General features: G+C 40.5%; 6 protein-coding genes across 6 annotated transcripts; 1 reads left to right on the forward strand and 5 right to left on the reverse strand.

Moving 5' to 3' along the window:
• Window positions 1-8,898: 8,898 nt before the first annotated feature.
• ccdc88b (coiled-coil domain containing 88B) lies at window positions 8,899-54,527 on the reverse strand. The gene is made up of 28 exons (XM_084550396.1): window positions 54,291-54,527; window positions 52,999-53,147; window positions 51,409-51,517; window positions 46,064-46,133; window positions 45,796-45,854; window positions 45,102-45,185; window positions 44,084-44,224; window positions 41,930-42,075; window positions 41,359-41,440; window positions 40,360-40,518; window positions 38,492-38,638; window positions 38,046-38,220; window positions 37,711-37,826; window positions 37,301-37,369; window positions 35,003-35,692; window positions 33,469-33,648; window positions 31,266-31,606; window positions 30,923-31,082; window positions 29,791-30,159; window positions 27,356-27,517; window positions 26,468-26,745; window positions 26,164-26,307; window positions 23,683-23,869; window positions 20,503-20,648; window positions 14,936-15,043; window positions 12,559-12,713; window positions 10,446-10,796; window positions 8,899-10,122 (listed from the first exon to the last, which is right to left on the reverse strand). Exons 1-28 carry the CDS (start codon window positions 54,348-54,350, stop codon window positions 10,061-10,063), a joined length of 4,899 nt encoding a protein of 1,632 aa, XP_084406522.1. The 5' UTR covers window positions 54,351-54,527; the 3' UTR covers window positions 8,899-10,060.
• Window positions 54,528-56,341: 1,814 nt separating this feature from the next.
• Window positions 56,342-60,493, reverse strand: rom1b (retinal outer segment membrane protein 1b; the record flags this gene model as incomplete). The annotated part of the gene is made up of 5 exons (XM_084550364.1): window positions 56,342-56,578; window positions 57,654-57,900; window positions 58,482-58,669; window positions 58,993-59,235; window positions 60,344-60,493. 5 exons carry the CDS (start codon window positions 60,491-60,493, stop codon window positions 56,342-56,344), a joined length of 1,065 nt encoding a protein of 354 aa, XP_084406490.1.
• Window positions 60,494-79,732: 19,239 nt separating this feature from the next.
• Window positions 79,733-88,777, forward strand: scyl1 (SCY1-like, kinase-like 1). Its single transcript, XM_084549814.1, has 18 exons — window positions 79,733-80,027; window positions 80,707-80,847; window positions 81,632-81,754; window positions 81,862-82,088; window positions 82,168-82,258; window positions 82,526-82,681; window positions 82,960-83,118; window positions 83,299-83,406; window positions 83,718-83,831; window positions 83,942-84,097; window positions 84,205-84,393; window positions 84,771-84,846; window positions 84,928-85,125; window positions 85,243-85,391; window positions 85,493-85,582; window positions 85,826-86,143; window positions 86,983-87,061; window positions 87,322-88,777. The coding sequence occupies exons 1-18, from the start codon at window positions 79,920-79,922 to the stop codon at window positions 87,444-87,446; spliced, it is 2,607 nt and encodes an 868-aa protein (XP_084405940.1). The 5' UTR covers window positions 79,733-79,919; the 3' UTR covers window positions 87,447-88,777.
• Window positions 88,778-89,755: 978 nt separating this feature from the next.
• Window positions 89,756-93,404, reverse strand: rarres3l (retinoic acid receptor responder 3-like). The gene is made up of 5 exons (XM_084549815.1): window positions 93,221-93,404; window positions 92,806-92,873; window positions 92,475-92,583; window positions 92,036-92,304; window positions 89,756-90,294 (listed from the first exon to the last, which is right to left on the reverse strand). The coding sequence occupies exons 2-5, from the start codon at window positions 92,818-92,820 to the stop codon at window positions 90,181-90,183; spliced, it is 507 nt and encodes a 168-aa protein (XP_084405941.1). The 5' UTR covers window positions 92,821-92,873; window positions 93,221-93,404; the 3' UTR covers window positions 89,756-90,180.
• A 2,701-nt stretch (window positions 93,405-96,105) lies between these two features.
• Window positions 96,106-114,336, reverse strand: LOC311491346 (uncharacterized protein; the record flags this gene model as incomplete). The annotated part of the gene is made up of 9 exons (XM_084549251.1): window positions 96,106-97,575; window positions 99,978-100,246; window positions 100,414-100,522; window positions 100,747-100,814; window positions 110,800-110,917; window positions 112,549-112,817; window positions 112,992-113,100; window positions 113,321-113,371; window positions 114,271-114,336. 9 exons carry the CDS (start codon window positions 114,334-114,336, stop codon window positions 97,462-97,464), a joined length of 1,173 nt encoding a protein of 390 aa, XP_084405377.1. The 3' UTR covers window positions 96,106-97,461.
• A 4,346-nt stretch (window positions 114,337-118,682) lies between these two features.
• On the reverse strand, window positions 118,683-124,504 carry LOC311491916 (phospholipase A and acyltransferase 3-like). Its single transcript, XM_084549981.1, has 5 exons — window positions 123,748-124,504; window positions 122,950-123,017; window positions 122,613-122,721; window positions 122,177-122,445; window positions 118,683-119,564 (listed from the first exon to the last, which is right to left on the reverse strand). The coding sequence occupies exons 2-5, from the start codon at window positions 122,962-122,964 to the stop codon at window positions 119,442-119,444; spliced, it is 516 nt and encodes a 171-aa protein (XP_084406107.1). The 5' UTR covers window positions 122,965-123,017; window positions 123,748-124,504; the 3' UTR covers window positions 118,683-119,441.
• Window positions 124,505-126,374: the final 1,870 nt, after the last annotated feature.

Here is a 126,374-nt window from a genome sequence, read left to right on the forward strand (position 1 = left end):
ATCTGCGTGAATTTATTGTCCTATCGTCTGAGTTGAGTTAACAAGATAACAATCAGTATGCATTCATAGTACAAGCCATTCCCTTGTACTTTGTTGGCATCCAAATACTGGAAACTTCAACAAAATTACATATGAACTGAATTGAACTGGATTGAATTCCATTATTGCCTTTGCACAAAACCAGTACAACACGATTTCACTGTGCAACTCTCTTTTATTGCCCACTGTACAGTAAATAACATCAATAACAAGAAAGAAAAGAAACATTATTTTGAGAGCGCATGAAGTGCAATTAAATAAAAAAATATAATTAAAATACAATTTAATTCAACCAATTAAAAATCAGCCATAACTGTTCAAAATGTGTTACACAGTCAAACCACCAAGATCTGACCTACACTACATTGCCAAAAGTCTTCTCTCACCCATCCAAATAATTGACTTCAGGTGTTCCAATCACTTCCACTACCACAGGTGTATAAAATCAAGCACCTAGGCATGCAGACTGCTTCTACAAACATTTGTGAAAGAATGGGCCGCTCTCAGGAGCTCAGTGAATTCCTGCATGTGGCTGTGATAGGATGCCACCTGTGCAACAAGTCCATTTCCTCGCTACTAAATATTCCACAGTCAACTGTCCACTGTCAGTGATATTATAACAAAGTAGAAGCGACTGGGAATGACAGCAACTCAGCCACAAAGCGGCAGGCCACGTAAAATGACAGAGTGGGGTCAGAATGGGTTTCCATGGCCATACATGCAAGCCATACATCACCAAGTGGACTCTAGAGCAGTGGAGACACGTTCTCTGGAGTGACGAATCATGCTTCTCCATCTGGAGATGTCAATTCCTGTTCCAGAATGACTGCGCACCAGTGAACAAAACAAGATCCATAAAGACATGGATGAGCAAGTTTGGTGTGGAAGAACTTGACTGGCCTGCACAGAGTCCTGACCTCAATCTGATAGAACACCTTTGGGATGAATTAGAGTAAAGACTGAGAGGCAGGCCTTCTCGTCCAACATCAGTGTCTGACCTTACAAATGTGCTTCTGGAAAAATTGTTAAAAAATTCCCATAAACACGCTCCTAGACCTTGTGGAAAGACTTCCCAGAAGAGTTGAAGCTGTTATAGCTGCAAAGGGTGGGCCGATGTCATATTAAACCCTATGGATTAAGAATGGGGTGTCTTAAGTTCTTAAGTTCTGCCTTTACGCGTATATGAACTTAAGTTCATATACGCGTAAAGGCAGATGAGCGAATACTTTTGGCAATATAGTGCATCTTGGAATAACATGCGAACACAGTCTATTGAGAAGTTATTCAAACCAATAAGTCTTTACTGAAAATTTGTCCGATGGCCTAAAGGTGGTGTCTAACGGTCAGGAAAAACAACCAGCCCAAAATTAACAGTGAAACCATCACAGCTCACGATCAGTATTCCTGCACTCCTTTAGTGCTATGTCCAAGGTTGGTTTATTCTGTCATATCCTGACGTCTACAAGCCTGTGAATCTGCAGCAGAGGGATGTCATGTCCCTGAAGAGCCTCACAAACCTGCTGGCTGCTGATAGGCAGGGGGTTATGGCTCCTGATGTTAAGATTCAGGCCATTGCGCATTGAGCTGAGCTCTGAACCTGCTTTGTAGAAGTGGCAAGATAAAGAATTATTCCACCTGGGTCTTGTTAGGTAAAAGTGCCTTAAACCACAAAATAAATAGGGCATTTTTAAGCATAGTTAGGTGGCTTGTAGTAGACTAAATGCCAATTAGCAGTGACAGTCACCACTGTGGCACGTTTTCTGTCAGTACAAGAAAACTATGTTTGCAATATTATTAATTCACTTTGAAGCTATTCTGCCATTCTGCTGTGCTCCTGGGAATCAGCCCTCAAACACTCAAACAACTTGCTGTAAGCCGACATTCAAAGTTTGTTCTTCAACTCAAAAATGTCATTGCAGCATCTACTCAAAAGCTGATCTGCAGCTTTCATTCAGATCACCTGATCTTTATCAGCAGATTGAGTTTGCCCAATTTACTGTTGATCTTGGAGACAGCAGTTTCTGTAAAAGTTCACCACCTGTGTTCTGAAAGACATTGCATTTACAACACCAACTAGTGTTCCTTCTTTATAAATAGACCTAACATTACTCACATGGACATGTGTAAACGCTCGCTCTGTACCACAGTTCACTGGATCTGAAATGAAACAATAAGTATGAAGCTCAAGCATCAGCTTCCACCTTTATTTTAAGGGGTCTTGCATCCATGTGCAGAGTAGGACACTTTATAATACAGACCACAATTTACAGAGTAATTTTATTGTATGAATCAAGTAGCAATGAAACACTTTTTCATCTGGCGCTTAAATGTAGGAGACGATAAGACTATGGGAACCAAGCAGATTTCTGAAAACAACCGTACATTTGGGAAAAGGGGTGTTCGTTCTTACAGTGAAATTAAAAGAGACACATATCACGTTACAGCCCACATTCCTCATCCTTTCAGTGTATAAAAAATAATTATTATTTCCAGGCTCCTCATAAAACATTTATAATTTGCCATGTTTAATCCATCTACATCTGTATATTATTAGATTGTCATGGCAACCAAAATATTCAATAGCTGTGCATCTTTGTTTTTTCTTCTTCTGTCGACCTGTTATAAGCTGCAGCACTGTGGACACTGTGGACACTGTGGACGTGGTGGACACGGCACATTTTCAAAGGACAGATCTATTTCTTGACTTGTCTTTATTCCAGGTGGAGTATGGGTGTAGCCGTCTTCTGAAAAAAAAAAAAAAGTTCAGGGCATCGTCTTTTACTATTTTCTCCTTACATTTGTTAATAAATAAAACTACAGCATGTCTAATGTTTACATTATAGTTATATGGGTTCTCTCTTTTTACTATTTAATAGACAATGGGAACAAGGCTGTTAACGCCGCTTCTCCCAAACACCAGTTTATTTCCCTTCTTTTAAAATATCCAGTCGTTATTCCTTTGTTTCACGTGGTCTTAATTTCTTCTAACGTAGCGACATTTATGTACCAGTAAAAAAGCGGTGAGTATTGATTGTGTCTTGATTTATTGAAATCACACTATAAATCATAGTTGTAATTCTGTTAATGTCCCAAAAATCAACGCGACATAAGGACAAAGTCCTACCCTGTTAAACCAACAAAAACATCCTTCTCACTGCATCGCATCAAGTGCTCTTTTAACGACAAAAGAAAATGTGTTTTTTCTAGACACTTACAGACTGCACAGTACAAGAGGAAACAACAGCTGACACTTGAATGCAGACAAGGTTTTTTCGCTGCAGAGTTTCATAAAAAGCAAACATACTGTACAGCTGTTCCTCCACAGTCTTGAGATAAATTTCAGATTTCTGAGGCGTCTGTGATATATGTTGGAAAAACAACAGAAGCTCTGGGAAGGTTTTTCTTGCTTCCCACCTTCAGTAAAAAAACAACCCTACTGAAAAGTACAGAAATCACTTGAGGAGAAGAAACCTTTTAACAAAGTAGCCCTCACTGAGCTGATGTCAAACTAATTATATATAAGGAGGTTAAATTAGTCCTGATGTTGCTGGAGTAAGACCAATTTTAGGGATCCTGCTGAGCTCTGGACCCTGGTTGTAGAAGAGCAATGGTATAATATAAACATGTGTGTGTGTGTGCAATCAGCTTGTAGGTTATAACTGAAATGTTTCAAGCCTTTAAAGGTATTTCTCTTCAAAGAAAATTGTGAGTCGGCAACAAAAGTGGGAAAGAAACAGAGGCCGGCACTCAGAGAGAATGAGGATCTGGCAGTTAGGTGAGATGGGTGATGTGTATGGATGAGGCCATGATGGAGAGAGCGAGAGAAGAGGGAGGGGAGCGATGTTTACGGGTGGGAGGGGGGGTAGCGAGGCCAGTAAACTGCTTGTGAAATGAAAATGGCTCTTTAGCAGAATCCAGGACACTTGGGCGCTGTGCTGGATCAATGTCTCTGATTTACTGTCTGAAAGCCTGTCAGAGGGAAAGAGAGGCAGAGGGGGAGACAGAGGCCAGGGGGGAGGGGGGGCTGGACAGAGAGAAGTTAGAGCTTAGAGGTAGGAGAGTCCTTTAATGGAAGGAGAAAGAAGAGAGACAGGGAGAGGTAAGGATGGAGGGGAAAATTGTCCGTCAGAGTGACAGTGCAAGGAGGCAGAATCAGAAGGATTGCTCCTCAAGTCCTCACGGCCAAGATACAAAATCAATCTGTCAAGACGATGGGGAAGGGCAATCTTGTTTTGTGCAGGGAATTGGTGCAGCCATTTGGGGTAGAATCAATAGGGGACACATGGTGCTTCTTAAATCCTTACTATCCCACAGAGGCCAGGTTATTGACAAACAGGGGAGTGTACGTAGGCAGTACACAAATCCTTAACTTGACCTGTCTGGAAGGAATCTATATTCTGTTGGTGGCCAAAGAATTGGAGTCGGACTAAAGTGACATTTCTGCTGTGCATGTAAATGACAGAATGACAACTTTGAGGTGGAACAAATCATCTTTTAGAGCTTGTCTGCATGCTGACAGTGACAATGCTAACATGCCGTTAGCAATTTAATATTGCTTTTAAATTTATTATTATTATATAATAAATTATATTATTTTAATTTAATTTGTGCTAATAATTAGCACAGAACACAACCATGCTTTAAAATTCAAGCCACTGTGAAAGTATCTTAAAGTTTAATATCCTCGAGGACCAGGACTTCAAATAGTCTCTGACTCCAGTAGATTCTGAGGGACATTCAGAGGTGAGCTTGAGTTGCATGGATATTGTTTTGATTAATGTTTGATATAGTGACTGTTTGTCAGCTAGTTTTAATTAGTTTCCAGCATTTTTTTTACTGTATTTATGTCTTGTCCTTTGGTTAATTGTGCAGATCCCACAGACCCACAAGGGATTCCAATATCTAATTATTTTGGTAAGTAAGTATTGATTTTATATTCGTGTGTACAATACATCTTGCCGTCAGTTAACATACCAGTGATGCTGCATGCATCAGTTATGTGCTCCAGTCAGGTTTCAAGTGTACCTCATCTGCTCTGCCACGCTTCCCACATTTGGAAGGTCCTTGCTCAATCGGAAAAGAAGGCGGCCACTATAAAACACTTTTCTAGGCTTTAACTTGGCTCTGATACAAAACAGTGGGTGACATCATAGCACATATATAAAGATGTCCATCTTTATATACACTCTATATAGTGGTATTTCTTGATGGTGTGCCTATGAAAGGTTAGGGAATCAGCAGCAGTTAATCATGAGGGGGACATGTTCAGTCTACACTGCGTGGCAAAAAAAATAAATAAGTCGCCACCATAAAAAAGGTCACACACTCTAATATTCCGTTGGACCACCTTTAGCTTTGATTGCATCACGGATTCACTGTGGAATTGTTTCGATAAGCTTCTGTTGTGTCACAAGATTTATTTCCATCCAGTGTTGCATTCATTTTTCACCAAGATCTTGTATTTTTGATTATGGGAGAGTCTGACCACTGTACAAAGCCTTCTCCAGGACATCCCGAAGATTCTCAATGGGGTTAAGGTCTGGACTCTGTGGTGGCCAATCCATGTGTGAAAATGATGTCTCATGCTCCCTGAACCACTCTTTCACAATTTGAGCCCAATGAATCCTGGCATGGGCATATTCCAAGATGACAATTCAGCAACATTATGTGCCCAAACCTAGACCTGACCAACTGCAGCAACCCCAGATCATAGCATAGCACAACCCCACAGGCTTGTACAGTAGACACTAGGCATGATGGGTGCATCACTTAATCTGCCTCTCTTCTTACCCTGATGCCCCCATCACTCTGGAACAGGGTAAATCTGGACTCATCTGACCACATGATCTTCTGCCATTGCTCCAGAGTCCAATCTTTATGCTCCCTAGCAAACTGAAACATTTTTTTCCAGTTAGCCTCACTGATCAGTGGTTTTCTTAAGGCTACACAGCTGTTCAGTCCCAATCCCTTGAGTTCCCTTCGCATTGTACGTGTGGAAATGCTCTTGTCGCCTCGTACCTATTTGGTTAGTTAAATCCAGTTGGCGACTTTTTTTTTTTTTTGGCCAGGCAGTGTTTCTGATAATGCAAAAATTTAAACGTGAAAGAGTTATCAAAATGTTTGAATCAGAACCATGAATGTCTGTACAAAGATATTTTACTCAAAAAAACAGAAAGACTGATACTGCCATCCCCAAATGTTTTTTTCTAACCAACCTTTATAGTTCAGTACTATGATGTAAAAAAGCTGCAAATCTCCACATTGGAAAAACAAGAACCAGTCCTGTCTTTCTGAAATGTGTAAAAAAAAATGAATCTGTTCTCATAATGATTGGACGTTATTTCCTCTTCGATCGATGAATGAGCGGGACATTGTTCAAAGTTTTGAACACTGACCGTCAGTGTTTATACATGTATTTATGGGTATCACTAAGCACATGTGAGTGTTTTCCTGTGAGTCTCTGGTCTCTCTTTGTCTGTGTGTGGTGGAGCTCTGGGACCAGGACAACAGAAGGGACGTCTCGACAAGAGTGTTTTTCCGCACCTTCAGGACACCAGAGGTCTGATGTGTGTGTGTGTGTGTGGGAGAGGGTGTTTTATTTTTATTTTGAGTGTTTAATGTATTAAAAGGGGCCGGGGTAATGAATTATAATCTTTAATGCAGAAACCGATCGATACCACCCAGAGAATAAATCAGCTTTTACTGAGAGCGTCAAAGCCCCTTAATACACTAGGGGAGAGAAAGGGAGTGCATGGGGAGGAGGCGGAGGGAGGGAGGGAGGGAGGGGAGCTGCAGGGACAAACTCTTAGGAAAGGAGGAAGGATCCTGAATGAAGCAGAGAGTGTGAGAGAGAGAGAGAGAGAGAGAGAGAGAGAGAGAGAGAGGATGATGAAATGAAAGAGAGCAGGGAGTAAGAGGCAAAAAGGAAGGGATGGGGAGGTGGATGGAGACAGACGGAGGGAAGTTATAGATGAACAGACTCACCTTTGGGCTAACCTCATTGAGTAAAAGCCCGGTGAAAGCACAGAGATTCTGACAGTTTTGTGAGGAGGCGAGGTTGCAGGGTCAGCCGGTGTATGTGCGCGCACTCCACTCACTTGTTATTTCTCCACCTACTTGTATTGTGTTCCCTCTCAATGATCCCCTCCCTGACTCCTGTTGCCTGGAGCAAAACATAATTAATTAAATTACACCACTACTTCTCGATCAAAGATCACCTCACCGCTCTCTGGTCTCGATGCCTGCCCAACCGGGGGGGCTCTGCTGGGAGAAAATGCCTAACAACCATCCATGAATTATAACTTTTTATTAACCCAAAGTGAAGTTTCGGCGGTGTGTGCTGTTTCTAAATCAGCCAGACCGCAGTAACAAGCCTGGGAGGAACCAAAAAACAGCTTGATTTGGATTCAGCTGACAGTTGCGAAGATTCATCTCAGAGGCAAGCACCAAGACTAAACAAAATCCTAATGCACCTCTAAGTATTTAGGATGCCTAGCCTGTTCAGTCGGCGGACTAAGTGGTTTAAGTGAGGTTTTTGGTCACTGGAGACTCTTTAGTAAGACACAGTCATTAAAATTTGATAGCTCAGGCCGAGACTGGAGGTAAACGGGCAGAGAGGGGTGATGAGGAAAGACATATGCGGGCCACAGAGGTGGAATGAGTCTACTTAGAAAAAAAGAAAGAGAGACTTTCACTGACAAAGAGGAAGTAGAGAGGGAGGTCTTTACAAGGAGCGGAAGGCCAAAAACATTGAAAAGGAAGGTTGAAAAACTGTTTTTCACTGATGGCGTTACACCCCTCAGGTGTTCAATAATTAAGCAGCGGAGCAGACTCTTGAGATCCAACCGTGATGTCAGCCAAGGCATCCATCCATCATTCATCGCTTTAGGTACCAGGGCTGGAGATGAGATATGACTTAATTACACATTTTTTGACTTTTGTTCTCACTGTTTTTTTCTCAAACGTTCTTTTATTTTGTATTTTGTGTGGCTGCAGCCTGTGATGCCCGCAGCAACAGCGAGAGATTGTGCCGAAGCAAGTTTAAAAAAAAAACAATGAGTCATATTCCTGCTTTTTATTCGTCCTCCTGTTTGAGCACCCCTCTTTAAGAATTTCATAATGCTCAGAGATTTATAAATGGAGAGATATAACCCGTGAACGTTTTCACAAGGCTCCACTGTCGAGAATTTAAAGCCTCACCTTTAAGCCTTTCCGTTTTATTTTTTTTTGTCTGTGGGTGCCGTCTGTCTGTGTGCCTGAGGGCGCGTGATTGTTGCATTGCACTCATAATAAGCCTCTGAGTGACTGGCAGAACCAATATCTTGCTATCGTTTTGCCGTGCTCTCGCTCGGGCGGCTCGGTGTGCAACCCCCGTCATGCATCTCAATTCCACAAACACAATGTTCGGAGCTGAGAGAAGGAGGCTGCTCTTTGATTAATGTCGCCATGACAACTCCATAATTCATGAATTGTATTAGCGATCTATTTGTCATTTGCAAATCATAATTCAGGATGTGTGTTTGGAGAGGGCTGGCTGGAAAGACAGAGCTATGGCCTGTTTTTATCCTTAGCGTAGTCTTCTGCACATACGCAAAGAAAAGGCCCTATACCGGAAATGCCAACGTACCTTTGTCCTAATCTGGGAGGCATAAGTTATTTGGTAGCTGCTTGTCTTTTAAGAGGGCCCTTTTAGCTTCATGATGAACTCTCAGGTCTGCTCATTTAGACAGCTACATGCTAATTCCCACTCTTCATCCATCCGTCTGTCTGTCTGTTGACAGAGGCCTGGGTCGGCTCTACACTGACACCATTTGGTGCAGGAGTGAAAGGAGATAAAGATGACTCTCATGAAAGCGTCAGTGCAGATCATTTTCCATTAGATCAACGACTGGATTTGCACAGAAACCCTAAAATGAAATGGGATTTTCAACCATATGTGAGCCAGATGGCGAGGCCTCTCCATGTTTATCCTTCTGTACACAGATCAGATCTGAGGGCTACAAGGTTTATTATTAAATGTATGTTTTTATTTTGCTTTGCGTATGAATCCGACTGTCAGAGTGAAACTGGATTGCAGATGGCTTAATCATTTTTTCATTACTTAAATCTTGTGCCACCTTTATTAATAATTCCAGCGATCGTTTCAGTGCTAATATTTAACATTTAATGAGCACTGCGTTTTGCCTTGAAGCACGTCTACACAAAAAAATGTGATCAGCTTTTAAAATGTGACTTTTAAAAAAATAAAAAATAAAATAAAAAATGGCTTAAAGAAGAATTGATCAGAAGGAGCAGCAGGAACATTTTTAGTTAGTCCTGTGAAGGTTTATGGATGACGAGATGAAACACTTCAAGAGCTGAACTTTACGACTCAAGTGTAATTTGCATATGAGGGTTTTCACTTTTACCTCTTACAGCTCTGCTCCACTTTCTCCCACATCTGAGGTGCGTATACGTATATTTTATATGATGTACCCCATGAAATCTACTCAGGTATTCTGAATGTCCTCTGCAGGAATCTGTACGTGGCTCCACACATTTACTGCACACTGCACCTTTAACTTTAATTTCACAGGTGTTTGTGAAAAACTAAGGATGCTTCTGAGATTTTATCTATATTGTAACACAAGGAGTCCCTATAAGAAATTGGTGCCATTGTGATTTTAACAAAGTTAAACATGACTACCTACACGGTGCACACTCGTATGGCTATTTACATCCCTATATACTGCATATGCTGCCTTCAGATGGGGTTGTGTTTCCTGTGCTCACGTGAAAAGTCGACATGAACTTGTGGTTCTTCAGCTGATGTGCAGTATGGGTTTGCAAAGGTTTGCTAATTATTAGCATAGAGACTCCTTCGTGAGACAGCAATGCTGGGAATCACTGATTGAAGAATTTATTCATGTATTCAAAAACACTAGGAGGATCTTGTTATAAAATATTCAGACATACATGATCAAAACAGCTTGCTGCGAGCACATGATATATAAAACATTTGTTTTTAATTGAACTAGTTGAACTAGGGTGAGTCCGGAGCTCTATCTCGGGCAGTCGTGGTATCGTCACTGGAGTGCTGATTGTCTGGAAGGCAGAGAAGAGCACAGTCTAATAGGCGCTTGAATGTTTTATTAAAAACAATATTAGCTGTATTTCTGAATGATTGCATATGTTATTATCACTCTAGGCACAGTTTTAATTTGCAGTCCAGTTTTTATTTAGCTTGACATTTAACATTTTATCACCCCATAGAACTTTCTCCAAACACACATAAAAACTTTTATAATTTCTATCTGGATGATTTGTTTTTTAAGGAGAAGCTGACTACGGGACTTGTTAGGGTGGACATTTATAAAAGTGTCCAGAAATGAATACACATCTTCGTCATTCCACTTTGTCCTCCTCACCTTTCCTTTCGTCATCCTCAATGCTCTCCTGACTGGTCAACGGTGTGTCTGCCTCCTGAGGTGCATTTTTTTCCCTCCTCTCTCCCTCCCAGAGGACAGAGGGGGCGTTCTGGCTGGAGCGTAACCGCAGTCGGGGAGGTGTCTTCTGGTCGCCGGGACTAAAGGATTGGGAAACTCCAGAGCCTCCTCTGGCCAAACCCATCCCCCAACCGTGACGGGATCCCAGCTTACGGCGGCCCCCGGAGCCAGTGCGCATGGCTGGTGTCCCAGGAGCCGAGATATCGTGTTCTGTTTGTGATGGAGCTTTTCTCAACGGAGAGGGAGAGACTGGAGCGCTACGGGGGTCTGAAACTGCATGAAGAGAGTTCATAGTTAAGAAATGAAAACCTAAATCCCATATTTCTACAAAGTAAGTATAATTGCTACAGGTGATAACATTCTATCTTCAATACATCACTGGTTTATTCATTCTGAGATATGATTACAGTTTATGCAGAACAACACCTGCAAGAAGGTTTTCAGCATTTGTCTTTCTCTACGCAAAGATTTTCACTCTCTGCCACCAGACGGGACAAATCATCCTGATTGATTTCCAGCACCGTGGCTCAGGTTGTAGAGTCGGACTGCCATTATACACAGAGTTAGTGGTTTGATTCCTGTTCCTCCTCATATCAAAGTGTCCTTGAGCAACACATTAAACTCACAAAACTTCCACTGATCCGTGAGGGACTAAATGAGCTGTATGATGTTTTTTTTTTCTTCAGTTGTAAAAGTAGAAACGTACTGGAAAATAAGTGTTTTATTTCTATTAAATTAATTAATTTATTTTGGGTCAGCTTGACATTTCTTTAGAATATAAATGAAGAATATTTGAAATGAAGCAGTGTCTTTTCATAATTTAAATGACATTTCTTTGTTTTTACAGCGTCTGATCTAAATATTGTGTGATACAAACTTAACAGATGCAAAAAAGAATGAAAAGTGTTAGAGAACACTGTAATGTTACCTAAAATCCTCCTGTTTAACATTTAAAATTCTCTTCAGCTTAATTTTTTACCAATATGAGACTTTACAGTGAAATATCTTCATCTGTAATATATTATCTTGTTTTCAATAAATTCCCACGGAATAAGTTAATTTTTACTTTTACATTTATGGGAGTTTATCATTATTATTATTATTATTATGATAATTATGACACTGAATTCTACTTTACTCATTCAAAACTTGCCTAAAACAAGGTCAGAAAATGTTATTAGTACTGCATCAAAAAGCATGAACAATGTAGTATAAAAACATACTTTTTTTTTATTTATTTTTTTAGAAAATGTATTACTTTAATTAGTGTTAAAGAATTTAACATGGATGCAATACATGCCTACATTACATTTTAACAGTACCTGAGGTTAACCTGTGGTTGAGTTTCAGGGTTAAACGTTTGTGGCAAATGTCTCCCTAATTGTACAAAACAGAAAGGAGATGAATTTGTGGGAAATGTCTTCGCTGGTTCTCCACCTCGAAGAGATTTTCTGCCTTCTCAACTTGTTGTGTAGATGAGAGATCAGATCTCTTTCTGAGATACGAACTCAATAAAAACCAGCAGTTGTCTTGTCAAGAAGCAGACTCGCCGAGTTTAAGTAATCAGGGATTTAAGGGGGATAATAGCAGACACAGTGCAAGGGAAAATAAAATTAAATGGGCGACAATATTAGTATGTCAAAATGAGAGAAGGGATATCAAGAATGCGGGTTGGGGTTTAAATCCTGGCTCTGAAAATGTCTGCCTGGAGATTTCTTTCCAACTCTCAGTCAGTAAATGCATAAAAAGAGAATGAAGCCTCGCGAATCTTTTCCTTTCAACATGTGGTTAGCAGCAGAGAAAGCCAGCTTCAGTGAGTCTTGGCTCTCTACAGGGAGAGATCTAAGGAGAAGAGAGTGGTATCAATGCCGACCACACTTGGTAGTCATGAGATGATTTGTATGCATGCCTGTAGCCTCGCTTGATGGGGTGAGCATGTGAGTGTATCTTTGTGAAAACCAGTCGGCTGGTTTTTGTGCGTTTGTGGGTGTGAGAAAGAGGGGCGGTGTGCCGGACTACGTGTGTGTGGTCTCACCAGACGGAGGTGTGTGTGTTTCTGATGTAAATTCGGTGCTGTCGGCCAGGTTTTCCACGCTGCCCGCAGCAGTGAAGAGAGCCCGTCCCTCTCTTCCTCCTCCTCCTCGGGGTTTGATTAGCTTCTTCATCCTGTCTGCAATCCAGTTAGATTTCCTATGAGGACACAGAGGACAGGGACCATTTACAAAGAGGGATGAGCTAGGCGAGTGTGTGTGTGTGTGTGTGTGTGTGTGTGTATCTGCGTGCACAATGATACACTTTTAGTACACACCCTGATTTCCCAAATGTAGTGGTAGGATGCCAAACGTTAAAGGCTACATCTTGTTCACAAAATCTATTTTGTGTCACGTAGTGTTTATTTTCTGATGTGAAAATGCAAAATAAGAACAAAATGTTCCAGAAGGTGCCAAATGCCATTTAGTATGCCAGAAATGCTCTTGTGGAAAATGCATTTAGAAATGCCGTAATTAAAATGTCATGACCATAATGAGTAATAGCACCACAGACAAAATACACTTTTGTAACTCCTGAACAATTAATACACAATACTACTTATGATATGCTTCCTCTGAGGAACAACTTATGAACTAAGACAGCATACATATATATTTATCTATGAAATGATTAGACAGGAGAACAACACTGACACTGATCTACACTAAGCTAAAATTGACCATATCATTTTTTCTTCTTTACTCTCTGTACTATGACCTCAAATGACCTATTCATTGTCTCATGCTGATATATTTTACAGAGAAAGCTTTTATCAGAGTGCTGTCCTCGTTCTGAAATAGAAGAGGTGGAGGAACTGTCTTCTGTTACTGTAATGTTCAACGATATAATACGTTATAGAAAAGAATTACAATCATACAGTGTATTGCTCTTGCATAAAACTCATTCTGTAGACAAAGTATAAATATAGGCATCAATCTAAGAGCTTGAATGTCTTATGAACATATTCAGATGACAAGGTAGTGATGAGGTAACATCATTAGACAAAAACAGGGAATAACAATTTTTTGTGTGTCTTTCAATCGGTCTGACAGAAAAAAAAAACCCTGAATAAATATAACCAATGTGATCTGAATGGAAAATTCAAATTTGCCTGATTTGTATTTGATTGTCCAGCCAAAACATCCTCTTAGAGACGATACTAGTAAGAAATGAAGGATGAGAATTGTAAAGTGGAAAATGAAAGGCCAACACGCTGATGATGTTTCCTGTGTTTCTGAGTGTGGATGTCAGCTCATAAGTGCTCTAACTAACTGCAGCAACAGGTTTGTACTGTCGTATTTGTATGCAAATTTTCCACATACTTATTATAATTATTATTATTATGCATCTTTGCAATCAGTACAGTTCAGTACCACTATAGTGGTGAAATTCTATGATATGTATAATGTTTTTGTTGAGTTTGTCTGAGACACATATATTCAGTTATATGTTTAAGCCCTGTAATGGTGAGAGTGATGGTGGCCAGAGATATATTTCTACTATTCTGTCCACACCATCTTAAACTGTGACCTCTGCTACGGCCGGGAGGTGTGGGTGTAGGTATAAAAGACATGGCCTAGACAGGTCAGCAGTGAAGTCACCAGTCTTCTGTTGTTGAAGCTCAACGTGGGCTTATTTTGCTACCTATTTTTCTTCTTTTATTTATCAAAAATAATGTCTGACTTTCACTTTACGTTGCGGCCCACAAGCTGAGCCGCAACCGCCTCAAATACAAAACAGAGAATGGAATTTATTTTTGATATTATCAACAAAACTGAATATTACAAACTCAGAAATAGGAGCAGAATTTACGGTGGTCGTATTAAATTTCAGTAAATAACACAGATGAAAATAATAACGTGTCCACTGAGTGTACAGAGACAATTCCAATTTGACATTTAAAGGATATTTAGGTTATTTATTTGTACCCGCTGTGTCCCATTAATGTGTGTGTTGTGGCTTTACCGCTCTGTGAGTCATGTTAACTGTGCACACTCCACCTCTGTTGTGTAGAAATGGGAAATACTAAAAAAACTCCATGAGACAGCAGCAGATTTAAAAAAAAATAAAAATAAAAAATTTAATCCCTGGTGATTTTAAATGTAATATTTCTTCTCTTTTAATTCTGTGTTTGGTCTTCTCTAACACCGATAGAAAATAGTTGTCTGACTCTGTATCAAGGGAAGCATTATTCTTTTAAAAATATTGATAATACACTTTACAATGCTTTTCATTTCTGTCTTCATGTATGAAATATTCCATATAAACACTAGCGTCGAACTATCTTCTGCATAAGCGTGGTGATACACAGGTTTGTGCAAGTCTAGTTAATAAACAGCAGCTTGGTGTACTATATAAGTAAACATAAATAAATAGGGTACTTGGCCTTGCTGGCTGGAGGCTGCATGCTGGGCTCAAGGACTCTATACTGATCCATTATCTTCTCCACCAACTTCTGCTTCTCCCGACGGAGTTCGCTCAGCTTCTCCCTGAAGAAAACATCAGAACCAAACAGATGAGAGGATGAAGAAGAAGGAAAAAACGAGCAGGAGTGGGTGTTTGAGTCATTCGTGTTTTATTAGTGGTACTTGATGGGATTATTCTTAAGTGTGTACACCGATCAGGCATAACATTATGACCACCTTCCTAATATCGTGCAGGTCTCCCTTGTGCCTCCAAAACAGTTGTGACTCATCAGAGAATGGACACGGGCCTTCTGAGGGTGTCCTGTGGTGTCTGGTAACAGGATGTTGTTAGTGGGAGCCTTTGGGCCCTGTGGGTTGAGGGGAGGGACCTCTTTGGATCATCCCATAGATACTTGATCAGTTTGGGGTCTAGTGAATTTGGAGGCCAGGTCAACATTTTGTAGTGTTTTTCATGTTTTTTTTTAGTTGTTCCTAAACCGTTTTTTTTTTTTTGTGTGTGCCTGTGTCAGGCTGCATCCTGCTGTGGATGGCTGCTGCCATCAAGGAGTGTCATTGCTATGGGGTGGAGGTGCCTGGTCTGGTCTAGGTGGGTGCTACATGTCCAAGTAACATCCACATGAATGCCAGGTCCAACAGTTTCTCAGCAAAATATTGAACTGTCACAAAATGGTCAGTCTTATTTACTTCACCTGCCAGTAGTTTTAATGTTGTGGCTGATCAGTGTATATAATGTGGCTGATGGGGTTTGACATAACCATTTCCTATAACCTCCCCTACTGAGAAATGCTGTGATGAAAGACTTTTTTTAACCGGCACATCTGCATGAATCTGTCACGAGCTGCTGTGAGCACAAATACGAAGCAGGACAGAATGAAATAAACACAAAGTCACTGACATTATGAGATGACTATTACTGTCAATAAAGATGAGCGGGGCTCAGGAATGTTTGGTATCAAGACCTTTGGACACTTTTAGCCATGCCAGGTACACTTATATTTATAAAAACACAGCATTTTCTGCTTTTGGCTTCCTGAGTATGTACAGTACTTCAACTACTGAATCAAACTGACTTGATAAAGCACTTCTGAAGGCAAGTTTGATTCCTTTTATGACAGCTTATGAGGCATCTTCACATGTTTGCTCTCTGGATACACAAGATTTCCTCCCGCATTAATTTGGAAGGCAAAAGTCACTGCATCATTTGCTTAGTGTCACTCAACATTTCAAACGATTTTGTAAATCAAACAATCTGAGCTGTTTTTTGGACTTTTGCGGGTCTTAAATATACTGTATTTTGCGGTCCCTTTCAGTAGAAAATCAAAAGCAGAGCACAACTGAGACGGCTGAGTGGCAGGAGACCCACATATCTGTGAAGAGTATTCAGCCTTTAAATCTGTTTTTACCAAAGAAAATGTCTTTCAAAGGCATTTTATCCACAAGCGCATCAACATTTCTTATCTGAAGGAGACTGGACATGTGAGATTTGTGCATATCTGGTTTTCATATGGACTAAAACATAGCACAGAAATTGGACAGTTGTGTCATTTTGTTTGTCATGTTATCTTTTCACGGTGGACTGGTCTTTGCTTTTCAGAAAAAGGCTGGATAGGAGCTTGACTCATTCACGTCATTTTTTTTTAATGAATGTTTTTCTGAGCAAGAGAAGGTTGCTGGCTGTGAGATAAAAACATCCGACCTCTACCACCCCTGCTACTATTCGAACTTGTATCCTGGTGTTAGTTTGGATTGGATCCTCACTCCTAATGAACCGTAGCACAGTTTACTTGGCTCGGGACAGAGTCCTGCTCATATAACCTGAACTGCAGGAATAAACACACAGCCTGAATAAACTGCTTTAAAAATGCATCATTTTGTACTGAACTTTTGACCTTGGGATGAAAATGTCATCAAATAAAAGACAGAGAGACTGAATGTGTGTTTCAGATAAAGCTTTAGAGAACAAAAACCAAAGAGCTTTGCTGTTTTTATTATTTTTTCCACACAAGTACTATTAGTCCAGGTAGTAATTATTACCAAAATATAAAAGGCAGCGCTCTATTTTCATAATATGTACCATATTTGTACATATTATACCATATACCATTTGTAATTTCTACATTTACCAACAGATAATAGGGGATGATATCGGTTCAGGTTTTATAAGGGCTAAAGTCAAACTGTCAGAAACAAACTTGGCAGGGTCTGAAGGTTATCTCCTCTTCTCTAGACAGACACCACAGCGTCTTTAAAGAGTCACGTCTACATGAGAAGTGTTTAATATTAGCGTCTGTCACTGGTGGGGTCATATCTACCACTCGGAGGAGGCTTTTAAATTGATGAGGTGAGCTTACACCAACATGGTTTCTTATTTCCACAATACCAACGTTGATTTGAAATCATATTTCTAATCACAATGAATGGAAATCCAATATTTAATCTCCTTTAGCTCCGTTTTCTGAGGGAAGTATGTCTCAGCAGCTAAATGCTCCAGTCAAATCGGCTGCCTCACTTGTTTTTATCTTGCTCAGTCTTCCTTGGCCCCCAGCCACTTCTCATTTCCCCCAGGCCCATGCGTTTTTTAAGAACTTTCCAGGGCTACCTCCTCCAAATACCCACAGACTTTCCCAGTGGTCCCAGTCACCTGAGGTACTACACTCACCTGCACACCTATTCCTAATTCCCCAGTTATCTCCCACAGTACCTATTTTCTTATAGCCCGTCTTCCACCTGCTTTTTGTCAGACCATCAGTGTTGCTGTGTGTTTTTCCACTATAACCACAAAAACCTGATCTTGTTCCCATGTCCCTGATTATTTTTCCTTAGCTACTGGTGTTCTGACCTCCTGACAGTTGACGACCTGCCTTTTTGTCTTGTCTGGACTTGTTTACTTGTCTGGGCTGCCTTCCCGCTGTTACAACCGATTTCAGTAAAAATCCTGGTTAGGTAGAGGGCAGTGGGTTTTTATTGGAAACATCTATCTGCTGATGATGATTAGTCCATAAACTACAACAATGGGCAGAAAAATGCTAAAATGCTCCATTCACTGTGTTTGTTGATACAAACCACTCTTTTCGTGTTAAGTTTACATTGTACACCAATCAGCAGTAACATCATGACCCCCTGGTCTTAATTAATCTGTGAATACCACTGATTATCTTTATCACCAGTCAGAGGGTGGGATGTAGGTGCTCTGGTTTGATGAATAATATTTTCTTTTCCATCACATGAATGGTCCAGTGAATATGTTCTCCTTAAATGGCCTTGCTTTTATTTAGCGCTTTTCTACCTATTGGTACTCAAAGCGCTTTACAGTCACAGACACATCTACCAATTCGCTCACACAAGCACTCACACATTCACACACCAGTGCCATGCACTAGGAGCAACTGGGGGTTCAGTGTCTTGCTCAAGGACACTTCGGCATGTGGCACATTCCGGGGATTGAAACGCTAACCCTCTGGTTCGTGGACAACTCGCTCTACCTACTGAGCCACAGCCACCCTTAGTTGGGGAGCATGTGGCACCAGGAATGTTGTTGCCATGGGGATGTTCTTGCTTTGCAATAATGTTTAGGTGGTGGTTTGTATCAGAGTTACATATAAATGCCAAGAACATCCCAGAAGAACATCACATCGTAGAGTAAAAGAGTAACAGTGTTATTCACTTGACTGGTTAGTGGTTTTAATGTTGTGGCTGATGGGTGTATGTATTAAATACATTTTTTAATATATGTATTTTGGAATAATATGGAAGTTGCACCATACTTAAACCATGTTTTCTCCCTTTTCTTGTCATTTTTTTTTATCTTTTCGAATTTTTTGATACTACTATTATTGCCTCTCTGGACTTGTGGAGCAGTGACGTGCTATGAGGTTCGTGGCTGGTGAGGTACATATTTACATTTATGAACCCAACGGAATAAGTTAAATTCGCCATCCCACACTATCTGGTTAAGTTTCATAGCTCAAATGAGGATTCTTTATGCACATATGGGTAAGGTATTTGGCCAAAGGAGCAATGTCAAATCTACAGCGGATAAGAGAGAGGGTGCACATTTGCCGTCGCGGTTCCACAGTTCATTCATAGTCATTCAACACGAGAGTACCCAGTGTGAATATTATCTGGCCAATAGCAATACTGAGTTGTTAAATCTTTATATGCTGATGATTTGATCCATTTTTAATACAGACTGTTCAACAAAATATCTTCCTTCATTTATCACTTCCTGTTTGACTGAATGTCTAGTTTTGAGAATTTTCTAAGGTTAGATATACAATCTGCCATTTTTGGCATTCAAACAGAGAAAAGATCCCAATAAATGGAAGAAGAAGAACCACAGCGTGAACCTGTGGCTCACTAGCGCCCTCTTCCATGAGGCTCATCTTGTGAATTTTCATTGCGGTTTAATGTCAGATCAACAAGACTAAATATGTTACACTCATACATGAAATACATTAACTAGGCTATGGGAAATTAGGACATATGATAAAACTGTGTACAAGCATTATATTGGTGACATACAAAGAGTTAGCCACAGGCACGCACCAAAGACACAAACCTAACCCAGTTTGTGAGAGATTAGTGAGGCACTGCCTCACCTGCCTCCCCTGACTGCACACCCCTACAGTGGAGTAGTGTGAAACTATTTGCAACAATGCTAGGAGTGAATGAGATACAAACAAATCCTTGACCTTTAACATCATTTGGTCTGTTACTGAAACACAGCTAGCTTTAAAAAATTTATATCACTCTACTTTTCTCGTGCATACTTTGAATACTTTGATATCCTGTTATAAGGTAGTCATTTTAGTCATACGTTTTTTTTCAGCAGTTGTGTGTGATTTCTTTTTTATTCATAAAAACTCTGCTGATATGGACAAAAAAAAATAAAAAATGAAATTAATTTCCAAACAACGCATAATTTCTAACATGTAACAGAGACCCAGCGGTGTCTCAGTCACAGGGGGCTGTAGAAGTTGCTCAGCAGGGAACTAATATATGCTGTAAAGCAATGTGAAATGTCGATAGTTACATTTTAATGTGTAATTCAACACAAAACGAACTGAGCAGACAAAAGAAAAAAAAATCCCAAGAATAGAAGTTGAAAAAAAAAAAATATAATTTGTGAGAAATTGGCTTCATTAGATTTAAAGAGGGAAACCAGCTCTGCATGCTCACTATTAGTTCTGGATTAATCTGCTGACAGTCTGTTAGTAATTCAAAAGGACGACTGCTGAGTGCTGTTGGACTGTGAAATTGTTGTCTCGCAGTCGAAAAACCTTTGTGCTTTTACTATGTACTAGATTTGAATACAGACTGTGTAACTGCCTGCAGTTGTATGAATTGTTGTTTAAACTGTTGTATAAATGTTAACAAATTGCATTCACTGTAACCCATTACATAAAGTTTGCTGCTGTGAGGAAACCAGATTTTAGTCAGGCTCAGTCCTGTTTTCTTGGTAGAAATTCCCAGCAAAACTAACGATCTGATTTGTGCGTGTGTGTGTGTGTGTGTGTACTGACTGGTACTCCCTCTGCTGCGAATAGTGCTGGTCACGGCGCTCCAGGCTCTGTTCCAGCAAGGCCCGGTTCTCCTTAAGCAGACTCTGGTTCTGCTCCACTAGGTGTCGGTTCTCCTCCTCCATGTTCCCCTTCAGCTGGGTCAGCAGCTGCACACGAGAGCATAAACGTGATCAGAAATTCGTAGTAGATAAAATCAGAATATGGCATTTATGGTGCACAACACTACACTACAGTCACTACACTCAGAAAGGGTCAAGCTCGTTTGTGGAGCATCACAACCAGTCACTGAATATAATCAGTTTCGTAGTTCATAAATACACTAAATAAGTTGTCAAATTATCCCTTCTTCTCATTGTTTATCATTTTATGCCCTGTGTAATATGTACATAATATTTCTGTCAGAACCTTTTACTTCTGTAATACAGTTTCATGCTTTCTAATGATTTGAACATACTTAACCTCTAGAGTGTGTGCAGGGTGGTGTATACAGCTTTTCTACATGTGGAACAAGCTGCTCATTAAAATAATATATTATACAAAAGCAGCTCTCAAATTATTACAATTTTATAAGTTACAAAAGTCTGTGAAGGTCAAAGTCATCCAGGTCACGGTATATCCAAAAAACAAAAAACAAAAACAAAAAAAACGCTTTTAAACGCTTTTTTGGAAACAAATGTGCAATGAGTGCACATTTTAGTCAATTTGAAAAAATAGCTACTCTTGGAGGATTTCATTCTCAAAAAAAAACAAAAAAACAAACATTTTCTATGAAAGTATCATACCAGTTAGTTTTACATAACAGGGAATAGATCTGTCTGCCAGTCCCAGGTGTTGTTGCAGCAGCCGACGCTGAACTGAGTTGGCAGAACATTCACAAAACACCCCCACACTCCCGTCAGTGCCAAGGAGAGCACACATCTCCACATCAGGGACTACGTTTTATCAATTAAAAAGATTTCACTTTTTAGGAACAAAAACTACCGTGAGTGTCAACAATCTGACAACTGAACACCAGCCTACGCCTTGCCTGCTTAACCCCTATCGATCTGAGCTATTCTCCATCACACTTAGTGAAACTGGAAGATAACACAAGACTCACAAATACGTTTGTCATTATGAAAATATATTTTTTATATATATAAATATATATATATATCTATATAAATATTTTACAAAAGTGCAATTCAAGTAGGCTGTAGCAGAATGCAGAAGAACACAACACTGAGTTCTCCCATAAAAACTGCTACTGGACAAAGTAGACAAGAAAAGCAAATAAAAAGTACAAAGAAAGCACAGACTAGATCTGCAGGGATCTCTGTACAGGCTGAATTGTTGAATGTAAACTAAAGTGGTACAAAGATGTCCAATGATATGATGGTGACTGAATTGCCAGGTCACAAAAATAGTTTATCACAACGTCACAAAACTGAAAAGCAAGAGATCAGAGTTCTCTGACACTGACTGACCTCGAAGGCTGAAACCTCACAAATAACGGAAGGCTTCTTTTAGCTGCTCCGCCTTCACAAAAATGAAGCACTGAGACTCCTAAGACGTTGCCTACACCAGAGTTTACAGCCAAGGCTACGGCACAAACCCACAACACTGAGTGCATGAACCATGAAGTGAAAGTAAAAAGAGCCGAACAGATGTTCAAGTTTAGAAAATCTCACAAGAGAACCTTCAAACCACAGATGTATTAAACATTTTTATATTAATAATAATAATATGAAGGTCTTACAGGAAGGTAAGGCCACACGTTTACTGAATGTTGCTTTACTGAATGCTTTCCAATTATTTGGTCCTTTTGCACACACCCAATCTATCTCCATCAGTTAGCACAGCTGCTGAAGCAGGTTAATTATGGGACCGCACACACTCCGAGATGAGCTTTGCTCCATTTTTCCTCTGCATTACAGTATAATGAGAAGCCTGGGTGCTTGATTCCCAGGATCTAAACCTACCTACCTCCTGTATAGCACCGTGGGGGGCAGAATAAGGTGCTTATATAGACAAAGAGTGGATTTAGTAAGAAACACGTCTCCAAATAAACACACACTAACAGTGTAATTTAAGACAAATTAGGATAATCAGACTCACGGGTGAAAGCAATTCTGTCTGTATGATTAGCATTAATCTACAATTTAAAGGAATAGTTTGACATTCTGGGAAATCCTTGTTAATGAACTAATTTCTTGCTGAGTCTTAAACAAGAATGCCACTCTCGCATTTAAACACAGCCCGCAGATTATAAACTTAGTTTAGCATGAAGACTGGAAGAGGAGTAAATAAACTAACCAGGTTCTGATCAAGACCAGCAAGTCTAAAACACAATAATCCAGACATTAAAGCTGATTTGTTTAGTCTATAAGTCTGAATAAGTTAATTTGCTTGCTGTTTCATTTTTTCCTGGCTTTATGCTAAAATAATCTGGCTACAGCCTGACGTACGTATGTGCTAAGAGCTGAATAGTTGCAAAAAGCTTGAATTCGTCTAAGGGGCGAATCATGCATCAACTTCATGTCTCCTACAAACTTGTTTTGCTGCACGTATTTCAGCTGACTATGTTCTTTACCAGCTTTAACAGGTGATGCAGGACTGGTTTCATGAGCATGTAGAAGAAGCAGCAGAAAGAAACATCTGCAGCTCGACTTGTCAAACCATTTCTATGGCAAATCAGATCCAATCCCTCAAAAGACTGGAGACTTTGCCGCTGGAAGAACAATTTCAATATTCGCTGTTTGTTTGACAGCATTACCCAGAAGACTAAGACTGTTTTGAAGTCAAAAGATGCCCCACTCCTTATTAGCTGCTTGGTATTCATGTTCCGTTAGAACCAATATATCATTTTTGTCTTATATGTCAAACTGAAATTGGCTTTATATCATGTATTAGAAATCAGCCAGCTACTGTTCCCCATTGATATGATAACTGTTCCTCCCTGACCACAGTGTGTATGCAAAGTACTCCCTCAAACCTGCAGTGAATACCTAATATGTTTTGTTTAATTGCCCAATAATGCTCTAGATAGATTTGTTTTTATTTCAAGAGGGTAATGTATCTGAGTGTTCCCGCTGTGAAGCACTAAATCCTGTTTTGCATGTAAATGGTCAACGGACGTCTCGGATGTGTATCTGCAGGTGTGTGCCATTATTGTGTGAGTTGGGTGTTCGTCTCCAATACCTGGTACTGGCTGGTGAGCCGGGCGCTGCTGAGGTCTAGACTCTGGTTGGTTTCCCTCAGGGCGCTGATCTCCCCCTCCAACCGAGTCTTCTCCAGCTGGGACGCGTTCAGCTCCGCCCTCAGCACCGAGCCCTGAGCCAGCAGCTCCGCCTGCGACGCCAGCCACTCCTTCTGCTGGGCATGCAGCCTGCAACACCAACACACTTTGTTTGCTAAGAGGTCTCTAACTGAAGCCCATTATTATATTATTATGCATATTATTATTTAGTCCTAACAAAGCCCGGCAACAACCAAGATATAAAATTTGACATAACCTTGGACAAAAGAAGAGTCCAAGAGAAGAGTGTTCATACAAAATAGAAGCAATCATTTTGGTTCATTCATCAGCGATGATATGCAGATGAGTAATACTAAGAAATATTAAATATTTGGGCATTTTATTTTCCCGAAATCAAAATGATTTGGAGTGAAACTGAAGTGGATCTGATTTGAACGAATCAAACACTTAAACTAAGTATTGCACTTCAGTCAATCCCACAGTCCAAAACCCAAAGATATTCCAATCACCTTATAATCTTATGTAGTATATTTATTTCACCTTGCAAAGCAGCCAGATTCTTGCCAGATTTGTGAGATCACAAAATCCTATGACATCTTTATGCCAGCCTTCAAGCTACAGTATGGCCTCAGGCTGGTCCACAGAGGTGCAGACCAATCACGATGTTGTGAGCCACAGCTATGGGCATGTTTTTGTGTGACAACGGTCACTACTTTAATGAGCATATGTTTCTCCCACAGATAACAAGAATCATCTACTGACATGCTAAATATTATAGGTAGCTACACTGACTGCTTGCTATTTTCCAAAGCTCCTCAGACTGAGGCTTGATGTGTGTCCTCCTCAGCGCTCTCTGGTGATACACAAATGGTTCATCCAATCTCCAAGCATTTTTGGAAAGTACCTGCCCCTTTTCAGCTCAAATGCAACATTTTCCAGATGGTTCTGTGTAACAAACCATCTGGTGCGTCAGGTTAAATCTTGTTAGCTAACAGGAGTTATGGAACATCATTATCCTTCATTTAAAGTTGTGTTTCTGTCTGTCCGATAAATATTCACTCTCTTCTGGCTTTGTTTTACCAACTCCTGAGGGACACGCCTGACTCTTTACCTCCACTATGTTCACCAGCTTGTCACTGACTGTGCCTTTCTGCCGTTTTCTTTGGAGCAGGTAGTTTACACAGCTGCCTGCTGCAACCAAACATTACACTATGCAAGACTCACTACAAAGCTCTGTGAAGCTCAGGAAAGGTACACATTCAGGTGATAAATCTCTGTAGATTCCTAACTACAGGAAACCCATCTTTTTCATAAAAAAACATAGATTACAGTTGCTTTAAAGATATCACTCAAATGATTAATCTATGAGCATTTGTGAACAAATCAAGTCATATCTTCACTGAATTCAACTAAACTATTACATTAAACCTATATAAGAATAATTTCCAACCACACACATTTTACACGAATCAGGCATAACATTATGACCGCCTTCCACCTTCCACCATATTTTGAGTTGCTTATAAACCGTTTGTGTGTGTGTGCCTGTGTCAGGCTGCATCCAGTGGGGATGACTGCTGCCATCAAGGAGTGTCATTGCTATGGGGTGGGGGTGCCTGGTCTGGTCTATGTGGGTGCTACATGTCTAAGTAACATCCACATGAATGAATGCCAGGTCCAAAAGTTTCCCAGCAGAACATTGAATTGTCACAAGATGGTCAATGCTATTTACGTCTCTTGTCAGTTTTAATGTTGTGGCCGATCGGTGTATATAATAATAGTATTTTTTGCATGTCGTCTGAAAATTAACAAAGGAGGTTCTCCCCATCTCCAGAAATGCAGCCCGTTACTTGCAACATTCAGGCAGCAATCAATTGCATCAATATGATGATGATGATGGCTGATTTAGTAATTATATTACACAAGTATCTTGTGATGATGATCATTATCATTATACTATATACCCATCAGCCATCTAGTGGAAATATAATCAAAAGCACTTGTAATGGTTTTGAACCTCACATCTCAGTGAACCTGATCCGTTTCATGACAAACAGACGTCATGAAGAATACTTCGTCTCATATTCTCTTTTTGCATATAGATAGGAACCTTGGAAAAGGAGAGAAAGAAAGAAAGAAAAACTTTTTCTTCCATTAGCGGCTCTTGAATCCCCTCGTTTGATCTTCTGCGTATTCTTGCTTCTCTGTGCTCAGCTCAAAGGACTTATAAATCAGAGACAAAAATGCATTCTGGGCACATTGTACATTTGCATTCAGACTGATTCCTGTGTTGCTCGCAGTGCTTCATATAGAAGCTTTCCTGCTGATGCTCCTTGTATCGAAATCCAAATGAACATGAGTGCAGTGAAAGGATGATCAGATCAGATGAATGCGTTGCTGAGGTGGCTGACTGGATTTGTTACCTCTCGTTGTCATCTTTCAGCCTATCCAGCTCTCGTTCTTTCTCCAGCCTCCTCTGGGCCTCTGCCTCCATCTTCTCTCTCTCCATCTTCATCTCCCGCTCTCTCTCCTCCAGCTGGGTTTTACCGTCCAACAACTCCTTGTACCTTGAGATTGTGAACACAGTATTCATCCCAAGGAGAAATTACTAACAATCCAAGACAATATGTATCTTTAAAAGATCAAGGTGAGGCAAGTGTGTTTGTGTGATATTCAATAAGTCACGTATTCAAGTGAGGTCTAATTTGATGCAGTGAGCCTTTTCACCTGCCCTCCAGCTCCCTGTGCTGGGCCTCCAGGCTGCGGTTGCTGCTCCTTAGTTGAGAGTGTTTCTCCAGCAGCTCCTCCAGCTCCACCTCTTGACGCTGCTGCAGCGCCGTCATCCGCTCGTGGTCGCGCCTCACAGCCTCCATTCTGGCCACTGACTCGTCCCGCTCCCGTGCCCACACCTTTGACTCGGCCTCCAGAGCAGCACATCGGGCCTCGCTCTCACTGCAGCGCGCCAGCACCGTTGCATGCTGGGAGCTCAGTGATGCTTGTTCCACCTGGGTGTATGTTTTTGTGTATGAAGAGAAAGACTAAATTTTAAACGGTTGAAAAAAAAAAGTTAACAAGCTTGAAAGAGGCATTATTTATTTGAGAAATATTACTATGCTTTGACATTTGGTTTAGATTTCACTGTTTTGTTGAGACCATGATAAATACTGCATGAAACCAAAATAGTAGACAACCAGCAGAATATTTAAAAAATCCTCTTGCTGTCTAAAATAAATATGTTTATTTCTGGATTATTGGAAACATATTCATGAAAAAACATAATAGAATCTGCTTAACTATCCTTTTCCTCCCCAGACTATTATACCCAGCTGCAGTGAGGATGCAGCTTTTCTCTCAGATTAACAAATTCCAGTAGGAACAGTTATGAAATGAGCTTTAGAGATGCTCATAATTAGAGTTCTGTAGAAAATGGCCTGTTCCTTCCTTACAGTCTAATAGAGAGTCTAATAATGTTACATGTCCTCATAAACTTTATGTCCTAATACAGTGCACAATAGTGCTTTAGACACTGTGATTCTGAGAGTAATAAGCTCTTTTGTTTCCCGGTTGAACAGGTAATTTCAGCCTTACTCATGCTCAGTGTCTGTGTCTTATCACCTGTAGCTGTGTGTTGAGCCCCTGTAGTCTGGTGCAGGAGTCCTGCAGGCTCAGAGAGTTTCGACGCAGAGCCTCCAGCTGCTCCTTAAGGTGCTCACACGCCTCCTGGGACTGAGCCAGCCGCGTCAGCAAAGCCTCTTGTCGTGCAATCGCCACTGCTTTCTGAGGGGGAGAAAAATCTCTTTTCATTTTTATATTTAGAGAGCAAATAAAGCCGTGAAAAGCAGCAGCTGTGTGATGAGCTGTGCTACCTTTGGCGTCACACACACCTATAAATATCCATATTTCAGCCGAATCTGCAGTTGACCTTTCAGCGCGCTCTCAGGCAGGTAGCTGCTTTATGTGACATTTCTGTCAATCTATAAATACTGAGATGGAATTCATCTTTTGTCTCAAAGAGCTTTCAGAAATGTCTTAACATTAATGTCGAAAATACACTGATAAGCCATAACATTATGACCTTCCTTCCATCTTCCTAATATTGTGTGGGTTGTTCCTCCAAAACAGTTGTGACTCATCAGAGAATAGACATGGTCCTTCTGAGGGTGTCCTGTGGTGTCTGGCAATAGAATGTTGTTAGTGGGGGCCTTTGGGTCCTATGGGTTGAGGGGAGGGGCCTCTGTGGATCATCCCACAGATACTTGATCAGTTTGGGATCTAGTGAATTTGAAGGCCAGGTCAACACCTTGTGCTGTTTTTCAAGTTTTTTTAATTGTCCCTAAAGCGTTTTTGTGTGTGTGTCAGGCTGCATCCTGTTGGGGATGGCTGCTGCCATCAAGGAGTGTCATTACTATGGGGTGGGGGTGTCTGGTCTGGTCTAGGTGGGTGGTACATGTCTAAGTAACATCCACATGAATGCCAGGTCCAAAAGTTTCTCAGCAGAACATTGAATTGTCACAAGACGGTCAATGTTATTTACTTGTCCTGTCAGTGGTTTTAATGTTGTGGCTGATGTCAGTATTTATTTCTTCATGTTTGAAAAATTTCAGTAAATGGGATTTTTATACAGGTTTTATAGTCCAATGAACAAATGTGCATACTTATTTATCATTCTGTGTAACCTTCTGTGATGACTAAAGGAATGTGCTGATTGGGCATTGTGAAATGTTGTTTAGAAATTTTCAAAAAAAAAACTCTTGAAAATTGCTGATTGTATAAAATCTTGTATGTTTGCCAAAATTAAAATGAAATTTCAGCACACCACGACTCAGCTCTACTCCCACTACACAGTATGATTATATTTGAACATTTCTGCAAGTACTGGCAGAGCAACACATTTCATGTGAGCATCATCTGGAGAGTCTGCATCTCAGTTCTGTGTGCAGTACTCAAGTTTTTTTTTTTTTTTTCTCCACCTTGGATTCTTTCACATTTCGTACCAGCATAGTGCTGACTGCTGAGTTATACTGATACATAGGGGATTTTTATTTTTTACACTGGCATTTCTAGATTTCCTACTCTTTTCCCTTCGCTAACTATATGTATTTACTCTCGGACTAAAGCGGTATATATTCATTGGAAGCTATTATTTGCATTTAAGATTCATATGTTACATAAAGCCTTTTATGTAAGCTTTGGATAATTCAGCCATTCAGTACATGTTCAGTTTCTGACCCCTTTTAAATGAAACTGTGTCCAAAGAATGATTTCCCCTTTAAGCTTTTCAGATGGTTTCATTTAAATTATTGTCTCAGTCCCGAAGAGGAGAAATCTAATCTTCATCTAATAATTCTCAGAAGGGCATATATTAGGAAAAATCTAAAAAATGATGAGACAATTTTTTGTCTTCTTACCTCTTCCATTAATCATCTCACAAACCCTCAGTTTTAGTTAAACTCGTGACAATGAGACCTCAGACCAGAATTTTATGAAGTGGTGAAAATCATCTCCACCTGATGCAGTTAGTAATCAGTGAAAAATGAAACCCCGTTCTCCATCACTCAGATGCCATGCGATTATACCTCCATGAATTGGGCCAGCAATTAAAGCCGAGAGCATTTTGTGCCTCGCTTCATCTATCCTAATCTAAAACTGTGAGTCCTGACAGCATGAACGCAATACGATACGCACACTGGATGAAATTCTTGACCTTGGCAATGCTGGAGCCGCCGCTGAGTTTATGCATTTGGGGGAGAGAGAAACAGTAAGAGCTGAAGCAAGGGAGCAGCAGAGGAGATAAGGAAGATTAACAGTAGCCGAGGTGACATTTTAAAACTGATGAGCAGAGATAAAGCAGTGGTTTCGGAAATAAATTGCTGCACTCAGGGAAGTGGCCTACTACGAGTTGATAGTTGTCAAGCATCCCTAGAGCCAGAATTTCAACATAATATAGATCACCTCCCTCTTACAGAAGCTGAACACAACCACACAGACATCCTGAGATCCAAAGTGTTGCACACACATTTGTAGAAATATACTCAAGCACAGATACACACCTCTTTTTCCAGCTCAGTCACCCTCTCACTCAGCTGCGTCTCTGCCTCTCCCATAGTACGATCATGGGCCATGGAAAGGTCGCCATCTTTGCCAGCCTTGGGGGCTTGATCCGGAGGTGACGTCTCCTGTAATTGTGACGATTCTGGGTTTGAAGTAGACGTAGCCTCTGTACTTCCTCTTCTCTGTTCAACCTGGAGAAGAGATTCGCTTTTCTTAAGGGACTGCGAGAGCGACTCTATTCTCTCCTGGGCCTGGCTGAGAGAATCTGTAGCCGCCTTCAGATCAGCTTCGGCACTTTGTAGTTTCTGGCTCAGATGTTCGACTTCAGTGGTCAGTTTCTGTGAATGCGACTGCTCTTTGGATAGATCCTGATAAGAGAGATGAGAGGTAAAAATGTTTAAAGATTAAAAACTGCTGAAGACAGTCTCAAACAGTAGATGATCTGTATAAGAAACAAATCATCTGAACTAAATATGAAAGCAGATGAAAAATCTAAAACAAAGCTTAAACAAAGGCAACTTGACTTGTTTGGGCTTTCTTCACTATAGTTATACCATGACCTGGACAAGTGAGAATCTTCTCAGACATATTGATCAAGCAGTGACGTTGACTATAGACAATAAAAAAAGAACATTCAACTTGTGTCGTCCCAACTGCACAGCATATTGAGAACAGAGAACAGAGAACAGCGTTTTATCATTGTTTGCAGAAAGAAGCATACATGACGTGGACTTCCCTGTGGGAATATCACGGTACCGTGGAGAAATTTCACAGAATCTAAGAATTCAAATACTTCAACTACATACTGTGAACTGTTCAGTAAAGAAGGGCTGATTTCAGACAGCCCTGCACTGTTCCTGGTGCTTTTTAAAACTGTGAGCGGCATCTTTATTCCATGTGCAGTGCATTGTTTGGTAACAGTGTCCACGCACAACATAGGTAACATTATTTTTTTTCCAGGAGGAGAAACAATTCCTATGAATTCATATCATCTCCTGAATTAGTTGGTCGTTTTTGCCATCCGAGATAAGATTAAAGTGCGAGTTTAAGTGTTTTTTCGCTCCACTACATCCCTGCAGTAGTACTTACTGCTAGGAGCTAAATTACCGCATCTCTCTCTCGCACACACACCTGGGACAGTGAGCTAATCTTGGCCTGGACTTCTGCATACTGCTCCTGCAGCTGCTGTTTACCCTTCTCCATGATGCTTAATCGAGTGCTGAGCTCTTTCTCCTGGTCCTGCAGCCGAGTGCAGAGCTCCTTGGACTCAGACAGCTGCTGACACACCCGTCTACGGACACACACACACACACGCCAGCGGCAGCAGAAGTAGAAACACGTGTCAGACACAGGTTAAAGAAAAATAGTGTTGGCATTGTAGATAAATGCATGGTGCAGCCAAGTAGCTCTCTCTGATGCCTTGTAAAGTTAATTATGTGATGAAGGTTAACTGCCGGTACAGGAGTATGAGTACCTGTGTTCAGCATCCAGAGCACAAGCTCTCTGGTTGCTGTGCTCCAGGGCCAGGGTCGTGCTCTCCAGCTGCTGCCTCAGTCTGGCGGCCTCCCGCTCTCTCTGCCTCCCTTCCTTACGTTGGCCATCTAGCTCCGACTGACACACCTCCTTCTCCTGCTCCAGTCTCGAAGCCTCCAGCAGCGCCTGGTCTCGTGCCCTGGCCAAAGATTGAGCCTCCAAGGTTGCTTCACGGAGTTCTGCCTCTAGTTCCTCCTCCCGACGACGTGAAGTCTCTAGGCTGCGCCCCTGACGTTCCAGCTCTGCTCTGAGGGTCTTGGTGGTTAGCTCCAACTGGTCACCCTGGCAAAAGAGGAAAGACAGATTATGATTACCGTCTGGATCCTGACTGATGTCCTTAGATTTGATTGCCCATATATCAACATATACTAACACAGGTTCCAAGAGGTTGTTAGTGGAGCTCAGGTCAGTAAAATAAAAAGACTCAACAATGACTGTAGGTTCTAAAGAATAGGCTAATACAATAGACTATTAAAATTAAACTTAAACTGTTAACATCCAAAAAAAAAAAACATCCACCCCAAAAGATTATAGCTTTAAAGCTGTGGACAACTTGTCATTCAGCACACTGTAGACGACTAGACAACAAACATTGATTGACCTTCAAACTGAAGCATGGCACTCCCCTCCTGAATTACTTAAAGGTGCCCTGTGGCTTTGTGTGACCTCCAGTAGCTCTCCGGAGCAGTCTTTGTTTTATTTATCTTGGGCACTGCAGTGGTCAAGTATTCAGATCCTGTTTTTAATGTTTTTAGTTTTTAGTTCTACTTAGTTCCGCAGACTACACCCAACAAGGAAGCAAAGGGGAGAAAAAGGATGAGATGTCATGTTTTATCAGGGGTTTCTGCAGTAGAAAGACTTCATGTTTGTTGAACGTCAAGTGTTTTAATACCCAAGAAATCTGAGTGTTTGCTTTTCGTTCCGGTGGTCAGAATGTGAAGTCTACCTCAAACATAACTAGAAACTGTTTTATTAAGAAATCATCAAATATTGAAATTAACAAATTTTTCATTTGGCACCGACCGTGCTGATGTACAAGTTCAGGTTTTTTATTCATAATCCAGAGCGACAGCAGAGCACTCCCTCTGCTCAAACATTCAGACTGTTGCACCGGTTTGGTGCTTAGAAATCAAAGGAATATTCCACGTTATTTACATTTAGTTTGATGTGCCGTCGTGAATAAAAGTGACAGACATAATTAAGATGAATAAATCAGCCAGGTCCAGGTCTGTTGTTGCTGTTCTTTGCCATGCTAAGAACAAAATGTATTAAAGTCAGTTTCTCAGGATATATTGATGGATACAGCAGAGTTCACATGTCTTTTAACAACATTGTTCAACATTACAAATGGAATATTGAATTCTATCAGCCGATTCTGGGTGTATTTAATGTACATACAGCAGTATTAGGGTTAGTGTATGTTTCGGCATAACGTCCGCAGCAAAGGCCAGATTTTCTCCTCATAAAGGAAGGAGGGAGATACAAATGAATATTACAGCATCAGAAGACGGATTATATGCGGCTCTTTCTGAGTGTGAGGTATTCAGGAATCTCTTTTATGGTATTTCTTTAATGCTGACTTTGCAGTGCTCTTTTCCCTTCGCTTGCAATTTCCCTTAAGTCTTGAAATATTTACTGCAAATAGAACATTAAGCAGAGGATTCACAAAGACTTCAACGACCTAAAGTGGAGTGATTTGTGGTTTGGTTTTTCCTTTAATCTACATCTTGGAAAATGCACTAAATAAGCTGTACCGAAAACTTAAACTGGATTTCTCCTCTGAGAGTGGATGAGTTTCTTGTCAGTGTATGTCAATATCACGGCTCAAATCAGACTGGCTCGCTCAATACTGGGAGCAGAAAATGTTTTACTCTCTGGCACCTTCATACGTCAGTTTCACTTCATGCTCTCAGATCCACATCCAGAAGTATTAGTTGCATTAGCAGAATTCGTTTTTGTAGGTGTTGAAAGATTATTTAGAACGAGTAACAAATAATAATAATAATAATCACAGTTTGATTTTGTTTATTTTTCATCAGTCTGTGGCCCTTCTTCCCCGAAATAAAGTCAAATTTCTTTTGTTCACAGACATGTTTGCTGTCACTACATTGTGTTTGTGCGTTTGTGTCTGTGTACTCTAGAACCTTGCGCTGGGCGGTGCGCAGGGCGTCCACTGTGCTGCGCAGCGTGTCCCTGTCTCTCTCCAGTGCAGCCCGCTCTCCCTCCAGGGTGGCGATGACCGTGGTCTGCATCCTGTGGAGCTCGGCTTGGCTCCGCAGGCGGCACAGCTCCTCCTCCATAGACAGACCCTCAGACTGAAGAACCTGAGAGGAAAAACAATTGGAAATTGTCCGTCTATCACAAAGACATGACATCTGAATAGTGTTTACAGTATGTGCATCACTAATGCTGGAATACGTTCCCAGCAAAAACATTTGCGTAATATTTTAATTTACAGGTGTCACAGTTTTCTATATTTATCTATAAAATGACAGATATTTAACTGTAAAATTCACAGGAAAGTATTCCTAATTCCAGTTAATTCCAAGTGTAAAGCAGAGAGTCTGTTTTCAGATTAGATGAAAATGGAAAAGGACAAACAATTAACGGCCATGTTAGCAGCTCTGTGAGGCTTTCCTTTAGGAGAGTTTTGCTTTGAGTTAAATGTTATGCTACATGCTAACAGTGATCAACATGATGATGTTTTTGTTCAGGTTAGGACCATAGACTGTATATAAATATGGACAACACGTCGCCACTTCCTTGCATTGGCCAAACTGATGCTATTTTCCCAAGGATACGGGCGGTGCCATCTTGCGACTTTGGAGCCATCTAAAATGAAATGTATCCAAAAAATTGACACTTGAACATGCATTAACAATGTTTTAACTACTTAAAATGACAGAAACCATCTTTGACGTGTATGTTAGTGTTTTAGTTTGGCACACGTCCCATCCACCAACATGGAGGAGGTGGAGCTTATGACTTATACTGCAGCCAGACACCAAGGGGAGCACTAGTTGCTTTGGCTTCACTTTAGAGGAGCTGTTGAGCCTTCCATCTTTATACTGTCTATGGTTAGGACAAATGAATGAATGATTTTCTAGTGCGGCCATCATTTTGAAGTCAAGGGAAAGTATCTATCTATCTATCTATCTATCTATCTATCTATAGACTGTCACAGATTTTTCAGTTTGGACCAAAACAATGGATGAAGACACCTACAGTGGTGCTGCTTTACAAATGCTGAAAACATGATCACATTTTTGCCTTTAATTTCTCTGCGTTTGTTTTAGTTGTAATTTATATAGTCAAAGGCAATAATTAGAAAATTATTAGCATAAAAAGGCTGTAAGTGGCAAATTAAAGTGAATTTACTACATCATGTTACTATAATGTAAATTTAGTCCAGGAAGGAATCCATGCAGCTGGTACTTTGATAATTTTGCCAACAATAACCTAATACATGAGTTTAAATTAACTTTCAAAAGTGTTGTTGAAATTTCTTGCATGTTAGCATCACATTTTTTGGACTCACAACTCTTTGTGACAACATAAATTCATTTTCTTTTCCGTATAATTAGCCTACGTTTATTTAAAATAACATAACATAAATCCATCCATGTTTGACCTGTTCAGACAACCAAACTCACCAACCAACTATCCAACCCTTCATACCTCTATCTGCCTGCGAGCCTCTGCCAGGCTCTCTGCAGCTTTCTTCAGACGCTGCAGCTCAGCCTCCAGGAGCACCAGCCTCTGCTCCGCTTCCCAGGTTTTCCTGCTCTGCTCTCCCAGCTTGGAACGCAGGTCCTGGGCCACTACGGCCTGTCTGTCGGCCTCCTCCTGGGCCTCCTGGAGCTGGTTTGTCAGAAGCTCCACATCAGGACCAGACAGAGAATGTACAGCCAGGTGTGTAGCTGTGGCGTCAGTGTTATCTTCTATGGGATGCCTTTGGATTTCTGATGTTGTTGTTCCTCCGATCTGTTCTTTCATTAGTTCAGTTTCTTTCTCCTGTTTCTCCTTTTCTTTTTGCCCTCCCTCTGCCTCTCCCCTCCTCTTGGTCTGGATCTCCTCATCACATAGTTCACCTTTTTGAACACGCAGAACCTCCTCACCAACTCCAGCTTCCCGATGCGTCCTAATGACTTCTCCTCTTTTCTCTCTCTCCTCCAGTATCCTTACCGTTCCTTCGCCCTCTCCCCTGCAGGATTCAGAGCCCTGGACTCCTCTCACCACCTTCTCCTCCGCTTTGTCTGGCTTCCTCACTTCTTCCTCCTGAGTCTTGTTTTCTAGGAGTTTAAGTTTGGTCACCAGCTGCTCCAGGCTCTGCTTCAAGGTGGCATTTTCATTCTTCAAGTTTTGATACTGAAAGGTACAATTGCAGAGAACATTAGAAGTGTTTGAAAGCATTTTGAATCTGTCGCATTTTGTTCTTTGTTTCTGTTTTTTGTGCTTCGACACAGTGAAGATGAACAGATGTGTCTGAGTATGAAAACTGAAACCATCCCTAGTTCTTTCCCAAAATAAATCCAGGATCAATACAAGTAGAAAGTAAAAAGAAGTAAAAATGACATAAGAAAAAAATGAAAGACGGATAGATGCTGAAGGGAAGAGTTAGAGACTTATTTGAAGGATTTTTGTTTGGTGATAACAGGAATATAAAGATCCACACAAATATCCACAGAGCTGTTCAGACGGGTGGCCAAAAAAAAGTGAAGCAGCCGCTTTCATAAATTAAACTGTACAATGCAGAGTATATATTGAATATACCGTAAAAATATATATCATTTCTAAAGCAATTGTACATTTGAACAGCTGCACCATTGCTATCAAATATCTCACTAAAAATGACTCTATATCCATTTTACAAGTTCATTATCACAGATTTAATATAGCTGATGGGGCTGCTGTAGATATAGTCTACTCTAGCATACTCAAAGTGGAAGGTGTAGTATTAACTAGTATTTCAAACAGTAAGGTTGTTATGTGTTATTTTCATTCTTATTCCTATTATCATTCTCAAACTGCATAACATAGAACTAATGGCTATTTTAATTATAATATAGTGATTATTTAAGATTTACGATCACTGGATTTTTTTTATGCGAATACTAACAATTTCCCATTGCAGGTTGCCAGAGCCAAAAATAATGTTTTAATTACTACTTTGATCTGTCAGACCAACACCCTGCAGGTATTCAAATTATGAATCATGAAAGGATATGAAATAAAGAAGCAGTACATTGTGAATTTTAACAAGTGCATTTGGTAAACATAACAATCAATGTTGCCCTCTTTTTATATGTGTTTTTAAAACCAACTGTTCAGTGACATATTATCACCTCATTGAATCATTATGGTGAACTTGTCAGTGAACAATAACCTGTTTAGATAACCATGGATAATTAAGAGTCACATGGTCATGTGAAAAAAGTTACTCTGATACTAGCTCTGTTTTGGTCTCCGCCAGTTCACAGCTGAAAAACCTGTCTCTTTACATGCGAGATGTTTCTTCTGTGTTCATTGTCTGTCTGTTGTCTGCTGCTGCTGGACAGTGTGCTCATGAAAAGAGTTTAGTTTTCACTTCTGTCTGCCGCTTCTAGTAGAGGTGACAAACATTTGAGGGGGTTGCAGAGCTCGTGAATATTCTCAGTGATTTCACTGTGGGTGATTCGATTCTAATACACGCCGTCAAGTGAGCATGTAATTTGCAAGGTCAATTAACACAGCTAATTTTCTGTTTATGATAACTTAATCAACAAATTGCATACTGTATATGGCTGAGAAGGGTTTCTATATATTTCAAAAAGTGATGTAATTAATAATGTATGCTTTGATGTCAGCTTTGGGAGTTTTCTATGACTGAACATTGTGTCTCTCAAATCAGGCCAATCCCTCCTAAAACTTGGTCAGTCATATCAGTTAAATTCAGGCCAGCAGTGACTGTCCTCCTTCAGTGTCCTCTCCGCTTACCTCCCTGAGTGTGTTCTGATGCTCCATCTCCAGACAAGTCAGCTCATCCTTTGCATCTGGAAGATCAGCCTGCAGAGAAAGGAGATGTCTAACATTTATTTGTATTCTGCATTTCATGTTTCATTAACATCTATAACAGCTCAGACAGATTCAGAGGTGGCAGCTTTACGTGCCAAGTTAAACAGATGCATGTAGAAACTCCATATGCAGTTTACCCTGCACTTGACATGGGTTCTTAAAGTGATCCTCAGTGTATTGTTGTCATCACTGATCCCTAAAGCACGGTTCATTATTTATATACCAAAGTCTCCTGTTTACTAGCCACATTGATCTTTAACCTTTAACAGAGGAGATATAAAGTGTAATCGATAGTGCCTATCAGTCACGACCTTCGACCTCTGAACCCTGACCTCCTGCTGGGCCTGCAGCTCCTCCAGTCGTCTCCTCAGCTCCGCATTCTCCTGCTCGGCTCCCAGCAGCCTCAGCGTCGAAGCCTCGCCAACTTCCACACTCAGTGGCTTCTCATCTGAGACACAGGGAAGGAGGGATAAAGAATAATGTAAGAAGAAAAGGAGGAAGGGAGGAAGATAGGTTGGGATAGAAAAGGAGAAATGGATATGTGTATAGATTGTTTCAGTTATTGTTGATTGATAGCTCCTGGGCTAGAATTACCTCAACATATTATCTCTTATCAGTTAATTAAAATGTCTTAAATGGTAAGGTGCCGCGAGGCGGGTATTCTGACCAATCAGTTTGCTCAGATCCTCGTCTGAGTCCAGTTCGGATTGGAGGAAACGTTGGTGAATTGTAACGACTGGATTGGGAACACTGCCCCCACTGCTGCTGTGCTTCAGGTCCGCCTCGAGGCTCATGTTCATCTCCAGCAGCTCATCAACTCGCTGCCTCTCGGTGTCCCGCTCCTACACACACACACACATATTCATTACCGTAAAGGCAGCTTTCAAAATCTGTTTATGCACACACGCACACAAAAAGCTGTAAAAGTAAATTAGGATTTTATTTTATTTTTAACTCTAGACATACACGCACAAAAAACACACCTTTAAAAAAATGTCACATACACACTGAACCAATCACAAGCACACTTTTAACTTTAGCATATTCTTCTCATTGTGCGGGAAAACCAAACACGCATACAAACAGAAAAATCAGCATCACAGCTCCACCCACCCCTTCCACGTCCATGATTTTCTGACGCAGAAGAAGATTGTCCCTCTCCAGCTCTCGTAGCGTGGAGCAGCGCGACCGTGCGTCCGCCAGCTGCTCTTCGAGAAGACTTTTCGTCTCTTGCAGAGCTGCACACAGCTGCTGTTGCTCCTGCAGGGGGCACCAGAAAGTGTAAAACGTGAAATTATATGGTGACGTAAAGGAAAGGCAAACATTTTCTGTTGGCCTCCCTTTATACTGTGAGCAGTTCTGTGAGATTTTTTTTGATCTGTAGCCACTTCCTCTGACCAGCCGCATCGATTACTGCTCTGGTTATGTCCCACATTCATCAGAACATATAAGTCCTCATAAATTCCTCTATTGTCATAAGTAGAGAGTGACATTATAAGAGCTCATACCTCAATATACATTGAGAATCATCTGATGAAAACTGTTCCATAGTGACAGCCAGGAAGTGTTGTGGTTTTATTAACTTATCAGACCTTTATAAATAGCTTGATATAAACAGCAGATATGGTAAACAGAAAAGTGTAAAAAAAAAACATCTTTATAATCCCAACACAAAAACAATGAAAGAAACTATGAAGAAATATACTGTACTGGTTGTGATTCACAAAATATTAACCCGACATGACAGGCATTTCTGGATTCTGGTATTTTGAGGCATGTTTCACTGGAGAAGCTGGACATGTTTCCTCTCCAAGAAAGAAACCTTTGCTCTATAACACCAATACGTCACAAGTGATTGCCACTTAAACTAAACTAAATATTAGCCGCTGCTTTACACATGTCACAAACATATCCAATATCGATACACGTTTAACCATGCTGAGTTTTTATGATAATTTCCAGCTGTAACCTAAACTATTGTTGAAATCTGCAAACATATCGCTACCGCACAGGGTGGTAAGAAAAACTAAATGAGCACACAGTTTGAAACAAGACAACGGTTAAACCACCATTTAGCTGTTAAACCAAAAGTAATCACACCCAGAGAGTGTGATTAAACTCCCTGACTGACTGTTTTTGCCCCGTCAGAATTTTTTTTTTAGCCAAAGTTCTCAGATCCCTGCAAATAACCTGATGAGTTTAATGTTTTATGCTTTATGATCACAGAAACTGTGCAAATAACGCCAATCGGGGTAAAATTACTCTTTCCGTGTGTCTTAGGGTTGACTTTTACATGTGTACATTCACAAGTGGCTCCTCTGGAGCTCACAACCACAAGAGTTCACCGTGAATTTGTAATTAATTTGAAATGCAAACAAAAATTCGTCCCGCCAGCTATGTTGAGCTGTCAAAGGGACGCAGCACGACAGCGGAATGAATCAAATAAGACCGAGAAGGTGACGGTGAGGACACTGCGAGGCATTTTACAGGAATATGAGCACATTTTCTGCCCCTGAACACTTATACTACTTCAGAATAAATCTCATTTGGGTGTAAAAGTCCCAATAACTGAAGCAGTACTCCTGCTCTTTGTCAATGAAGCAGCTCCGGGCAGTAAATCCCAATGACATCACACAATATAATCTCCTTCTACGGCTTTGAGCTTCCGAGTTGTTCACACTCACTCTTGATTGAAATGCTAAAGGCCATGAGAGGGAATATATGGCTTTTGAGATTAAGTGGTACTTCTTTTTAAAAAAAAATAGCTACTCAGAGAAAGGTTTAAAAGGGATGTTTTTGATGTCATCTTCTCTTGTAATGTATGAGGGCCTCCCTTTGAAAAGTTTGTGTGCATGAAATCTGTGTGAGTTGGATGTTGTGCAGAATGGAGCATTCCCATACTAACATATAGAAAAAAACATGTATGTTCTGGGGTGAATGAATGTTTAGAAGTTGTGTATTTGCACCGTGAGTGTGTTTACCTTCAGCTGAGTGCGTGTGAGCTCCAGGCTGCGCAGTCTGTGCTTGCAGCTCTGAAGCTCAGTCTGGAGCTGCTCGGACCGCGCGGCCCGCTCTCTGGCACAGTCCAGCTCGTCTCGCAGTGAACGCATGCCCCTCACCTCACCCTGCAGGGAACGGTTCTGCAGGCACAGAAACACACACGCGCAAACACAAGCATTCACACACCAGTGGGGATGAGGTCAAAGAAGGTTGAGAACAGATCCGGGATGTGCAGCAAAGCAAATGTTGACAAAGTCTGATGCACGACGATGGAAGTGTGTGTCTGTCTGTGTGTTTCTGCGTGATTGTGTACAATACCGAATTGGCCTCACAAGAAAGAAAATAACAACACTTTGGAAGCTTATTCTCTACCAGACCGTAAGTTAAATTGGGGACAAGGTTTAAATCAAGGTAACCTTAATGCATCTATCTTCAGTTACTGAACGGAACAACAGGTAATTTAAATGAAGGTACCCAAACATGCACTAGACTAGATACTGTTCACAAATCTCCACAGTTCGTGATTTGGAAACATCATTTAATGCTATGCCAGTCCATAAATGCATGTATTAAGTAGATTTAGCCCTTTGACAAAGGAAAATACAAGTGATTCAGCTTGGAGAATGATGACCTCTTATTATCTGTAGCTTTTGGACATAATGAGTCTAAACTGAAAAGTGCAACTGCAAAATACTTTTAACAGCAATGTTCTTCTGGCCAAACTGTATCTGTCTGCGTGTGTGCAGTCTAATTACTAAAGCTAAAGGCTAATTGCTATAAAAACCTAATTATTCAGTTAACCAATTACTATATACAATTATTATATTTAGCCGTGATCTATGATATATCATAGCTGTTGCCAAATTAATTACATTTTATGTGCGAAAAAGACCATGTGTGTGTGTGTCCAAAACAAGAAAAAACAAACACAAAACAGGCAGGTTTCTCTCTCAGTGCCAACGTCGACATCATGTCTGTACCTCTTTCTGAAGCTTCTTGAGCTGCTCCTCCATGGTTTCAATCTCCTGCTTGTAATCCAAAATCTGATCACCTTTATCTTCCCTAAAAAGACGTACACGCATCAGTATCACAGACACAGTCACGCAGTTCTTCTAAACACTGTTTTGCTGGTTTATTACTCATTCATTCATTTATTCACTAGATTTTACTTATATTTTATGTCATCTTTCTTTTTACTCGTAGTGCAACTGATCTACTGTGACCAAGCAACTTCCCTTGTGGATGATTAAAGTCAATCGAAGTCGACGTCTAAGTCTTATTACCTTCATTTGTATCTGTGATAAATTGAGTGTTATAACATTAGAAGTGGAAAAAGACAAATGTTCAGAAATTATAATTGGCCATCCGTGACCTTTATGTCGTAGTCTGCATTTAATACACCGTCTGATATGGCGTTTTGTTTTGTTCCTGACTCGTTGCCGACTAACTCCCCAGTTTTGCGTATTGTAAAGTGTGACAAAAAAACATTTTCCACACTGACCTTTATCACAACTTCATTGCACACATATATACACACATGCACACACTCACAGTTGTTGTTTAAGACGCCGGAGTTTGGCCTTGCTGTCTGCCAGCTGGAGTGCCAGACCTTGGGGCGGCTCCTCGCTACGGCCACCCAGGGGCGCCGTGGTTGAATCAGACTGGGCTTCCCGGTCCCGACAGAGCTCGGCTATCCTCTGGGAGGAAGGAGAAGAGAAACATAAGAGATGGATGTTGAAAGTGACAAAAGCTGTGAAGGAAAAAGAATATGCGGAGAGAGAATGAATTGTGCATCTTTAAACCCGTAAAGAGTAAAAAAGGCTGAATGTTAAAAAGCATTGTGTTCATGCCGTTTTATAGAGAAAACAAAACCCAGCATATAGTGATTCAGTGTCATATGTTTTTTTCCGTGGGCACACTCAACAAAGTAGATGTAGAGTTTAATTCAATAAAGGTTGATGGCGTTGAAAATACAGCAGCAGAATTATCACTTGAGAGGGTAAATAGGTTAAGCATTGCAGTTTTGAGTTATTGTGTTTGTTAATTTTACACCGACTGCAGGTACAGTGTCACTTTGTTGTTCCACAAAATTAATGCAGAATGACTTTTCTCTGTAATTTTCCTCCTGTGTCTTGTGCCACATTTTCTGCACTGCTGCAACAGAAAATTCATTTTTTATCTGGTGACAACATTTAGATAACAGAGAGCAAGGTGAGCGCTTGTTCCATTAGGAATTATTTGAGTCAGTCCAATTTATTCCATGAAAATTAAATATCTTATGCTGCGCTGGTCTCATGTTAAGGCCGTAGCTAAAGGTTTAGAACATTACTCAGGTTTCCAAATGGGGATAATACCTATAATAATAGCTTTTAATCCAACAGAAGCCAAGAACAGATCACAGTGTTATATTGGTGGATTTAAGGATGCAGCATTTGTTTGAATTCACCAAACAGGAACATGAAGTGAAATCTGGGGTTCATTTATTGATGGTTTTAGGATCTTTGGGATTTTAAAGAACAAAATGACAGTGCTCCTTTTACAATATCTTGTAATCCTTTCAATGTAGTCTGTTTTGTTAAATAAGGCACGCAAATATATATCGAGTCCACTGCATTAAAGAATTTGACCCATACACCATGTGCTAGTTAACCTCAAATTCCACAGTACACTAATGAATTTAAACAGTCCGACACTCCACTCAGGTTATATCTCGCTAATATCAGCTTCTGTTGGTTAAAAGCCAGAATTACTGTAGAGACTAAATAAAAACTTATGATATGTTGAGACAGCTGGGATAGGCTCCAGCAGACCCCCGCGACCCTTAACAGGATTAAGCGGGTACGGAAGATGAATGAATGAATGAATGAATGAATGAATGAATGATATGTTGAAACAGTGAAACGAGCAAATCGCACTTAAAACTTAATGAATCAACTCTTATGTACTTCTTGAAAACAAACTTTTGTACCAAACACATTTTTATGCATCAGTGTATCAGCAATACAACCAGTAGCACTGATGCTACAATCACTTTAGGGTAGCTACTGTGTTAAAGCTGACATCTATACTTCCACAGCACTGCAGTCGCAACCGAACATGTCGAACTCCGTCTGTCTGCACAAACGCAGACAGACACATGCATGTAAAGAGATGGAGGAGTTTAATGTCTCTTCCAGTGAGCTACATTTTTCATTTATTTGCTTATTAGCTGGATTCTCAAGATTTAGATGCGACCATCAGCATCATCATTATGTCTGTAGGTTGATGTGAAGCTAACACCAGCTGCCAGTTAGCGTAGCTTATCACAAAGAAACAGGGGGAGACAGCTGGCCTGGTTCAGCCCAGGAATTTAAATATAAACAAATAAATAAAACTTTTACCAGACTCACTTATTATCTTAACTGAAAAAAACAACCCTTTGTGATTTTTCTGTAGATTAATGGCTGGTCTATCGTATTGGGCCAGCCATCTTACAACCTCCTGGTCACTAAGTGAAGTTAATGTGTCTGACCAAGATATGATTGTAAAGGTAATGGTAGATTTTGTTATATATTTTGTTATATTTGTTATATCTGGACTAACATTGCAGCAGCTGGTGGCTGCTTTATTTCTGCGAGACCGAGATTAAAGTGCATTCTGCTTTAAATCAAATAAGACTGTTTTCAAAGACTGTCAAACTGTTCCTCTAAGCGTGTGCATTCATACCTCCAGATGTGTGTCCCTCTGTGCTAGTAGGCTTTGGATCTGTTTGGTCATGCAGCTGAACACCAGCTGTAAGTCTGCATCTTCAGCCTCCGCCAGCTCCGCCCACTGAAGCGGCAGCACCATCCGTGGGTCCTGAGTCACCTGCAGCAAGGACAGTGTCTCAGGTGTCTACGATGAGATCAATGTGTGCTACTGGGAAAGCTGACACAGAATGTCAGATGGGGAGACAAACTATCCAGACAGCGAGAGCGCTGTGTGAATGCCAAGCATCTGTGAACAGTGGAGGGTAAAAATAAAAAAAACACACAACACCACAGGTATATCTCGAATTTCTATCTGGAAGATGTATCCAAAATGCCTGACTAGTGCATGTAAAATGAATGATCAAGTTAAAGGGTTTGAAATGCCCTTGGGTGGAAGGCATAAGAACGGTAAGCAGGGGGAGCATCCATCCACACAGGAGGGGGACCTCTCACCTCTGTGATTTATTAGGTTGAGAATCCTGGCACTAAAATGGGTTGGTGGGCAACATACTGTTACTGTAATTCAGACACACTGGTATGCAGCAACATGCTGTTTTTGTAATGCCAGCAGTTATTAATGGGGGTAGTTTTATAAGAGTTCAATTTGGCATTTAGGCTTTATTGGAGAGGAAAACAACAGAAAAGAGATGAAGGAGAGATGATGATGCGAAAGAGGTGGAGGTGGAGAGGTGAACATGAGGGGTGGAGGATCCATCCTACGGTGGCAGCAAGGAGCACTCAGAGGTCCTTAAGATGCTGCCAGCAGAATGACAAGTAGCTCATTTTCACACTTACTTGAAGCACCAGTGGAAGGTATAATAGTTTCACTCCCTCTGCCAACAGGCCAGACAGTGAAGAAATACTTTGCTAAATCATATTTAGGAACAAAAATCCTCTTAGAGATGTCCAGTGGACCAAATCTCTTCTGCTGTGGGTCAGTCACTGAAGGACTTTCAAATTTGGGGAAAGTTTGATTTGATTAATTCTGCACTTACCTGCTGAATACAGCTGGCGATGGACGCCTGCGTCTCAATGTCCAGAGACTGGATCTGCTGAATGAACGTTTCCTTCTTCTCGCACTGCAGACGGGGGGACGAAACCGTGTGTGTGTTAGATCAAAATATATCAATGCAATGAAGTATATCAGTCTAATGATCTAGAGCTGAGGTGAGTGTATTAATCGATTGAGTGGGCCTGGGGCTATGTAGATAAGCGTCTTATTGTTTGAGTCATTTTGCAAGCAAAAGGCCAATCGATCACGAGTTCCTGCCGCTTCATTGTGATAATATGGGATCATGCAAGACAAGCAATTTGAGGATGATTTCTAACATCTAACACAAAGTTTAAATAAAGTGCCGCTGGACTTGTTTGAGGGATGTTTCACCAATAATCCAGGTACAGGAGCTTCTGCATTTCCTAAAAAAGTATCTATGCCTTCAGAATAATGTTAAACACTTGTTATGCCATTAACTGAAATGATGGAGAAATAAAAGGTTTGACTAAGTGGACTTGGAAAAAAAAAGATTATTGTTCATCCACTCAGTCATTATTTTGCTCTGAATTAAAGTATGAACAGACTGACCACCCTTTTAGCAGCTTTACAAAATGGAGTATGGAGGTTCAGTAAAACAATACAGGTGTCATCATCCACCATCAGAAAGCGTGGCGGTGATGTGCGTCCGTAATCACCTGCACTGCACATCCCAGCAAGAGCAGCAGCAGCCGTCTCAACTCTTCCACTGCGGCTTCTGAGGACACAGGAATAACTGTCATCATCATCACCATTATCATCATCATCATCATCATCTCCACCTCCCCCCACCACCGCCATCATCCTTATCATTATCACCTTAATGTGCTTCACAGACAGACGAGATATGGACCCGTACGTAAAGTATAATTACTTTCTCGCGGCTGAGAGACATGGCACTGATAGGATCGTGCTGTTATCTTGTACCTGTTAGGGGGTCCTGCCCCAGAATGGCAACATTTGGGAGGGGCATCAGAATCAACTGCTGCAGGTCTTCCTGAAAAAAGGATTAAAATAGAGTGTAGGTAAGTAAGTGCAAAAAAAATAAAAAAAATAAAAAAAAGTGGTCACCAGGCCCGTCTTGTCCGTCTGCCCACAGTGAACCTGATTAACCACAACAACAAAACTTTCCACCAGCCTGCTGCTATGTGTAGTGTAAACAAAGAAGAGATACCTGATAAGAAAACATGTTTGTTCTACCATTTCAAAGAAGCTCTGAACAAATTAAATTTAATACGTTTCAGTTAATCTCATTCTTCTTCTCATGCAGCAAATACAGAAAGACTAGATGAATGAACAGCAAAACCTGCAAAAAAAATCACTGTGGAGTTTCTATTGCTGCCTTGTGGTTAAAGCGTACGGGTAATGTGACGACAATACAGACAGAGACACAAAGATCACAACTGACGTCACAGACATCCAGACCACATGGCTAGCAACCAGCCTACTACTACTGAAACAAACAAATGTCTTTGTTACAGTGTTTCCAAAACATTTGTTTATCGGGTGTCATGGTGAGTTTGAAGCACCCAGCCGAAGATGGACTAACTTGTGGTAAATCGCCCCTACCCTTATTTCCTGTCTCACTGCACTGTGACTGTAAGATAAAGGCAAACTTTTTCAACATCCAGCATGTGTGATCTCACCTGAGACCTAGTGTTTATCACAGAAAAGTTATTTTTGTTTCCAAATTGTTTCCTAAATTGTTTCCAAGTCATTACATTTCTAAAAACAAGGGTTTGATTCGTGGTGTTTCTTGCAGCTAGAAAGCCAGAAAGTCTTTATTATGTATTTCGGAGTAAATGGGACAATTCAGGACGAGCAGAAGGCCCACCAACACTGTGGTCAGCTTGTTTCAGCGAGTTGTAATTTCTGCTTTGAGCTCTTGGACAAATCTCCTGGCTGACTCAAATAACGCAGAATCAAGCTGGACCGCAGACACCTCAGACATTCCCTGTCCAGAAATCTGGCTTCCCTGGCAGTGAAAAATTGTCACATGGATCTGCAGCACCTACATTTCCATCTAGAGCCAGCGGGTGATCATCCTGCAACTTTACTCCTTTATTTACTTAGTCTTATACTCAGAATATACCACAACAAGTTCTTTGTTAATTAAAAATATTTCTGTCAAAGAGCCACACGCTGGAGCTGGCTAGCTCCTTTCCCAACTGCTCTGAAAGCCTGTTCCCATCCTTCTGCGATCCATCAGTGCAAAATCACCAGAGTGCAGAAGCCAGTCACAATCACAGCTCTCTCCTCTGTTTACTGTAAGTTATAAACTGTACAGTCAGAAAGGCAATGTACCGAGAGGCAGGGACTCCCTCCAGCAACTGGCATGTGCAGCCAGCCTTACATTTCTCCTCCTCCCAGGGCATTCGGGGTATTAGCCACTGCAGCACTGACTTGGTTATCATGCAACTCGTGGTTTCATGATCCCAAACAGGCTCCTGCAGGAGATTATCCAGACTGAAATTATATAGAATCTTCTTGTTGTCGCTGGCATGCTAATGTCCTTGCATGAGCATTTTCCCATCTGGCCACTGCAGCCAAGATACATACTGGGTTGAATTTGCTCAGATCCCTTCTGCACGATGTTTTGCACATCATCATTTGATACAGTAGTACACCCTGCCAAAGAAAGAGATTAATGAAAACTGCACGGTGCTGTGATTTCCACGACAGTTAAGTTAACTTCTAGAAGAAAGTGCAAATTTTCCACTGACGCCACAGTAAAGAGTAAGGAATCTAATCTAATCTAATGCTATATACAGTAGTCCTGAATTTGAAAATAAACATCTTCATCAAGCTGCTGGCTGCAGTCAGGGAGAGAATTAGACTCCATCTGCAACATTATCTTTTCCAAATTCCATCGTTCTACATTATGTTGTTTGGATTGGTGCTAATTTTCATTTTAGCCACAGGCTTACATTTTTATTTTTATTTATTTATTTATTTATTTATTCATTTTTGGCTTTTAAGATTTATGCAAACCAGATTAGTTGATACATCATTAATTGGATGTTCAGTAGCCTTAAAAATGTCGCGATTTACCGAGGACAGAGATCTTTAAATGCAGCGGGTCAATGAATTACTAGTCAGGAGGAATTAACATTAAAAAAGCATTAATAGAAGGTTGGAAAGTGTCTCATTCAGTGGCATTAAAGGCTTTTAGATGAAGGGGGAAAAGAATAGATGAAAAGAGATGCGAGTAAACTAGAGCAGAGAACATAATGTAAAAAAATCAATAGAACGAAGTTCAAAAGAATTGACAAGAATCCAATATATAGCACTCAATGCAATAATAGCTGCCACACAGTGCTTTTAAATCACGCTTTCACAGTATATAAGAGTCTGTGCCGTCGACACGCTCTTCCTTCATGCTTGTATCGTCTACACAAATAGCTCAGCTGCTGTAGAGAAACTGAGGTCACAGCAGAGAAAATTAAGCCTTGCCAGGCTGCACACTGTTGCACTCTTCACTCTTCTCATTGTGTCACACACGCTCTCTCACACAAACACATACACAGGAAAAACTGCGTTAACAAAAAAACAGTGAGAAGTAAAACTGTGACCAATGTGGAACTAAACGTCTACGGGCAACTGTGGAGTCTATTCTGAGTGCACCTAGTGAAATTCTAGTGGAACGCTGACTGATATGAGCTTCCCAATTACTGCCAGTGTCCTGGGCTGCTCTGAGCTTTCAAGGCACATTAGTGATTCACTGAAAATTAGGAAGTGAAACCTTGTAGGCTCGTGTTCTTATGTTGTGTGACAAGCTAAGCGGAGCATGCTCAGTCCACCTGACTGGCGCTCGGGGACGCTTTCCTTGCCGACAACAGAGGCTTTTGAGTCATCCCCTGGGGATAAGGATTGTGTCATTTCCTCAAATGCCACAGGCACATACAGTGCACATTCTGGAAAGCATGTTACTTTAAGCTGTTTGATACTTTTTAGTTCTCTCTCCTTCCTCAGCCTCAAACCAAAGCGGCAGCAACAAAAACTCAGCTCCTCGACTTTTTCTCACCCCATTTGCCCGATAATAAGGAGGGACGCAGCTAATGAAGATGGAAAATTCCTGTTTTTCATCTTCTCTTTCGTGCAAACACTCTGTCACCCCTTGCACACGCTTCAAACTTTCTACATCATCCTCAGGGAATATATTCACGTGTACAGGCTGATAGTAGAGCTTCACCTTGTCCTCTGTTTTTGCTATCTTACAGCTCGACAACTGCTTCTCCGGCCCTCCTCCATCACCCCCTCTCCCTCAACATTTGGTGTGGCCCTGAGTCATGTTTTAGGAGGATATTTCAGCATTTTTACAAGTTTTCGGCTTATAATGAGCAGTCCATCCACCAAAAAAAAAATCCATTACACCAGTGGTTTTGAAAACTTTTTCAGGAGCTGTAAGAGAAAGTGGATAAGGCTATTCAAGACAGCAGATGGAGCTCAAACCAGACCATTTCCAAATGATTGTGCAGCCTTGTTCACTGTGTCACAGGTGGCTTGCAGAGATATTAATACCACAGTTTGACAGGGAAGCAAAATAGTCAAAGAAATGAGCTTCCATAATAACCATTCAAAGGAATAGTTAGAGATGGAAAATATTTGTAGCCCGTTCACGTTCTTGCTGAGAATCATATTTGTTTACTAAATACAAGACGAAGGCTAGTGGCTGAGAAGCATAAAGAGTGAAAACAGGTGGAAACACACACCAGTCTGTCTACCAACGCGTTTAAAGCCAACTGGCAGGAGGAAAGTGTCTACCAGATAGTTGCTTGTGTGTTCTGCATTTTGAAGTAAAGAAACCCCAAACAAGAAACATTATTAAACGTTAAATGTGCTTACAAGTGATTTTGTTAAATTTGGACAGTCAGAGTGTTTCATGGTGCTAAGCAGAGCTAGCCAGTTGCTGCCTGCAGCTTTATAAGTTGCTGAACACAAAGTTGATGTCAGTCCACTTATCTGGCATTCTTCAAGAAATCATATAAACGTTTTTGCTGCTGTAACAAGTATTCAATTCTAAATGACAGTAATTTAGAGTAAAAGTTCCTTTTTTGGTTAATTGATCAAGCCTGCCAGGAAATAAGGATGTGAAAGGAAACATTTAACCAAGTTCAAAATCAGGTTTTTCACAGCGTTTCAAAACAATGACAATTAAAAATGTTGTGGCTATTTGAACAGTTTTGATGTAATACGCGCACCGGCAAAATCAGGAAGGTGTAGCATTCAGCTGATCAGAGACATCATAAACATGCAGTCATGCTTCTGGTCATCTGATGGATGTCATCAGATCCAATATTATGTTTACATCACAGAAATACCCCAGTGTTTAGATGCTAAGGGATTCACCATGTTCACCAAGTAGTCTGGGCAGGTAAATGGCCTTGTTTTTAAATAGTACTTTTCTACCTATTGGTACTCAAAGCACTTTACAGTCACAGATGCATCTACCCATTCGCTCACACAAGCGCCACGCACTGGGAGCAACTGGGGGTTCAGTATCTTGCTCAAGGACACTTCAGCATGCGGCACATTCCAGGGATTGAACCACTAACACTCTGGTTTGTGGACAACGTGCTCTACCTACTGAGCCAGAGCTGTAAGCAGCCGCCTACTGTAACTAGAAACCGGCAGACGAGAACACCAAGGATGAAGCAGAACAGTAAAGCTGCACCATATAAAACCAAACGATGAACTAAAAGACACTGCAGCTGAGGGGACTTCAAGGATGGATGACAAGCTTCTCGGGGTTCCCCCCTACCGGTGACGTTATTCACATTGCAAGTCATCTCTTGACTTGTTGTTGAACGCTGACAGCTACAAATGAACCATTATCTGGCTAGTTGTGTGTGAAATATTATTCTTGATACACACTGATAAAAAGACCATGAGACACAGGTGTGGAGTGTGTTTTTGTCTTCCTAATATTGACCTAAATCTTCCCACGAAATGAATCATCTGTACTAGATCTGATTTTAAAAGACCTAAATAAGTCACATTTAAATTTATCATTTAGCTATAAAATATCATATAAAAGGAAACCGTTTAACAAAGAAATAAAAGTTGAAACACAAAAAAACTGCCATGCTTAAATGGGCTGAGATGTCATTATACATTTGATGGATTTAATTCGTTAGAGAGCGGTAATGTGGAACGAGTGAGAAAAACTGAACATGCTCTATTGACCCTCAGCACTTCACCTTGATTTCCCACCTGATGGTTTGATCTTACACCTCAATCTCAACCTCCTCCCCCCCGTGACCCTCCCTTACCTGGTAGAAAGCTCGGAGGTGTCGATTTAAAATAGAAAAGTTCTGGACTCTCAGCATGTGGTCATCTCTCTCGCTGTTGTACAGCCGCTCCACCTTGGGGTTTGGGTCTCTGGGTGAACACAGAAAGAAAGCAACACTTACTGCAGCTTGATCAAACAGCCCAGCACCGCGCCTCTCCAGATGAGAAATTCTTATGCAACAGTGCATTTAAACAGAGAGTGAATAAAATTTTAATGAGGCCAAGAAGCAGGCAGTGAGAACCCACATGCAATTATTTGTTGAAATAATGTGGCTTAGGTCAGGCCAAATTAATCAGCTGTTCAGCAAATACTGACTAAGATCATGTCCTGCCAGTTAATAGACAAAAGCTTTTTTTTCCCTCATGAAATTTGAACATGAGATAAGGAATGACTAACAGGAGGGCACATGTGCAGAACCCCAATTTATGATTTATTGGAAATTCGTGGCTCATTCATTCATGCCATCCTTTCGCACAGCTGCAAAACAATGTGAGGTTATGAATGAAAGTGTGATAAATGGTACATCACATTTTTTTGTATAGAAAGAACAATACTAAGAGTCTGCGGCCACGTTTGAGCCTGCACTGTGGCACAGTGAAAAAGACACAGTATGTGTGTGATCATCATCTTAGCTTTGCATGCTAATATTAGCTAATTATTATAATTATTATGAATTTAAATGTTCCCCAAAAGCTAGAAAAGTTTCTTATTTTGCTTTTGTTTCCAAAGTGAAGTCAACGGGCTAAGTGGAAACCCACGGCCAAGGCTAGCAAGACAAAGACTGACATTCATGTCCAGTGGGCCGCACAATGCTAAATCCAAATCTTCCAGCTAAAAAAAAAATTATTTTGGCTCACGCACCAGGGGAGAACTTTTCATTCAAGTGAGTGGGTCCCTTCTTTGAGTTCTTATGACTTGGTCTAGCATGGGGGTACACTAGTTACTACTGTTGCCTCACAGCAAGAAGGCTTTGGATTTATACATGCAGGCCGACTGGGCCTTTTCTGTGCAGAGTGTGCACGTTCTCACTGTGTCTATGTGAGTTTTCTCCAGGTGCTCTAGCTTCCTCATATAATCCATAGACATATATGACAGGTTAAAAGGTAATTCTTAATTGGCCATAGGTGTGAATGTCTGTTTGTCTGTCCCTGTTGGCCCTATGATAGACAGATGACCTGCCCATGGATTACCCTGACAGCTATGATAGGCTCCTGTGACCCCTCTAAGGATAAGTGGGATCAGACAATGAAATGGAGTATGATATGAATAAATCGCCTCCTCCAGTTATGTTAATACCGTATGAACATGTTAATAAAAGGCACACACAATTTTTTGCAACTAACCGCCAGGTTACACAGTTTGAAAAGTGACAATTTCAAAATGTTCTTTTTTTTTTTTTTTAAATCATACTTATTAAAAATAAATGCTCCTCTAACATTACACATTGTCTGGAAAAGGTTCCCACAAGTCCATAATATTAGCTCTTATTTTCCCTCTGCAGTGGTCGCTTTTACTGCAGCCTGTGTTTGGCTGCAAGGCAATGAAGCAAGAAAATCCTCATCAATCTTACATGACCCTCATGACCTCGTTGAGGAAAATCCCATTGGTCAACCTCAGGTAGCGATCTCTGGCGCTCTGGGAAACTGAGTTCACCTCCATGTACTGACTGTAGAGTGGGACACCATCCTCAGTCTCCAACATATTCTCAAACAGCTGAACCTGTTGGACACAGGGAGAGATGTGTGTGTGTGTGTGTTAGTTTTAAGTCTGAGGTGGACAAAGACAATTAAGACAGAGACAGGGGCAGAAAATAGACACAGAGAGACAAGAAGGGAGGCGGAGGTGCAAACATTTTCATACAGGAAGCCACTTGAGTCGGTGCACCTGTCTGAACAGGTGGGATCTGTGCTCTCACACTGGGAAGCACTTCACAGTGACAGGCAGCCAAGGCAGGACTGCAGCCAAGGTCTCTGCTAAGACGGCTCGTGCCAATGCAAACTGCAATATAATGAGGCATATTCCCACCTGCACCTTCTAAAAAGTGCACTATATGTAAACAGAGTAACAAGCTTGAGTTGGGTCTGATGAGGTGAGGCAGAGGCAGCTTCAGAATCTGTGCGACGGGATGAACCGGCACTTACAGCGCACGTCCTTCAGCTCACATGTCAGTGACCTACTGAAGCGCCCTTGAGCAAACACTAAACCTCTGCCAGATGAGGCATCCTGTTGAACCTGACCTCTGTCCACCTCTTTGGAACCAATGAGAACATCCCGACAAGGTTCAGCACAATATGGCATTATACCATAAACAGTGCTCACTGACCATAAAAAGAAAGAAACCCTCCGGCTGCCGGGCTGCTTGTGGAAACCCCAGCTGGAAATTCAGTGTGTAACAAATGCAACGTATCCTCAGCTAACTTTAGTGAGGCTACACTGTCTTGAATACACTGTGTGTTTGTTTTATTTTCAAATCAGAAACAGCCCAAGGACACGGAAGTGTCAAGGCAAAGAAAGAAAAAAAATTGCTGGCCATTAACAGGCAGGGAAGCTTAAAAAAGAAGAAGTAGGGTGTTTGCCTTTCTGTACACAATAGCAAGTCGGCAGCATCAAGGCTATTTTAGCTGTTTACCCAAGTCCTACTTTCATATTTATCCGTGTGAATAGAAGTGGAAAGCACCCTGCTGTAAAAGATGTCACAAGTATTCAAACTGGAAACAATAGTTCACTGTAGGACAGGTCTCTGGCCAGGACGGATCTCTATCCAGTTTTTCTCCATCACCCCTCTGTTTCAATCCCCTCTCCCTGCCTCTAGAAATGATGACCTTTTCTCTAACTCACAGTGATAAATGATAAATGACATACCCATTGCGCCAACGCACTTTCCATGAATTCCTCTATTATCTCCTTAATGTTGGGGTCCATTGTTGTGTCAGGAGGGCCGTGGAACGCCACGGGACGCAGCCAATTAAAAAATATTATCAATTCTGTCTATGTAATGAATCAAAGAGAGGGAATCCATTTTGCGTCAAGTGAAGTAGTTTGACATTTGTGCGGCCCTTCCCCTCCCTCCACCTCTCTGTCTCTTCCTCTCTGACTCTGTGTCAGTTAGTTTCATTGCAAAACCGCACCGGAATTTCTCAAAACGCACATGTTGCGTTTTCTTTTTCCCACACGCCCTCCACTCGTCGTCTCACGTACACAAAGACACTAAAAAAAAATAAAAAATAAAAAATGACAAAACGTGTATTTGTTTAAATGGATCGTGTTATTTTAGACGGAGAGACTTGAGGGGTCTCCTCGTCCTGTGCATTTTCATTTGTAAATCGTCTTACAGATAGTTCTATACTTCAAAATGAGAATTGTAGATTCACCTTGCGTTATTTCGAACTTGTGGATACTATGCGTCTCAAAAGAAAATAAAGTTTTAACTTCATAATCTACAGCTGTTCAGTTGTTCCGTGTGGTGTAATTCAAGTACTGTGTAATACTGCCCTCTGGTGGCACAGTTGGAATTCACGTTTCCTCATTTTAAAATTATGAATTGCATCATAATTTCCGCAATAAAATCACTAGAGGAAGTGTAACCAAGCGGCTCTGTTTTTATTTTTGTGCTGTATTTCCTGTGAACAGTGTGCACACAAGTTTTTTTTTTCTGCCTTAAGAGATGTGACGTGAGATGGTTATTATGAGCTGCATGTGCTTCCTGTTTAACTTAATTGCAGGAGTCTTATTTTTATAAGGCATGATTTAGACTTATTTAATGTGTGATTATAAGCTTATTAAATTTTATCTTATTATAAATTATTATTATGTTATTTCTACCTTCCTCTGTGGTCCTATAATATAAATGGTGAGGAAAGAAAAATTATTTGAAGCTCAAATGAATCTCATCTTTCAAGAGTTAACAAAAGCAGTTCCATCTGCCGAATAAAATCAGACATTCATTGGAATTATTCTGTGTTAGAGTTTTATTTAGGAAGAAGGAGCACACATTGGATATACCTGTATCACCATACGTCCTTTGCAAGTAAATAGCAGTTAAAAACAGTTCCGCTTCATAAAATAACTCCCAGCAGCAGGATGCATGAGTGCGGTGCTTCGGTCGCTGTGTGAAAGAGTGCGTTCCTGTGTGTTGATTCTGCGTGTGCAGCAGTTCTGGGATTAACTACACCAGGATTATCAGATTGTTTCAGAGCTGCCAGAGTAGACATGATGACAGCTTCATATAGGGCACCACACTCACACATTTAATCCGACACTCCTTGCTGAACGCTGATAACCCATTATCAGTTTATACACGCCCCAGTTATATTACATGTACAAAAGGAAGCAGACACTACAAAGCAGTTAAAAACTTCTACCTTTAATATGTCATTCATGTGCGTTGCCACTTTAACAGGTTCCTACGCATTTCATTGCAGTTAAGTACAAACGCTACAGCTATCAAATGAAGAATGCCGTGCACATGGGATGAACTTCAGCATCACGTGATTCTCACTTTGCCAAAACTTTGCCTGAGTCAAATTGTCAAAACATGAAACTTAAATATGTTTTTGAGTGTAAAAGCTACTCGTGCTTAAACCAAATGTACTGTTTTCTAGGTGCAACAAAAAATACTACACATCTCCTGAACAGATTCTCTGATGGTTACATGTTCGTGAGGTCCTGCAAAGAGGAGATGTTTGTTCTGGTGTCTGTGCAGGGCCTGATACGATTCCTTAAGTGTTGCCCTGTTTTGGCCATGTGCGAGAGAGCTGCGGCTGCTGCACTGGTGGAGCATAAATCAAGCCTAAACGTGCCAAAACTCAACAGGTGTCCTACCTGCCACCGCCCAACTCAACAACCATAGAACCTCAGACACATCCCCCCCTGTATCCCTTCCTCTTCAGCTCACATTCAAATACTTTTTCTCTTTAGCTGGCAGGAGTAGGGGAGGCAGCCTTCTCTGTATCAGCCTCAGGGGACTCTTCTGTGGTGGCATCAACCTGCGCAAACATTAGTATGCTGTGGACCTTGGCCTTGACATCCTCAAAGGTTTCCTTCACGCCCTTCTCCAGGATGTAACCCTCACTTTCACCCTCTGGGTCCTCCAGACCCATTGCTCCTTCCACAGCCGTCTGCAGGAACCGCAGACTTAGAATAACCGATATCTGGACAGAAAGAAGCAATGAGGATACTGTTAAAACAATCTGTTAGCAGGCAGTGCTTGTCACCTGATTAAATGGATTCATGTGCTCAGAAAAACTGATGCCCATGGGGAAAAAAAAAAATTACATTTAATATCACAGATTTAAGGAGTGATTAAAATCTACTGTTAACATGTTAACTGTGTCTGTATATATGTTGGTTTTTAAATCTATGTTTGATTTGTGATAGATGATTTATTTTTTCTGATTCAGTAGTGATGCTGAGAAAGCCACATAAGAACCATCATTACAAATAATTAGAATTATTACTGCAGGATTACACTGGACTGTGCATGAAAATGTAAGGGAGGGAATAATGTAGTTTTTATTCTTTATTTTGGCAGGCTTTATAATGTTTAGTCACTTCTAATTTTAATTGTTAAAGTTGAGGTTATGGTACGCTCTCACTGAAATACTGACAACACTGTGGAAATTCACACACTGTTTACTTAAATTTAATATAAAGTCCCTTTGTCTGATGTCTGGCAAAAATATTTGAAGCAGCTTCTGACAAAGTGCTCCAGCCTTTGGTAGAAAAAAACAGATGTTGTTTAGCTCAGTTTGATGCCTTGGTAACATGGCAGCCACCTGTCCCCGTCAACAAGGACTAGGAAAGAAACTGAGCGGCTGCATTTACAGATTGTCTGATTAGCTGCAGGCAGTGTGTAATGATGCTCTGCTGAACGTGTGCATGAACGTCCTGTTCCAGCCCGAGGTATTGTTTGTTATTCAAAGAGAATGGGTCTTCGATACTGTCATTTTGCAAAGAGCGTGTTTGATTACAAGGCCAAAATCAATGTGTGCAACTGAGGCTTTCTTTTTTTCTGGTTGTCATGGCAGTCTCTGCCTGAGTAGACAACCATCATTTAAAATTCAGTTTTGTATGTGGGTTTTGTGTGAGTGGGTAATTTTGGGACAAACATGAAGAACTTCCTCCCACAGCATGACAAGTGCTTGGTGAATGAAACAGTACAGAGTAATTTAAATACTTCTGAAGATATTTCACCACATTTTTTTCAGTGTTGTTTAATTAACTCACCTGTATCAAGATAACTGACAGCACGCCAGGACCGGTGGAGTTCATCAAACCCATGTAGTAGTCGATCAGAGCCTGCCTACAGCCACGGTTGTACAGGTTGAGCTCCTCTGTCTGGTACTCGTAGTTAAAGTGGGCGCTGTTATCTGTCAGCTGGTTCTGCAGGCAGGGGCGAGGGGAGGTAGGGTTGCAGCAGCTGAAAGGAACGCCATCCAGCAGGTAACGACCGTCCACGTTACTCCGGATACGACTGGAGACAGAAAAAGCAGGGACGACATGAAAACCAGGACTAGAAAGAGATTAAAAGGATAGAGAAATGTTTGAAGAGTAAGAGGAAGACGAGCGAAGTTAGATAAGGCATATTGTGAATTCATCTTATGGGAGGTAAAGCGCAGGAAACCAGTTAAAGGCCTGACTTTTAGATAAATGCACTCTTTGTGAGAAATGAGCCGCGTCTCTATAAAAGTGTCATCATGTCACAACCTTTCTGTTGACTCATTCCTTTTCACTTATTTCATCTTTGACTCACCTTTCTAAGCCTCGCTGATGACCAACCTTTCCGTCTATACCTGTCATTCTCTTCAAAAGTAAAGGCCAGATCTATTTTTAATACACTCTTCTTCTACCCTTCACATCATTGTTTCTCCTTTCGCTCTCTCTCCTTTCTCTATAACATATTGTTTGACCTTTATGGATGTGAAGTCTACTTATCTGTCACTCACACAGACTATTTCCTTGGCTTCTCTTTCCTGTGTACCCCTCATCAGTCTAGTTTCTTTTCTTTCTCCACTATTCTATGACTTGCTCATCTCTGTGCTGCCGTTCACTCACTCCTTAACGTCCTTGGAGGTGAAGTCCAGATATCTGTTGCTGACCCACTGAACCTCAAACCAGTCCTTGAAGTTGTTGTTTCCACAACAGCGAAACTCCATCTGTAGACGATCAATGGTCTCTTTTTGGAAACAGCGGCCGGGCACGTCTGTGTCCTTATAGAACCGGATACCATTCCTTAGGCCCACCTGATAGGGAAGAGAGACATGGGATCTCATGTTTTTGAGAATGTGCCGCATGTCAAAAATGCAACTCCACGGATATATGATTTTTAATTTTAATTTAGTTTAACTGACAACGAGGGCTCTAAGTTGTAGGATCTTTCACCATGTCTACTGAAATTTTTAAAAGCTGTCTGACTCTTTCAGCCACGCTAACCGAGGAGCTTGCAGGTGTTGGGTTTCTTTTGCTTTACAAATGTCCAATCTGTCATCTTTTAATCACACGCTGATATCTACTTTACTTCTAGACCTGTCACTCTTGAAATCACTACCCAGCCTCGTGTCCCCACCTTCAAGGACTCCTCCATGCTCCCCTGTAGGGCGTAGCTGAGCACCACCACAGCGATGAGCAGACAACAGAGCAGAGCGGCCACAGCAAACCAGGCCAGCAGGAGAACCTTCCAACGGGGGAAGCGGCTTGCATCCAGGGAGTCCTGACACACACGACTGGCAACCCAGTTGGTGCCAATGGAGGCCAGGCCCACCATCATTAGGATGTTGGGCACCACGTGGATCTCTGCGTTGTCCATCACCTCGTGAAAAGAAGAGCACAGTCAAAGATAATAATTGCCACAAGAGCAGAAGCCAGCTGTAGGTTACTTTGTCATTTCCTCTACCCACTTCAGTAATCCTTCATTCAATTAGCCTTATCTGTTCAACAATGACCTTGGCAGTCAAGAGATTCAATTAGCTGCTGATACGGTGGATGCAACAGCTATGTGGCAATATGACAATAAATGTAATTCATTGCCCCCTGTTAAAGCCAAATTTAATTATGAACTGAGTTAATTGTTGGCTTTTGAGTTTGCAAAACCCAGCAAACCACAAAGGACATTTGCCCCATTGTTGTTTTAGAATAACATTTTTAAAAAAGAAATTACACCTGTCCAGCCAACTGTGGTATCATGACAAATAATCTCTTGATGCTGTTGAGAAGAAATAATTTCCGCTCTACGTGGAATAATCAGATTTGTCCATGATAAAGTGCAACAGAGTGCAAATCAAACTTGAAATCTTGTAAAGTGGGTCATGCCAACATATATATATATATTGTTTCAGTCATCATAGCAATCTCTGCACCACCTCAGTAACACTAGCTGCAAGTGAGACATTAAAAGTCTGACCGTCAGTGCAAATCGATGCAGCTTTCCTGTGTGACCAACAGGATATCAATTCTTTCATCATGTCTAAATCAATCACTCATCAGTTAAGCCCAATGACTAGTTGGTTTAAACAAATGCACAAAGAGGTCATGAACTTTTACCTGCTGGCGCCATTACTCACATTCAATGCACACTGCACACTAATGATTTTTGGGGTTAACTGTTGATATAGCTTTTAGGCATGCTGCATCCATATGACTTAACACACCGTGAATGTGTATGTTTACTGTGGTATTTCGTGTGTTGTGGTTCCATGTGTGGATTAAATTGTTGAGCTTTAAATAAAACAGACAGATGAACAGCAGCACAGCAGACAGAGCAAACAACCACAAGCTAAGGCAAAGGTCTGAGAATGAAATCACACATTTGTTAGCTTTGAATAAATTCATGCACTGCTTTGGATTTCAGAACCGCTTGGCCTACTAGCTGACCTGACATTAGTGTGTGTGTGTTTGCGTCCATGTTTCTCTCGCTCTACCTCGGCCCTACGAAGCAGCTCTGTCTTAAGGTAAACCCCCAGACAAAAGATGAAGGACCCGCACATCACTGCGAGCCATGACAGCAGCCACAGGCCCTGGGCCAGACGCACCCGCTTCTGCTGGGTGAACTTCAACTTCAACAGCACCATGGTTCACTATCATGCACCGATAGTATGAAAAGTAAGAGGGAATGAGCAGGACAGAAGTGGACAGAGTCAAATCTTGTCAAAAATGAATTCTGGCCAGATGCATGTAAATCAACAAACACACAAGCTGACAAGTGGGGGTGCTTTCCGTTGTGCTGTCTAACTTTGATAAGTTATTAGCAGGTTGAGCTCATCTAAGTTGTTCCAGGTGGAGGGGATAAGTAGTTAGATCCCTGAGATGGTAGAGAAGGACACAGTTGACCTCAGTGGATAATCCAAAAGCTTTCACTTGGTTGCTGAAATCGTCCCAAAAAGATTCTTTACAATCCAGATCAGAGGTGCAGCACCAGGGAAAACTGTGAGAAAAGTGATGATTAATGAAGTATGGAAGATAAAGAGATATTCCTTTTCCCAGAGACGACTGGTTTTCCCCAAAAGAAGATGTTTACACCGCTGCAGTCTCCCCTTCAAGCTGAAACCACCGTTTTCTTCCTCCTGGTGGGATGTTATCTTTTGATGGCGCCCCTCTGGGTCTGTGCATGTGCGGCGCCCCCCTAAACCGCTGTACCCATGGTTGGAGGACACGGAGACTGGCCAAAGTCGAGAGTTTGGAGCCGTAATCCCCCCAACAGAGTCCTTGGGATCCTATTAAAGCCCATGGGCCAATGGGAAAGCAGGCCAGTGTCTGATCAGCAAACTTGTTCTAATGGACACATAGTATGGGAGGGCCTCATGGGTTATTATGACAGGTGGACTTACCTGGAACCCTGTGGGTGTCTCTGAGTAAATAAATAGTTTAACAAATGAGAACTTGAACTGTCTGCATCATTCAGTGTTTTCTGTATACTTGCAAATATATTGTGTTTAGTTCAAGAAGATCTAAACGATCTAAAACAGCCCACCACACACAGTATGAGCCTTCCCTTGAAACACCAAGAATCATACAGCTACAGCTAATTTTCTCTAAACATACTTTCTTCATGCCCATTGCACTAAATCCACATATTTCCATGTAATGATTATGTTTTCCGCCATTTCATTTTACATTTTAGAAAGCTGACTTTCAGCCATAGCAACTTAGAAGTGAGCAGGTGTTGTGTTGTGTTTTGTTTTGAACAGCTCTCCTTAACCATTTTACCTTTTAAGGCCAATCTGCTTCACTTCTTGACCTGTCACTCCTGAAATCGCTACCCAGCCTAGTGACCCCACCTTCAAGGACTCCTTCAGGCCTCCCTGCATGGCGTAACTGAGCACCACCACACAACACACACTCCATATACTGTGCATTGATCTATTTATAGTTTTTTGTTCCTTAAAAGTGTCTTGTGCTTGCACGTCATGCTGCTCACATGTGCCTTAAATTGTCCCCTGGGTACAAATGAAGTTCTGAATCTGAATCTCAAATCGCTACAGCTGACTTTTAACGAAGGGCATATTCCCAAAACTAACATTTCCTCTTAAACTCGCCCTCTAAGTCTCAGTTTTTCTTGACACTGAATGCACTAAACCCACACATTTCCATTACTAGTTTTAACCTAAACCAAACTAACTAGTGCTACTAATCAGATTCATCACAACTAATTTGTGGTCAGTTAAAAAAGACTAAATATGTAATCTTGCATTATGTTACATTACAATGGCACCATAAATCTGCTTTAAATTACCAAGAGAAGAGTTCATAATTTTTTCTCGATAACAATTATACATTTTGATTATGAATATTAGATTTAAAGCAGGCCATATGACTGATTAAATTGTAATATTGTACCCAGACTGATGGTCTCAGGTTGACAGTGGTAATGCAGAGACTGGTTTATGTAAAGTGAAAGTAAGACAAGAGATATGCCTGGAGGGGATTATGAATACAGCGCAGCAGGGAAGGAGGCCGGTGGGGCTGGATCAATAGGATTAAACTGTTATTATAAGTATTTATGACAGCTTGAATCAGAGCTATGGTTAGTTTGATCCAGTCTCATGTTACAACACAGATGCCAAGGATAAACACTATTTTTATCATTTTTATAACGACAACCTGTCCATAAACACTCCTCTATCACAACACCATTAATCACATGATGTTATTAAATGTATGACTGACTGAGAGATTTTCATTTTATGTAATGAGGTGTTTAGCCCTCTAGGGGCACGGGCTGCGTAGTGCTGGTCAGATATCTCAACAGCTCCTTTATAGGTTTTGAGAATATCAAAAGTGTCTTTGTGTTGTTTGCTATATATCATGAAAATACTCCTTGTAATGCAAGAAACCATAACCTGAAACACTGCGTTGATTTAACACAATTATCTTTATTGGCAGAACAAATGTATTGACACAGACTTCACTACAGGTATTCCTAATGGGAAAATGCAGAGCGAGATACAGACAATAAAGATTAAAATAACGTTAACACTGTATGTTGCAGCTGTGCTTTATCTAATCTACATCCTCAACTCATGCACAGAATTACACCTTTGTATCTTAACTGTACATTTTTGCCAACATCTTAAAACATCAACCATAAACATCTTATTATTTCAGAAAGTCAGGGCCAGCACATTTTATGTATCATATATATACACACAGAGAATCACTAGATATTTACAAAACCATGTCATGTGCAGAAATATCTAAATTACCTTTCACATTACTTGGTAAATAATATTAGAAATGTTAGTTTAACAGCATTATCTGGAGGCAATGGTAACTATTTCTTCAAAGAGGTACATGTTCTTGGTTTGACTTATCATTATTTAAAGTATAGATAAAATATTTTTAGTGCGTTTGACAGTGGTTTGCAAGCTTCTGTTCAGACATGACTGAAAGGTAAAGGCCAGCCAGTGTCACTGTCATTTAATATTAAAAATGTTTTTCATGTAGTAGTAGGTATTACATGTCAGCTGAGAGCTTCTTCTACATCTAAATTAATGATTTTGTGTTTTTAACTTGTTAAAAGTTGTTTTGTTTGTTTTATGTTTTTTTTTTTGTTTTTTGTTTTTTTGCATGAACGTCAATCACATATTTTATCACAGACAAAATTGGATGTGCTACATTTTATCTGGCCACACTGGGCGCTGTTAAACACAGAAGCTATATTCCGAGACACTCCCCTGTTATTAGTGACTTTGTGTATCCTCGGTCACAGGGAACATTTTATAAGATCAACATACTCTCTGTTAATTTGGGAGAAAATGTCACAGGGAACAAGTAGGTTATGATACATGGAGACAAGCGGAGAGACATTTCTAAACCTTTATAATAACAAAACCATAATTTCTTTTCTTTCTGCCAACTTTCTCCATTGCTCATTTTATTCGTGCAACTTGTGCTTTTTGTTTGAAATTGTGTACTGTTTGTCTAAATTTGGTATGTTTCTTTGTTCATGATTATACACTATTTTTGGAAAAAACGTTTGTGTCTGACACACATTTGTGAGACACATGAATAAATACATGTTTCAATGCAGTAATATGAGAATATACATTCATCCTGCCATGTCCTTAGATGGTCTTTTCAGTCTGCCGCTTTGCCTGCTTGTTCCACTCCACTCGCCCACTCCTGCCCACTCTGCTGCTCCTTCCCTCCACCCACCTCCTTATGGGCCTGCAGCTGCTGCAGGAAATCATCAAGTATCTGCTGTGCTGACATGGCGTTCACATCCTCATCATTCTGCTCCAAAAGCGATACCTTTAACACTGCCTTCCCACCCCTGCCGTCACCACCCACACGGGGCTGCTGGGGATCTGGTGGGGTGTCAACATGGTTAGTGCTCAGAGAAGGCTGCTGCTGGCTTTGGGGGTAGAGAGGCTGTGGTCGGGCAGCGTAACTGGCAGCCATTTTCTTGTAGATAGCAGTGCTGATGTCAGCCACAGAGAAAGGTGGGCTGTGGCTCAACTCCTGCTGCCCAGAGAGACTGCTCTCATTTCCTGTTGTTGCCATAAATGGCGTGAAGGCTGTGACCCTCTGTGGACCTGCCTCCGATTTTGTCAACCAATCCTCTGCTTTAGGAGGGTGGGAGCGGTCAGCTGTTTGTGGAGAGGTGGCAGAACGGCCGACTGGAGCAGAGGATGTGAGAAACTTCTGTATGGCCTCAGCTGAGTCAAAGTGTTTCTCCAAAAGCTGCTTTATCAGGCATGGTACCTGACATAGAGGCAACAAACACAAACATTAACTTTGAATTCATAAAAAGAATAACTATCACTTTTTTACAGTTCAACAAATTAATTCTTATTTATAACAATGTTCAGTTTATGTTGAAACAGTGTAAGAAATGTGATAATTCAACAGTATGATCATTCTACGAAAGGTAGTTTGTGGTGCTGTTATTTAGCCAAGTCCACTGACTAAAATGGAGTTGTCTGAAAACAGAAATATGTGTCGGTACAACAAAAAAAATGTATTTGTTGAGTGTACCTAGTGAACTGACAAGTGAGTGTAGTTTCTCCATGTTATTCTGCATGTTTCCAGTAATATGGTAGATAAATACTGTATATGCTCTTGGTTGAAAACCTCACTACAACTTTAGTATTTTGTTCAACAGATAAACTGAAAAGTATCTGTCTCATATTGAAAGACTATCAGTGAAAATAATTTCACTTAATATTCTGTAAAATAAGACAGGGTACTACACACTGGTGCAGATTAATGTACGTCTATTCTTCCAGCAAACATTACCAGAGTTCATCTAGGTTTAGTGTGGACTGAGCAGACACTGTGTACATTAAGATTTGTGAAAAATCCTGAAATGCCCTGCCAAGCAAAAATAATAAATCGAGGTCATTTGCTATTCGTGGACATCTGCGTGTGTGTGTGAAGTGTGCATTGATGCCCAGTAGATGTCAGTGTGCTCACATTGACGTTCTCCATGGCTGCGATGGTCCTGTGGGCGTCCTCCAGCTCTGAGCTCAGCTGAGACACACGATTTTGCAGATACTTTCTTTCACTGCACAGGCTCTCTGACTACACACACGCAAGAACATGAAATAAAATGGACGAATGTTAGATTTTCCCCTTTATTACTATGCACATAGATTTATCGTCCTCGTCTCCAGTTTTCTTACCGCTATGTGCAGATGCTCCCCCAGTAGATTATTGGCCTGCTTGGTATCAGTATGTGTCTGCAAAAGGCTACATAATTATAAAAAGAAAGACGAGTTATTAATAAAACAGACTCAATATTAAATATATTCTCAAACCTAGGATCTTTACTGCTATGTTTAAGTAGAGTTAATGGCAGCTGTTTGTCAGGGCAAGTGGCAACCACAAACCTTTCTAATGAATATACAACAACTGGCACTCGACTGGAGTCCAGTGTGAAGTGACTATTCACTCCAGTTGCTCCAGTCTGTTAAAGAATGTTTGGTATGTGCCTGATGGCAGTAGCAGTTGTAATAAATACAGGCCAGACAGGATCACAACAAGACTCCTGCATGTAAAGGGACAGGGCAGATGCTGTGTTACCCCTGTGAGTGTCGATCACTGTAGGACCAAAACAACCACGGAGAAATACACAAGGAGAAACAATACACAATACATAAGGAGAAATGGGTGACCTATGTTTTTCATTCAGTATGTTCCATGAATCAATTAATCCATCCAAACTGTAAAGCCATGGGTTAACTTCATTATGTTTTTATTGATTACCAGTGGCTTTGGAGCCTATAACAGATCCCAGCATCTCCCTCTCATATAGAGGCATGTTTTCCTTTATGTGCTGTATCATTGAGTGTTTTCATCTCCCATGCAATTTAATCTATTTCTGCACATAAATCACAGGACGTTGACTTTTGTTCTGATAAAGATGCCAAACCTTTTGTATTTCTCTTTAACATGACTGAGCTCGTCCCTGGTCCTCTGCAACTCGGCCTCCAGGCTCTCAATGCAAACCACCGTCTGCAGCAAGTTCTGGTGAAGATCTGCATTCTCCTCCTGCAGTGCCCTGAACACAGAGGAACGATGGTACACGGAGTTACCGCATAAACAATGATCAGAGATTATTTTGAAATGGTGCACTTTGGATCCAGACATATTCACATATTTGTATTTTAATATTTTACATTAAATATAAAGATATTTGCTGCAAAAAGATCTTGTGTGGCAGTTTGGTAATGTTTTATTTATCAGTCTGTAGACCTCATATGCATTTGACAAAAAAAAAACTAAAACTGTGTGATTTGTGTATTATTTATAAAAGAGTGGCAAATATTAGTGTAATGATATGAAAACTAAATCTGTATACAGTTTTATTGACAATACAGAGATGGTTATATAAATGAGTTCCATAGCAACACTTCCTCCTGTTTATGCAGGAGCGGAGGGAGAGAGGAGGCTTATTAGAGTGATCAATAACCACTGACCCATCACGAGTCAGACAAGAGAGAACAGGATGAAAGAGCCAGAGAGAAATGTAGGAAAACCTGTACTCGAATGTTATATGGGCAGACGGTATGTACAACAGACACTTACTGAAGGTGGTCGGCATCACATGGCATCTCCTAGAATAAGAATAGAAGGATGATGAAAAGAGATCAAACAAGAAATATGAGATCATTTTGGAAGTATTTGATTCATCATGCAGTGCAATTCAAGTATGAGGAAAGTCTTGTTTTGTAAGCCATAGACTTTCAGCTATAATCAGACGACATGAAGCTTTACTAATCTACTATGAATTTGAACACGCCCTACACACCCTTACTGAAAAGTCAGAACTTTGAACTCACGGTCATTGTTTCATTTGAATTGCACGGGGCTGGATGAGCTCCAGAACAATGAAAAACACGTCACTGTCCAAATACAACATGTATTGACGTGTAGATGTTTGATAGAGTGAACTGAAGCCCTCAAACAAAGCAATTTAAACTAAATAAATGTTAATGTTTCTGAATGGAGGCCCTAAATTGCTTAAGGTGAGACAAACTGAACAATAAAGAGTAAGAAAACATGAGCTCTGTCTGTTAATTTCTATTTATTACTATACAGAGTAACATGCACTGGAGCCGGGCACAGCAGACATTGTGTACCCAGTTGCCACTCCATTACTGAGGACATGACTGATGAATAAAGTATTGAGTTATGGCGCATTTGCTCCCCGGAAACAGAATCTACTAGCATCGATCTGTGAGGCTATACAGGCGCCAGGATTTTTCCCCTTTGCCCATGTGCGATTATGTATGAATCTACTGAACCAAACAAACTGAGTGGGACCAAATTCTGTGCTACCACCACACGGAAAAAGTCAGATGTTATGTAAGGTTGTGTGTGTGTATTTATTAGTACACATCAGTGTAAGTCTGAGCAGATTCTTACATAAGAGCAACGCGATACCAGCTCTTATCCAAGCAGCTCACATTTTGAAAAGTGCTGGTCATAGATTTGTCTCAGTGGATACAGTATGTGTTGTTACTTGAACTACCTACGAGGTCAGTTCAAATAACAAGCAAATATGACATCTAAACTGACATGTCAGGTAGTTTCAAGAGGAGTTTCCCTTAAAAGCACAGGGTGATCATCTGCTGCATTGCTGAGGAATGACTCAGCTTGCAATGCGTAGTGTTTGACACATCCAAACACAGCCTATGAGTCAGCTGCTCTGCCTCTGCAAGAGAGGAGCAACACTGCATTTATTATTCCCTCCTTTCTATACAAAGAAAATATCCCTTCACTGCGGTACTTTGCCTTGGGGAGCTTAAACGCTGACTAAATTTATGGCCATGTTTCAATCACTATCACATGTCGCAGACTGATAAAGTTTGTCCTTGGTGTTGGTTGATTTGCTCTTTTATATATAATTTTATTCCCTTATTCCCAGATACCCTTTTGAAGACCTGCTTGTGTTGGGGGTCTATTTGTTCCAACCTAGTAACTTAATTTTAAAATTATATTAGTTAGCTGTGATGTATTACTTACAGGTAACACATGACTGATTTTTCACTTACTATGACTGATTTCCCTGATTTAAGGGTACTGAATGACAAGATAATTATTTTTTAAAAATTAACTGCATAACAACAAATAATGGCCTGTTTCATACACATTTCTGGACTTAACCAAATTAAGGTATTTGTGTTCTATTTGTGACATTTTATTTTTAATGATCTAGAATCATTTGACTTATGATTCTCACATTATTTTCTCCTTTTAAAAGGGCAAAATTACTGTCAAACTTACCCTTTGTTTTTTAGGGTGTCCCGCATGCTGCGACTGGTGTCGACTACTCTGCTCTGAGCTAGGACTGGTAGCTGTGGAGGCTGTGTCTCTGGCCCTGGATGAGTCAGATTTCGTGGATGAGGACTCGGATCCTAGCCCTGGTCCTGCGCCTTGGGCTGAGGATATCGGGGAGTTGTTTGGCCCTTGGTTTGAACCAAAACCCGGATGTACTTCCTGAGGGGAGTGCTGGGTATGGGGATGTTGGCTGTGGAACGTGCCGGCCTGCTGTTTGTGGTGGTGCCGTTGTTTGGACTGCATGGGCTCAGGGCTGGTGCTGGTTCCATCCGTGAGGTGAGGGCCACCTCTGCCATGTCTGTCTCCTGACATGGAGCCTCCAGTGGGCGAGGGTCTTCTGTCTTTACGGCTGCTTCCATGGTGGGTGTTGTGGCTGGGAGAGTCTGGGTAGTGACGAGGTGGTGGGCTACCATGATGGTTCCTAGCTGTGTATGAGGTCAATTTCTCAGGATTGGAGCTGTCCGAGTATTTGCGATTGCTGCTGTGTGCTCCTTTCTCGTGTTTCCGGGGCTGCTTTCGCTGCTGCTCCATCTCACCCCGTGTACCCTCTCTGTGCTTCTTGGGTGGGAGCTGAGGTTTGACTGGGCCAGATGTTGGGGCTGGGACAGATGTCTTTTCAATAGTCTTACTGCTGTTCACACCCAAGACGTTGAGAGCAGATGGACTTATAACCTGTTTTGTAATCTCATCTAGAAAGGCTGAGAATTGTAACTTCCCCTGCACAAAATTTGCCCTGGCCTGCTCTATCTCAGGTTGAGTGATCCCTTTGGCCTTCTGCCCACTCTGATTTTGTCCTTTGGAAACTCTTGGGGACAGCACCTCCATTGACTTAGCCTTACGAATGTCAGTGGGATGCTCCTTGTTCTTGAGAATCCCCTTGCCAGGTAGCTGAATGGATGACACTGCCCTCTTGGGACCCTTGGGGACCCCTAACAGAATATCCTCCTCATTGAAAGCCAGACTTCGGTTCAAACTCGCTGTCTTATATAAAGGCCCATAATTAATGTGCGATACCCTGGATTGTTCTCCTCCAACGTCACTATCATTACCCTGAAGAAGAGCCTCATCACTCCGACTGTGACCACGGTCAAGAGAAGAAAAATGTTTTCTCCTTTGATGTGAACTCGCATCTAACTCGCTACAAACGCTGCCATTTTTGTGATGCTTGACAGTGGCAAAGACAATAGGCTCACTGCCATCGTCGTCCCTGAAACCTCTGCGCACATCAGGGATGTTGGAGCAAGACAGGGAATGTGGTGGCCGCTCAGCATTACGAAGAGAGAACTGATCATTGGTGCTTGTCTCCGTGTACCAGGAGGAGTAGGAGGAGGAAGAGGAGCAGGAGGAGAGGGAAGAGGAAGAGGCCCTAGAGAGAGTTACAGGAGTGTGGTGGTTGTAAAGTATCTCATCCTCTTCACTGTGGTGAAACTGATGAGGGTAGAGGGCATCATGGTGTGGGCTGTCATGGAAATAGTGATTTTGCTGATGGTGGCGATGGTGACCTTGGCTTTCATCTGTATTTCTATCAGTGTCATCAAACTTTGTGTATCTACAACAAAGCCAAATACACTGTATTAAGGGGGATTCTGTATTTAACTTAAAATACGTGCTCAATTTTGAGGCTTTTGAACTTTTTTTTTTTTTTTAAATCCATTATTTGAGAACATACTGTATATCTGTAAGGTTAGAATAAGACACCCTACCTGTGTGACTGAGTGTCTTGGTGGTGATGATGGTGGTTCTGGTTCCTTCGGGGCTTCATCTCATCAGGTGCAGAAGGGCTGTGAACAGGCTTGAAAAACTTCTCCATTACTCCTCTCTTTCCTGGTGGTAGGTTGTCAATGACGGCCTGGTAGGGCTGAGTATACAAGCAGCACTGATCCGTGTTGATACTTTTTCTATCTCCTCTGCTTTGCAGTTGGTTTGCTCTTCTTCTTCTCTATGAAGCTACAGCTTGTGTCTTGCTGTCAATTACAAAAATCATCAAACATCTGTTTACAGAAAAAAAAGACAAAATCAGTGACCAAAAAAATTTATATTTCTTTCTATCTAAGAAGGAATTTAGTCAAAAAATGTTTTCTCAGACACAATGCATCTTAAAGTGTTATAGCACAGGATCCAGCTGGATTGTTTGTGTCTCTACCTATATGAATAAGTTTGTCTCCCTCAGCGTCTGGCTGCAGAATAATGGAAAGCTGGATGGTGAGCAGGATTGTATGAATTCCTGGACGGTGGTTTGATTTTGCATCACGCCTGATGTAACAGCTGGGGGCTCATTGAACCAGCTGAAAGAGCAAGGCATTTGTCCTCATATGGGACACAATTAACCGAGCACTGTGGAACAGGATCTATAACTGGGTTCATTTAACCCACTGATATAAAATGCAGAAATGTGTTTGGCCACATGTTTGTGATGCTTTGTGCTTCAATTTCAATGCTATGTGTTGTAAACTTTTGTGACATTGTTGGTGCACTTTGCTGTTTTTATCAACAAGTTTTCCAAAAAAGGATGTAAAAGAATCAATCAAAGCTATTGAACGGCCCACTGTGCTCCATTGATTTCCAGAGGTTTCCTGTGACCATTCAGCCGAAGCCTACGTCATTACATCTACACGGGACAAGCAATGTGACAGTATACTGTATGTCATGATATGAATTTATAAACCATCAGAAATCATGTCAAACCATTTTTTTCTGTTGCAGCAGTTGCTTTCAATCATGGCCAGTGCTGCAGAATGCAACTGGTTCAGAGAAATCATACTTTTTCTAGTTACTTATTAATAAACAGCTTGTCTGTTTAATTGTCCCTAGTTCGATTTAATCAGTGGTGATGTAAAATAATTATGCACTGTGTTTACCTCACCATACCATATCCAGCTGATTATTCAGTAACCTAGTCTATGATATAATCAGTGCAAATCGGGGTAAACTTCCTCACAACGGCCTTGATTAACATTTACAAGGTCTCGATCAGCCTGTAGCGTCAAAAACCTTTGTTTGGCTTCACTATCACACAAACAAAAGGCCTCTCTTCTTCTTAGGCCTGCATGGAACAGGCTATATCCTGTTTAGCAAATGAAAGAGATCAATTCGTTGGGGTTGTGAGAGGCTGAAACTCACCCTACTGTTGCTGATCAATACTGGGCTAGTACAATATACATAGCTGCTTAAGGGAGGCTGCCCAGACTTGTTCAACATACTGTAATCAGTGATAAACAAGTTGTGCAGATGAAAACAACAAGGGAGGGACACTGTGATTGCATGGCTGGTTGAGACGTGACGAATGGCACACATTTTCACTGGGCCCTCTGCTGGTGAACAGAAACCACTCCGGGTTTCTCCTTGAAGAACTGGTAATTTTCCACCCTGCCACAGCAACACACTTTCTTTTTCTGGATGTTTCTGGATATTTCTACAAGTAATCACGTACAATCTTCAGTCGGCACTAACACAATAGCGTATCATCTTAATTTCAAGCACAATATACGAAAGCATGATTTTGAACCACACATTTACGGAATACTATATATTTAGTAAAGTAAATACTACATGAATCAGCAGCTTTATGGCAACTACTAACTAAGCAATCTACCATAAAAGAAAAACTGGTTATTGGACACCGACTGTACAAATTAAACGAGATGAGTTGGCTGTTTTCTTTTGTTTTTCTGTAACAACAGCGTATCATTGCAGTAAAGGGGAAGTAGATCCGACAACTCAGCCGTATTCTAGTTTGATCCGGTTTGTAGGGCCGTGTTACACACAAGTAAAGATTATTCCGCACTGCTGTTCCCCGTGACGTCAGTCATTGTACAGCATTAAAATTGTTGAAATGTGTATTTTTTAATATAAATGCTTAATGTTTTTTGTTTAATTTAAGTCCCTACGATACATTTTACTGAAAATGGCCACACGATTTACGCATGTCTCATTCATTGTCCCAATGCAGCACTTTCCTTCTTTGTGTATTAGCTCTGTGTGTAAGAGTGCTTAATTTATTGTTTCGCATTTATCCATCTATTATTTCTGTTTTGAACTCGACTCTAAACCCGCAATCAATCTATGTAAGCGCTTGTTTCGTATAATAGTGGAACTACTTTCTTGTCGGATGAATACCTCGCGTAGCACTGGCTGACTCAAATCGTATAAAAGCGCTAGCGACGCCATTTCAAGTCACTTTCTACACTGATGCTATTTCGGCGTACGGTTGGGCGGCGCAGGTTATATCGAGTTTGTTTTCTATTCTTTTTAGATTTCGACATTAGCCTATTGTAGATGAAGATCTGTAGCTGTTACTCTATTTTGCCTGATATTTGTGAGGAGTCAGAGTTTAGTGTGTCTTTATGTGCGTAAATGAACGTTGGGCCTAGTCTCGAAGGCATGTAGCTTCAATATCAAGATCCGCCCTTTAATTTTAACTATTTCTTTAAGGATGGTTTTGTCATCCAACTTTTTAATCGTCTTTTTGTTTTTGGCAAATGCCATTTAATGCTGTTTTTTATACGAAACCAGAGCGCTGTTGTTTTTTTTTGTTGTTTTTTATGTCGACAGCTTTTGGGCTAGCGCCAGGCTAAACGAGCCAAATATAGCCTCGTGTTTGAGTAGGCGTTATTGGAACGTTACTTTTCAAAAGTCGTGTTTTTAGTGTTCATGCTTATGTGAATGAACATTAATAACTACTACCATTTATTGGTAAACAATATGTATTTTAATGATAGTCAGTTACGTATCTCTAACGGTTGTTGGCTTAAGATGGGAGCCGTGACGTAGAACTATGTAGGCGTTGTCTTGAGTTGATTTGAAACCATGATCACGTCCTGACGTAAACGGTGACGCAGAGGGAGTGGCCATGATCTTTAAGGGCAGGAACGGCTACAAGGCCGTCTTTAGCCACCTCAGATTTTATTAGCCTTGCATTAACTGACGTCATGCAAAGAGCTTTAGTTAAAAAAAAAAAAAGAAAGCTTTTGTTTGTCGGCTTGTATGCGACATGGTTATATTTAAGAAGTCAGTGAAGGGAGTCAGAGTAGAATGGTGAAAGTTTGTTTCAGGACAGCTCTGACCTACACCCGGTTACTCCGATAGTTAATGAGTTAAAAAAAAAAAAAAAAAAAAAAAAGCAAATCGGAAAGCATAGGGGAAGGAACGGAGTATGTAAAGGGAGCAGAATAGAATCATTAGACAAATATATCAAGTCTTTGCAAAAACCAAAGAAGCAATCTGACAATCAGTTTTTGTTTTCTAAATGATTATGGTTGATTTAGGTCATGAGGTTCATATGATTTATTTTTACCGAAACAAAACAGTTTGGATAGCTATTGCTTGAGGGCTCTAGCTCAAAGAATCTCAGGCTTAGATGTTACATGGACTTTTTTTTTGTTTGGAGAAGACAGAAGATTTTTTTAAATTTTTTTTTTGTGGGGGGAAATGGACTGAGTTATCAAGGGGCGCAATGGACTTAGTTATTGTGAGGAAGAATGGACTTAGTTCTTAGATGAAGATCGCAGGACCAGCGTGGAGCGAGGCCATGGGACACGGGGAGGACCAGAGTGGTGCCAGGCAGGACAGGACCAGAGGGCATGAGAGGACCAGAGTGGAACCAGGCAGGACAGGACCAGAGGGCATGGTGGGATGAGCAGGAAGCGGCAGCCAGAGCTTTCCGAGAGTGTGCACCAGAGGGAGCCAGAGGCACAGGGCAGAATAGCAGCAGGAGTGGCCAGCGCTGAAGCAGTTGCTGCAGTTCCAGAGCAAGCCAGCCAGCCAGCCAGTTCTGAGAGGGTGGGACAGGGCGCAGAGTCTTCTAGCTTCACAAGTTTAAAGCGGGGCATTGGTTTGTATATTGGGTAGAGGTATCTCTGTTACATTCTCAGGCACATAGATTTTAAATAAGTTCAGGCAACTTTTGTAGAACACAATTTCTCGCACAGCTCTTTCTTCCTCTTTACAGGCAAGCCGTGTAAAGCGTTTCGTACCGTGATCACCCCTCCTGTTGTGCGCTGACATGTGTGGTGGTGTCTGCTGTGGTGAATGCCTTGGTAGTGTGATGGCGAGAGGAGCATCTTATCGGACTTCTCTACCCCCCCTGCGATCACGAGTAGTTCCCCCCAGCCGGAGGGAGAGGCAGTCCCTTGTTGTTCGATAGGTCTTCCCCAGAGAAGTTCAGGAGTGGAGTGTGAGAGTGGATTTTCTCCTGTTTGACCAAGTGGCGCGCGTATACAGCAACCCTTCAATACTTCAGCTTCGCCTCGTTGGTGCAGATCAGCTACATCTACCACTCTTAACCCAAGCAGTGAGTTAATGCATGAAATGTACATGTGGGTGTAACTATCCTGTACATTAGTCGTCATTACCTTTGCTGTATAGTAGTAAATGGTCATTTTTGCAATCACAAAAGGAAGTCTATTGCAACGGTCGGTCCTATCAGTGAAGATTGTTGGGAGGGGGAGGGGAATTTAAAACGTGTTTGGAGTTTTTCTTTTCACAGGCCTGGCCCCCTAAAGCTGAACATCGAAAGAATCCCCCATCCGTTCGGTACAGATTGAGCCCATCTTATTTACTTAGCACTATGGATCGGGATCATGTGCATCCATTGTGGTTTAACGAGATATAGGAAGGTATTTGGTTTTCAATGAATTCTTTAGATTTTTTTTATTCCTCTTACAGTGTTTGGAACATATTGTAAATGGGCTTTCATGCATTTTGGGGTAATGGGAGGGTGGGATGTGGGGCGTTAATCAGTCTTTTCCTAGACTTCACAGCTCCACATTGCCCAATGCAAATGGCTTGAATAGGAAACGCCCAGGCGCATCCAACAAGATTCAAGTGGACACTTTGCCACGCAGGATAGCAACCCCAAAACTAGTCTGCTGACGTAGCGAATCCCTTTTCCCCCGGGGAGAGTGGTAACATGTCTCTTTACTAGTCATTGTAATTCTGTACAGGTTTTGTGGGGTTGGAAGGGGGCTGTTTATTTTTGATTCTTGCAGATTAAGTTAAATCACCTGCCCTTGAGATATCTCCAGTCCACGCCTACAGTTCAGGAAGGATTCCCTCGTGCTTGGGCCTGCGGTATTTAAAATGAAAAACTAGTACAATTTCATGAATTGTGTTCATAGTCTACAGTTGACCCTGCTAAGGCAGTTGCTTTTCCACTTGCTGTAATGCTAGTGTCTGTGTTGTAGTTCTGTATTGTTGCATTGTATAAGGGGAGGGGTATTGTGGGGAGAGAGGCTTTTTCCTTTGCATTTTTTCAGTGTGCTGTGTCCTGTGCGCTTTCCAATACCCGAGACCATCAGGAACTCTCCTAACTCATTGTTTGTACAAGTTTCCTTGCGCATCGAGCATCACGTAAGGTCACTAAATGTGTTCATTTACCTTAACATTCATTGTTTGGCTAAATGCCTCCATTGCAATTCCTTTGCAATTAGTTACTGTACCTTGTATTAACAATACAATGAGTGAACTATCTGTAAAGGATTTCCTTATTGCATAATAAATGCATAGCTTGTTGTGATTGAATACAGTTTTGGTATGCATTTGTTCTTTTTGGGGGCTTGTGTGGGGGAGCTTTTCTTGTGCTTTTTCAGGTATGACTAAAGCTTGGAGCTTTGTAGAGCACGGATGTGACCTGGGCACGAATGACATCTTTTCAAAGTGGAAATTGAAGGCAGATAAGTTGAATCCATCACCTATTGATGTTGGAAAGCAGAAAATTTTCAGCCCTATAGTGGTCACTTATCTTGAATGGACTTCACTGTCCTCATTATTCTTGAAATGAAAGCAACTTGCTATACTTGACTGTAGAAATAGCACTGCTGTGCTTTCTTAACAAGAGTCTTGTGATAACGGGAAGATTTGATGGACCTTCATTGATTCTGACGTTATCTGCAGTAAAGCATTTGGGTAAGGATAACAATGGTCAGTTCTACGATACTGTGGGGAGGGGGATAGGGGTGTTTTCTTCTCTACCTCTTTGATCTTGCAGAGCAGTCCGCAGGAAGAATGCAGTCTACCTAGGACAACACAGGAATCATGCTGTCTTCAACCTACATGCAGTTTGAACAAAAGGAGTCAGGTTGTTTTTGGTGTTTTTACATAGATGGGTATAATTAACCCTCAGCTGCTTGCCCTTGTGCAACTGTGCAAGTGGCAGGTTGGTCACATTCATTAACTTGCAATTGCGCAACTGTGCAATTTTTAAAAAAATTTAAAGTGGCTGAGGAAAGCTGTGCATGGTGCAGCTTTAATTTGGTCTGACATGCAACGCAACTGTGTTGCTTTTATTTATATTGTGGATTGGTATTTGGTTGGGCGTATCCCTACACTTCTCTTTTCAGAAATCGCAGTGCAAGACTGGTTTGAGCACAAGTTGAAGTCCTCTAACCTGGAGCATGTAGTAAGATGTTGGCTAACTTCATCAAAACTTCTGCAATGTTGTAGTTGACAAAATGACATCTTGGAACTGGCTTTATGTTAACCTAAAATCATCTGTAACAATGCTTTACTAGCATATTCCTCTTTGGCCTTGGGGCCCTATTGCTTTGCATCTTAAGATCATAAGATGAGTAGAACACGAATCTTTTGTGTGGTGGGTGTGTTGTGGAGATCACTCTTTGTTTCAGATCATACTCGTCTGTCCACTTCGATCTCGCCTGCCTCTGAATGCAAAGTCATCTGTGGAAGCTATCAGCGAATATGAGTGTGGCCCTGAATGATGTACCAACCCCCCCGTGCGCTTGAGCTTAAATCTGAATCCCCGACGTCCTTCGCAGAAGTCCCGCTCTCTGTGTCTGTGTGCCTTTTTTCTTTCCCCTTGGTTTCTCAGGTCAAATTGCCTAAAAATCTTTATTTGTCATCTGGGATGGCCTAACCTGTGATGCCACACTGAGAATCCAGTCACGTTAAGATCAAGAGCTGCAAGCTTGTTTTGCTAATACTGCATCACTTCAGTCTCGTGGGTGCCAAGTTAAGTAATTTCGGTTCCCTTGATTTTTCTTTTTTTCCTTTAACATTACCATTGCTTTAATGTGTAACTCGACATGTTGCATGCACATCAGCTCTGCATAACATTTTATCCGTAATACAAAACATAATGTTCATGAAGTCACTGTCGAACATTGCAGTAGTATTATGGTCAGGGGTTTTTTGGGGGGGCGCAACACTTTTCTCTCTCCCTTTCAGATTTCTCGTTCAGCTTAACTTGCTACTGAGCCAGGAGACTAAAGGTCTGCAAGGAGTCATGGAATGACTTGGTACAGCCAGCCGCTAGAATTGAATCATTATTGCGTTGAAGAGTAGCTGTGGTAAATGCTGCTGCGTCAGTCGTGGTAAACAAAACCATATTGACAACAATTGTCATTGGATGGGGTTTGGTATGTGTGTTGGGGTGGGAGGGGTGGGGGCTTAAAATTTCTGTCTTCTTTCATTACAGCCATAAACTTGGCAAGAAAGCCTTCACTGTTCATTTGACCGCGGGTCCTGCTGAATTGCGAGGGGAAAACCGCTTTGAGTACTGGTATCGTGGCTTCGTTAATATGGATTCATGGATCAGTCATACGCCTATGCAGTGTCGTTTTGGGGAATGTGGGGTTTGGGAAACCAGATGTCTTTTTCTTCCAGTTTCAGCCTCGTCACCAAGAGAAATCCCCATATGGTGAAAGGATAAAATAGCAGCCAGGTGTCGAAGGGCTTTCTTTTCCTGGAGGAACAAACTCTGTTCCTCCAGGTTTTGCTTTTGCCCATACTATTATGACAAAAAAGCAAAAGACTCCGGTGGTGGCACTCCTGACTTTGTTGGGACGGGGTTCAATTCCCTGCGGTGTCTTGCTTTTTTTTTAGTATGCTGTATGGGGTAAAAAATAATAAATTGGTGATCTAGGACTAGAAGTTTTTTTTTATATTTACTACATAAACTATGCCAGAAGCAGACTTATGGTGTTACCAAGGGTATGTAAATGTATATTTGCTGTTGGTACTTGATTCATTACATGAATGTCATTCCATCAATTAAATCAATGACTGTACTTTATGTTTGCCAGCATGTTTGAATGTTTTCTCTCTGAAGTGCTAATATTGTGAACTCTAAATAAAATGTTACATTTGTAAACTGGACATGTTTTAATGGAAAATTCTTTTGTACAGTTATTTACATTATAATGAAGGTACTAATTGCATGCTAGCAATAATGAATTCAACATATAAAGAGAGAGCTCATCAACATATTTAAAGTGTAGCATTGCAATTTTATTTGCAATGTACATTAAAAAAATGCATAAACAAATGCTTTATACATTTAAATAATGCTAACATTAAACAGGACAGAAATGAAAATGCACATAAACCATTATAGTGGTGTCCTTTTAACATGGGACGGAGACCTGTAGAATCAGTTGGGTATGCAATTAAGGTGGGGAAAGAAGTACTGCTGGAGAACAAAGGTAAAGATGACCAGGAAGCCTGTCAAACTAGACCCTCTTCATCCTCTACCAGACATGTCTGGATTGCACAAGGGAAGAGGAACTAATGCCACAAAAACCACCTGACTGCCACCCACCAAGGGATGTCTGAAGAAACCATATATATGAGCAGTTTTGTCAAACCTTTTCTGCAGGTCAATCATGCCGTATTTCCAAATCCACATTCTAATTTTATTGCACCATTTAATAAAAGGAAACATGCCAAAACTATCTTGATAGTCCCTTATCAATCCCCAACACATTTCATTGTGTCTGGGTTCATCTGTGTGGTCTCCATGTGATTAAAGTACACATTTGGTTAATATTCCTACACCACTGACACACAAATGTCTTTGGGAACAGTGGGTAAATCTTACTGTTGCCAAGGATACATAATTTTTTGATTACTCACTTCCTGTTCAGGAATATTATCTGTAACAAATAGCAGGTTTCTAAAGGGCAGAATAGGCCTCCTCATCAAGTTCAGGTTGTTACAGATATTCATGATTTCGCTCTGACTTTTTAACCTTGCATTTTACATGGCAAATTAAAAATGAATTAATGCAGGCAGGTTTAGCTCTTAGTGTGCCTGCCATTGCTGACTGACATGGCTCAGCCGGTCGTGGAACTAATTTGCTGACAAAGAGTTCGACACGGAGCCATTTTACGTGCGTGCCAGATGGTAGCTAGCGTCCTCTAGCAGTCTGTTTAGTACTGTTGCTGTGTGTGTGGGTTTGATGCGGTGCGGAGGTAAGGGGAGATGTGGTCCTTTTTCGCCAGGGATCCTGTCAAAGACTTTGCCTATGAAATCCTCCCAGACAGCCAAGAGAAGTCTGGGATATGGAGCCTACATCGGGGCAAGCGAAAGGTAAAAGAACGCTATTGATCGAAACGAGCTAACGATTAGCGTTAGCTTACTTGCTTATGGAGGCCTGTCACTTAGCCGACAAGCTAACGTTAGAGTTGATTCACTAATTCACCCTTTAGGTTAGGTGTCTTGTCTGTCAGCGTCTTTCTATTAATTTTCTCTGATTTATTGTCGGTGCTAACATATATTGTCCGGCTTGTCAGTGTGTCGTTGAGTTTTTGCCGACGAAGGAAGCTCAGGGTTTTTTGTTTACTCCCAGGGCTAGACACGTATTTCTCGCCACGTCACCCCGTTTTAGCCGAGTTAACAGCTCTTATCTGGGTAGTTTCAAGCCAATACTCTTATGACATTAATAAAGGGTTCGTTTCTCATTGCTGACAGCAGCAACGCATGTCTCCATGTCTTAATAATTATCACTGATAAGCTGAAGGTATAAGCTCTGAGAGTCAGAAGACAACAGAGTACCAACTTCCTATTGTCATCACCCTCCATCATCATCATCATTATTATTATTACTGCTGCTCTAAATAAGGTGTAATCTGACAGTCTTGTTTATTTTTGAAGTCCAGATAAAAGTTCAGTTAGTATAATGTGAATTTGTATTAGTGTATAAGTGTATAAGTGTTACATTTCGAATAGAATAGGTCTTTATTGTCTTTGTCACAACCTGTGTCCACAGACCAATGGAGAGCCAGTGTCTGTGTTCGTGTACGAGATGGCTCAGGGCACGGAGCTGCAGACCCAGCTAGCCAAGGCTGCATTCAAGCGCATGAAGACCCTGCGACACCCCAACATCCTGGCCTATGTCGACGGGTTGGAGGTATGTGTTTTGTCTCTATACGCGCTCCATAATGTCTCGGATGTCTGTCTTTGAACTTTCTTGGTGAAAAGTAGTCTTTGTGTGTCTTATCTCCATCATCTGTTTTTTTCTGCATGTTCATGTTCAGACAGAGGTGAGTGTCAAAAGGTTGTTAGGTTTTGAATGTTTGTGCAATAGTCATAGTCAATATTGTAGCCGTAGAAGATTCTTGCACCGTTTTCTCTGTTTGTTGTCGTCAGAAAGTGTGTATTTAATTATAATACTACAAATATTACAACTGGGCTGTTATGCTGTTGGAATTGGAGCCTATACAGAATAGTGGTATGCAAAAATAGCTCGTTTCAAATTAAATCTGTAAAGGGAAAGCTGACTTGCATTAACTGTCTTCGACCTTGTGTTGCATGTTCATGAAAATCTGATCGTGCTTAACACTGATCAAACTACCTGATATTAGTTGGCAGCCTTTTAAATGTTACTCTAGTTTAAGGATGTATTGTCTTTCACTTACTATAGTTGGATTTGCCCGGGTAATAATTCAGTATGAGCTTTTATTGGCCTTTTAGAACAGAAAACTGTGGCGAGGAAACATACTGTTATGATGCCTAAAGGCTTTTTGGCTGTTTGTTGTAAAAATGGAAAATTAGACAAAAATTAATACAAATAAAATTAATATCTTGCTGTGTATCGCCCTGCTGTGCTTACTAACTTTATAGTACAATGCCATTCATTATGAAGAAGAATATGTATTAATTTGAATGTTTAATCATGTTTGTGGTATTTACAGACGGACAAGAGCTTGTACCTGGTCACTGAGCAGGTGACCCCTCTGGCAGTCCACCTGAAGACCCAGGCAGAGAAAGGCGGTGCTGGGGAACTGGAGGTGTCCTGGGGACTACACCAGATAGTGGTAAGGACAGGACAGTGTACAGTCTGTAGTTTAGATATTTTTGGTCAGCTGTCCTCTATGAGCTGTCTCTCACTGACGTTACATCTTCGGTTAACCTCCTCCCACAGAAAGCTCTGAGTTTTCTGGTCAATGACTGCCACCTGCTTCATAACAACTTGGGCGTATGGGCTGTTTTTGTGGATCGAGCTGGAGAGTGGAAGCTAGGCGCTCTCGACCATGTGGCCCCTGAGCAGGGTGACCCAAGCGGGGTCCCACTCCCCACCCCAAAGTCTGTTAACCCAGACATGGAGAAATATGACCCACCAGAGTTGCCCAATAGCAGTGCAGAGGCATGGTGAGTGATGGCTGTGTGAACAAACGGCTTAGTTTTCTGTGGACACTTTTGCATTGAACTGTATGTGTCCGTGTTGCAGGGCAGGGGAGGTGTGGCGACTTGGCTGCTTGATTTGGGAGGTGTTCAATGGGCCGCTACCTCGCACAGCCTCCCTCCGTTCACTAGGAAAGGTACATCAGAGCTATAGTATTTAGATACTAGAAATTATTAGACTAATTTATTCATTCTGTTATTATTTTGCATTTTCCTTATTTAATGAAAACGCATTGTCAAATGGAAATTGAGGAGCGTTCGTAAACTCGCTGTTTGCAAACTGCATAGTTTCTTGCTAAGTTTCCTAAAAGTGAGAAATTGAAGGTGTTGTTTCTTTTGGGGTTCACTGCTAAAAGGAAATCTTATTGTTTTCTCTATCTTTCTTATCCTTCCTGTGTCCACAGATCCCCAAGGCCCTGGTCCCCCATTACTGTGAGCTGGTGGGGGCCAACCCTCGGGCTCGGCCAAACCCAGCCCGCTTTCTGCAGAACTGTAGGGCCCCGGGGGGATTCCTCAGCAACAGCTTCGTGGAGAGCAACCTTTTCCTGGAAGAGATCCAGGTTTGTAGACTCACATGAAGAGTGTTTGTTTGTATTAGACCTACAGTGAGTCTCTACCGGTAAAGCCAAGCCTAGTTCTCGTACAGCTATCCTGGGTGTACATGGTTTCATCTGGATAAGCAAGAGACACCTTTTGTTGCCTCACAGCTGCACTAGTTTTCAACTCAAGCATTTATTTGAGTAGTGTTTCTGAAATTTAAGTATCAGTAGAGGCAGAATAAATTATCCATATGTTAATAGTGGGATTTAATGTCATTTTTTAATATGGACCTCTCCAGATTAAAGAACCTGCTGAGAAGCAGCAGTTCTTCCAGGATCTGAGTGACAATCTGGACTCCTTCCCCGAAGACTTCTGTAAACACAAGGTCCTGCCTCAGCTTCTCACCGCCTTTGAGTTTGGCAATGCAGGAGCTGTCGTCCTCACACCGCTCTTCAAGGTAAAACTCTTCCACCATGGACATCTTTCACACACCTTATTAAATATCAGAGCAGCACACCAGACATTAGACCGGAGGCCAGTTGGATAATTTTCATACTAAATCATATCACATGCCATTAGAAGTCGTACCTAAAACAGATTATGTTTTATCTCATCTCCCTCTCCCTCTATCTGCCAGGTGGGGAAGTTCCTGTCAGCAGAAGAATACCAACAAAAGATCATTCCCGTCATTGTGAAGATGTTTTCCTCCACAGACCGAGCTATGAGGATACGACTTCTGCAGCAGGTATATGTTATGTCAAGCCAATCTGTCCTCATGGAGGTGGTCTTTACCATGCTGGACTTGAACTACACAAAGAAAATATGTGTCAGTGTTTCAGATCATTTAAAATATTGTTTGGTTTATATATCATATGTCCTGGTAAATGTTAAACAAACAATTTATGATATTATCTGAACTTTTTTTTTACAGCATCTGTTTTATAGCCATGAAAGAGAAAAGCCTCTCAAAAGCATAGTTTGCATATTTAATGATATTCCTATCTTAGCTGTTTATAAGTCTTTTAAAGATGTTTTCTTTGTCCATGTCTCTCTCAGATGGAGCAGTTCATTCAGTATCTGAATGAGGCAGCTGTCAATTCCCAGATATTTCCTCACGTTGTTCACGGCTTCACAGACACCAACCCTGCCATCAGAGAACAGACTGTTAAGGTAGTTTGCATTTCACAAACCAGAAGTTGATAAGACATTTTACTTGTTCACTGGCCATTGTCTGCTTTTCATAGACGTACTTCTTATCGGTTTTCTCCTTGCTCCTCCAGTCCATGTTGCTGCTGGCTCCCAAGCTGAATGAGACCAACCTGAACCAGGAACTGATGCGTCACTTTGCACGGCTGCAGGCCAGAGATGAACAAGGCCCAATCCGGTGCAACACCACTGTCTGCTTGGGAAAGATCGCCTCCTACCTCAACGCTGGGGTAAAGCACACCAACGTCACTGTGCAGCATGTCAACTCTTAATATAAAAAAAAAAAACACAGCGACAAAGGTTAATAAAGTTCTTTTAATTATCCCTGCCGTCACAGACTCGACAGCGTGTTCTGATTTCTGCCTTCTCACGAGCTACGAAGGACCCCTTCCCCGCTTCACGCTCTGCTGGTGTCCTGGGCTTCGCCGCTACACACAACTTCTACAGCATAACGGAGATCGCTGGCCGAATCCTGCCCACACTCTGTGCCATTACTGTTGACCCTGATAAGAGTGTCAGGGATCAGGTAGGTGTCACTACTGAATGTAAATTTATCACGGGTATTTATGTTGTTATTTATCAGCAGCAAGACCTCAAGTTTATTTTTAGATTTAAAAACAACATATGAGACAGGAAATGAGGAAGACGGAGGAATGATTTTAAATTCGCTCAGTTTTAGAATAAGCTTTGTTGCATCTTCTTGCTTTGATGTTGCTCAACAAACAAAGTAATAACAAATCTACTGGTTAGTGAACATGTTTAAGAACAAACAAAAGACCTTTGCTAAGTTGGCCATTAGTGACTCGTGTCACAAGCAGCTCTGCAAAGTTTTAAGATGTTTTCGGGAGGTTTCTGTTCAGTGTTTTATCACGATGTGCTCTCTTGCTTATTTCTCTCCATCAGGCATTCAAAGCAATCAAGAGTTTCCTTTCTAAGCTGGAGACTGTGTCAGAAGACCCGACCAAGCTGGCTGAGATAGGTATGTAACAAGCTTCACTGAGCTGCAAAGTCTCCGTTTATGTTTAATTCAGAAATCCTAAAACTAAAATCCATCCTGCAGAAAAGGATGTAGCGTCATGCGCTCAGCCTGCAGGAGCCTCCTCCAGTTGGGCCGGCTGGGCTGTCACCGGCATGTCTTCGCTAACGTCCAAGCTGATCCGCAACGCTCCTGGAACAGAAGGCGGAGCTGCAGCTGAGGGCAGCGGGTCTACAGACACCACCAGTCCCACCAGTGCTGCCGATGAAGCAGCCCCTCCTGGTAGGGTTCTCACATTTGAATCAGTAGAGGTGATGGTAGTAGTAAAGGTTGTTATCACGTGCTTTGGTCTCATATTTAATCGAATCTCTTTTTTTTTTTTTTTTTTTTTTAAATCAGGTTCTGAAGATAAAACTCCACACGCCTCTCTGCCTCACCGCCCTGCCTCTAGTCGTGCCAACCAATCACAGGCTCTTGAAGCAACAGACAATGATGACGAGCCGATAGGAGACCGCTGGGATGACGAGGAGGACTGGGGAAGGTTGGAGGTAAAAATATTAGTGTATACATTATATGAGAAGAAGTTATATAATTGTCATCTTAGATTTCATGAATAAATGTATTAAACTGTTGACACGTTCACTTAAAGGAGCCAGAGAAAGCTCACACTGAGACCGACGACTGGAACACAGACTGGTCAGGAATGTCATCATCCAAAAAGAAGGCCAGTGACAAAGGAGTATGAACCATTTGTTTGCATCCTATATATGAAAGCGACGCTGATATTACTTAATAATAACACTAATACTCCTACTAGTATGCTATGTTTTCCTGTGTATACCAAGACTCCTCAAATAAAAACGAGGAGTTTTCTACATGCAGATTTTTAACCAAAAAGATCCCACACAGTGTCGGCCACTTGCACTTTGTGCACCATCAGTTCAGCTAGTGTTCATTTCAGTTTTCTCTCTCCGATATGCAGGTGGGCCGGTCATCCGCCTCCGCAGCAGTGAAAAAGCAGAGCTCTGACTGGAGCAGCTCAGGCTGGGACGCCGACGACAGCTGGTCCAACGAGAAGGAAGGCCAGGGTCAGAGCTCTGCCGGCGAGGAAGGCTGGGGTAATGACTGGGCGGAGGAGGACACGGACACAACCTTGACAAATAAGACGCTCCCCCTGCCCGAAGGAGTGCGGCTAGCCAGCGAGTACAACTGGGACAGCAGCACAATGAAGGGCGCCAGCCAGAACGATCTGTTCGCCAGCGTGTCGCAGAGAAGCACAGCGACCACTGGTGCCCCCACGGTGAGAACAGGAAGAAGCAAGAAGTACAAGAGATGGATTTATTAGAGTTGATAACATTTGAAATGAACAGAAGGTCAGGGATTGTTAATCATTAATTAAAAGACGTCATAGACAGAACACAACAAAAAACTACTCGTAGGGGAAAAAAGGGAAACTTTAAAGTTGGTGCCTTAAAAGGGGAAGAAGAGATTTTACAAACATTTGATCTATGGGCCAACAAATCAAAAAAAAAATACAGTATCCTCTTTGTTGAGAAGTTGATCTATAGGTCATGTAAACATGAAGATTATATTAGAAAAACAGATTTGGTACCAGCAGTTCATTGCCCTGCCCTTAGTATGTGGATAACTGAGTTATATGAAGCTGATTTAAAGTTTGTCAGAGACCAACAGGTCCTTAGTCACAAACCAGCAAATGTAAATCCTCTCTTTCAGACTGAATCTAATCCATGAATTTAATTTCAAACACAAATGATTCTCTCTTAAATAACATTTGGCCATGGAGGTCACTGAGAAATAATTCTGATTCGTTGTTTATCACATTTTTATTTACTGTGCTGAGTCATGATAAACATTTAATAAAGCTTGAAACCAGATTATGAGATGATCAAATGATTAAGAAAAGACAAAGTCTGGACAAATGGCATTTCATTTGATATAAAAATGGCTGCTTGTCATTTGCTGATTTCCAACTAATTGCTTCCTACTTTCTTAAAATCTAATAATAATAAACAGGATTACTTTAGCATAATAGCAACACGGTAGTCAGATTTATCTAAGCCACATTTGAAGAAGCAGGCTCTGTTTAGTGATGCTGGTGTTGTATTTGCTTCGTGACAGGCTGGAGAAGGCTGGAGTGCAGAGGCAACAGGAGACTGGGGAGCTGAGGAGAGCTGGGAGTCTGTAGATGGAAGCCAGAGTAAGTCTCTCAGCTGAGTTACTGCTTTATTTGTTCAGCCTGTGCTCCAAACAAAAGCAAATAAAAATCTGATGTTCTGTGTTTTTGATGTTACATCAGGACATTTATGCATCTGCATCTCTGGATAGTTTTATATTGACAGGAATCTAACGTTAAATGGACACAAATGAAATGATCTCTGTCTCCTTTCAATCTCCCTGTAAAGCCCCTACATTAATGGAAGTACTAAATAATGAGGCTCCGTGTTTGTGGTCACTCAGGTCTCAGCAAGGCGGAGCTGTCCAAAAAGAAACGCGAGGAGAGGAGGAAAGAGCTGGAGGCAAAACGAGCCGAGCGTAAAGCTGCTAAAGGACCGCTCAAACTGGGCGCACGCAAGCTGGACTGATGAGGGTGGAGTTGGTTGAGAGAGCGAGGAGCGCGGGCCGCAGTGACTGGACCAGGGCCGTGGGTGTAGGCCCGTCATTCCACAAGTAAAGGACCAGGAAGGAGTGTTGGCCATGAAGAAAACTGTGAACAGTCGCTGTAACGGAGGAGGCCTGGTTGCTGATATGTTTGACTCTTAGGTTTGGGGTTTTCTGGGTTTCTTCATAAAAGAACTGACAGACAAGAGATGAAGACAGGAAAGTGAAAAAGAAAGAGATGTGAAGTATCAGAGCTGCACTCCTTGCAGCAGAGGCCTGAGTTCATTTGACAAAATGTTCCCCACTGTTTTTTTTTTTTTTTTTTAACTCATAAAGTTGCCGTTGTAAAGTAAATGTATATAACTGGTGCATCTTGTCTTAAAAGAAATTACCAATTTTGTTTTTTAAACAGAGAAATCTATACACAGTAGAGTTTCAAACAGTGTATTGTTATACTGGATGTCTTTCAGTAGGTATGCACACAGACACAGTGGATGCATTTGTTTTAGCTCACCTGTCAGTTACAGATCTGAGACTGAACATCAGTCCATGCATGCTCTTGTGTATTTGTGGCTTAACAAAAGGCAAGAAATTACAAATGTGTTGACTTTAATTTGCACATAGGACACTGTATTTTACTGAACCGGCATGACAGGTGACACATTCGACTGGTTCCAGAAACATGCACTTCTGACACACAACGGAGCAGCTGGAAAGATGTTAAAACGAAGATGGGAAGCTAGTTTCAAGGAGATGTCTGTTTGGATGTTTGGATGACCTGTCCTGTTTCCTGTGAGGTGCAGTAATGTGGTGGAGGGTGTATGAAATCAAAGGAGTTCTGAAAGGTCTTGTCGTGTATTCAAACCCCTTTGGGATCATGTGAGGAAGTTGAGATGTACTCAAATAATTTTAGTCGGGTGTTGTATGGGTTTCTCATTTCTCATATTCATTTATTTGTGCCTTTATTTAATTGAAGATCAGCTCTGGGTGTTCAACCGCAGGAGCTCCAAATTTTGAAAGAGGACCTGGACTATATCAAATCATCAGACCTGTCAGTGTGACCCTATATCGCCCGTCGGTGTTGAACACCACCTTAATCGGTTTGATTTTTACTCACCATTCAAAATCCTTCATAGATGAGTCAGCTGACACAATCAACAGCCATCACCACTGGAGCTGACGTCCTTGAAAGAGGTGGACGGGTCTCGAACTATTCTGTGTGCACCGAGGAAGACTGGATGCAATATTTTTACAGAGAATCCAAATCATGTAGCATGTAAGCAAATGTTCAAATAAACGTCTGTTGCTTCTTTAAGTCGAAGGGCTGCGTTTCTTTTCCTTCTCGCAAAGTCTGTGGACAGCACAAAATGATCTGTTCATAGGAACTGACTATGTCTCCCACACAGTGTTTTCTATATTCATGTCAAATCTGCAGGAAATAAAGCAGATATGCACAAATTAATGTAAGTTTCCAGACCCCAGACAGTTGTGTTTACTATTAACTAAGGAAAGAGTTTACTTGGAGAATGTGCTTTTCAGAATTACCAATGAACACTTTTTGTATTTGGGAGCCAACATTACCAAAAACCAGTCTACTCTACATTGAGTAGAGCGGTTATTTATTCTTTTTATTAATGATGCACTGATAGGAGAGCACTTTTAATTTCGTTGTTTTTGTGACAGTGACAATAAAGACCTGTTCTATTCTGGTGAGAAGAGTGAAACTGCAAGTCGGAGAGAAGGACTCAGGAAAGCTTCGTTCTAAGTCAAAGCTCACAATTGTGGAGAGACCAGTTCAGAAATTAGTGCTGCTCCTTGAAAATGAACAATGAAATAGAATACACATGCATATTTGCACAGGCATGCACATTCAGCCTTTACATAATGCTACCCCATACTTCTTTGAACAATTCGAAAGGTTAAATGGTCCTTACGATTTAAATCATTCATGAATTATGAGGAGTTTATTAGGGAATGATTGGTGAGAGTGTAACTTTTTAAATATTCCGAATTTTGTACGAGTTTAATGTGACCTCTGTGTGACCCGGAAATCCTATGCATTCGTACTGCTTAAATTTGTCCTACTGGTAGCACCATAGTTTTTTTTTTTTTTTTGCACAGCTTTCAAATCAGCTGACAGGTTCACAATAACTTTTTTTGGCTTGTTGTATTAGTGCTGCTACTTTGCACTTTATTTACACAATATTAAGCTTCATATTTTTACCTGTCGTTCACACGTTTAATGACTGAAGAAAGGACTGTCGTATTGTTCTGCATTCCTTGGAGAGCGCAGCAAGGTATGATGTTTGATATTTAAAACTTATGAAATCAAGATCTTGTTTATTTGTGTTTAACGTGGAAATAAGTTTGTGAAATGTTTGTTTATTATGTTTCAATACAGTTTTCACGGTACTATAAGGATTTACTGAATAAAGTTGCTGATCATCACCATTCTGTTACCTGGTGGATTTAATAAAAGAAACCTTACGCATCAGTTGAGACTCTCAATCAATTTTAATCCAAGGGATTAAAGGTATAAAAGGGCTACACAAAGAAAGCATGAGGGACAGACAGCAGTGGAGTAGAACCCCATTTCCTTCTAAATCCCAGATGTTTGCATGTAGATTAGGTAGCGTCATCTGTGACTGACCATGTTCAGTTAGGCTTCGCTGGTGAATTGTAAATCAAGCCCCCTGAGCAGGAGACCACGGACCCAAATCATTGTTTGTCCGCCTTTTCTTTTCTGCTGCCTCCAAACAGAGCTCCCACCAGGGCCAGGACACCCAGACCGACAACTGCAGTGGCACCTACAGCGATGGCTACATCACGCACCTGAAGGGGGAAACGTACATCTTTTAACCAGTGAGGGAGCATAATGTAATTCAAATGACATATATATATAGTGTCTACAAAACATATTCACTCACTTGGATTTCTATAAAGTAATGTCTTTTAATTTAAAATATATCATGAAGTGGTTGCATAATTATTAACCCCCCTTAAAGTTCAGTCTGTAGGTACTGGTAGCTAACTGGAAGAAGGTTCTTTTGTCTGATGAGAATAGACTTCAAGGCTGGTGCACATCACCACAAATACACCATCTCCACTGTGAAGCACGGTAGTGGCAGCATCATGCAGAGATGATGCTTCTCGGCAGCAGGACAAGGACAGCTTGTGAAGGTAGAGGGGAACATGAATGCAGCAAAATACAGAAAACCCAGGAAGACAATCTGAATCTGTCTGCAAGAGAACAATGACTTGAGAGAAGATTTATTTTCCAGGAAGAGTGCAGCCCAAAGAATAAAATGAAAAGCATTGTTTAAAGAACGACATTTTTCAAAGAGGTCGAGTAAGAAACAAACCCCCATCCAAATATGCAACCTGACAGAGTGTGAGCTGTTCTGTAATGAAGAATGGAGTAAAATTACAATGTCCAGAGATGCAACTCTCATTAAGGCCTATCCACACTGACTCAGTGCTGTGACAAAAGGTACTTACAATATTTATTTTATATTATATGTGTTTAATTAACTGGTATTACTTTGTAAAAATCACTTTGACAGTAAAGAGTTTTTTTTGTAGTTTTCATTTATAAAAGCGACAAAAAAGGGAAAACATCCAAGGGAGTGAACACTTGTTATAGAAACTTGTAGTCCTCATCACATCACCAAAACACATCATTGGTATCTGCTGGAACTTTCTATTTTATTATTTTTATTTTCTAAAATTACTTTTAAGTCAAACACAGAATGCATTTTTCCTTTTTGTTAAATTTTGGTAGACTGAAAATGTCGCTGGATATAATGAAAATGCATCCAGGACTAGTCCTGGAGGATATGCAACTTTATTTATAAATATATTAAAAAGTTCAAATGATAAAATAAAGTCGAATTTCAAACCTATAACATGCTGCAGCTTTTCTCCACACCTGGCTGAATGTTCATTTATGAGGTTTGAGAAAAAAAATACAGTCTTGAAGATTAAATGAATCATGGTGGTCAAGTTGTGTGAAATACTATATAGACCAGGGGTGGCAAACATGATGAGAGAGTATGTCACCTGACATGATGGTAATTTAATGAACATACAAACAGAGGCTTGTTTCTGATGCCTGTTATGAATGCTACTTTTGACTTTGTCGAATTTGTATTCGCCCTGGTATATGTTTGCTTCTCTCACACTCACAAATACTTCATTTTAATACAGCCACATTTACAGTAGGACAAAATAGGAAATCGTAACTAATGTGGCCCATAAAGACCAAGTCACTTCCAAGCTGTTGCTCTGCAGATATGTTTCTCCTCAGTTTTAAGTTTGTTTAAAATTGCAACTTTGTTGGCTTAAAGGCCCCATTTACATAAGTTAATGACAACGCTGTGCTGTGGCTAGGTAACATTTACATGTAGAAGAATGTCTTTGTTATTAACGTTAATAATAATATATACAAACCATCCAAAGACATGCTCGTTAGGTTAACTAGTGATTCTAAATTGGCCGTAGGTGTGAGTGTGAATGGCTGTCTGTCTCCCTGTGTTACCTATTAAAACTGACCTGACGACGGTTCTGAACCTACCTGCCGGGACTCGGGCTTGCCATAGCGCAGGTCACTAACAAAGTGCTCACAGTTCTTCCTGATGACACAGTACGGCAGCTTCCTACCCACCAGCGCATAGGCCTCTTTCACAATGACCTGGACCGGACGAGGTGTGTACTTCTTGTCCAGGTTGTTGTTGATTTTCCACTTGTCTTCCCCCACCACGTGCCACAGATCCTCTTTCTTCACGATGGCCTCGTCACTTAGCACAGACATCATGCTGCTGGAACCTGCACCCGCGACCTCCGCTAAAGGCAATTATTATAAAAAAGACAGAAAAACTTTGATTACATGTAAAGGATTTACATAACAACTAATGTCTGTATTATGTCAGATCTAATTACATGTCACAGTGGAGGAGAGCTGTCAAATAAGATGCAAATACGTAAGAGTCGAACAGGTTAGATTTGTGACTCACAGGGCGGCGCCAAGTGAACAACGAAGCCATCGCCGACATACACCGCCCAGTGCTGATAGGTGCCCCGGAAAACTTCAATCAAGTCCCCAGGCTGTGGCTTCACATCATACTTGGATTAGGAGACAGACAAAAAAAGGTGTTTTTGGCAAGTGTTTGGCAACACTTGCAGCACATCTTACCTGACCCTGACATAATCTAGGGTGATGGGACTTTTGAATAAAAATCAAAGCAAATTAAATTAAACGATATAACAATAACAAATCCTTTAACCGACACATTTGTGCAATTGCAGACAACACAATAGCAGGAAAAGAAGTGTTTGTTTTCTGACCAGTGTTGGGGCCATGTCAGTGTACCGTCCGTAAACCTTGAAATGGTTTGACTTTCTGCTTTCAGCTCCTGCAAAGACAAATAACTTTATATAACAAATCTTAGCGCACAACCTAGGATATAGAGAAATAAGACAAAATATCTATGAAAAATATATTGAAACCTGGGAAATAAATTAAACTGATAGTTAAGGTAGCCTATTTAAAATTTTAAAGCCACCACAGACGACATTAAAGTAGGCGAGGTGAACTTGAGGTGTTTTTAACTTTCACTGTGTTTACATCACACTAACGACTTCACCGCCTATCGACCGCTTTTTAGCATGAAGTACGAAGCTCTGTATCATCACGAAAACGACCTCCGTCTCTCATTAAAGCTCTCTTTATGTGTGTGGCTTGGTGGGTTTTATTTCTTACCTTTACCGACAGTGTCCTTGTAGTAAAGTGAGAGACGACACCAGAGAAGCCGACACCAAATCTCTGCAGTTTTATTTTAACAATAGAAGTGAAACAGAAACTTCCTCGTGTCATAAAAAAATGCCTCCCAGGGCGTCTGCCCGGTTCGCTGATGCCTAAAACCGATAGGCTACTGCCAAAAACCCAAAGCTCCTGTTTAAGCTTAATTATAGTGGTGTGCCATACCGCTAGATTTGGTATCGATCTGATACCAAGTAAATACAGGGCCAGAATCGCCGACACCAATATCGATACTTTTTAATAATTAACATGGATACATCATCAATCTGAATCAATCTAAATCTGAATGAATTTTCACGACCTTAAACTGTTTTTGTGATTACTAATCAGTTACAATCCAGTAGGGCAAAGTTTATAAGTAAATAGAAAATACTTTATTATCACAATAAAAGTTTTTGTTAAAAAATAACACAAAATTATCACTTCTGAATACATGAATGCTTTTTTTTTTCTTTTTTTCAGGCAACTACAATACAATTACAAAACTAAATCTCTCCCTCCATTGCACTTCTTTCTGTTTCTGTTTTTTACTAAATAAGCCCTGGACATGTCGCCAGTCCATCGCAGGGCTTCTTGGGGAATCTGCTAAGTGAAATAATAAAAATAATTAAGTCTGTTGCACACTTGTAGTTTAAATATAGCAACTAGAATCCCTTTCACAGCTAACACAAAAGGGTGTATATTTAAATATCAAATCTGACCTATATTATATTCAGTATCTGTTTTAATTCCAGTAAATGTATTCATTTAAATAACGCTTCAATGGGATAAATGTATAATATCAAGGTCTTCGCATAATTGATACTTTTTTTATACTTTTTAATCCTTTACCAAGGTGGCCGGAGATCGAAACAAAGATTTATTGGTAACAAGTTTGCAGACAAAATTCAATCTTCTATCTGGACATTTTCAAATTTGCAAGTTAGAAACTGTTTGACAATTTATACCTAATTTTGAAACAATGCCCAAGCATCACGTTTTTTACGGCACAGAAATCCCACCTCTAAATAACTGATCTCACGATTTGTTGATCTTTTCTCATTGGCTACCTACATATCAAAGAAGCATGGAGAAGTGACATCGCGGAGGAGATTTCAGATGAGCTGTGGTCAAAAGGATTGGAGAAGATTAAATCATCCTCAATTAACACCAGACTCCAACTAATTCTATTGTAAAGTTTTCCAAACTGAACTGGATATATCCCTCTGTCTCTGCTTTATGTGATAAATGCAAATCAGGTGAGGGGACCCCCTCGCTCATCCTTTCTGGGCCTGTCCCAAGCTTGGGAAGTTTTGAGATGATATCTTCCATCTGTACAGCACAGTATATAACAAACAGCTAATCCCTGAGATTCTCTTAGTGATAATAGGATGCTCTGACCACATGCTGACTCTCCCTCCAGTATAGCAAGCACTTATATTTGGCATGGTTATTGCAAAAAGGGATCACCGCAATCACCTTGTTTTAAAGAATGGCTGAATGAGATGACTTCCTGTCTGTACCCTGAAGAAACACGTTACACTCTGCCAGATGCTCATTCCAGATACATTAGTATTTGGGGCCCTTTTATTGACTATATTAAGGGTGAGGGCATAATTGCATGAACTCAGTGTAATGGTTTGAGGGGGTTTATGTGTTGCCTTTACACTGGGGTTCCCTTGACCTAATGAATATCCATCTATTTTTTTTCTGGCAGTGTTTGTTGTTCTTTGTTTATTTTTTTATTTTTTTTGGAGTGGATGGTGGTGGGTGGGCATGGGAAGGTTTTCTTTTGTCTCTGTGTTGCTGAATAATGTAAAAAAAAAAAACCTTTCAAAATAAAAAAAATATATATATAAAAAACTTGGATATTTAAGGTTTGAATAAGTTCAATGGAAAGCTGATTTTCATTTGCATGACCAAAGTGTAGAAGTTTTGTCATTTGTACAGGACATCATGCAAAATGAGACCATTGCTATCTTACATTGCCAGTTGTTTAAAGTTCATCAGTGTCCTTGTTCAGTTTTCACCGTCTATGTCAAGTGCTGCAGATAAAGGGAGGACCCAAATGCGAGACACAGGAGGAATGAGACAGGATGAAGAAAATAATAAGGGAGCTTTAATGAAAACTCACTCATTCATTCATTCATTCATCTTCTGTAACCGCTTGTCCTGTGAAGGGTCGCGGGGTCTGCTGGAGCCTATCCCAGTTGTCATTGATTGAGAGGCGGGGTACAACCTGGACAGGTCGCCAGTCTATCACAGGGCTAACACAGAGAGACAGACAACCATTCACTCACATTCACACCTACGGCAATTTAGAATCACCAATGAACCTAACCAGCATGTCTTTGGATGGTGGGAGGAAGCCGGAGTACCTGGAGAGAACCCACGCAGACACGGGGAGAACATGCAAACTCCACACAGAAAGGCCCAGTTGGCCCATAGATTCAAACCCGGGACCTTCTTGCTGTGAGGTATCAGTGCAAACTACCACGCCTTAATGAAAACTCATTATAACGATAACAAAGCCACAGCGATGATGAGCAGGTAATTCAAAACATAAAGAAGTATAAATGAGGCAGGGAACAACTGGAAATGCCAACTAGGAACAACAAGCTAATGAAATAGACTCAGGGATAACTGACAACCAACTGATGAAGGACAGGGGATTGATAGAGTAACTATCAAACTATCACACTTTTGGGAAAACACAAAGGAAGGACAACCAACAGAAAAAACACAGAGGCAAGAATCTTTTCAAAGTAAAACAGGAAGCACATGCATGAAAATCCAAATTGAATAACAGACAAACAAAGAAAAATCCAAGGTCAAAAACTGTGTTTACACAATGTTCAAATAACAGTTGGTGACTCAATGAGGCATGCAGCTTCCTAACCAGACTGTAATGCTGCTAGGAATGCTCTCAATAACCGTCCTTTGCAAGATATTCTGTGACATGCCCAACGTCCTCATCCTTCTTATTAAGTACACACACTGTTCCACTTACAGTGTGTATATGTGTGCTGCCCCCATGTCTTCCTTGGGTCAAGAATCCTCTGCTTAACATAGTCAGTGTTTAAAGACTTGTCTTTACACCAAGTCACCATGTTTGTCACCTCTTTTTTGCACAGCCTGTGTTGTCTCTTCTACTGTAGTTTATATCTGACTATTCTCAGTTCTAGTCCTCAGCGATGCCAGAGAGAAACAGTGTAGTGGACAAACATGTTTGCCTTAACCTCTCAGTTAATCCCCTTCTTTTGTTTAGGTTGGGTCATTTTCTGATGTATTTTGTGGATACAGTGTCATTAATCCAAGTGCTGCCAGTGGTGCTTGTTTGATTTGAGAAGAAACACCATACAGTATTGATAATTATGTTTTCACTAGCTTCTAAATATGAACTGCATTTCCATTAACTTAACATCCTGTGATGAATGAACCTAAAGTGAATCCTTCAGATCTGCATAGGAAGTGGGCCTACTTCCACAGAGTCTGTCATATTTCTACAGTAACCCAGAAGAGTAAAAAAAAAAAATCAAACACAGCCTCGTTTTGTTTTTAATTTATTAAAGGACATCATACAGTATGTTTTTGTACACACTTAGAAAGGGAGGTGTGATCAGTTGGTTACAAACATTTGAAAGCAGAACTTGTGCTCCTGGTGATATTTCTATCCTGTATTACTTCTAGGTAAAGGAGAGCTTCTATCAAGTTTCACATAAATTATTCTTTATTACAAACATGTGCAAACAGTTAAATGTCAGAGGAAGACAAAAAAATAATCATTTATATGAGATGTAGAAACATATCCATCATATGAACTGATTTAAAGGTCACACACTAAGCATTTAGATTATTCAGATAATTTAGATCGTTTCTAATTGGTGCTTTTATTATTAGATTCCCACATCCACATTCATCACACAGCCACCTTTTGACTTTCATATGAAAACATTTAAACATATTTCATCTTGGCACCTCTATTAGTAGCTTGTGTTTGATGAACTTGTGCTGTTTGTAGAAATTTTAAAAAGTCAAAGAAAGTATGAGGGACAGACAACAGTGAAGTATTTCCTTCTAAATCCCAGATGTTTGCATGTAGATTAGGCAGTGTCATCTGTGACTGACCATGTTGAGTATCAGTTAGGCTTCACTGGTGAATTGTTAGTCAAGCCTCCTGAGCAGGAGACCACGGACCCCAATCATTGTTTGTCCTCCTTTTCTCTTCTGCTGCCTCCAAACAGAGCTCCCGCCAGCGCCACGACACCCAGACCGACAGCTGCAGCGATGCCTGCGTACATGACGGTTTCTCGCACCTGCAGGGGGAAAACGTACATCTTTTAACCAGTGAGGGAGCATAATGTAATTCAAATGACATATATATACATATATTGTGTCTACAAAACGTATTCACTCACTTGGATGTTTTCCCATTTTACTGCATTTATAAAGTGAACCATGGTCAATGTAATGATTATTTTCTTTTAAAAATAAACTTTTACTGTCAAAATGAAAACAAATTTCTAGAATAGAGTAAAATTACTGTGTCCAGAGGTGCAATTCTCATTAAGACCTATCCACTCCAACTCAGTGCCATGACAATTTTTTTTTTTTATTTTTTATTTTTTTTTTACATTATATATGTTTAATTAACTGGCATTGCTTTGTAAAAAATCTGTTTTCCCTTTGACAGTAAAGAGGTTTTGTGTAGTTTCTTGTTAAACTCATCCAAATTATTCTAACCAGGATTTCATTTATAAAAGCAATAAAAAAGGGAAAACATCCAAGTGGGTGAACACTTTTTATAGAAACTTGTAGTCCTCACCACGAACACACATCATTGGTATCTGTTGGGACTTTCTATTTTATTATTTTTATTTTCTAAAATTACTTTTAAGTCAAACAGAATGCCTTTCTCCATTTTGTTAAATATTTGGTAGACTGTGAAAATGCCACCGGATATAATGAAAATGCATCCAGGACTTGTCCTCGATGATATGCAACCTAATTTATAAATATATTAAAAAGTTCAAATGGTAAAATGAAGTCGACTTTCTAACCTATAACAAGCCGCAGCTTTTCTCCACACCTGGCTGAATGTTCATCACTAAAATTTCTTGCGGAAGAAGCTCATATCATACACGTGCAGTAGTATACAGTTTGGCAGTGTGATGCCGTAAACATATTCTCTGTTTTATTTGGAGGTTCTTGCTTAAAGGAACAGTATGTAGGATTGTGGCCAAAACTGGCCCAAACTGGTACTGCAATCACTTTCAAAATACTGTAGAACGGTGTATCCCCTCAGCCTCCCCCCTGACTCGAGGTTGCCAGCTAAGCTGCAGGATCCAGCAGGAACGTAGGCTGCTACAAGGAGCTTCCAATGGCAAGTGACGAGTCCTACACAGTAAGTTTTTTTTTCTGTTAATAAAGTTTATGCTTCATGAGAGATGTTTTGCGAAGTAATTATGTATCGCAAAAATTTACTAATGGCGATTAGCCAAATATTTCGTAAAGATGTACTGTAATACCACATTTCAGTCGGAACATAGATTGTTTTCATACCCTGCTAGTGGTGCGATAGCGCTTTTTATGAACGCATTTAGCACGGGCGACCATGGAAAATCCACTGTCTATGTGTACGGAAGCACGGGGCTTTTAGCCTATACCAACAAACATGGTAGAATATAGTATCCAAAAGTCGAGGGTCAATTCCATGCCATTCCGGACTTTGTCACTACGTATTTCGGATTCATAACGAGGTCTTTTAGGTTTAGTAACGTTATACATGTTTTATCCGACACGTTCGTAGCTGCAGCTGTGGTAACTAGAGCAGAGCTGGCAACCCGGAAGACGAAACTCTACTGACTTCGTGATTAGTAGATAGCTTGAGGGTGGCGCCTCAGGCCAAAACACAACATGACAACATCAACATCAGTTGAGGGCTGCAACTCTCACTTTTAAATGACAATATCCTGGCCGGACCACTGTCGTCAGTGATATAAGTATTTGAAATGAACATGATTTCTTCATGTCTAGTGACATATCAGGGCCATTTTATGATTAATTGAAATACATTTCTTACATACTGTTCCTTTAATCTTTATCCTATTGTACTTTTATTAATATCCTTTGAAAGCTTCTTAAATGAGCTCGTTATTTATCAAATACATTCTTAAGTGATTAAATTAATGATGTTGGTCAAGTTGTGTGAAATACTATATAGACCAGGGGTGGCAAACATAATGTCATAGGGGTCGCACTGTTTTAGACACCCAGCAGATGACAGCAATGTGCTGATTTAAAGACATTTCAAATTTATAAAATATTTTTAAAAGGATCATTAAATGTTAACATTTCATCATTCTTCTTTGCACTGAAACAAAGGGAAGAATCTGGAGCGGTCGTGATTTATAGGTTATTATGCAATTGTGTTACTGGTTACTTGACATAAAAACTGGGCTGTATGTGGCCCTTGAACTAAAGTTAATTTGGCATTAATTAATTAATTAATATTAATATATACAAGCTACACCAGCCTTGGAGTGGGGGTATCAGATGGGAGGTTGAAATGTGATATAAATTGTATTGGTAGTGACACACAAGTCAGTAGGTGCATTTTTTTACTTGAACCTAAGTGTAAACATAGACCCCATCCCTGGCCTTGAGCTGGTGTAATCTGTACCTATTAAAACTGACCTGACGACGGTTCTGAACCTACCTGCCGGGACTCGGACTTGCCATAGCGCAGCTCATTAACAAAGTGCTCACAGTTCTTCCTGATGAAGCAGTACGGCAGCTCCCTACCCACCAGTGCACAGGCCTCTTTCCCAATGACCTGGACTGGACGAGGTGTGTACTTTTCGTCCAGGTTGTTGTTGATTTCCCACTTGTCTTCCCCCACCACATGCCACAGATCCTCTTTCTTCACTATGGCCTTCTCACATAGTACAGACATCATGCTGCTGGAACCTGCACCCGCGACCTCCGCTAAAGGCAATTATTATAAAAAAGACAGAAAAACTTTGATTACATGTAAAGGATTTACATAACAAATAATGTCTGTATTATGTCAGATCTAATTACATGTCACAGTGGAGGAGAGCTGTCAAATAAGATGCAAATAAGAGTTTAACAGGTTAAGATTTGTGACTCACAGAGCGGTACCAAGTGAACAACAAAGCCATCGCCGACATACACCGCCCAGTGATGATAGGTGCCCCGGAAAACTTCAATCAAGTCCCCAGGCTCTAGTTTCTCATCATACTTGGATTAGGAGACAGACAAAAAAGGTGTTTTTGGCAGGTGTTTGGCAACACTTGCAGCACATCTGACCCTGACATAATCTAGTGTAAACAGGGATGGGACTTTTGAATAAAAATCAAAGCAAATTAATTTAAATGATATAAACAATAACAAATCCTTTAACCGACACATTTGTGCAATTGCAGACAACACAATAGCAGGAAAAGAAGTGTTTGTTTTCTGACCAGTGTCGGGGCCATGTCAGTGTACCGTCCGTAAATCTTGGAATGGTTTAACTTTCTGCTTTCAGCTCCTGCAAAGACAAATAACTTTATACAACACATCTTAGTGCACAACCTAGGATATAGAGAAATAAGAAAAATATACTGAAACCTGGGAAATAAATTAAACTGGTGGTTAGTTGGCGTTAGAGTCTTTTTGTGGTCTTGCTTCAGTACTAGACTATTTAAAGTTTTAAAGCCACCACAGACGACATTAAAGTAGCCGAGGTGAACTTGAGATGTTTTTAGCTTTCACTGTGTTTACATCAGACTAACGACTTCATCGCCTAGCGACCGCTTTTTAGTATCAACTACGAAGCTCTGTATCAGTACGAAAAAACCGAAAAGTAAGCCGTCGTTCGCAGAAAGCGAGTCAAGCCAGACGCGGTCGGATTTTTCTTGCGCGTCTATGTGTTTACTTGCGTACGGGTTCCGAGACAGGCCAAAAAGCGAAATGCAAAAAAAGAAAAAAAAAGAAAAAAAAAGAAAAAACTTTGTTCGGTGGATTCTGAAAATATTGGCTTGATTACTATTCACAGTGACCTTTGCTATTACTGTACAACAGCTCAACTCATTGTACTGTCGAAGAAGAAAATCAGTGACAAAGTCACCCAACCTAAAGGCGTTCTAATAGTTCAATTCCTCATATTCTGACACTTATAAAACTCTTTCCTTCCTAGGTTTGTTCAAATTTTGATTTGATTCTTCTTCACAGTGACCCTGACAACTGGTGGACAATAGCTCAACTCTGTTTACTGCAGAATTTGAAAGAAAATCAATGACAAAATCACTCAAGCTAAAGGCGTACTAATAGTTCAATTGCTCATTTTCAAACACTCATAAAACCCTTTCCTTCATAGATTTGCTCAAATTTTGACTTGATTCCTATTCACAATGACCTTGGCTATGACTGTACAATAGCTCAAGTCATTTTACTGTAGAATTTGGAAGAAAATCAATAACAAAGTCTCCCAACATAAAGACGTTCTGATAGTTCAATTTCTCATTTTCAAACACTCATAAAACTCTTTCCTTCATAGGTTTGTTCAAATTTTGTTTTGATTCTTGTTCACAGTGACCCTGACTAATAGTGGACAATAGCTCAAGTCTTTTTTATTGCAGAATTTGGAAGAAAATCAATGACAAAGTCACTCAACATAAAGGCATTCTGATAGTTCACGTTCTCATTTTCAAACACTCATAAAGATTTGCTCAGATTTTGACTCCTATTCACAGTGATCTTTGCTATGACTGTACAATAGCTTAAGTCATTTTACTGTAGAATTTGGTAGAAAATCAATGACAAAGTCACCCAAGCTAAAGGCTTTGTAATAGTTCAATTCCTCATTTTCCAACACTCTTAAAACTCCTTCCTCCATAGGTTTGCTCCAATTTTGGCTTGATTCTTGTTCACAGTGACCCTGACTAGTTCTGGACAATAGCTCAACCTATTTAACTTCAGAAGTTTGAAGAAAATCAATGACAAAGTCACCAAGCTAAAGGCGTCCTGACAGTTCAATTCCTCATTTTCAAACACTCATAAAAGTCTTTCCTTCATAGGTTTGCTCAAATTTAGGCTTGATGGCTATTCACAGCAACCCTGGCTATTACTGTACAATAGCTCAAGTCATTTTACTGTAGAAGTTTGAAGAAAATCAATAACAAAGTCACCCAAGCTAAAGGTGTCCTGACAGGTCAATTCCTCATTTTCAAATACTCATAAAACTCTTTCCGTCATAGGTTTGTTCAAATATTGTCTTGATTCTTGTTCAGAGTGACCCTGACTACTACTTACAATAGCTCAAGTTATTTTACTTTAGAATTTTTAAGAAAACCAATGACAAAGTAACCCAACTTAAAGGCGTCCTTATAGTTCATTTCCTCTTATTCTCGCACTCATAAAACAATTTTCTTCATAGGTTTGCTCAAATTTTGTTTTGAGTCTTGTTCACAGTGACCCTGACTATTCCTGTACAATACAATCAAATCTTTTTACTACAGGATTATAAAGAAAATCAATGACAAAGTCACCCAAGCTAAAGGTGTCCTTATAGTTCAATTCCTTATTTTCAAACACGCATCTTCATAGGTTTGCTCAAATTTTGTCCTTGACTACTGCTGTGGAAAGTTTTATGGGTGGTGTGAACTGTACCATCTGCATCCCAAATTAAAGGAACTTGTGGTAGACATCATCTTACTACACTTTACATGTTTAAGGGAGAAATGTCAAACTGCATGGTACCAGAAACACATCGGTTCCCTACAATAAAGGCCAGACTCAGTTCCTGCTTTGGCTCCATCCACATCTGTTGTACTATGCTACTGAATTTTAATAGGCCTAAGTGTGTGGCTCCCAGTGCCTTTTTCTAAAAGCTTGCTTAGCTCAGTCCTCGGTTGTGTCTGGACAGTCTGAATATGTCAGTGGAGAGGAGTATGTTGTCCAAAGTCCTTTCCATCGTGGATTTCTCACATTTTGTAAATGACATGTTCAGCCAAAAACTCAAAAAGACTAAATCTTCCCCTTAATATCCCAGGGGGTCATGCTGTCTGGTAAAAATAATACAATAAAATAAAATAAAAACAATGAAAGGAATATTTACAAAACATGACCATTTTCTACTATTCCTAAAAAAATAAAAAATAAATGAATAAAAATTAAAATTACAACTTTAACTGCAAAGTAACTGTACCACTTCAAGGATCCCCCAGTATAAAATATAATGTTACAGATATTAATGATTAATGGACTACAAAACTGTGCAAGAGCATGTCTGATATTAGTTGATCAAAGTCAATATTTACCCTTCTTTCTCTTACTATTTTTGCACGGCCTGTCAAGATATATGCTTTTTGGTGTTTTGTGTTTTTGTATTTTTTATTATCATTTTTAGGTGTCCAAGACGCACTGAATTTTAGTATGATTGCCCTATGTTTTGCATATGCTTCAATGTTACTGATTTGTTTTTCTTTATTATGAGGAATTGAACTATCAGGACGCTTTTATATTTGGGGAATTTGTCATTGATTTTCTTCCAAATTTTACAGTAAAATTACTTGAACTATCGTACAGTAATAGCAAAGGCCATTGTGAATAGGAATCAAGCCACAATGTCAGCAAACCTATGAAGGGAAGAGTTTTATGAGTGTGAGGAAATGAGAAATTGAAGTATTAGAACGCCTTTAGGTTGGGTGACTTTTATTATCTTCCAAATTCTACAGTAAAATGATTTGAGTTATTGTGCAGTAGTAGTTAGGGTCACTGTGAACAAGAATCAAATCAAAATTTGAGCAAACCTATGAAGGAAAAAGTTTTATGAGTGTTTGAAAATGAGGAATTGAACTATCAGAACGTGTTTATGTTTGATGATTTCGTCACTGGTTTTCTTCCAAAGTCTACAGTAATATAGCTGACTACAGTAGTAGTCAGGGTCACTGTGAACAAGAATCAAGACACAAATTAAGCAAACCTATGAAGGAAAGACTTTTATGACTGTGAGAATAAGAGGAAATGAACTATAAGGACGCCTTTAGCTTGGGTGATTTTGTCATTGATTTTCTTCCAAATTCTTAAGTAAAAACATTTGAGCTATTGTTCAGCAGTAGTCAGGGTCACTGTGAACAAGAATCAAGACAATAATTGAGCAAATCTATCAAGGAAAGGGTTTTATGAGTGTTTGAATATGAGGAATTGAACTATTAGAACGCCTTTAAGTTGAGTGACTTTGTCATTGGTTTTCTAAAATAACTTGAGCTATTGTACAGCAGTAGTCAGGGTCACTGTGAAAAGAATCAAGTCAAAATTTGAGCAAACCTATGAAGGAAAGAGTTTTATGAGTGTTTCAATATAAGGAATTGAACTATAAGGATGACTTTATCTTGAGTCATTTGTAATTGATTTTCTTTCAAATTCTGCAGTAAACAGAGTTGAGCTATATCCAGCAGTAGTCAGGGTCACTGTGAACAAGAAGCAAAACACAATTTGAGCAAACCTATGACGGAAAGAGTTTTATGAGTGTTTGAAAATGCAGAATTGAGCTTTCATAACATGTTTATGTTTGATGACTTTGTCATTGATTTTCTTCTTCTACAGTAAAATGATTTGAGCTGTTGTACAGTAATAGCAAAGGTCACTGTGAATAGTAATCAAGCCAATATTTTAGCAAACCTATGAAGGAAAGGGATTTATAACCGTTTGTCAATATTTTTCTTTCACATTATACAGTAAAATGACTTGAAATGTTGTACAGTAATAGAGAGAGATGTTGTGAATAAGAATCAAATTAGCAATCGTGGTAACATATAAAGAAAACCGGAGTTTTAATTTTTGAATCAGAATCCACCGAATAAAGTTTTTTTTTTTTTTTTTTGCATTTCGCTTTTTGGCCTGTCTCGGAACCCGTACCGTAAATAAACACATAGACGCGCAAGAAAAATCCGACCGCGGCTGGCTTGACTCGCTTTCTGCGAACGACGGCTCCAGTCAGAGGTGAACTGTCCCCTGCGCCCCCTCCTCTTTCCCTTTCTCACACAGCTTCTGTGCACGGCACCTTCTCTGCAAGCATGGGCAGCTGCAGGGGGCGCCAATTTGCCAATTCCCCACACAGTGATATGACAGGTAATAGAAAACCAAGTAGCGGCGATTTATTTTTTTTCCCCTAGTCCTCGTGCCGCCCCCCTTGTGTCATGACAAAAAAATGCCGCCCGGGCGGCTGCCCGGTTCGCGGATGCCTATAACCGCTACTGCCCAAAACCCAAGCTCGTGTTTAAGCTTAATTATAGTGGTGTGCCATACCGCTAGATTTGGTATCGATCTGATACCAAGTAAATACAGGGCCAGTATCGCCGACACATCGATACTTTTTAATAATTAAGATGGATACATCATCAATCTGAATCAATCTAAATCTGAATGAATTTTCACGACCTTAAACTGTTTTTGTGATTATTAATCAGTTACAATCCAGTACGGCAAAGTTTATAAGTAAATAGAGAATACTTTATTATCACAATAAAAGTTTGTGTTCAAAAATAACACAAAATTATCACTTGTGAATATATGAATACAATTTTTTTTTTTTTTTCAGACAGTGTTCCGAAACTACAATACAATTATAAAACTAAATCTCTGCCTTCATTGCACTTCTTTCTGTTTCTGTTTTTTCTAATTAAGCCCTGGACATGTCGCCAGTCCATCGCAGGGCTTCTTGGGCAATCTGCTAAGTGAAATAATAAAAATAATTAAGTCTGTTGCACACTTGTAGTTTAAATATAGCAACTAGAATCCCTTTCACAGCTAACACAAAAGGGTGTATATTTAAATATCAAATCTGACCTATATTATATTCAGTATCTGTTTTAATTCCAGTAAATGTATTCATTTAAATAACGCTTCAATGGGATAAATGTATAATATCAAGGTCTTCGCATAATTGATACTTTTTTATACTTTTTAATCCTTTACCAAGGTGGCCGGAGATCGAAACAAAGATTTATTGGTAACAAGTTTGCAGACAAAATTCAATCTTCTATCTGGACATTTTCAAATTTGCAAGTTAGAAACTGTTTGACAATTTATACCTAATTTTGAAACAATGCCCAAGCATCACGTTTTTTACGGCACAGAAATCCCACCTCTAAATAACTGATCTCACGATTTGTTGATCTTTTCTCATTGGCTACCTACATATCAAAGAAGCATGGAGTAGTGACATCGAGGAGGAGATTTCAGATGAGCTGTGGTCAAAAGGATTGGAGAAGATTAAATTATCCTCAATTAACACCAGACTCCAACTAATTCTATTGTAAAGTTTTCCAAATTGAACTGGATATATCCCTCTGTCTCTGCTTTAGCTATGTGATAAATGCAAATCAGGTGAGGGCACCCCCTCGCTCATCCTTTCTGGGCCTGTCCCAAGCTTGGGAAGTTTTGAGATGATATCTTCCATCTGTACAGCACAGTATATAACAAACAGCTAATCCCTGAGATTCTCTTAGTGATAATAGGATGCTCTGACCACATGCTGACTCTCCCTCCAGTATAGCAAGCACTTATATTTGGCATGGTTATTGCAAAAAGGGATCACCGCAATCACCTTGTTTTAAAGAATGGCTGAATGAGATGACTTCCTGTCTGTACCCTGAAGAAACACGTTACACTCTGCCAGATGCTCATTCCAGATACATTAGTATTTGGGGCCCTTTTATTGACTACATTAAGGGTGGGGTATAATTGCATGAACTCAGTGTAATGGTTTGAGGGGTTTATGTGTTGCCTTTGCACTGGGGTTCCCTTGACCTATGAATATCCATCTATTTTTTTACTGGCAGTGTTTGTTGTTCTTTGTTAATTTTTTTATTTTTTTGGAGTTGTTTAAAGTTCATCAGTGTCCTTGTTCAGTTTTCACTGTGTATGTCAAGTGCTGCAGATAAAGGGAGGACCCAAATGCGAGACACAGGAGGAATGAGACAGGATGAAGAAAATAATAAGGGAGCTTTAATGAAAACTCACTCATTCATTCATTCATTCATTCATTCATCTTCTGTAACCGCTTGTCCTGTGAAGGGTCGCGGGGTCTGCTGGAGCCTATCCCAGTTGTCATTGATTGAGAGGCGGGGTACACCCTGGACAGGTCGCCAGTCTATCACAGGGCTAACACAGAGAGACAGACAACCATTCACTCACATTCACACCTACGGCAATTTAGAATCACCAATGAACCTAACCAGCATGTCTTTGGATGGTGGGAGGAAGCCGGAGTACCTGGAGAGAACCCACGCAGACACAGGGAGAACATGCAAACTCCACACAGAAAGGCCCAGTTGGCCCATAGATTCAAACCCGGGACCTTCTTGCTGTGAGGTATCAGTGCAAACTACCACGCCTTAATGAAAACTCATTATAATGATAACAAAGCCACAGCGATGATGAGCAGGTAATCCAAAACATAAAGAAGTATAAATGAGGCAGGGAACAACTGGAAATGCCAACTAGGAACAACAAGCTAATGAAATAGACTCAGGGATAACTGACAACCAACTGATGAAGGACAGGGGATTGATGGGGTAACTATCAAACTATCACACAGTTGGGAAAACACAAAAGAAGGACAACCAACAGAAAAAACACAGAGGCAAGAATCTTTTCAAAGTAAAACAGGAAGCACATGCATGAAAATCCAAATTGAATAACAGACAAACAAAGAAAAATCCAAGGTCAAAAACTGTGTTTACACAATGTTCAAATAACAGTTGGTGACTCAATGAGGCATGCAGCTTCCTAACCAGACTGTAATGCTGCTAGGAATGCTCTCAATAACCGTCCTTTGCAAGATATTCTGTGACATGCCCAACGTCCTCATCCTTCTTATTAAGTACACACACTGTTCCACTTACAGTGTGCATATGTGTGCTGCCCCCATGTCCTTCTATCCTCTACTTAAAATAGTCAATGTTTAAAGACTTGTCTTTACACCAAGTCACCATGTTTGTCACCTCTTTTTTATACAGCCTGTGTTGTCTCTTCTACTCTAGTTTATATCTGACTGTTCTCAGTTCTAGTCCTCAGCGATGCCAGAGAGAAACAGTGTAGTGGACAAACATGTTTGCCTTACCTTCTCAGTTAATCCCCTTCTTTTGTTTAGGTTGGGTCATTTTCTGATGTACACTATATTACCAAAAGTATTCGCTCACCCATTCAAATGATCAGAATCAGGTGTTCTAATCACTTGGCCTGGCCCCAGGTGTATAAATTCAAGCACTCAGGCATGCAGACTGTGAAACAAGACATTTGTGAAAGAATGGGCCGCTCTCAGGAGCTCAGTGAATTCCAGCGTGGAACTGTCATAGGATGCCACTTGTGCAACAAATCCAGTCGTGAAATTTCCTCGCTCCTAAATATTCCACAGTCAACTGTCAGCTCTATTATAACAAAATGGAAGCGTTTGGGAAAAACAGCAACTCAGCCACGAAGTGGTAGGCCACGTAAAGTGACGGAGAGGGGTCAGCGGATGCTGAAGCGCATAGTGCAAAGAGGTCGCCGACTTTCTGCACAGTCAATTGCTACAGAGCTACAAACTTCATGTGACCTTCAGATTAGCCCAAGTACAGTACGCAGAGAGCTTCATGGAATGGGTTTCCATGGCCGAGCAGCTGCAGCCAAGCCACACATCACCAAGTGCAATGCAAGGCGTCGGATGCAATGGTGTAAAGCACGCCGCCACTGGCCTCTAGAGCAGTGGAGACGCGTTCTCTGGAGTGATGAATCACGCTTTACCATCTGGCAATCTGATGGACGAGTCTGGGTTTGGAGGTTGCCAGGAGAACGGTACATTTCAGATTGCATTGTGCCAACTGTGAAATTTGGTGGAGGAGGAATTATGGTATGGGGTTGTTTTTCAGGAGCTGGGCTTGGCCCCTTAGTTCCAGTGAAAGGAACATTGAATGATTCAGGATACCAAAACATTTTGGACAATTCCATGCTCCCAACCTTGTGGGAACAGTTTGGAGCGGGCCCCTTCCTCTTCCAACATGACTGTGCACCAGTCCATAAAGACGTGGATGACAGAGTCTGGTGTGGATGAACTTGACTGGCCTGCACAGAGTCCTGACCTGAACCCGATAGAACACCTTTGGGATGAATTAGAGCGGAGACTGAGAGCCAGGCCTTCTCGACCAACATCAGTGTGTGACCTCACCAATGCGCTTTTGGAAGAATGGTCAAAAATTCCTATAAACACTCTCCTCAACCTTGTGGACAGTCTTCCCAGAAGAGTTGAAGCTGTAATAGCTGCAAAAGGTGGACCGACATCATATTGAATTCTATGAGTTAGGAATGGGATGGCACTTCAGTTCATAGAATGAGTAAAGGCAGGTGAGCGAATACTTTTGGTAATATAGTGTATTTTGTGGGAACAGTGCTATCAGTCCAAGTGCTGCCAGTGGTGCTTGTTTGATTTGAGAAGAAATCCCATACAGTGTTGATAATTATGTTTTCACTAGCTGAACTGCATTTCCATTAACTTAACATCCTGCCCAGGTTGTACCCCACCTCTAGCCCAATCACAGCTGGGATAGGCTCCAGCCCACCTGTGACCCTCCAGAGGACAAGTGGTTACAGAAGATGAATGAACCTAACGTGAGCCCTTCAGATCTGCATAGGAAGTGGGCCTACTTCCACAGAGTCTGTCATATTTCTACAGTAACCAAGAACAGAAAAAAATAATCAAACACGGCCTAAAGAGATACACTTTAATTTAATTTTTTTTTAATTTATTAAAGGACATCATACAGTTTGTTTTTGTACACACTTAGAAAGGGAGGTGTGATCAGTTGGTTACAAATATTTGAAAGCAGAACTTGTGCTCCTGGTGATATTTCTGTCCTGCATTACTTCTAGGTAAAGGAGAGCTTCTATCGAGTTTCACACAAATTATTCTTTATTACAAACATGTGCAAACAGTTAAATGTCAGAGGAAGACAAAAAATATATCATTTATATGAGATGTAGAAACACATCCATCATATGAACTGATGTAAAGGTCACACACTAAGCATTTAGATTATTCAGATAATTTAGATCATACAGATATTTATTAGCTTATTAGGCATTGGCTAATGGCTTAACTCCCATTTTGGCTAAACATGTTTACGTTTGATTCAAATAGTGGAAGATTATTGATTCATAAGCAAAACAGTTTTGTTTCTAATTGGTGTAAACTTTTTATGATTAGAAAATATTCCCACATCCACATTCATCACACAGCCACCTTTTGACTTTTATATGAAAACATTTAAACATATTTCATCTTGGCACCTCCATTAGTAGCTTGTGTTTGATGAACTTGTGCTGTTTGTAGAAATAGAACCGTGGAGTAGAACCCCATTTCCTTCTAAATCCCAGATGATTGCATGTAGATTAGGCAGTGTCATCTGTGACTGACCATGTTGAGTATCAGTTAGGCTTCGCTGGTGAATTGTTAATCAAGCCCCCTGAGCAGGAGACCACGGACCCCAATCATTGTTTGTCCTCCTTTTCTTTCTTGCTGCCTCCAAACAGAGCTCCCGCCAGGGCCACGACACCCAGACCGACAGCTGCAGCGATGCCTGCGTACATGACGGTTTCTCCTGCCTTACACACCTGCAGCGGGAAAACATACAACTTTTAACCAGTGAGGGAGCATAATGTAATTCAAATGACACATATATATAGTGTCTACAAAACGTATTCACTCACTTGGATGTTTTTCCATTTTATTGCATTTATAAAGTGAACCATGAGCAATGTAATTATTATTTTCTTTTAAAAATAAACTTTTACTGTCAAAATGAAAACAGATTTCTATAAAGTAATGTCTTTTAATTTAAAATATATCATGAAGTGGTTGCATAATTATTAACCCCCCTTAAAGTTCAGTCTGTAGGTACTGGTAGCTAATTGGAAGAAGGTTCTTTTGTCTGATGAGACCAAAATGCAGCTTTTTAACCATGAGAATAGACTTCAAGGCTGGTGCACATCACCACAAATACACCATCTCCACTGTGAAGCATGATAGTAGCAGCAGCATCATGCAGAGATGATGCTTCTCGGCAGCAGGACCAGGACAGCTTGTGAAGGTAGAGGGGAACATGAACGCAGCAAAATACAGAAAACCCAGGAAGACAATCTGAATCTGTCTGCAAGAGAACAGTGACTTGAGAGAAGATTTATTTTCCAGGAAGAGTGCAGCCCAAAGAATAAAATGAAAAGCGTTGTTTAAAGAACGACATTTTTCAAAGAGGTTGAGTCAAAAACAAACCCCAATCCAAACATGCTAGTCATGCTCAATACCCATGCAACCTGACAGAGTGTGAGCTGTTCTGTAATGAAGAATGGAGTAAAATTAGTGTCCAGAGATGCAACTCTCATTAAGGCCTATCCACACTGACTCAGTGCTGTGACAAAGGGTACTTACAATATTTATTTTACATTATATGTGTTTAATTAACTGGTATTACTTTGTAGGAATCACTTTGACAATAAAGAGTTTTTTTGTAGTTATCATTTATAAAAGCGATAAAAAAGGGAAAACATCCAAGGGAGTGAACACTTGTTATAGGAACTTGTAGTCCTCACCACATCACCAGAACACATCATTGGTATCTGCTGGAACTTTCTATTTTATTATTTTTATTTTCTAAAATTACTTTTAAGTCAAACACAGAATGCATTTTTCCTTTTTGTTAAATTTTGGTAGACTGAAAATGTCGCTGGATATAATGAAAATGCATCCAGGACTTGTCCTGGAGTCTATGCAACTTTATTTATAAATATATTAAAAAGTTCAAATGGTAAAATAAAGTCAAATTTCAAACCTATAACATGCTACTTTTGATTTTGTCCAATTTGTATTCGCCCTGGTATATGTTTGCTTCTCTCACACTCACAAATAGGCTACTTCATTTTAATACAGCCACATTTACAGTAGGACAAAATAGGAAATCGTAACTAATGTGGCCCATAAAGACCAAGTCACTTCCAAGCTGTTGCTCTGATATGTTTCTCCTCAGTTTTAAGTTTGTTTAAAATTGCAAGGTAGCTAGGTAACATTTACATGTAGAAGAATGTCTTTGTTATTAATGTTAATAATAATATATAGCCTACAAACCATCCAAAGACATGCTCGTTAGGTTAATTGGTGATTCTAAATTGGCCGTAGGTGTGAGTGTGAATGGCTGTCTGTCTCCCTGTGTTACCTATTAAAACTGACCTGACGACGGTTCTGAACCTACCTGCAGGGACTCGGGCTTGCCATAGCGCAGGTCATTAACAAAGTGCTCACAGTTCTTCCTGATGATGGAGTACGGCTGCTTCCTACCCACCAGCGCATAGGCCTCTTTCACAATGACCTCAACCGGACGAGGCGTGTACTTTTTGTCCAGGCTGTTGTTGATTTCCCACTTGTCTTTCCCCACCACATCACACAGCTTCTCTTTCTTCACGATGGCCTCGTCACTTAGTACAGACATCATGCTGCTGGAACCTGCACCCGCAACCTCCGCTAAAGGCAATTATTAAAAGGACAGAAGACAGAAAAACTTTGATTGCATGTAAAGGATTTACATAACAAATAATGTCTGTGTTATGTCAGATCTAATTACATGTCACAGTGGAGGAGAGCTGTCATATAATAAGATGCAAATAAGAGTCCAATAGGTTAAGATTTGTGACTCACAGAGCGCTGCCAAGTGAACAACGAAGCCATCGCCGACATACACCGCCCAGTGCTGATAGGTGCCCCGGAAAACTTCAATCAAGTCCCCAGGCTCTGGTTTCACATCATACTTGATTAGGAGACAGACAAAAAAGGTGTTTTTGGCAAGTGTTTGGCAACACTTGCAGCACATCTTACCTGACCCTGACATAATCTAGGGTGATGGGACTTTTGAATAAAAATCAAAGCAAATTAATTTAAATGATATAACAATAACAAATCCTTTAACCGACACATTTGTGCAATTGCAGACAACACAATAGCAGGAAAAGAAGTGTTTGTTTTCTGACCAGTGTCTGGGCCATGTCAGTGCGTCCGGTTTGACTTTCTGCTTTCAGCTCCTGCAAGGACAAATAACTTTGTATAACAAATCTTAGCGCACACCCTAAGATATAGAGAAATAAGACAAAATGTCTATGAAAAATATATTGAAACCTGGGAAATAAACTAAACTGATAGTTAAGGTAATTGTCTTTTTGTGGTCTTGCTTCAGTAGACGTATAGTCTATTTAAAAATTTAAAGCCACCACAGACGACATTAAAGTAGCCGAGGTGAACTTGAGGTGTTTTTAACTTTCACTGTGTTTACATCAGACTAACGACTTCACCGCCTAGCGACGGCTTTTTAGTATCAACTACGAAGCTCTGTATCATCACGAAAACGACCTCCGTCTCTCATTAAAGCTCTCTTTATGTGTGTGGCTTGGTGGGTTTTATTTCTTACCTTTACCGACAGTGTCCTTGTAGTAAAGTGAGAGACGACACCAGAGAAGCCGACACCAAATCTCTGCTGTTTTATTTTAACAATAGAAGTGAAACAGAAACTTCCTCGCAGGGACGTGCACAGGAATTTTGAGGGGCAGTTGCTCTGACCTGAAAAAAGGGCTATATGAAGGACTGAGAATAACAGGGTCTTTATTAAAATATATATACACAAAGCCTATTTTGCCACTCTGTCCTGATGTCATCTGGGATTGGCTCTGGCTCTGGCTCTCTGAATGCAGCTGATGCACTGGGGTCATCATCTGTCCAATTACATATTATTGTTATTGCCATTATCATTATTATTTGCCCACTAGTGGTATTTATGTTCTGCTCAGGCAAGATCTTTGAAATTACTTCTAAAATAGCCTACCGTATGTTTTTATAGATTACAATTATTTAGCATGCAGCTTTTTAACCCTGTACTTTCTAGCATGGTCCTCTCATCTCATATTTGGTGATCATCACTTAGCCGTACCTGCCCTATGTGCCTCGTCCTCCTGGTGGTCCACATTTTCCTCACATAGTTGTGACTGCTCCTCATCTTAAATGTAATGTAATTATGAAACATTGCCATTAGTAGGCTAAAATATGAGTCTGATTAATTAATCAATTCGCCTACACAGTGTCATGTCATCTTTATCACAGTGCAAATTCTCTGTGTCTCACCTGCTGGTTGGCTTTCTCTCTCCCTCTCCTGAATCCGCCTTTTTTCGGTGGGCATCTTGGCTTCAAACAATACCAAAAGTAGTGATAGGATTTAGGCATTTAACCATTTTGAATAAAATAATTAATGTGATGCATTACTTCCATCATTCATATTCTTCTTGCTAAAACGAAATGTGAGAAACTAACTATCAGACATGTAGCTTAGTTTGCCTGTGTGATAACGGGCTGCTTGTCTGCAAGCTATCTGTCTGCTAAATGTGACAAACTCAGCCTGGATTTATGAAGATTTTAATTAATTTAATAAAATTTGATGATGATGATCGTTCGTTTGTTATACATCACAAACTCACCTTCTCCGGGTTGAGTCGTCTCACCCGACAACCCTATCTTTTATTGTCTATGCGACAACCTCCACGTGCTCCTACTAGAGCCGCTGCCGGTCGCGTGCAGCGCTGCAGCCACGTAAACAGAGTTTGCCCCTACTGACTTTCACTTTCGGTGCCCGAATGGAAGTGAATGAGGCTTTGCGATTATTATTTTTATTTTTTTATCTAGGCCTACGTGAAATTCTGCATCCATTGCACAATTTTTTTTTTCCCCTCAGAAGGGCAACGTGAGTCGAGAAGGACATATGGGCAGTTGCCCGAGCAACCTGAGCAACCCCCCTGTGCACGTCCCTGCTTCCTCATATCATAAAAAAATGCCTCCCAGGGCGGCTGCCCGGTTCGCTGATGCCTAAAACCGATAGCCTACTGCCAAAAACCCAAAGCTCCTGTTTAAGCTTAATTATAGTGGTGTGCCATACCGCTAGATTTGGTATCGATCTGATACCATGTAAATGCAGGGCCAGAATCGCCGACACCAATATCGATACTTTTTAATAATTAAGATTGATACATCATCAATCTGAATCAATCTAAATCTGAATGAATTTTCACGACCTTAAAGTGTTTTTGTGATTATTAATCAGTTACAATCCAGTAGGGCAAAGTTTATAAGTAAATAGAAAATACTTTATATATCACAATAAAAGTTTTTGTTAAAAAATAACACAAAATTATCACTTCTGAATACATGAATACTTTTTTTTTTTTTTCAGGCAACTACAATACAATTACAAAACTAAATCTCTCCCTCCATTGCCCTTCTTTCTGTTTCTGTTTTTTCTAAATAAGCCCTGGACATGTTGCCAGTCCATCGCAGGGCTTCTTGGGGAATCTGCTAATTGAAATAATAAAAATAATTAAGTCTGTTGCACACTTGTAGTTTAAATATAGCAACTAGAATCCCTTTCACAGCTAACACAAAAGGGTGTATATTTAAATATCAAATCTGACCTATATTATATTCAGTATCTGTTTTAATTCCAATAAATGTATTCATTTAAATAACGCTTCAATGGGATAAATGTATAATATCAAGGTCTTCGCATAATTGATACTTTTTTTATACTTTTTAATCCTTTACCAAGGTGGCCGGAGATCGAAACAAAGATTTATTGGTAACAAGTTTGCAGACAAAATTCAATCTTCTGTCTGGACATTTTCATATTTGCAAGTTAGAAACTGTTTGACAATTTATACCTAATTTTGAAACAATGCCCAAGCATCACGTTTTTTACGGCACAGAAATCCCACCTCTAAATAACTGATCTCACGATTTGTTGATCTTTTCTCATTGGCTACCTACATATCGTATGGAGTAATGACATCGCGGAGGAGATTTCAGATGAGCTGTGGTCAAAAGGATTGGAGAAGATTAAATCATCCTCAATTAACACCAGACTCCAACTAATTCTATTGTAAAGTTTTCCAAACTGAACTGGATATATCCCTCTGTCTCTGCTTTATGTGATAAATGCAAATCAGGTGAGGGGACCCCCTCGCTCATCCTTTCTGGGCCTGTCCCAAGCTTGGGAAGTTTTGAGATGATATCTTCCATCTGTACAGCACAGTATATAACAAACAGCTAATCCCTGAGATTCTCTTAGTGATAATAGGATGCTCTGACCACATGCTGACTCTCCTTCCAGTAGCAAGCACTTATATTTGGCATGGTTATTGCAAAAAGGGATCACCGCAATCACCTTGTTTTAAAGAATGGCTGAATGAGATGACTTCCTGTCTGTACCCTGAAGAAACACGTTACACTCTGCCAGATGCTCATTCCAGATACATTAGTATTTGGGGCCCTTTTATTGACTATATTAAGGGTGAGGGCATAATTGCATGAACTCAGTGTAATGGTTTGAGGGGGTTTATGTGTTGCCTTTACACTGGGGTTCCCTTGACCTAATGAATATCCATCTATTTTTTTACTGGCAGTGTTTGTTGTTCTTTGTTTATTTTTTAATTTTTTTGGAGTGGATGGTGGTGGGTGGGCATGGGAAGGTTTTCTTTTGTCTCTGTGTTGCTGAATAATGTAAAAAAAAAAAAACTTTCAAAATAAAAAAATATATATATAAAAAAAACTTGGATATTTAAGGTTTGAATAAGTTCAATGGAAAGCTGATTTTCATTTGCATGACCAAAGTGTAGAAGTTTTGTCATTTGTACAGGACATCATGCAAAATGAGACCATTGCTATCTTACATTGCCAGCTGTTTAAAGTTCATCAGTGTCCTTGTTCAGTTTTCACCGTCTATGTCAAGTGCTGCAGATAAAGGGAGGACCCAAATGCGAGACACAGGAGGAATGAGACAGGATGAAGAAAATAATAAGGGAGCTTTAATGAAAACTCACTCATTCATTCATTCATTCATCTTCTGTAACCGTTTGTCCTGTGAAGGGTCGCGGGGTCTGCTGGAGCCTATCCCAGTTGTCAATGATTGAGAGGCGGGGTACAACCTGGACAGGTCGCCAGTCTATCACAGGGCTAACACAGAGAGACAGACAACCATTCACTCACATTCACACTTATGGCAATTTAGAATCACCAATGAACCTAACCAGCATGTCTTTGGATGGTGGGAGGAAGCCGGAGTACCTGGAGAGAACCCACGCAGACACAGGAAGAACATGCAAACTCCACACAGAAATGCCCAGTTGGCCCATAGATTCAAACCCGGGACCTTCTTGCTGTGAGGTATCAGTGCAAACTACCACGCCTTAATGAAAACTCATTATAATGATAACAAAGCCACAGCGATGATGAGCAGGTAATCCAAAACATAAAGAAGTATAAATGAGGCAGGGAACAACTGGAAATGCCAACTAGGAACAACAAGCTAATGAAATAGACTCAGGGATCACTGACAACCAACTGATGAAGGACAGGGGATTGATAGAGTAACTATCAAACTATCACACAGTTGGGAAAACACAAAAGAAGGACAACCAACAGAAAAAACACAGAGGCAAGAATCTTTTCAAAGTAAAACAGGAAGCACATGCATGAAAATCCAAATTGAATAACAGAGAAACAAAGAAAAATCCAAGGTCAAAAAAATGCGTTTACACAATGTTCAAACAACAGTTGGTGACTTAATGCGGCATGCAGCTTCCTAACCAGACTGTAATGCTGCTAGGAATGCTCTCAATAACCGTCCTTTGCAAGATATTCTGTGACATGCCCAACGTCCTCATCCTTCTTATTAAGTACACACACTGTTTCACTTACAGTGTGCTTATGTGTGCTGCCCCCATGTCCTTCTATCCTCTACTTAACATAGTCAATGTTTAAAGACTTGTCTTTACACCAAGTCACCATGTTTGTCACCTCTTTTTTATACAGCCTGTGTTGTCTCTTCTACTGTAGTTTATATCTGACTGTTCTCAGTTCTAGTCCTCAGCGATGCCAGAGAGTAACAGTGTAGTGGACAAACATGTTTGCCTTAACTTCTCAGTTAATCCCCTTCTTTTGTTTAGGTTGGATCATTTTCTGATGTATTTTGTGGGAACAGTGTCATCAAGCCAAGTGCTGCCAGTGGTGCTTGTTTGATTTGAGAAGAAATCCCATACAGTGTTGATAATTATGTTTTCACTAGCTGAACTGCATTTCCATTAACTTAACATCCTGCCCAGGTTGTACCCCACCTCTAGCCCAATCACAGCTGGGATAGGCTCCAGCCCACATGTGACCATCCAGAGGACAAGTGGTTACAGAAGATGAATGAACCTAACGTGAGCCCTTCAGATCTGCATAGGAAGTGGGCCTACTTCCACAGAGTCTGTCATATTTCTACAGTAACCAAGAACAGAAAAAAAATAATCAAACACAGCCTAAAGAGATACACTTTAATTTAATTTTTTTTTAATTTATTAAAGGACATCATACAGTTTGATTTTGTACACACTTAGAAAGGGAGGTGTGATCAATTGGTTACAAATATTTGAAAGCAGAACTTGTGCTCCTGGTGATATTTCTGTCCTGCATTACTTCTAGGTAAAGGAGAGCTTCTATCGAGTTTCACACAAATTATTCTTTATTACAAACATGTGCAAACAGTTAAATGTCAGAGGAAGACAAAAAATATATCATTTATATGAGATATAGAAACACATCCATCATATGAACTGATGTAAAGGTCACACAGTAAGCATTTAGATACAGTTATTTATTAGCTTATTAGGCATTGGCTAATGGCTTAAGTCCCATTTTGGCTAAACATGTTTACGTTTGATTCATATAGTGGAAGATTATTGATTCATAAGCAAAACAGTTTTGTTTCTAATTGGCGTAAACTTTTTATGATTAGAAAATATTTCCACATCCACATTCATCACACAGCCACCTTTTGACTTTTATATGAAAACATTTAAACATATTTCATCTTGGCACCTCCATTAGTAGCTTGTGTTTGATGAACTTGTGCTGTTTGTAGAAATAGAACAGTGGAGTAGAACCCCATTTCCTTCTAAATCCCAGATGTTTGCATGTAGATTAGGGAGTGTCATCTGTGACTGACCATGTTGAGTATCAGTTAGGCTTCGCTGGTGAATTGTTAATCAAGCCTCCTGAGCAGGAGACCACGGACCCCAATCATTGTTTGTCCTCCTTTTCTTTCTTGCTGCCTCCAAACAGAGCTCCCGCCAGCGCCACAACACCCAGACCGACAGCTGCAGCGATGCCTGCGTACATGACGGTTTCTCCTGCCTTACACACCTGCAGCGGGAAAACATACAACTTTTAACCAGTGAGGGAGCATAATGTAATTCAAATGACACATATATAGTGTCTACAAAACATATTCACTCACTTGGATGTTTTCCCATTTTATTGCATTTATAAAGTGAACCATGGTCAATGTCATTATTATTTTCTTTTAAAAATAAACTTTTACTGTCAAAATGAAAACAGAATTCTATAAAGTAATGTCTTTTGATTTAAAATATATCATGAAGTGGTTGCATAATTATTAACCCCCCTTACAGTTCAGTCTGTAGGTACTGGTAGCTAATTGGAAGAAGGTTCTTTTGTCTGATGAGACCAAAATGCAGCTTTTTGACCATGAGAATAGACTTCAAGACTGGTGCACATCACCACAAATACACCATCTCCACTGTGAAGTATGGTAGTAGCAGCAGCATCATGCAGAGATGATGCTTCTCGGCAGCAGGACCAGGACAGCTTGTGAAGGTAGAGGGGAACATGAATGCAGCAAAATACAGAAAACCCAGGAAGACAATCTGAATCTGTCTGCAAGAGAACAATGACTTGAGAGAAGATTTATTTTCCAGGAAGACTGCAGCCCAAAGAATAAAATGAAAGCTAAGAAAAGCGTTGTTTAAGGACAACATTTTTCAAAGAAAGACAAATCCAAATCCAAACGTGCTAGTCTTGCCCAATACCCATGCAACCTGACAGAGTGTGAGCTGTTCTGCAATAAAGAATGGAGTAAAATTAGTGTCCAGAGATGCAACTCTCGTTAAGACCTATCCACACCGACTCAGTGCTGTGACAAAATGTACATCTACTTACTAATAATATAATATATATATATATATTTTAAATTATATATGTTTAATTAACTGGCATTACTTTGTAGAAATCAATTTTCACTTTGACAGTAAAGAGGTTTTTTATAGTTTCTTGTTAAAATCATCCAAATTATTCTAACCAGGATTTCATTTATAAAAGCAATAAAAAAGGGAAAACATTAAAGTGGGTGAACACTTTTTATAGGAACTTGTAGTCCTCACCACGAAAACACATCATTGGTATCTGTTGGGACTTTCTATCTTATTATTTTTATTTAAAATTAAAAAAGGAACTACTGTTTTTTTACAACCTGGACCTTATTTCTGGCAAAAAATACAGTTGTTTACTCACCCATATAACTTTCGTGTAATTTGTATTCCTTCGGGAGATATTTAGATCAGCATATATCCATATAGTGGGAGTGACTAGGGCGCCGAAATGCAGCCTCTAAATAACGCATCTGCCATGAAACTCGTTCATTTCACCAATATTTTGTTATGATACGCTAGTGCTATTCCCCGAATACAAATTACACGAAAGTTATATGGGTGAGTAAACGACTGTACTTTATTCCAGAAATAAGGTTCATTTATGAGTTTTGAGGAAAAAAAAAAATGAAATCGCCACCACCCATATCAGAGAATAGAGACTAAAATCTCATGCAGAAGAAGCTCATATCATACACGTCCAGTAGTATACAGTTTGGCAGTGTGATGCCGTAAACATATTCTCTGTTTTATTTGGATGTTCTTGCTTAATCCTTATCCTATTGTACTTTTATAAATATCCTCTGAAAGCTTCTCAAATACATTCTTAAAGGATTAAATTAATCATGTCGGTCAAGTTGTATGAAATACTATATAGACCAGGGGTGGTAAACATGATGTCATAGGGGTTGCACTGTTTTAGACAGCCAGCGAAACCCAGAACTAAACAGCAGATGGCAGCAATGTGCTGATTTGAAGACATTTCAGATTTATAAAATATTTTTTAAAAGGATCATTAACTGTAAACATCATTCATCATTCTTCTTTGCACTGAAACAAAGGGAAGAATCTGGAGCGGTCGTTATTTATAGGTTATTATGCAATTGTGTTACTGGTTACTTGACATAAAAACTGGGCTGTATGTGGCCCCTGAACTAAAGTTAGTTTGACATTCCTGGAACAGAATAAATAGATGTCACCTGAAATGATCTCAATGTAATGAACATACGAACAGAAGCTTGTTTCTGATGCCTGTTATGAATGCTCCTTTTGACTTTGTAATTGCGTGGTATTTGCATTCGCCCTGGTATATGTTTGCTTCTCTCACTTCACAAATACTTCATTTTATAACAGCCACATTTATAGTAAAGCAGTTCCCCTTGGTGTAGTTGTCAGACCGCAGACAAAATAGGAAATCGTAAAAAAATGTGGCCCATAAAGACCATGTGTTAACCAGCTGTCACTTCCAAGCTGTTGCTCTGTATGATTTTAAAACTGCAACTTTGTTGGATAAAAAACTTCATTTATATAAGTTAATGACAACACTGTGCTGTGACTAGGTAACATTTACACGTAGAAGAATGTCTTTGTTATTAATATTAATATTAATATATACAAGCTACACCAGCCTTGGAGTGGGGGTATCAGATGGGAGGTTGAAAGTGATATAAATTGTATTGGTAGTGACACACAAGTCAGTAGGTGCATTTTTGTACTTGAACCTAAGTGTAAACATAGACCCCATCCTTGGCCTTGAGCTGGTGTAATCTGTACCTATTAAAACTGACCTGACGACGGTTCTGAACCTACCTGTCGGGACTCGGACTTGCCATAGCGCAGCTCATTAACAAAGTGCTCACAGTTCTCCCTGATGACACAGTACGGCAGCTCCCTACCCACCAGCGCGCAGGCCTCTTTCACGATGACCTGGACCGGACGAGGTGTGTACTTTTTGTCCAGGTTGTTGTTGACTTTCCACTGGTTTGTCCCCACCACATGCCACAGATCCTCTTTCTTCACTATGGCCTTCTCACATAGTACAGACATCATGCTGCTGGAACCTGCACCCGCGACCTCCGCTACAGGCAATTATTATAAAAAAGACAGAAAAACTTTGATTACATGTAAAGGATTTACATAACAACTAATGTCTGTATTATGTCAGATCTAATTACATGTCACAGTGAAGGAGAGCTGTCAAATAAGATGCAAATAAGAGTCGAACAGGTTAAGATTTGTGACTCACAGGGCGGCGCCAAGTGAACAACGAAGCCATCGCCGACATACACCGCCCAGTGCTGATAGGTGCCCCGGAAAACTTCAATCAAGTCCCCAGGCTCTGGCTTCACATCATACTTGGATTAGGAGACAGACAAAAAAGGTTTGATTTTGCAACAGACTGAGTCTGGCAACATTTTGCATCACATCTGACCTGACTCTGACATAATCTAGGGTAAACGGTGACGGGACTTTTGAATAAAAATCTGAGAAAATTGAATTAAATGATATATACACAACAAATCATTTAACCGACACATTTATGCAATTACAGATAGCAGGAAAAGAAGTGTTTGATTTCTGACCAGTGTCGGGGCCATGTCAGTGTACCGTCCGTAAACCTTGAAATGGTTTGACTTTCTGCTTTCAGCTCCTGCAAAGACAAATAACTTTATATAACAAATCTTAGCACACAAGATATAGAGAAGAAAAAAAAAAAAAAAAAAAAACAGAATTAAATCCTCCTTTTCTTTAAAGGTATACAACTCATATATGTGTCAATTCAACTTTATGGGTCATTTTGGAGGACATGATTTATGGTGCTTTTGAACCGTCTTTCAAAACCGCATTAAATCCAAATATTTTTGTTATTTCGTTTTAAACACTGACAGAAATAAATGGGGTAGACAAATGAATAGATAGAATAGAAACGCCTTTCAGTTCAGCAGCAACACAAACTGGGTTACAGCCACCAAGATGGCGATTAAGCCTAAATATCAGCTCTCTGATGAAGCAGGAGTTATCACAAGACTGATTCAATTAACTGGATGTGATTAACTATACAACTTTTTTTTAAGACAAAATATCTATGAAAAACATATTGAAACCTGGGAAATAAATTAAACAGATTAAAAGGTTAGTGTCTTTTTGTGGTCTTGCTTCAGTACTAGACGTATTTAAAGCCACCACAGACGACATTAAAGTAGCCGAGGTAAGCTAGCTGTTTTTAGCTTTCACTGTGTTTACATCAGACGAACGACCCCACCGCCTATAGCGACGGCTTTTTAGCATCAGCGACGAAGCTCTGTAGCATCACGAAGACGACCTCCGTCTCTAATTGAAGCTCTGTTTATGTGTGTGGATTTGTGGGTTTTATTTCTTACCTTTACCGGCAGTGTCCTTATCGTAACCTGAGAGACGACACCAGAGATGCCGACACCAAAGCTCAGCTGTCAGATCAGCTGATAGTTACCGGCTGCTTTAATCCGGAACCAGCGGCTTTCACAGTAAAAGCCTTATCCAACAAACGCCAGCGTGGAGGTTTCTACATCAGCACATCTGACGACTATTATATTTAACCTGAGACAATGGTTTGGACCAAACGACGGAAACGCCTCTCAGACAATTCAGCAACGCCCGCCACGGCCCGGAAAATACTTCAAACAGAAACTGAAAATATGGTTTAGCTTTAGGCCACTGCAGGGTTGTATTGTAGACTGGTGACTGGTTGTACCAGATAGGGCAGTGGAGTATACTGCACAGAGTGATACACAATCAGTTGAGTCACACAAGTCAGTCAATAGATTATTTCTCTTATCTGAATAAATGAGCTGTACAATAGTACCGGCTGCTTTTCCAGCACTTACATATGAGTAAGACATAAGACAGGTAGCTAGATTGTAAAATGTCATTTAACTGTGTTTGTTAAGCTTTTCAGTTGGAGCAAGGCAAATATTTGTAAAGAAGCATCCAAAAAAAGTTGGTTATTTTACTCTTGATTTAAAACTAAGGGTTATTTAATAATTTCTTTGTTGAGATAAAACATTTTATTTGCTTGTAGTGAAATTAATCTGCAGCTTTGATGATAATCAGTCATTGCAAAACATTGTGCTAAAATGCTCTCAAATTTGACGATTTGTCTTTCTTTTACTTACATTCGATTAATCAATTAATCCATAAACCCAGACATCATCGCAGTTTAATTTATTAAAAGTAGAAGAAATTAAAAATCTTAAATTGCTGCAGAAATCCAGTTACAGTCAAAACACAAAAACACCTTGAAGACGTCCTCTTGGAAAACTGTCTTATTTTTGGTCAAAGTGATTAATAAAGACAAGCAGTTAACCCTCGGGTCCTGAAGACTTGCCCTTCGCAGCTGACTGGCATCCTGCACTTCATGTTCAACCTGAGTCTGAAGCTGGAAAGGACACTGGTGCTATGGAAAACATCCTGCATAGTGCCAGTGCCCAAGAAGCCCATCCCATCTGACCTCAATGATTTCAGACCAGTTGCGCTGACATCACATGTCATGAAGGTCCTGGAGAAACTCATCCTGGCTCAGCTGAGACCCCTGGTGGTCCCTGTCTTGGACCCTCTTCAGTTTGCATATCAGCCTCATGTTGGTGTGGATGACGCTGTCAACTACCTGCTGCAGCGCGCTCACTCTCATCTGGATGGTGGGAAGGGCTCTGTGAGGATCATGTTCTTTGATTTCTCCAGTGCTTTTAACACCATTCAGCCATTGATGAGTGAGAAGCTGCCCAGAATGGGTGTCTGCTTCTCCACTGTCTCCTGGATTGCTGATTACATGTCTGACAGGCCCCAGTTTGTGCGGTTGGGGACTCCCTGTCTGATACTGTTAGTAATGTACTGTAGTAACAGCGGATTGTCCTGTCTCCATTTCTGTTTACTCTGTGTATTAGAGATGGGCAGGAGGTGGAGTATAGGACACTGATCAGAGACTTTGTGGAGTGGTCCCCGGCAAACCACCTACTCCTGAATGCGGACAAGACCAAGGAACTGGTCATGGATTTCATGAGGAAGAGGACAACAGCAGAGCCCATCACCATCCAGGACCTGAAGGTGGAAGTAGTTGACCACTATAAGTACCTGGGAGTCCATATGAACAGACTGGACTGGAGGGACAACAGAGATGCTGTGTGCAAGAAGGGCCTGAGTAGACTCTACTTCCTGAGGAAGCTCAGGTCTTTTAATGTAATGTAATGTAAGATTTTCTACCAGTCTGTTGTTACGAGCGCCCTATACTTTGCTGTGGTTTGTTTGGATAGCAGTACCAGCAAAAAGGACATAAGTAGAATCGACAAATTGATCCAAAAGGCTGGTCATGTTATTGGCTGTAAGTTGGAGGAGTTTGTCTCACTGAGGGACAGGAGGACACTGGACAAACTGCTCTCCATCATGGACAATCCATCTCATCCACTACACCAGATAATAGAGGGGCAGCTGAGCTCATTCTCCAACAGACTGATCCAGCTCTGCTCCCACAGTGAACGCTACAGGACTCCTTTCATACCATTCTCAGTCCAGCTGTACAACAACTCACCTTTGTGTAACAAATAACTCCATGTTATTGATGTTAATGGACACTATTACACCTTACCATCATTCCTATGTGCATAATATATATTCTTCTGTCTCTATTTCTTGTACATTTGTTCATATGCTAATTCTGTACAATTTTGCTTATTACTATTTTTATTTTATTTTACTAGATTTTATTTTACTTAATCGTTCTATTACTTGTGGTTCTTAAGAGTGTTTTTTTTTATGTGCAACTAAGCTACTGTGACCAAACAATTTCCCTTGTGGATCAATAAAGCTTATCTAAATCAAAGTCTAACCTTAACTCCTTAACTCCTTAACCTGGGAGGAATTTTCACAATTTCCAGGGTATAGCAACTGTATGTCTGACTTTCAGTATACTTCGGCAAGAAGCCCATGATTTGCAAAAGACTAAAAGAAAAACCAACACAAAATCCTGCATAACTGC

Source organism: Chelon labrosus (genome assembly GCF_963514085.1).
Source record: "Chelon labrosus genome assembly, chromosome: 8".
Lineage (NCBI taxonomy): Eukaryota > Metazoa > Chordata > Actinopteri > Mugiliformes > Mugilidae > Chelon > Chelon labrosus.

What these genes read in the sequence shown, in the direction of transcription:
- ccdc88b (XM_084550396.1), bottom strand. Translation starts at nt 54,350, where the DNA reads ATGGACCCCAACATTAAGGAGATAATAGAGGAATTCATGGAAAGTGCG. An exon ending in GGCTCACCAGCCAGTACCAG is followed by an intron (nt 20,649 to 23,682) that starts GTATTGGAGACG and finishes TCTCGTGTGCAG; the next exon opens with CTGCTGACCCAGCTGAAGGG. An exon ending in TCGCAGCAGAGGGAGTACCA is followed by an intron (nt 15,044 to 20,502) that starts GTCAGTACACAC and finishes TGTTTTCTTCAG; the next exon opens with GGAGAAGCTGAGCGAACTCC.
- scyl1 (XM_084549814.1), top strand. Translation starts at nt 79,920, where the DNA reads ATGTGGTCCTTTTTCGCCAGGGATCCTGTCAAAGACTTTGCCTATGAA. An exon ending in AGAAGGCCAGTGACAAAGGA is followed by an intron (nt 85,583 to 85,825) that starts GTATGAACCATT and finishes TCCGATATGCAG; the next exon opens with GTGGGCCGGTCATCCGCCTC. An exon ending in CGACCACTGGTGCCCCCACG is followed by an intron (nt 86,144 to 86,982) that starts GTGAGAACAGGA and finishes GCTTCGTGACAG; the next exon opens with GCTGGAGAAGGCTGGAGTGC.
- rarres3l (XM_084549815.1), bottom strand. An exon ending in TGTTCACTTGGCGCCGCCCT is followed by an intron (nt 92,305 to 92,474) that starts GTGAGTCACAAA and finishes AATTGCCTTTAG; the next exon opens with CGGAGGTCGCGGGTGCAGGT. An exon ending in GCAAGCCCGAGTCCCGGCAG is followed by an intron (nt 90,295 to 92,035) that starts GTAGGTTCAGAA and finishes TTCCCCCTTCAG; the next exon opens with GTGCGTGATGTAGCCATCGC.
- LOC311491916 (XM_084549981.1), bottom strand. An exon ending in TGTTCACTTGGCGCCGCCCT is followed by an intron (nt 122,446 to 122,612) that starts GTGAGTCACAAA and finishes AATTGCCTGTAG; the next exon opens with CGGAGGTCGCGGGTGCAGGT. An exon ending in GCAAGTCCGAGTCCCGACAG is followed by an intron (nt 119,565 to 122,176) that starts GTAGGTTCAGAA and finishes TTCCCGCTGCAG; the next exon opens with GTGTGTAAGGCAGGAGAAAC.